This window comes from Neopelma chrysocephalum, unplaced genomic scaffold (genome assembly GCF_003984885.1).
Source record: "Neopelma chrysocephalum unplaced genomic scaffold, ASM398488v2 Primary Assembly neopelma1_86, whole genome shotgun sequence".
Lineage (NCBI taxonomy): Eukaryota > Metazoa > Chordata > Aves > Passeriformes > Pipridae > Neopelma > Neopelma chrysocephalum.
The window spans coordinates 3,594,567-3,735,387 of NW_020897748.1; the positions used below are offsets into that span (position 1 = coordinate 3,594,567).

General features: G+C 38.7%; 4 protein-coding genes and 1 long non-coding RNA gene across 26 annotated transcripts; 2 read left to right on the top strand and 3 right to left on the bottom strand.

The window, feature by feature from the left end:
• Positions 1-4,494: 4,494 nt before the first annotated feature.
• LOC113971878 lies at positions 4,495-8,725 on the bottom strand. Of its 3 annotated transcripts, none has more exons than XR_003535685.1 (4): positions 8,612-8,725; positions 7,598-7,688; positions 7,382-7,488; positions 4,495-4,770 (listed from the first exon to the last, which is right to left on the bottom strand). It is a non-coding gene; the product is annotated as an uncharacterized LOC113971878 (long non-coding RNA). The 3 variants fall into 3 exon arrangements; XR_003535686.1 differs by lacking the exon at positions 8,612-8,725 and adding an exon at positions 8,092-8,315; XR_003535684.1 differs by lacking the exon at positions 8,612-8,725 and having other exon boundaries at positions 7,598-8,313.
• RNF19A (ring finger protein 19A, RBR E3 ubiquitin protein ligase) lies at positions 8,603-64,542 on the top strand. 6 transcript variants are annotated; one of them, XM_027692316.1, is made up of 10 exons: positions 8,603-8,709; positions 42,665-43,415; positions 48,641-48,849; positions 50,786-50,930; positions 51,514-51,676; positions 56,057-56,171; positions 59,509-59,670; positions 60,194-60,407; positions 61,724-61,948; positions 62,322-64,542. In XM_027692316.1, the coding sequence occupies exons 2-10, from the start codon at positions 42,799-42,801 to the stop codon at positions 63,010-63,012; spliced, it is 2,541 nt and encodes an 846-aa protein (XP_027548117.1). In that variant the 5' UTR covers positions 8,603-8,709; positions 42,665-42,798; the 3' UTR covers positions 63,013-64,542. The 6 variants fall into 6 exon arrangements, with proteins under 6 accessions (XP_027548117.1, XP_027548122.1, XP_027548118.1 ...); XM_027692321.1 differs by having other exon boundaries at positions 61,805-61,948; XM_027692317.1 differs by lacking the exon at positions 8,603-8,709 and adding an exon at positions 9,305-9,509.
• Positions 64,543-68,153: 3,611 nt separating this feature from the next.
• On the bottom strand, positions 68,154-110,149 carry SPAG1 (sperm associated antigen 1). Of its 3 annotated transcripts, XM_027692315.1 has the most exons (20): positions 110,038-110,149; positions 108,524-108,665; positions 107,793-107,952; positions 107,304-107,429; positions 102,755-102,822; positions 100,576-100,694; positions 99,976-100,081; positions 98,466-98,596; positions 97,694-97,800; positions 95,144-95,306; positions 90,420-90,845; positions 89,945-90,044; positions 86,771-86,923; positions 83,397-83,572; positions 81,245-81,386; positions 80,166-80,292; positions 76,835-76,999; positions 74,541-74,918; positions 74,230-74,346; positions 68,154-68,171 (listed from the first exon to the last, which is right to left on the bottom strand). In XM_027692315.1, the coding sequence occupies exons 2-20, from the start codon at positions 108,661-108,663 to the stop codon at positions 68,169-68,171; spliced, it is 2,907 nt and encodes a 968-aa protein (XP_027548116.1). In that variant the 5' UTR covers positions 108,664-108,665; positions 110,038-110,149; the 3' UTR covers positions 68,154-68,168. The 3 variants fall into 3 exon arrangements, with proteins under 3 accessions (XP_027548116.1, XP_027548114.1, XP_027548115.1); XM_027692313.1 differs by lacking the exon at positions 68,154-68,171 and having other exon boundaries at positions 72,908-74,346; XM_027692314.1 differs by lacking the exons at positions 68,154-68,171; positions 110,038-110,149 and adding an exon at positions 109,848-109,970 and having other exon boundaries at positions 72,908-74,346.
• Positions 110,150-111,261: 1,112 nt separating this feature from the next.
• Positions 111,262-115,358, bottom strand: POLR2K (RNA polymerase II subunit K). Of its 3 annotated transcripts, none has more exons than XM_027692332.1 (4): positions 115,335-115,358; positions 112,957-113,020; positions 112,095-112,187; positions 111,262-111,673 (listed from the first exon to the last, which is right to left on the bottom strand). In XM_027692332.1, the coding sequence occupies exons 2-4, from the start codon at positions 113,015-113,017 to the stop codon at positions 111,651-111,653; spliced, it is 177 nt and encodes a 58-aa protein (XP_027548133.1). In that variant the 5' UTR covers positions 113,018-113,020; positions 115,335-115,358; the 3' UTR covers positions 111,262-111,650. The 3 variants fall into 3 exon arrangements, with proteins under 3 accessions (XP_027548133.1, XP_027548131.1, XP_027548132.1); XM_027692330.1 differs by lacking the exon at positions 115,335-115,358 and adding an exon at positions 115,006-115,127; XM_027692331.1 differs by lacking the exon at positions 115,335-115,358 and adding an exon at positions 115,021-115,123.
• Positions 115,359-118,366: 3,008 nt separating this feature from the next.
• On the top strand, positions 118,367-129,964 carry FBXO43 (F-box protein 43). Of its 11 annotated transcripts, XM_027692519.1 has the most exons (9): positions 118,762-119,036; positions 119,145-119,221; positions 119,314-119,361; positions 120,514-120,636; positions 121,241-121,350; positions 124,830-126,337; positions 127,230-127,332; positions 128,256-128,432; positions 128,524-129,964. In XM_027692519.1, exons 6-9 carry the CDS (start codon positions 124,878-124,880, stop codon positions 128,770-128,772), a joined length of 1,989 nt encoding a protein of 662 aa, XP_027548320.1. In that variant the 5' UTR covers positions 118,762-119,036; positions 119,145-119,221; positions 119,314-119,361; positions 120,514-120,636; positions 121,241-121,350; positions 124,830-124,877; the 3' UTR covers positions 128,773-129,964. The 11 variants fall into 11 exon arrangements, with proteins under 11 accessions (XP_027548328.1, XP_027548322.1, XP_027548320.1 ...); XM_027692527.1 differs by lacking the exons at positions 118,762-119,036; positions 120,514-120,636 and adding an exon at positions 118,367-118,533; XM_027692521.1 differs by lacking the exons at positions 118,762-119,036; positions 120,514-120,636 and adding an exon at positions 118,515-118,698.
• The last annotated feature ends 10,857 nt before the right edge of the window (positions 129,965-140,821 follow it).

Below are 140,821 nucleotides of genomic sequence, written 5' to 3' on the forward strand. Positions count from 1 at the left end.
AACAAAAAAAAATTAAACAAGTTTCAATGTCAAGTGTCAGTTCCAACCCTTTAGGGATACATGTGGTGCAGAAACACCTTCCATAAAGCAACGCATAGCACTGTAGTCTCCAGAGAGGACTCAATTCTGCCAGTCTTGTGATACAGTGCAATCTGCAGTGAGTGTAGGATTAGGAATGGTATTTGAGGGAGAAAATGATCTCCCAAAAGGCAGGTGAAACCCTAACCCTTCCTTCTAATCATCCAGACTTTGTGACTCATTACCCTTGGGGTGAGAGGAAATCTCTGTCCGTATATCTTGGACAGAATTGAGGGCAGGGGGTGGAGCAGGGGGCACAGTGAGTGAAGTCTTAGGTGTCATGTGTTTCGCTGATCTAATGCAAAAATAGAAAGGAATCAAGGGAAAGAAACCCTGTGAAGACAAGCCAAGGGAAAAGAAAAAAAAGAAGCAACACTAACACACACAGTATCTTCTGCAGAATTTGAGGCAGACACAGTCCTCAGAGAAGCCAAATCCTCTGATTCCTGACTTGATTACTTTGGTACAGTAGGTAAATTCTAGCATGGGAAAAAAAAAAGTAAAAGGCTAACTCAAAACACTTGGTTCTAGAAATTAACAACTCTGGCCTCAAACATATGTTAAATATATTTTAAATCAGTTCTGTTTTCTTCTTGAGAAGGACAGGCACAGTCAGCACACCACCCAAGAGCCGAAGCACTCCACTTGAAGCATGGCAAAGGTGAAGCTGGATGGAGGACCAGCTCCTGGGGGCCTTGTTGGATAGCAGGGAGAAGGAAACATGTTACAGCATTTTCCTCACTTTGCCATTAATGCAAATGCACATAAAGTCCCCTGTGTACCAACTGCTTAATATGTTCTCTAGTCCTATGTTTTTAAGCATAATAAAAAGACTGAACTGGACAAGACTCTGCAAGATGTGGTTCAGAGGAGCATCCCATAGATAATCCAGAAGGTTGTTGGCAATCCAGAGGGTTGGAAGGTGTCATGGATAAAGACCCATTGCCCATTCTCAACAATTAGCACAGAGCTGATCCTCTCCCAGTTACCATGGTGTGTAGCCAATCTGAGATATTCCCAGGAATGTTCTGCCAACTATGTAGTTAAACGGCTAACGGATATCAAAAACCCTAGACCTTACCAATAAACCCAGTGGATTCACTTCTTGCCTTTCATAGGTCCAGAACCCATCAGTTCTTTCACCAAGTAAAGGTGGCTGGTTCATCTCTGTGCAGACAGGAAATTGAGCTCTCAAAGGCTTCAAGAATATAGAGAGGAGCTGGAAAGTAAAGAGAAGTACTTCAGATTCCAAAACAAATATTAAAAGGTTGAAAAAGCTATTCAAAATGCCCCTTTACCCATGAAGCAAGTTGGTTTTCAAGCAAACTAAAAGAAGAGAGGACTCGCACAAAGCTCCTGTGGCCTTCTCACCCCTCATAAGCCCCCTAAGTGTGCAGGCTAACTGCTATGGAACCTAGAAGGAAGAAGTTCGTGGGAAGTTCTCCCTTCCTCTCTCTCCAGGCCTGAAGCTCACAGGGTCTGCCCTTGAAGTCTCAGCCCAAACACTTCATAGATAAGAGAATCATAGAATCATAGAATCATTTAGGTTGGAAAAGACCTCTAAGATCACTGAGTCCAGCTGTGAACCTAGAATTGCCAATTCCACCACTAAACCATGTTCCAGGATGGTGACTCCATCGCTTCCCTGGGAGACCTGTTTCACTGCTTCATTTGCCAGTTCAGTTCCCTTTCTTGTACATATAGGAGAAAAGATTCTCATCAGGGCTGGATCTGCATCTGATGAAAGTACCGCTGGAGACAGCCCTTTTGCCATTCCTCTGCTGTGATGTCCTTGAGGTCCTCATTGGCACATGGCTCCTGAAGATATCTGTATCCTCAGGGCCAGCACAGTAACCTTGTGTATGGATCCAGGGTCTTGCCTCAACCCCTTGCAGATTGCATTCTGGGAGCATTACTGGGAGCAGAATCGGGAGCCGTTCTCTGAAGCCAACTGCCCAAATATCTGCAAGAGGTATCAGGAACTAGGGGTAAGCCCTAGATAAAAGTGTATTTCTGTGAGCACCAGCTTAAACAGCACAATGAAGGAGCTTGGTAGACAGAAGCTAAACTCTGTCAAAGGTTTGGGGCAGTACCTCAATGGTCTTTATTGACAGTTCTTCTCTGTAGCCTGAGTGGTGGCTAGACTGAAAACCTTTGGCTGCTTCAGATGCTTCTCTTGCACTTGGAAGGGACGTTTGAGACCAGCAGTTATCTTCCAGTCACGTTGCATCATGGCCCATCTAGGCATGTCCTGATATGCTGCCTACTGAATGAATCAAAACTATTTAGAGCTCTCTGTCAAAGATTTAATTATATACCGTTCCTGGGTAAACTCATGGCACTGCAGTCACCACCCTTTCTGTGCCACAAAATGGGCTTGAAGTCTTGGGAAGTGTTTGAGAGATTATTGGAGTTGGGTGCTCCTGATCATGGAAATTGCTGTTACCAGCCCTTGGCAGTGGCTGCAGGATATTTTATTACAAGAGGGAATTGCCAGACAACCTGGCAGAGCTGTGTTTGCAGCTCCCCATGCAGACCAAGTGACTCTTCCCTACAAAGGGCCTGTTTACCCCAGTGAAGCCAGGAGGGTTGATGCACTTCTGGAAAGCTCTCCCTGCACAGAGGTTCTGTGTCCTATTGCTGCTTGCTGTTGGCTCCCACAGCCTTAGCCATTGCATCAGAAATCATGTGCCCTCTATGCAGGGGCTAAAGGCAACCACTCCTCCCCGACTCTGTCCTTTTCCACCTCCAATGTGACTGCACACAGCAATGCTCCTGCCAGAGCTCTGCTTCAGTGAGCTCCTCTTGAAGTTACCATGACAAAGCCACATGGAGTCTCTCCATAAGGATGTGAGATCCCTGCTCACGGCCCAGGACACCATTTCAAACGCCTGGAGCCATCAGCCCCTGCCCCAGTGATGGGTCCCACCGAGCCAGGCACACCTGTGGACTCATGTCCCAGCCTGGCCTCAGCCAGTCCCTAGGCAGGTACCTGATACCCAGGGCTGGGACTGTCCAGGGCTGGGGCTGTCCTGGTGTCCTCCAGCTGTCTGGCTTAGGGCAGGGTGATGGGGACAGGTCCTTGCAGCCAAGTCCTACCCTGCAGAGCCAGAGAGCAGGGAAGGGCAAATCTAAATGCTCTCTGGCTCTGCTGAAGATGGACTGTATATGCTGCTTGAGGAACCCTCTGAATGATTTGAGACCAACTTTAGAAAAAGTATAGGTCTTTCTGAAGCATAGTTATTTCCATCATGACTTTAATCTCTTCACATCTCCTCATCATGATGAAAAAGTTATTTAGAACACCCTCAAGCACTTTTACCTTTATGCAACATTTCCCCCTACCCCACTGTTCTCACACTTAAAATGAGCAAAAACATTCTTGCTCAAGCTTTCCAGAAACAATTTCACCTTTGGGCAGAGAATAAGCATATAACTTCTCAACCCAGAAAAACAGAAGTTTCAGACTGTTCTGACTAACAGAGGAGGAAAGTTCAGGGGACTAGAATGGAGACAGTGTTGTGCAACAGAAATTATAATCTGCTTCTTTTCACAGTATAACTCTTAGTTGATTTTCATTTATTTTTCTAACAAATTGAAGTTTCCCTAAGGATACTGACAGCGATAACCAACAGACTTTAAAAAAGTCAGGACACCTAATTTCAAGAAAATACACAGGTATCACTCCTGCATCCTGCAACTCCTCAACTCCAGAATGTAAATATTACATTTAGGAGTAGAGTTTCAGGCATTCAAGAAATGTTAAGCTAATATAGCAGTCTTTCTCAGACTTTTGGAGACTTATAAATTGAGTGACATCTGATATACGCTCAGGAGCAACATTTTTGGATTCAGGCACCCACATTTCTCAAACTATTTCTATTCTCTGTCATTGGGGCTGAAAATAACACTATTTAATTTATTTAAAATGGTTTTCTTTCATGTAGTAGGTATGTTCTGGGGACTGTAGTTCCATATATTGTAAATTTTCTATCTTTGCTTTTTCTTTATTGACTACTACAGAAACTGATTAGATCAGATGATGTAACTCAAAGATATCTGAGATGCTTGAAATGGCTATGGAAGCCTTCACCTTTAATGTTTTATGACATGCCAAAAAATTTGGAAAGTTTTCAGCTTGCACGTTGTTTACTGGTACCTTTCCACTTTGTAACTTGGATCAGTGAGACTGCATCTACATTAGATAGCTCTATTTGACACTAATCCATTATCCTAGCCTTGTCATCATGGTGCACCTGTATTATTTTTTTTTATCTACTGCACTCAACACAATTGATGGCAATCAGTGCATAGCAAATAATCTTTCACAACAGGTAAACAGAAACCTGACAGTATTCAACACTTATTCCTGTCCCATGCAATTTGTCTCTTAGCTATATTAATATATAATATTTATCAGCTATGTAGTGATATTTATTAGTATTGCCTATTTTTGTATGCCCAATCTAAAGAATGTTTTGCTATCAATGGGTATTGCAGATATTTTAATTCATTAAAGGCTTTTATCCTTTTTTCTTTAGTTGTAAGTCAGAATGCATCTCCATACTACATTTTCTCCAGCAGCAAAATTGATCTAGACAGTTCTCTTCCTTCCCTATGCAACTTTTTTCTGCTGCCACATCAATCTTCTGCTATGCTTTTTGTGCAAATGCAGCCATCTGTGGGGCAACACTGTAAGACAGATCACTAAAATCAGGGGTGCTAAAAATAAACTCTCCAGGAAAAAAATAAATCAGTGAGACAGCTGAGCTGGAAAATGTAGGAGAGTGGTGAATCCCCCAACAAAGAGTGTTCTTCAGAACAAGATGAAAGAAAGGTCAAGGACACAAATGTATGTGTCAAAAGGGGAAAGTTGGGGATAAGTTTTTCTCCTAAAAATGATGGCCTGGAGACCAGATGATGACAGAGGCTGCAGGAAATATAAAATTACCTATACAAAAATAAAGTTCGGATTTGTCAATTTTTGTTGAAGATGATGGTTGAATACTCAGATAAAGATTCCTAAGGAAGACTCAGATGTGGGATCAGAGACATGGAGACATTTACCCATCATATTTGATACTCTTCCACAGTAACTTCATACAAAAGACCACCAACACATTAAATTCTGGTCCAAGGCACTGGATTTTACAGTACCATATGAGATAGGAGTGTTTCATATGTAATAATAATAATGGCCAGTGTTCGCGAACGAAGATTTGGGGAAAGGTCTTTTACCTTCCCAGCCTGCGCAATGGATTTTTTAGGTGAGACACAGCCTGCGCTGAACTGAGCCCACCCTTTAATCCTAAGGTTCATCTGCCGGGGCCAAGCAAGCTTGGACAATGGCAGTGAGGTCCTCAGGACGTAGGTTTGTTTAGAGTGACCTTCTCATAGATGGATGGCCTCACAGGGCTAACGGGCTCCATCTGCCCGGGGGACCGAGGAATCGAACCCGGGTCGCAGCAGTGAGAGTCCTCCATGCTAACCACTAGGCCACCAGGGGTCCATTTGGAAGAAGTGAGCTTCTGCCAGATTCTGTCCCTGGGATGGGGCAACCCCGGATGCACGGACAGACTGGGAATGACATGCTGCATAGCAGTGCTGGAAAATGGCCTCTGGGGTCCTGGTGGATGGCCAGTTGGCCAAGAGTCAGTGGTGCCCTGGCAGGGGCTCACTGCTCGGTCACACAAGGGTTTTCAGACACACGAGTCCTTCCCTTGCACACACAAACAGACAGTTCATGGCAGCAGGGGCAGTATCTCCTGGGGCTTCTGCTGCCACACCCGGAGCCTGGATGCACCTCAACCCTGTGGGGTGTTATGTAATATCAGTGTTTCATATGTAAACATTAAAACTTCACTGAGGGCAGCAGTCCATACAAACATAGATTATGAGAAGGATACACAAAATTAAGATGAGGTTGTTCATGTGATATCCTTTCTCCATTCCTTACCACTGATAGAAAAAGCACTTTCCTTCCTCAGCCCTGTCTGCTCACCTCTCTTCATGCTGATATGATTTTTGCCCTTCCCCATTTGACAGCACGCTTATGTCTCCTCAGAACATACCAGACGCTTTGTTTGGAGGGCAGTATTTTTGTATTCTGATATAATACTTTGTACTTTTCTGCCAGCAGCTGAATTAAATACCCAGAAAGCTTAAATTCTAGATGTAGTCAGGACAGTATTTTGGAAAGACAGGCTTGTATGCTTTCTTGAATCTTGTATGCCTCACCAAAAGCAGTGTGCATGAGGTGCTTCCTCTGTTACAGAGTTTGAGCAGCCCCTACTTTTCCTTAATACCGCTTTGTCATTGTGTTCTACAACAAGAACCAAGCAAGCAAGCAAGCAAACAAACATATCTTCTCGACATACCAAAACAAACTACTGTGAGTTTTGGTGTACAGCTCGTGCTGAAAAGATTCTCTTTCCTCCCCATGCTTTCTGTATTTTCTTAATTGACTATTTTGAATACTTCTGATGAAAATCACCTACTTGGCTGCAGGCCCTCTGCTGCCAAGCTCTCAGGAGGGTGGCTGGCTGGAGGTTTGCTTTGTCCCCCATCAGCTTCAAGGAAAAACCATCTGACCACCACAGTGGCTGCTCAATCTCCCAGTGCAGAATTTTAAAACACCTGGGCTCCCGTTCCCTCCTGTTCTCCAGCATTAGCCAAGATATTTCAGAATATTTGTACCAATTTGCTAAATCCCTCTGGACATTTAGAAAGTAACACATTACTGCGTTGCTTTGCATTTCTTGTTGCTGGTTTCTGTTTTATTGGTAGCTGCACATCTGAGTTGGTAAATGGTTTGCTGTTCCTATTCCAGTAAAAATTTGCTCACTATCCTACTATGCTATTCTATATGCTAGTCTTTCTGTTCCTCTGTTTATTTCTTTCCTTCACGCACCTCGATTCTTCCCTTTCCTTTTTCTCCCTTAATTTTATGAACTAGTTCCCTTTCTCTGTATCAAATCCCATACATAACAAAGCAGCCAAGACTTCACCCTGCAAGTGGTTTATGTAATATATTTCTGTATATCTTACCCAGCTGAATACAATGGTACCATTTACATGCCTTAAGTGCCATGTATGTTTGATGTATCTGAATCTAAACAACTTACCTACCTGCTGGCTTCTACAAGCACAGAAGGAACTGGCATGGTTTGTATGCAACATGCCAAAATTCCAGTATAATCTCATTGTTGTTACCCTTATTTTCCACTTCCCCTCCCTGTTTGTTGTAATTGCCTATTCTGTCATTTCAGATTAAGTATCTCACCATGGAATGACTTGTATTTACTTTTAATTTGATGTACTGGAAGTAGTCCTATTGACTTAAATGGAACTATGCACATAAATAAAGGTAAGCGTACCTGCAAGCCTTTAACAAATGGTACATTGCAAATCCTGCAGGAAAAGCATGGTACATTTTATTCATTTTACTATCTTTGCACATGTTATATGCAGGTTGTGTGATTAATAACTTTTTTCCAGATTAAGTTTTCAGGTTTCATACCAGCTTAATGGAAGAACCACCAGTCATAAGCACAGTATTAACTCCAGTTCCAGAGAATTCCGAGATGACATGATATAGTGTGAATGATTAACTAGGAAAAAATAAACAAATTAAAAAAGACAGCACTCGACTTAAATCCAATGTAGTAGTAGTGTACGCAAATAATTCCTTAAACTAGTCAGAGGAGATTCGAAGTCGGGCCAAAACCGGAGGTCAGGGGCAGCGAGCAGGCTGTGGGAGAGAGCAGTAGCTACGATAGCGTTGCAGACAGAGGGAATCCCGGGGAAGACGGCGTGAAGGTCGGTAGTAAAAGGAGACGGAAAACCCGAACCCAAGGCAAGTGAGCCATAAAGCTCGGCCGGACGCAGCCCAGGGCAGACTGCAGCCACATGCAGGGCAGGGGCACGCAGGAAGGAAAAGCTTCTGGGCAAATTCTGAGGCGGGTTCTGTTTCAAATGGCAAGGTGGCGAAAAGAAGAAAGGTCTGCATCTTACAGCACGGAAACAAGGCTTTGCCTTCTTGGCGAGTTAATCAGCGCTCAGCGGCACAACTCTACTGAAACGCCCCGACAGTTCACTCCTCGCCTAGCGCTCTTCCATTCTCATGGGTGTGAAGCCCACGGAACTGTACACTGCAACATATACAACACTGCACTCCGTGCTGCTGCTGAAGCCGGCGGCACTGCAGCGTCCCCCGCCACCGCGGTAGGGCCACTGCACCCGCCACGCCGGCCCCGCGCACCGAGCCGGGCTCGGCACGGAGCGGGCAATGGGGAGGCGGCCCCGTCCCCACAGCGGGTCCACAGCGCTCCCTCCCGCCGGGGCCGCCCCGCCGGGGGCGGGCGAGGGGCGGCACCGCCGTGCGCGTTGAGCTCAGCGCGTCGCGGAAACCGACGGCCTGGGCACCGCCTCCCTCCACGGGCAGCCCCAGCCCCGGCCCCGGCCCCGGCCCCGGCCCTGGCCCCGCGCCGCCCCGCCCCGCCCCGGCGGCACCGCCCCCTCCGTTCTCACTCACACACTCTCAGATACAGGCACACACACACTGAGGCGTTTCTTGCGCGGCGCCGGGCTCGGGCGGGCGGAGCGGCGCCCCTTCCTCCCGTCGACTCGCAGGTACCGGGGGTGGGTGCACGGCGGGGCGGGCGGCGCCGAGGGGCCCAGCGGTGGCGGCGTCCCCCGGCTCGGGCCTCTGCCGGCGGCCGCCGCCCTGAGCGTGGCGGCGGGTGAGGGGTGGAGCGGAGGCTCCGAGCCGGAGCCGCCTCTGGGCGGGGGCCCGAGCCCGGGTGGGAGAGGGCCCGGGAGCCGCGGCCCGGGGGTGTCCCGGCGGCCAGGGGGAAGTCGGCGGCGTCCCCCGCTGGTCCGCACATTGCTGGAGGGTGAAGTCATCGTGCCCATTGTCTCCCCCCGGGCGGAGCGAGCGGCCCGCGGCGGAGGAGGGGGGCACAGCCGTCCCCGGGGCTGGGGGAGCCGCGGAGCCGCGGGTGGGTCCCGCTCGGCCCAGGCGGGCTGTGCGGCGAGGAGCTGTCGCCCGGGTGGGCCGCGGGGCCACTCGGCCGGCGCCGCGCTCCCGCCGCCCGGCAGCGGGCCGGGGCCCTGGGAACTCCGGCACTTGGACTTGCGGGGCACGAGGAGAGCTGGGTATGGCGAGAGCAGCGCGAGCGGCTCCCGCGCCTGCAACGCACCCCGGGGGCAGCGTTCGCACCCGCCCCCCAGAGAGTTCCTAGGTGACCTCTCCGGAGTCTGTTGCCCACCCCGGATCCGGAGGGTCTGAAGAGTGGAGGAGTTTGGAGTGGCCAGGGACAGTGCGTCTCGGCTGTGAAGTCGGTGGGGGACCACCAGTGGTGATAGCCAGCACCCTTGCCGAGTGTTTTCCTTGCACTGGTCCTTCTGGAAAGCTGGGAATTTTCCACCTGGTAGTGTGCTGTTCACAACACCTACTGCAGGCGCACCTTGGAAAGATAGGGAAGATTTGGTAGCAAGCGAAAAGCTAGCGTGCATATAAGTGAGCTGCATGTGAGTCCTTCCCTTCCTCCTCTTGCTCCAGCACTGTCTCTTGACAGAAAGAAATGGGGCTTTGCCAAAGGGGTGGTAGTGGAGTGGAGTTATGGGCATATGCCAAGGGGAGAGTAATAGAATGCTGTTATTGCTGAGCAGAGAAATCAAAATTTGAAGCCTTCACATCCTTGTGGTCGCTTATTGTATATGTGCCTGTGTTTCTCTGTTAGGAGCACAAGAAATCTTTTTTCTGTTAAAATACTGTAGTTTTATCATTTGGTGCTGATTAGTACTTTATCTCAATTGTCATGAAGAACAACATTTTTTTTAAAAAGCAGAGAGCCATTTGGGAAATGGCTCTTCCAGGGTTTAATTCTGTAGACAAAACAAATAATAAATTATTTTTTTTTAAATTATTTTTTTTCCTTCAGTGTTTGGGTTTTTTTATAATTAGGCTTTTTTGTCAGCCAAAGAACCATATTTCAGTATCTGATGAAGTGTTTTTTAATAAGTTAATCGGAAAAGAAAGTTTTCAGTTTAATATCCAGGGCAAACTGAAGTATAAATTCTGAATTGCCCAGCTAAGAGAATTCACTCGAGTGCTTAGAAATGACAGCTGTATAACATTACTTTGCAGTTTCCAAAATCTTACCATTATTTAACTGTAAACATTTAAATACTTAAAGCTTTCATAAAGCCGACGAAGCACTTTTTTATTTTTAATTGCATGTGAACTAGGCCTGTTTGGTCCAGAAAATGAAAGTTTCACTTTTGCATAATGACAATAATGCTAATCTTAAAAACGAGTTCAGTAAAAGGCTTACGTATGTGTAACTCTTCTGTGTGCATATTTCTTGAAGTATGCCAGAGTTTCAGCTGTATTTTATACAATTCAGCGTTTGTAAAATGCTGAATTCTGTTTGTTATGTTTGTTGTCAGCTATTATTGAGTTTGTGGACATCAGGTCATCATTTTTAAAGAAGGAGTTGAAATGTGTAAGTGTGGTTTTCTTCTCTCCACTTCCCCTTCAATCTGTCAGACAAATGACACATTCCTTATGCAGAGCAATCATCAGATTTTGATTAATTGTGCTAGTTGAGGCTCACGAGGAAAGAAGATGCTTGACAGATGTGTTTGTTTACCTTCGTAGCATGTGCAAATTCTGGTCTCTCCATTAGTAAATGAATCATTAAAACTCCCTTAGCTGTGGGATCCCCAGTTAGCATTAATATATGCATTAGGAAAAGTTGTTTTATGTGAATATTATCAAGCTGTGAAAGAACACAAGCTCTTGAATTCTTTTGGCTGTTGGGTAGAGTCTTTTGTGGTGGAAAATGTGTGTGCTTTTTCCCCCCCCATTCTTAATTAACAGCATTTATCGACTGTTCCCCATGAGAACAACTTCAGACTGAGTTTATTCAGGTTTTTTCCTGTTTGCTTGTGCCTCTTTGATCCTTTATTTAGTCTTACTAAAGTATTTCTTGCAAAGATCCAACACCCCCCCCCACCACCACCTTCCTTCCTTCCAGGGTGACAAAGTAGGATGCCCAAGTCTTCTCACAGGACTTCTGAATCCTAGTTTGGAAGTGCTAAGAAAGATCTTTGAACTCAACTATACTGTTCTGAACCACTGTTCTCTCATGGCCTTTGGCCAAGCTTCTAGTCTCTATTGCGGGGTCAGTTTACTCTGGCCCATGGTCAGACATCTACCTTAGCTTTGTGATTTGTTTTCTGAATTGTATGTAAACACCATGTACCGGCCTAGTAGAATAAATTTTAATACCTGACTAGAGCGAGTTGGTGGATATGTGTTTTAGGCTCTGCTCTGAGTGTGATTTCTGGTTTGTAGCTGAGTTGCAAATCAGTCTGATTCTTTCTTAGAGTCAGCAAAAGCTCTTTGGAGCATTAATAGAGGTATTAATTCTAGCACTGTTTTATCCATAAAGAAGTTGATTTCAGGTTTTTCTCTTGTGTTTATCTTAACTCTGTTTCCATTGTGCCTTCTGTGTTAACTCACGGAAGATGTGTAGTTGACTAAATCAGTGTACCTAACACCGCTTGAAAATACTGGAAGTGGTGTTGGATCTTATTGCTAAAAGCATGTGAATTGGATCTGAAAGTAGACTTCTACCAAGAAGGTAAAAAGTTACATCGAGTCTTAGAGAACTGATTGTTTTTATTAGTGTTGCAGTGCACAGCATTTTTTCCCTGTAGGAGAATATGGAAGAGGCCTTGTCAGTAAGTCTTAAAATGTTTGGGAGTTTTCTTAGTATTCCTATTTTTCCCAAGAGGAGACTTTTCTTTTTATTTTTGAGTCTCTGAGTGGAAGTTTTATCCCTGACTTAGTGTAATTTTAGTTCATTTCAAGTAGTTTGTCTTCTAAATTCTCAATGAAATAATCTCTAAGGAAAAACATATACCTTTTTGTGTTGTATATAGATTACATTTCAGATATTGTGTATTCTGCTTTAACTTAGAAATATAAGTCCAAATAAACCACTGTCAGTTTAAACTTAAGAGTCGAGTCTTCCCTCTTAATTATTCACTTGAAGGATTACTTCAGAAGATTCCTTCAGGCACTCTTTTAATTTATTTTATTTCTTAGTACTTTGTGATAATAAACAGATATTGCTCTTATTTATGGATTGACAGATTTCTTCCAAACTTCTATAAAGTAATGTTCACCTCATTATCGCAGATATTCTTGTAAGTTTATTTTTTAGTTGATGAAAAGAGACTTTGTGGAAGAACCTTTGCTCATTGTGAGTCATAAGGTGGCTTAGTCTTTTCTTTAGTGATCTTGGTTGTTTCATATACATTTCTGGCAATTATCAGACACTGCATAACTGTGTTTTATTTCGGTTTTGATTGCTGGTCTTTTTTTCTGGCATGGGTTGCTTGTTTTTTTAATTTTTTTTCTCTTAGTACAAGTACTGACTCAAGGATCCAAAACAAAGCAATGGGTATCTAAAAAGAACTATAGACATTGTGTGGTACTAGGATACTACAGGGCTCTACTAGAAGTTTTCTTCCTGTTGTAAGCATGTCTTATACCAGCTTTAGAACAGTCTTTGAGTTTTTCGAAGTAGAATTCTTAGAAGGAAGAAAACCCCATAGCTGAGTTGTGAGATGTCATTTGTGATACCATCCTTAGGTCTTGCGTCATCAAGGCAAGTGAGGAGGGCTTTGACTGTTCTCCTTTACCTTCATTGAAGTTGTAGCATACTCTTTAGAAGAATTAACCCTACCTTGGGATTTATTCATAGAATAAGAAAAAGTAGGTGTACTTTCATTTTAGGCTACTTTTTTGTAATGGAAAGATTACTGTAGACTTTTCCACTCTTAAACTGTGGGTTGAAGTCAGTCACCTGCTGGGCAACTGTCAGCATCCTGTTGGACAGGTAGTCAAGCACTGTAATTGCCATTTGCAAGATGAGAATAGCCATAGACTTTTTTTTTCCTGAAGGGTGAATTTCCAAAGGTTCATTTTGCATCTAGACTGATTGCACCAGACTGGAAAGCTGATATAAGAGTTGCTTTAATCTAAAGCAACTTAGCAAAATGACCTCATGAAACGAGCCTGAAGTTTCATATATACAGGTGTTTCCTCAGGCATTAAAACTTCCTCTCTTTAGAGTCCAGCATATCCCCTAATGATGTCTTCAGCAAGACATTTGAAGGGCATCTTGCAGAAATAAATGGTTGTACCAATTCAGTTTGGTATAGTCACTTGTTTTTGCTTCCTAAGTAGAGCACAATTCTGTTAATGCAAGTATCCTGTTATTGTTCAGCACAAACTGTTATTGTGGGACTATGTCAGTTCTGTTCTGCTTCCATTTATAGTTGAGGCAAATTACTGTTAAACAAACATTTTTCCATAGGTCCTTTAGCTGCTCCCATAAGGCAGATTAGAACTCTTACTCTAAATTGGAGCCCCTGGCTGTCCCCTTAAGTTGTTCCATTTAGTGAATGAAGAACTGCTTCAGCAAGAGGACTAACTCTGGGGAAATTGTGTGCAGTAAGAATCATCTTGCTTTGTTCTCATTGTGTTTCCCTCATGCTGCATATCCTTAATAAATAAAAATAACGCTTTTAAGTTTCTTGGTTAATGATCAGATTTTTCGCATAAAACCAAACTCTGTGAGCTACATCAAGTAATCAAGTTCTATTTTTACCCTAAAATGCTTAATCTGTCAGACAGTTCCAGCTGTACTCTTTAGTGCACTGTGTAAGACTTCTGGTGAGACAAATTTACCTCACACATGTTTTCAAGAAATGGTTTTTAGGGAGTGCAGAATGGTCTTGCACTTTGGGGGGTCTGCTGAACAGTGGAGGTTCAGGTGGGACTGAAGGTTTTAGTTAAGGCATGGGGCTTTCACAGGGCTGCCTGGCTAGTGTTTGGATATGATGGCATTGCAGCAGTAGTGATTCTGTGCCTTGTTTTTATTTTTAAGTATTTATATAAAATAGACTTCTTAACTGCTCTTAGACAAATAAGAGTCTTTCTTACGACCATAATGGTTGCATTCCAGAGGAAAAGACTATTGGTGTTGCCATGCCTAAATGCGTCATTCATCCATTTCCTTTGCTGAAAGTATGTGGTCTTCAGAACTTACTGTATATTTCTGTGAAACTGGACAAGGGGAGGGATGTTTTGGCAGATCTTCTGCAGTATTGTCATTCAGAACTCAATCTTGAGAAGAAACATCTATACTTTTTTTAGGAAATAAAGGGCTTTGTGTTCTGTTGAAAAGAGAGAGTTGATGAGTACTTTGCCTATTTATGACCTGAAAATTGGGGGCTATATGCCAAGCCCATGTTCAGTGTTGCAGCTCTTCCTTGTATCAAGATCTAATTGTACCTTGACAGTAAATGTTTAGTAAATATTAATTGAACACCTGTACAGAGACTGTATATACTAAGTGGAGATGCTGAGTTGCAACATACTGTTTGGCTTGGCTTCTTCATATCAAAATGCTTTATGTAGGGAGCTTCCAGGTGTCCCTCAGATATCTGATAGTGGAAGAACATTTGTATGGGAATAGAGACGGCAGTGAGACCATCCTATTGGCAAGATGAAGCCTGATAAGAAATATTTTCTTCTGGTCAGCCATTGGGAAGTATCTTACTCCAGGTCTGCCTTTCATGTTTCCATAATAAGCGGTCTAATATGTTGATCAATACAAAGAAATGTGGCTGTAAGGTGAAGTCTGTACAAGGTTGCTTTATTTTCAGAATGTCTACTGGAAAAATAACTTTAATCAAAGATTCTCCACTGTGTGTCCTGATGGAGGTGCTCTGATTTTGTGTTCTACTATTAAGTCAAATATAAACAGAATAAAGCCTTTAAAATTACTTCATTTCTTTCCTGGGTTGAAGACCTTGCCTCAGTTTATTGAGAAAAGCAATTACCTTTTCACTTCCATTTTTACCTGTGAAGCTGTATCTGATACTTACTTTTTGTTTGACTTTGCTTTTTCAGAAAAAGAAGCAAAGGTTTCCTTTATATGATACTGCTAAAAATACATTTTGGGAGACTAGGAGCCCTTTTACTCAGGGTCAAAGATGGAGGTATCAAACTTCTAGCTCCTTTTTAAGCAAAGGGATCTTTGTGCTTATAGCCTGTGAAGCCAGGCTGTTGGTATACTGAAGTTTAAGATTTTGCAGTCAGGATAACTTTTATCTGTGGGACAGCATATAGGAGAAACCTGCAAAATTACTGTGCTCATTACTTCTCTTAATTTCACACCACCATGGCTTTAAGCCATCTGCATTTGGATTGAGGTGTTTTTGTGTCTAATGACCAAAAGTATTTTCCTCCTTAAGTTCCCACATGGCTAGTTACTTTTTTTCCCCCTCCTTTCTTTCTTCCCCTTCATTTTCCGATTTGCTATTGCCTTTTTTTTTTCCATTTTATGTGACAGTATGCTTTGTTTGGACTTTGTCAGTGGTGGTTTTGCATAGCTGCAGAAAAGTAGACTTCATCTTCTGTGACCTGACACCAGGCAGAAATTCAGCCGGGGTAAGAATAGAAGAGAGCTCGTAAACTCAGCACAGGAGTTCTGAGTCTTTCCGTTATTAACAATTAAAGATGATTCCAAGATGAATTAGGTAATGGATTAACTAACTCATGAAAAGAGAACAAGGATATACAAAGAGAAAGATCCTGCTTTGCAGGAATTTAGTTTATTAGAATTACATGCTGCCTGCATGTCTGGGAAAGGAAGAACAAGCTTCCCTGCTTCCAGTGTTTAATTTAGTTAGTAGATAAGGTATATGATGTGCCAGATTAATTTAACAGCAAAAGATAAGTTTAGGCTTTGCAAGGAGGTGTTTTTTACTGGGGAATGGGTTAAGAAATAGAAGCATCCTGTTTAGTCCTGCCCAGCAGTGCTACAGCTTTTTCTCTAAAACAGTAAGCAGTGAAAACGGTTTCTTCCTACCTCCTACACCCTGTCCTAATCAACATAATATCGTGGCTGGATCTAGACCAAGAACTGTTGTTTGAGTAAAATATGAAGACAGTGACATGGTTTTGTTTTCATTGTTCCTTTTCTCTGTTTTGTTTCTGAGGTGTGAGGTACTGCTGTATTTTTTTTTTAGGGCTATAGAGTCATATCCTTTTTCTTATCTCAAAGGTCATGCAATATTACCTTTTTGTTTTAAGGGTAACAAATAATTTATAAGTCCCAGTTTCAACCTGAATTATTTCCCACAAGCTGTGGGGATCTTTGCACCTTGTGCCTTTTAAAGCCACTGTATAGAAAATTACATATGCACAATTAACGTAAAGCCACAGTATGCTGCATTTGTGGGATGGATTCCCTTAAACCATGTGTAAATTTGCTTTTGTTTATCTCTGGTGGTTAAAAGTAAAAATAATGAAGAATATTGATAATAAAGAATATTTCATATGGTTGATATTCCTCCTGAAATTGTGAAAATGCACCTCTAAGTATGCAGAAGAATAGTTTTACTGTGCTAAAAATCACTGAGTGAGAGAATAAATTAGAACTCCAAAAGGAAGGAGCTTCTAGTTGGCAGTACAGTGGACAGAAATGCAACACTTCATGGGAAGCCTTGGTAGATAGATGCTTTTATCTGTAAAAAAGCAGTGTAGGTAGTGAAACTCTCTATAAAATGTAGACCTTCTGAAGTTAGAAGTATTCACCATTAAAGTTCATCTCTCTGAAATATGTGCTTTGTACAGTGTTACCCACCTTCAGGTCCTAATCTGTAGTGACTTTGGAGTATTTGGTGATGAAGATAAAATCTTTTTTTGGTGATCTGATTTCCTTGAAATAAGGGAGTTTATTAGATTTATCTTCATTATCACATGAGTATCATGTCATCAAAATAGTGGACTGAGAATGGCTTTGAGTAAGTATTATCTAAGCCAATACCTACTTGCAGTAACTTTTAACTTGTCTAATGTGCATTCTGCAAAATAATGCATTTTGTAGGTGAAGAATGGCTTGGGTTTTTTGTAGTGTATAGAGTCAAGAAGTCTGTAAAGACAAGGAAGATAGCTTTAGGATGCTGGTAGTTTAACTGTGTTTCTCATAAACCACGATAATGAGTGCACTAGAAATACCAGAAATGGCAAGGTATGGCTTCTACAGCAATTAGTGACTTATTTGCCCTGGTTTTGTAATGTGAAGGATTGCACATGTAAATAAAGTGAAACTGATTCTGCCACTGCATGCAGATCATTGTCACTTTAAGGTTTCAGGTCAAATTCTCAAATGTTAAATGCCAGAATTAAGGTTGAAAGAAACAACTGTAGTTCGATTATCTTTCATGCCTGCCTTAGTTAAGTTACAGTTCTTCATTCTACAGTTGTGGTTTTTTGGTTTTTTCTTCCTCTGCAGAAGCATTCCTCAGAATACATTTGCCCTGTATACTGAGGAGTCCATCTGTGTTGGTCAGCAGTAAACCCATTCTCTAGGGCAGTTGTTTCCTCTGAGTAAGTTTAGAGATATAATGCACATAGAGCAAAAAACTGAAAAGATTTCACCTTGTCTGAAGGCGTCTGAATCCTGACTGTGTTTGAAGGGGGTTGGGATGTGTGTACAGGTATCTTTGAACATATAATTTGCTGTGTAAGATACACAAGAACTTAATTTCTTTTAGGCCATCTCAGATCAAGCACCTGAGGTTGGTAAATAAATTAATCCTTAATCACATGTTCTAATATTACATCTGTTAACAGGGATAATAACCATGCTACTTCAGTGGAATGAAGATGGTATTTGACTATTTCAGCATTATGATGTAAATTGGCCTCTACAATCGCCTATGAGGAAATCAATTTCTGCTTTCAATGAAGCATTATATGCAGTAATTTTATTTAGTTATTTATTTGATAGGGGGCACAATGAGTAAGAACAAACAAAATACTGAGTAGTGACCTGATAAGCGTGAACCAAGAAAAAGATTCTGTGGGGGTGAAAGTGATAAAAGCCATGCAGTGAAACTGTCATAATGTACTTCAGCAATCATTTCTAAACTTAACTTCATCAAGTAAACAGAATTATTTCTAATGGACTTTGTGTGCTGTTTCCTAGCTGTTAAAAATAATAATTACAATCATATCAGGAGGTTTGGAAGCTACTCACTGGGCAGACCACTGCTATTTGAGCTAGTAGTATCTAATAATACTCTGTCATACTTTATAGGGATCAACCCCAGATAGTATGATCCATGTGCTTATGTTGAGGGTTTTATGGATGTCTTTGGACTGTAGAGGATGAGCACTGGAGGAAGGTGTGCTTTGATAGTAAAGCATCTTGTGTGGGGTTTTTTAATTTGTCACTAGCAATGTAACTTTTACCTACTGCATAATTAACATTGTTTTATCCAAATTGTATTCATATTTAGTCACTTAAGATTTTTGTTAGGATGATAACTTAGCTGATTTAAAGTCATATCCTTTTCAATACCAAACCTGATATCTTTGTCTATCTTTCCTGTTATTTGGAAGTGCTTCCTCTCTCCGTTCCCAATTCAGCTACTCTTTGTAGGGTCTCCTTCTTGCCTTTGCCTTGTGTTTGTAAGCTCAATTACCTCTAGTGTTTGTAATCAGCCAGTCAGTTCTGTTTCACTGTTTTTCAAGATATACATCATCTCTCTTACTTGTGCTAGAGTTCACAGATTACTTCCTTGAACAACTGTTGTTTTCTTTACTCTACAATCCTCATTTTTTTTCTCATATTGTTCTTTTCAGCACTCTGTTGGAGTCACTGTTCACCCGTCCTATTCCGGTGCAGATGTAAGTTGCCTTTGTGGCAGACACCACTTTTGACTGTTGTCAGAAGTGCAGCAAGGTTTAGGTTGAAATCCAACCCCTTCCACGTTTGGTTTGAGTGTCTTCTACATTGCTGCCACTTAATTAGTGGCATGTTAGAAAGAATAAATCAGCTTCCTGGCTTTATTTTCTGGTACTTTGATCCAGCATATTGTTCACCTGGAAGTGAAAGGAACATTCTATTCAGTTCCAGGCTGGATCAAGTTTAGTAGAGATATTAGCAGATAAAACATATGCTCTTTGCTGAAGATTGTGTATATTTTCCCCCATTGCCTAAACTTGCAAGCATGGATATATTCCTATTGCTGAAAGGCTGATAAAATGTACATCCAAGATATAGAGGCCAGAATTCAAATTCCAGCTTCAAAGTATGCTAGTGCTAAACCTTTCCAGGGAAAATACTGCAAGTTTTGGATTTATTTTCTTTTCTAAGATAATTTTCTTCATTAGAGTATTGTTTTTTGAGCTGTGGGGTTGTTTTGTTTTGTTTTTTTTTTGTTACTGTCTTAAGTAGTTTGGTTGAAATAAGAGTTCTGAAAAAGATCTGAGTATATAACTTTCACACCAGATTGCTTGAGAAGATTCTAAGCAGCTTGGAAAATAGGATGTTATAGTGGGCAGTGTCAGGCAGTCATCATAATAAGGTTTTTAGCCTTTCTTTTAACAAGAAATTACTGTCTTTTGAAGTAAATTACTGGCTAAACAGTAAAAATTAGGTGAGTCATAGTGCATTTAAATTCTTATTACTTTATTTTCTGTTTTCAATAGCATGGTTATATTTTTCCAATTTGACTTAATCTGACTGTGTGCTTACATTCTCCTCCCCCATAACATCTGCTGTTTAACCATGAGATGCTATATCCATCCTTGCTTTAAGCCTGCTGCTGCCTTTTATGGGACTGGTGTACTCTTTTGTGTGCTGCTGGTATCTGGCTGGTAGAGTGAGTTCTGGTAAATGATTGCCTTTTGGGAGCGAGTCCCACAGAACAAGTAGCAAGCTACTTTGGAAGCTTGGCTGCTATCAGAAGGACACTGTTAATTTAGCAAATAGCCACAGTGGTTTAAAATGTTAAACCTGTTACCACCTCCTGTTTATTAATGTCCTCCTCTTGGAATTTACTAACCTACAGCCATCAATATAATGAAATGAATGTCACTGCTCCCATTCAAATCCAGAGATTTAGCTTAAACCTCTATTATAGGGAGTTTAAACTGAACACCTGACCCCACTCTAAAGAGTGAAAGGTGGTCCTGTTCTGAATTTCTGCTTCAGGATGGGTGAACCCTCATCAAGAGACAGGGGCAACTGCATGTAAAAATTTAACCCTTTGGAGCTAATTCAGTAGAGGCTTCATCTGTAGGACTCTAAGTAGTGAAGCTTCCTGAGCATAAAGTCTCTCTACACCAGAGCCTCTTGCTCTGGGCATTGAAAAGGCTGTATTCCCTTTAGTATTTAACATTTTAAAATGCATCCATATCTACCTACCTACATTGCTGTAAATCTCCCGTTTCTGTCCACATCAAGTTGCTTCGTGCATTGTTGGAGGAAATTATAGTAAAATATAAAAACCCTGCAAGCTGCCTAACTGCACATTGAGAAATGTATTTCAGCAGGAAGAAATACATTTACAAAATTATATTAAAGTTATATATAGCTTAATAAGTCCTAAACAACTCCAGATATTACTGTAACTTCGGTGATAACTGATTCTAAAGTAAGAAATATGTTGGAACGAAAACTGAGGGCACATTCAAAACAATCGATGTAGTATCTTAGGGAATTATGCAGTCTAGTTTATAAGGGGTTTTGTGTTGTTGATTTTTTTTTTATTTTTTTTTAACTGTCATGTCCATAAGTATTTTACCATATACTTCTCCTGATGTTGAGGATTTTCTTCCTATATTTACAAATTGAAGTGGCATTGGTGTTTTCCTGGCACTATGATCATTTAATTTTGTGCTTATGGCCATAGAGCAGTGCTTGCTAGTACTGTGAAATAATACCCCGTGGTTGCTTTCTTTTAGTAAAGTAGTAAGATAAATAAATATTAAAATATATGTTCTAGCGAGTAACGTAAGGAAGTGCTTGAAAGATCTCTGCTGACATAAAATTCCTTTTAAAGAAATTTAAATAGCTTTTCAATGAAATTATACACCTTCTTCCTCTAATGTATTTGTGTAACAGTTTTCTTTGGAACTGTAGGAGGAAATAAATGGTTTCAAATAACCAGTGAAGCTCCTGACTTCAAAGTACTTCCTTCAAAAGTGAAATGACTTAACTTTCTCAAATAAATAAAAAACAAACATGCCTTACCATCTTATAGTTTTTTATTCATGTGTGTTATCTGAAGGGATTTTCATCTTGGGTCTTTTATAGGGAAAGAATTATTATACACTTCAAGTTAGATTACATTAGGAGCAGGGTTTAGTAGTGGACTTGATAGGGTTAGGTTAAGAGTTGGACTCAGTGATTTTGAGAGTCTCTTCCAACATAATGTATTCTGTGAATTAGTGTTGGACAAGATTTACTGGATTTATTCTAATCTGTTGCATATCTTTCTTATGGTGGTGTAAAAAGAAAAGTTCTCCTTGGAATGAGCTCCCTGGTTGAGAAGAGGCAATACAAGTAATTTTTTTCTGTACTGATACTGCAGGGCAGTGTCTTTTCTTCTTCAACAACTCCTTACCTAGAGTATCTCAAAAGCAGACTAGATAGCATCTGTCTCATGCTCTGCTTAGCCAGGACATTACTTAAGGAATATAATTAAAATATAATAGTGTTTACTGGCAAAGTTTGCCCAATTAGGATGCCTGCAGATATTTAATCTTCAAATAAGCTGATATATGCACACAGATCAAATATGTGAAAGTGTTGGACACCCATTTGTTTTCATTGTTCTTACTATAACTACAGTATAACTTCAGTGCTTCTGAAATTCTGTCTTGTTTAGATGTCATTGGCAGTTCACTTCTTGTGCAAATCTGACCAGCAAGGACTACTTTCCCCCATTCCCTTAGGATGCCGAGTGTGTGTACTCTGGCTGTATCTGTAAGTGTATGTTTAGCATTTTCAAAAACTTGATGCTTTTTTTGTTTGCCTTGGTCTGTTACCAAAACTTTTTATTAAAGTGTGCTCCTTTAATATTATGCTCTGTAATACAGAGCACAGTATTATCCTTTCGGTAATCTCTTGGAGACAGAATAACTTCTAAGATTTCTACCAGTTCAGCTCTATTTCACAGCAGTTTTATGATAGCTTTAGAGAAACGTTTATCAAGTCCATGATTAGTGAAATATTTTATTCTTGTTGACAAGCCAGACCAGGTTTGAATTACATGTGAATACAATGACTATGTTTTATATACCTAATACTCTCCCCAGCTCAGTAATCAGTCTGACTTCCTCTTTTAATCAGGGCATGATATTAAATGTTTGCATCAAAATTTTTAGATTAGTGGGGGAAAAAATCCCTGTCACAGCTGGATAAGTCTGTACTTTCTTTCACTAGAATAACGTGACTTTAATTCTTTTTTTAAGGAAGCTTTTCTTCATGAGCTTGTTTATTTGTTAGAACAGGTTAGCATGCTTACACAGAAATCGAGTACATTGCTTTCCATCCTGTATTTGGTATCTTGGAAAGGATTTTTTTAGAAGAAAACATTTGTTAGAAAACTGAAATACTAATGTATTGTATGGCCGTAAAATTTTAACGTGAAGGTTATATATTTGGTTTAACAATCGTAACAACCTTGTTCCTCAGCAAAAATTGTATACTAATTCTCTTTTTAAGAGGCAGAACTTTGAGTTAGTGGGGCATCTGAGATCCAAAGCATCAGTTTAAAATTTTTTCTTCTTGCCAGTTTCCTTCTTGCTTGAAAACTACTCTGTAGCTAGTTAATATATTTCTGAGGCATTTAAAATAATGAGGAAAAATAAGATTTAGAGTAAAAATAATTCTTTTGAGTAATTTGGTTGCTATAACAATATTAGATATTTTTCTTCAATTAATTTGGTAAAAAGTGTGGGCTATTATAGATGTTATATGTAATTAGAGGGGAATATGAAATAGGAGGGAGTTATTTCACCCACGCTATACAGGAAAACAAAGGGAATTCACCTCTAAACCAAAGTGTGGTACCTGCTCAGGTGTCTAAGAAAGCTTAATTATATGCAGAGGATCGGAATGCTCCTGCTATATACCTTTTTTTGGTAGCTAATATAGCGATTGACAGGTTGTCAAATTTCCTTTCCACTTTTAAAATGAAACCAAACTGAATCCAAGTCCTTTCCCCAGCCCAGATTTGGAAAGGACAGAAATTACACATTGCTTTGGGGAAACACATTCGTTTCTGACCCCTGTGGGTGACTGGTGAAAACTCTGAAGCCTGGGATTAAATCACTGAAACAGATAGTAGTGTCAGCTGAAATACATTCAGCATGCTCAAAGGCAATTCTATCTCACATTTAATAATGCTTCATGAATGGGAACAAAAATATAGTCAGTTTTCCATAAAATTTATTATTAAGACAAAAACTGTAACTGCTCAGGATGCAGTTTGTTCGTCCCTCCCCCCCGCCCCAAATAGTTTTGATTATTAGGGGCAGAAATATTTTTGTGCAAAGTTGAAATTCAAGTGGTTAGTGCGGTATCTGGTCAGGGATATGCCTAGTTCTGTTGTTCTTCTGAATATGCAGTTAGGGAGCTGTCTTAAAAATGTCCTGTGTCATCCTGAGTCAAAATAATCTGGCTTTCGACTGCCATTTTAATTTTTTGTGGAAAGACATTCTTTTGAATAGTTAACATCTCTATTTTTTTTTACATGGTTGTTTTTCACTTCTCTTAAGTAACAGATGAAATAGTCCAGAAGAAATGGTACTCAAAGGTGATGGGATTTTGCACTTGCATGGGAAAGTAATTTCAGACTTGTTGTCATTGTATCTTATTTCTCAAAGTTCATTGAAGGAAGTCCTAGTGGAATGTAAATACACTATCAACAGTATCTGTAAAACAGAGGCCCAGAGTTGTTCGAAATAAAGTTTGTCATGCGGCAAAGCTGGAAAGAAGATGAAGGGATCACAGTGATTTGGCACTGATGCTTGTTTGGCAGCCCCCTGTCTTTCTTATCTTGGCTGGTGTTCCATCAGTCAGGGCACTTGTATACAGATAATGATGCATCAGACTGTGGAAGAGACCTGTGGTATGCCATAATTAAAAAAAAAACAACAAACAACTCTTCTGAACAATCCATAGTTACTCTACTATCTGGTAAAACTGATTTTTAGATCAATTTGTCTGTTGAATTCCTGTCACTTTAAAAAAAAATTAATCAAACCAAAAAATTTCATGGTGTTTCTTCTCAAGGTTTATTATTTCAGTCTGATTCATTTCCTGTTTTTCTGCTAATGCTCTGACAAAAGCAGAAACAAGTATCCTCCAACTGTTTGTGAATCTTGAAAATATATAATTTGCTGTATTACAGGTGGCTGTGTGTGGCTGTAAATGATGCAAAGATTTATACTGTACTTCCCTCTGTCAGTCTCTGGTCTTGTACTTGCTTCCCTGGCTAACACTGCTGCTCCAAGGCTTCACAGCTGTCTAGGTGGAAATTTATTTCACATATGAGAAAGATGAGGATAACTTAGAACTTCTGTCCTCATATGATAGCATGAGAACAAGAAGATATTCAGTTGGATTAGTAGCAAATTAAATACTGGTTTTTGAAGGAGTAATTTTTTCAGCTGTGTTTTATTAGGCTGTTGGGCTCATTACCATACACTTTCTTGGGTATTCACAGCATTGAGAGAGCAATTTGATATTTATATGGATGGCAATATAGAAAGTGCTAGAACATAACTGGCAGGGAGATAAATGTACTTTTTGAATTTGAAACCAGTCTGAAAGTTAAGAGTTCCTGTTTAAGGCTTTGGTCCAAGAGAAGATTTGTTTCACCAGTGATCTGCACCATGGAGTCTTACATGTGCTGGAGACAGTATCCTGAACTCATGAAGTTGAGTGCGACTGCTGTTGTGTTCCTGTGAACTTAGAGGCTAGTTGGGAATGTCAGTGACTTATTTAAATACCAGTGTGTGTTTTGACATGGTTACTGATATCCTGAAATGTATTAAAATTGTAACATTTTAATACATTCTTGTGAGATTTATGATACTTGAGTAAAATATAGATTGGCCTTTATATAGTATATATTAAAAGTCTATGGAAAGAAAACTTTTGCATCTTACACAAAAGCTACATCCCCTCCTTTTCAATCAAATGCCTGGAAAAAGACAAGCACTCCTAACAGGGTATTTTTTCCACGATGTTGTGTTTCATGCTGCAATTTGCAAATTTATGAATTAGGAGACAGTTGGAAGTTTGCAGCTTCTTCTACAAAACATAATCAAATGAAATAATTGCTTAAATAGCTTTTTTAGAACTGAATTTGGAATTACAATAGTATGTTATTTAAATCCTTTTCAAATTTATATTTCTGAATTAGTTTGAGTGATAATATAGCCGGTTTGGCCTGGTACATATTTATTTCCTGGTTAGGGAAGATTGCTTTACTTTGGAGAAGCAAATCAAGGCCTTCAAGCTTTTAAATTCATATTATGGTGAGCTTTCAGTCTAAAAGTGTCAACACTTTTCTGTTATAGTTTGCGAAGTCAGTACTAGAAATGTCACTGAGTTCTTTGGGATTGTTTTTGTCCTTTTTTTATCAAGTGTTTGTCTTTCCTTCTATATATGTGGTCCTTCAAGGATGAGAAAGGCCTGCTGCTTAATGGCATTAAATATCTCCAGGCTACCATTACAGACCATTTTGCTGAGCAAAGAAAAATGTCAGGGGTCTTTCTCCAATGGCATCAGTCATATGGAGGATATTATACTGTAAAATGAGAAGGGGATAAAAGGGAGAAATGTAGTCTTTTTGTACTGGTGTGGTCTACAATATTTGAGAGGGACTGTGGAGATACATATGAAGAAGGAAAAAACAGGCTTTATTTCTGCTCCAGGTGGTGGTGGTATTTATATATGTTTTTAAGGACAGCCATGGTGATGAGAGAGTGGACTGATGTACTACAAATATTAGAGTACAAGCAAATGAGTGCAAATTGTGAAGTTATTGTGGCTTAATGCTTTGCAACTCAGATGTAGAAGGCTATCCAGTCCTGCAATCCCAGGCTGGCTGTGAGGTAAGACACGTTCCCCGTGTCCATCATCAGCTGCTCTGTGCATTGTCTGTGTGAGAGTTTAGAAAGTCACATTATCTGTCTGCCTCAAACTTCTGTCTGTAAAATAAGGATGATGTGTCCTTTCTCTTCACGCTTTGTTTTTAGCATTTGTACTATGCATGGAAAGACACAGTTACAGATATGCAGTAAGTGTATTATATGGATGGGTGTGTATGGAAAGGGTCTCGATAGGTATTCATTTTGACTAGGGCTGCTATCATCAAGTACACATCAAAGAATTCCTCTTTTTAGGAGTGTATCAGGAGTTTCAAGTATTGTGTATAGTGTATACAACACTGGGAACTGACAGTATCCTATTTATGTAAGATTAATACTTCACATTATAAAACCAGGCATCCAGGTTTTTAGTTGTATTCCATTCAAAATGTAGTTGGTCTGGAACATATTTTGTGGTTCAACGTGGATATTCAGACAAACAAAAAACTTCCACCAGAAGTTGTTTCTGAGAACACAGAGGTTTCTTATTGTTTAAAAATATAGTCCCATGCAACTGCTCTGAGAAAGTTATAATGTCTGTGTTTTGGAGCAGAGGTGGTTGTCTTTTTATTTTATTCTATTTTGCTTTTATTTTCATAGAGAAGCCTTGCTCCATGTTCGTTCTATCCCTGTGAAAACTTGCGAGGAATGGTAAAGTTTTAGAAAATATTTTTGAGCATTTTCTTTAAAGAATGATTGCTGTTGCACTGAAATTCCTGAGCATTTCACAAACAGCCAGACTTTTTCAGCCATTGTAGCAATTGGTGAGATACTTAAATTTTGTCTCACAGCTGCCAGGCATCAAGTCAGTAATGAGAGACCCAAGTGAGAAAGGGGGAATGCTTCCTTCTGCTCTTGGTTCTTTGCCAGATTGAAAGGTTTGCAACTAAGTGGGAGCTGCCTACCTCCACTTCAGAGGAGGTATAGGAAAAGCTGGTGGATAGAGACAGCAGAGGAGGTAGAAGGAAAGAGGATAAGCAAGGAAGAGCAGGAAGAAAAGGTTGCATGCTGGGATGGAGGAACTGAGGGTGATGTAGGCTGAAATTACTGAAACAGCTGCATTTAAACTTTTTTAGACCAAATCTCCCTCCCTCTATATGACAGCTTTCCCCATTTCACATTATTGCTCTCAAACTCGAGAATCTGCAAAAGAAAATCATAGAAGGAAAGAAGAGACTTGTCACAGGTCCTTAACCCCTGCTAAGTATGAGCCAGCATCATTTATGTTCCTTCAATACAGTTTGTGATAGTTTTCTGTTAGTAGAATGATTTGAGGATGAGTGTTGAACAGTGGGATTGCAAATCAGAAAGGTCAGAAATAAGGACAAAAAGTGAATTCTCATTCATACCTTTGTTCATAATGTTGATCCTAAAAGAGATGAGTGTGAAAGAAAAATGAAGGAAAGAACAGCTAAAAGAACTTCAGAAGTAATTTGTGAATAACATTTCAGTTACAGCTTTTTTTTTAATGCAGTGTTGAGTAATTGTTTAGAGAATAGTGTAAACTCCCCTTACTGAAAACAGACAGTATACCAGAACTGTAAAAAAACAACCAAACAAAAAAAACCCAAACCAAAACAACTTTTTTCAAAATAAAATTTGTGTAATCTGCTGTTTTGAATCACAGACTTGAAACTTCTAAATAACTGTTAAATCATAACAGTTCTTATTTTCAGCAGTGTTAAAATTAACTGATTAAAATGTCTCACTTCTGGACTAGTAGAACTTTGTAATTTTATATGCCTTGTTTTTCAGGTAAAGTTGTTAAATTTCAAAATCACTGAAGAAGTTAATCCTACAATGGAAACAGATGTGCAGCTGACGTTTTTGTAGGGGACTTTCATTCCTCAATAACAGCAGTTGGGCTTGTTTTATTCTCTATTTTGGCACTGATACAGCATATGATTCATTTTTGTCTCGTGCTAGCTGTAGCAAGGAAACCACACACATACTGCAGTGTAACAAGGTTAGAGAAGTACGTTTCAGACTGAATATGAAACAATCATCAAGGATATTTATTCATTCTGTTGAAGTTTTGTCCTGCATTATAAAGCAGACTTAGAGAAAAAAATTAATCTCTTGCACTCTTTCACCCTTGCTGTAGGCAGGCCTATGCTGCCTGAAAAATGGAGCTGGTGATAACACTCCATTACTGAAATCCTAAGTACTTTTGGAGTTTGTTTACTCTGGCTGTTTCCTCCTCCCCACCCACCCTGAGAAAACATACTGCATTTTTTGAATTTGTTTCAATAGCCAGAGGAAAGGTCTGGGTTGAGAGTAGAGCTTTGGATTTATACCTGTGTAGTAATCCTTGCAGTTGAGGGGGAAGGAAGCTGTGATAGCTGAACTTTCCTAAGAGAGGTGGCATCATGTCCAGGTATTTTGTACTGATTCGGTCTTGCTGGGAGATAGCAAACACAAATACAGGTTTGTCCAGATCACAGTCCACTGAGCTGGAACAGGATCCCTTGGTAAACTACAGTTAACTGCTGGTAATGTTTGACAGTGTCACCAGGTTATCTAGAGACGGACATGGCCCTCTGGGAATATGAAACTTGAAGCTCTTTGGGTTCGGATTTTGTTCAAATGTGAACATCATCTCTGGCTGTCTGGCTTCTCTGTCAGATGCTCAGTTTTCTCCCCAGAGCTGATTTTTGTTGAAGAACAGACTCATGTCAGTGGCTGTAGAAGCTAAGTGTCATTATCCCTGAATGTTCAGTGCAGGTTTGTAAAATACAGGTTTTAAATCGGTTTCAGAACTGCTGTTCTCAGTGAGGGTTCTTCTGTTTCATGTGCCACTTGGTATATGTCAGGCAGAAATTCTGACAGAAGTAAGGAGCTTTTTATTGTAAATGTATGGGGTAGCTGAGAGTAAGGCATGAAGATTGCTTGCAAGGTCCTTGTTGCAGTAAGGTGGCTGTAAATGTCCTTTTGCTTACAGACTTGAGTGTGAGGATCTGTGACATGAGCCCTCACACTTGTGAATGTGCCTTCGTGTTTGTGTGGCTTGCTGAGAGTGAATGCTGCATTTCTAAGAAAAAATTCAGAATGTTATTGATGTTGTATTGGAGCAAAGATCACTGTAAAAAAAGAAAGAGTGAATAGGAGAGGCTTTTGAGTTATTTTTCAAGATCTTTTTAGTGTTATTGTTTCCCAGACAGTCAGTGTGAGGTATTCTGCCACCACTGCAGACATGGTGTCTGCAGGCAGTTTCAGCAATCCCTTAGTCTTAAGCGATCTGCAGAGTATACAGACTGTTAGCTTTGGCTCCAGTTTCTGCTTTTAGAATAATTCAGATGTTTCTGACTTGAGGAATCTGTTTTGGTTTTGAAGATGGAAAAGAAGACAGGTGCACTGCTGTCTGCCCTTACTCTGTGGGTCAAGTGGTGTGGCCCGAAGGGACAAGGTGTGCTGGCTGAGGGCTGCCCTCCTGCCAGGCCAGCCCGGAGGACACACACACAGCACCAGCTCGCTGGCTGCTGCTGAGCTGGTTGCTGCAGATGACCTTTTTGGATCTTCCTGCCACTGCTTTGTTCTCTTCCTGGCTCTGGTTGATAGAGAGAATTAACCTGAAGCCTGCAAAACGAGCCAGTCACATGGACAGACTGTGCCAGATACAGCTGTAATCCCGGGCTGAAAAATTGAATTTGTCCTCCCCCCCCCTCTTCCTGGCTCTTCTGCATTTGTTTTCCCATTCAAGAATGCAACCTCTGAGTTGCATAGCACAATGGAGACTTAATGTAACTACTTCTAAAGAGTCTGCTGGCAAGAAAACTCTGACGTCAGCAGAGTTGGGGTGAGGTTTTGCATTGCGCACATTCAGTCGCTCTGGTCTGGAATGATGGCATGCTGGAATGGAAGCAGAGTTTGGAGGGGGGGTGTCACTGTAAATTGTGCTTGTAGCCTGCTGCTCAGTGTTTATCTTTTGTGGGTAGAAAATGTACTTGATAAACTACGTATTGTCCCATTTGTTTATTACAGACGTTCAGATTATTCTGTAAGTATTTGTGCCTGACACGGCTGGCTTGCAGGATACTGCTTTTAGCTCTTTAAACTGTGATTACAGTAACAGTTCTTTGCTGGTGTTTCAAGTGAAGATGTTTTCCAGAGGCAAACTACATGTACTGGTCAAGGGCTTTTTTCCCAGTGTTAGCACTAGGTTTAGATAAGCAAAAAGAAAATAAATCAGTAATCATCTGCTGCAATTTGACATTCATAATGGTTAATTTGCAAGTAGAAAGCAAGCAACGACTTAAAGATGCTGTGTGAATTTATGATCCACCAAAGAAAGTGGTATTTTATTTTTAAGATGAACAGAGTTTTGACTTTTGTAATTGCCAATTAAACAAATATCTTTGACTGCAAAATAAATATGAAAGCCTATGTGTTATATTCAGTTTAAGATACTTGTTTCATCTAAGATTTATCTGGATGCAAACAGCTCAGGAGAGCTATATTTAAGGCCATCAGAGCAGAACTATGGGTGTTATTGTGGCAGGATTCAAAGTCAAGCTGTAGGATTGCAGCTGATTTTAAAAATAAACAAGAAGAGTTTGTAACGTTTACAAATTATTTACTCTGCTTTCTAAAGGAAAAAATCGTCCCGATGTTCAAGGACTGTATCTCAGGTTTAGGCTAATGAGTACTTATGGCTGGAGGCGGCATCTTCTGTACTAATTCAGTTTACCAAATGTGATGTGTCTGTGGTCTAGGGAGCTTTTAAATCTGACTTAAGGTGTTGGGGTTTTTTAAAGTTTTACTAAAAAGGGTATAGTTGAAAGCGTATTACCAGTGTTACTATTTAAAAACCGCAAAGTGTGGTTTTACCTCAGAACCTGAAATAATACAAGTTTGTTTGGCAACTATAATTAGAAAGTGTTTAGCTGTTCTAAATAATGGAGAAAATAAATGCAATAGCTTTTCTAGGAATTGCATTATGCTTGCTTCATATTTTCTCTTGTGCCTGTAATTGTTGGAAATAGATGATGTGTCATAGTCTGTCGCACAAAGGGGCCCAACTAATTATGTTTCCATAATTATGTAGATGATGCTTTGGAGGGAAAAAAAAGTAACATCCAACACACAAAGAATGTGTGAATTTGCATGTGTGAATGTGAAGGGGTGTGTGGAGGGGTAAAGGCTTTGCAATCCTTCCTCAAAAGCATGAGGGCACAGGAGTTGTATTTCAGAAATACTCACTCTGTTGTGAGGCCTGGCAGTGGAGATGTAACTTGCTAATTTGAAGGTAACGGAGTAAATAGAATAGTGCAGATACGTCTTGACATGTGCTCATTTGTCTCCAGTAAGCACTAAGAACTGCTGCAACATCCTCAACTGGCAGAGGAACATAATTGTAGGTCCCGTGCATTTTTTTCTGGCTTTGTATTCTGTTGATAAGCACAACATGGAACCTTTGAGTATTTAATTTTATTTTTTAAGGTTGAATGTGAAGCTTTCTGACAATCCAGAATGCTGCAGCACTGCCAGGGTCTCCTCAGCTCTGTGTGACCCAGCACATCTCCTGACACACAGGACTGTGAGGCCTCTGGCTAATGCCCAGTGGCTTGCAGGGGATTCCCAAACTCCCCTGTGTTGATTCATGCTTGAACGCCATTAATAAGACAATGAGGACTAAGTAAGTTTCACAAGAGTAAGTTTTTAAAGCCATGAGTTGGGTGGTTTTGTGCTGACTCTTCTAGCCATTTGGGGCAGCAGTTGTTTTGCGTAAAGAAACTCCGTTTACTCCTCAGTCTGTGTTGCTGTCAGTGAAAAATGTTTGGAAAAACTCTCATCAACCTGGCTTAATCCTGTTGTGTTGCTGACATAGCATATTTTTTGACATAATATGATGTTGTTGCAGGTGCAATAACTGTGCTGGCAGAATAACTCCTCCTGTTGGAATATATTCTATTTCCAGCATAGGTACAGCATCATATGTACTTTAAATGACAAGCATTCAGCTTTTTCTTCCTTTGTGCTTTTTAACTAGCATTTACACTAGTTACAATGCCAGTGGAATCTGCCTGTAAAGCCTGCTAGATCATTCCCCTTCTCTTGCCCTGGCTGTGCTGAATGGGCTCTATCTTTTCAACCTGGTCTTTTTAATTTATTTGTTTTCAGCAGAACTAGAAGAATCTTTTCCACTAATTCTTTCCTCCAAAGATACATCAGTAATGTATTCGTAAGCAAAGATCTGTGTGTTTGATGGCTAGTCAGGTTGTCTTTACCTTCCTTTTCTAATGTTCTCCTTTCATTCTACATTCGGTTCAGCTGTGAGATAAGTTTCATGATACTTTTACCATTTCGTGACGCCAGTGGATTTCTGGAGGCAGTGAGTTTCCTGTCTGGAAGCTGCAGGCAGTGTTCCTGGCAGGATGGAGTATTTTTGTTTCCCTGGCTAGACCTCTCTCTGTCTTAGTTTTTGTCTCTTTTTCTCTCAGTTGTTCTTTTTTTCTTTATTTTTTTTTAAATTTTTTATCTTGGTCTGTATATGAAATTGCATCAGTTCTTTTAGAACTATGATTACAAAAAACTGACTTGGTGATTTGAAATACATCCATGCAGAATTTTTCAGTTAACATACTGACAGAATAAATTAATAGGTCAAGCTGCAGTAGAATTGGGCATGTTTTACTAGACTTTGCACTAATCTCACTTCTTGAGTGAACAGGAGCGGTTAGTTAGACTGGTGCAATTAGTACCTGACCTCAGGGCAGTTTCAGAAGTTGTGGCAGCAGCCATAACAGAGTTCAGAAAACTCTGTGATAGTTTTTGACCATATCCTGGACTTGCTGCTGCTAGAATAGCATATGGATTATTCACTCAGTTGCCCATGCTTTTCTGAAAGTTTTTATATTGAATGATATTTACCAAAATTCTTAGGTTCTCTATAAAGAGACATGTCAAACGAGACCAGTGCAGGGCAGTTACTCAGTTCTCAGTGGCTGAGATACTGTCACTTTACGGTGACTTAGTGAGTCACTGTGAGTTGTCACAGTGGCTTTCAGAAACTGTGACCAAGTTCTTATCCTACCCTGTCCTATCCTATTAGTAAGGTCTAGTTAGTCTGATGAACTTAATCTTGCTGAAAGAATTCAAAACTCTTACTAACTTGGTCCCTTTTAGTTCCTTGAGTTGGTTTACTTGAAAAATTTTATCCAAAGTATATCTATATATATTTTTTTAATAAAATCGGTAAAATAGCACCAGGGAATTAAAAAAGGTAATTCATTAATAGCTTCCAGCCTTTCTTCATTTGAGGCAAAGCTATTTCAAGATCGGGGGGCCATTTGGTGTTTTTGAGTTGGGGGTGTTTTTATTTTTTATTTCTCTCTCTTCTGCCTCCAAAATTGAGGTTAGTTATGGTACAAAAAAAAAACAGAGCTGGAAGATGCTACCAGTCAGCTGGACAAAAATATCTTCCCTCAGCACAAGACAGAAACTTCTGGCTCTTGCTGAATTTAAAAATCATTAGGAGCCAGTAGCTGAGATCTGTTACCTCTTATATATCCCCCCAAGCTGCTGTCTCTCTGGTGTGCTGTTCAAATTCTGTGTGCTCTCTCTGGAACTCATGTTCATGGTTTCAGATCCCTTTACTACAGTATTTGTCTCTCCTTATATCTTGGTACACATTATTTGGTTTGTTTTTATAGTAGGGCAGTCATTTTTTGCTTGAAAACAAAAGCTTGTCAGAATTCAGTATGTAGCCATTACTGTTTTACCAGGCAAAATTACAGACCTGAAATTAAATCTCCTTATTCTGGAAATTTGTGAGTATTGGTTATTTTCATTTTGGAACAGTTTTCTGTAGGAATGATCTCAGCATTCAGGAGTGTTGCAATGTTTTCCATTTGCAGGATTGGTGACACTGCAGGAAAGAAAACTTTCTGTTGTTACTTCACTGGTGTGTATGTATGTCTGTACTCTGATTGTTTTGCAGTGTATGCTGTGGAATAAAAAGCAACTGCAGGAAATACCAAGCTATCATTCAGCAGTAGTTTTAAAGAGTAAAACCAAAAGTGGGCAATACTTGCTTTCAACTGACATAAATACAGAGCTAAGAATTTGAAAATTTGCTTTGGGATTATTTTACTACTGCCAGATAATATGGTTTGTTTCATGTATGCTTTTGTTAAGACTGGATCTCTTCATACTGTATATGCATTCTTAGAAGACAGAATTTAGAATCATGTTCCCTAGTTCTTTTATATTAACTGCTCTTACAGATAGTTAGGATTTTAAAAACAGAATTTACAGTATATTTTTACTTTAGTGATGGGATTTGTTTATGGGATGGGTTTATGGGATTTGTTTTGTCTCAAGCAGGTCAAACAGTCATTTGCCAATATTTTGAATGGTTTGTTAATATAGGCCAATTTTCTTTTCAGATGATGGTCAGTAAGAGTGTTTAGTTTAAGTGAAAATATCAATACAGTTCCATTAAAACTTTTTTGTTGCATAGGCAGCTTGTACAGTCTTTAAATCCCTTAGTGTTGCTTGCACTCTTCAGACCACTAGCTAGTCAGATATTTTAGAATATTACTGCAGTGTGTATATACATATATATAAAAATAAATCTCTCCACAATATTCAGAAGTGAAAATATGTGCCCATCATTGCACAAAGAGAATACATTCCCATCACTTATGCAAGAAAAAAAATGGTGCTAAGTGCAAGGATTTTAATGATTAAAGGATTAAAATAGTTAAAAATTTTGGTGATTTTTTTTTTGTTCCCTTTCCTCCCCCCCCACTGTTTCCAAGACTTTGATTTCTGTTGGCAGAGTTTGGTGTACATTTGCTTACAGAATGCACCGCAGTACATAGGAGAGGCTTTTGACACACAAGCAAGTGCATGGTTGAACTAAGACTGCTCTGCGGGGTTAGATAAGGGAAAATTCATCCAGTTACTCTTATTTGCAACAGGCGCAGGCCTGCAGATCCACAAATAGAAAACATCTCTCCACTGAGTTCTTAGCTCTGGTCAACCATTGCACACAATGTACCCAGATTTAATGCTGCTGGTTTGGAAAATTAATGTTTTTAGAATTTAAGGAATTCTTGCCCATTTGCCACCAGACAGAGGGAAAGCACTTTGAGTGCGCTTTCTTCTTTACAAGCGTTTTATCTGCAAGAGGACCAGTTTCGCTGGACTTGCCAATCAGTTGTTCAGAGACTTTCAGAATGAGCTGAGCAGCTTGCAGGACTTCCTTTCTTAATAGCAGCTGTCATGGACACATGATACAGGATGTATTGCTCATAAATTTCTAGGGAAGAAGCATAACTTTTTTTTTTTTAATAAGCTGTTGAAGATTTTTCTCACTGTCAGGATTGGTTTGTCATGTGCTACATACCATTCTGAATTTTAAAATAGAACATTGTATATCAGTTAACTTTTGGCAATTCTGCAGTGTGTATTCTGCAGGCTTCTCTGTATTTTAAATACTGTCAATCTTTTGATTTTTATGCCCGGTCAGTCTGACTCTCGGGCTTTGAGCTCAAGCGGGTTCATAGTCTGTCTATTTGCTTCATTGTTTTACAAACAATATTGCTTTGTTCTGCAAGTGAAAATAGAATTTCCAGATAATTGACACAGGACTTTAAGGAAAAATAAAGTGCAGTCAGAATAAACTGAGACATGGTAACAGTGCAGTAAACTAGAAACTAGACTTTTAAGAACTATTTCTGTCTCACAAGTGCTTTTCTCTCAATTCTTGTGTGATAATATCTGTGAATATCAGAGATGCTTAACATGGAATCATAGAATAGTCAGGATTGGAAGGAATGATAAAGATGATCTCATTCCAACTCCTCTGCCATGGGCAGGAACAACCTTCCATTAGATGAGGTTGCTCAGGGCCCCATCCAGTATGGCCTGGAACACTTCAGGGATGAGGCATCCACAACTTCTCTGCCAGTGTCTCACTGCCCTTTGAGTAAAGAATTTCTTCCTGACATCAAATCTAAATCTCTCCGTAAGGAGTCAGGAGAGGCTAATTATTAGAAGACTCCCTAAATTAAACTGACTGCCTTGTAGAAACTTCCATATGTTAAAACAAGTCCTTTTGCTCCTGGAAGATCCCTTCTTTCTCCCTTAGCAGTGGTCTAGTGTCCTACATGTGCCAAGCTGGCCTGTCCCATAGGGTTTAACTTCCTTTCATTTTAGGGATAAGGACCCTACTCAATTCTGCTTGTCAGTTCTGTGCTCACATGGGCATGTCCCAGATCTTGTCAACACCATCAGCTCACTGATCCCACTGTGAGCTCCGATGTCAAATGAGTGAGTGAATGCTTGGTACGATGCTTGCAGGGAACTCTGCTCCCAGGCTTTTGAATTTAGATAAGTTAAAAAAGTGACATTTCACCGGAGCTGTTCTTCTGTTGTTTAAAGATGATATGTGAAGTTTGGCAGATTTCTAAAGGTTTTGAAAAATTTGTCTTGGATTAGTTGTGGATTTGGGAATCCTGTTTTTGAAATAAGGGCCTCTGTGCAAGCTATCAACGGTCCATTGTAAGCGTAAAGAAATAAGTTGTAATTAACTAAATGATCAAGTAATTTTCACTCTGGATTTACTACTAGTAGAAGCAAGTCTAACTTTTGTAATGAGTGGTCTTCACGCTTTAAGAGAAGCATTCACGTCCATGGCTTTTGAAACAAAGCAGGATAGAAAGTAAAAGATACTTTCCTGCAAAAGTGTCTGAAGGGTAAAAATCAATTTCATAAAATGTGAACTACCATACTGGTGCCCTTTTTTCAAAAGAGAAAAGTCATAATGAAGTAATATTTGCATGAGTATATTTTTAAGGTAGTTTTACACGGTTCAGTTTAAGTGAATTATTTAAAGACACTTTGGCTTCACATTTTTGCATCCTGTCATACTATAACAGATCAGTGTAAATGTTTGACAAGTATCTGTTGGTCTGAGTTTGAGTTAAAAGCTTGAGAAATCTTCTGGTACGAATGTTTTAACTTTCTTTTGTAGGATTAACTTTTCAGTTTAATCCAAATAGTATCAACTTTTTCTTTCACCTTTTATTAGAAACCGAAGATAGAGGACATCAAAAACCCTGCACAAACTAAAGTATCTTTACAGTCTTTGAAACATTACATGGAAAACATAACTATTCTTGATTTTAGTTTTTGAAGGGAAGTATATTGAAGGAGTCATAAATGCATTCTGATAATTGTTGCAATTAAGCATTTCACCTGCACAATACACATTCCTCTAACACAATATGCTGCATTATGTTACCCATAAAGGATTTTATTTTTCAACTTAATGCATATAAAGGTTCTGCCAGAACCTTTGTTGTTTCAACAGAATTTCCATTTGTTTACTTCCAAGTTGCAAGGTGTTGATTCTGCTTGTACTAAATCATCTGTGATTAAACCACGTAACAGTGCTAGCATGTTCTGACACCAGGCGCATTGGTGTGAATATGGTGCGGTGTTTTTAATGGGACATAGTGTTGCAGAAGCACATAGATGTCAAAATTGTTGAACTTTTCAGTTTGTTCTTCTCTCTGTTTTAACTCAGCAATGCTAGATGTGTAATTGAATCTGAGACACGTGTAAAGTGAAAATCCTTAGGCAAAAGTGTTTGGATTTTTTTCCCCCAATTTTAAAAAAACTGCTGCGGAATGAATTGACATTTAAAGAATGGCCATTGAAATGAGATTCTTAATTGCTTTGTTTCAAAATCCTGTGCATTGGTATTTCATTTAGTAGCTTAAACTTCTGCATATTTTATTCCACTGTGTTTACAGTTCTTAGATCATGGTTTAAATGAAAAGGAAAAGTTGGATTTGATGCCTCTGTTAGATGCTTAGAGGTACCTCTATGTTAAGAACATCATAGCTTAGAAATTTTGTGTGACTGACAGGAGATGCTTATTGGAAGGAGGAGGCAGAAATATATTTCAGATCTGTGATTTTCTGGTGTATGAAAATCAAGCTCCGGAGGATTTTTTGTTACAGCTCTCTTTAAGGTGGATCAGTGCATCTCAGAAGGCAGCTACAGAGTATAGATGCTGGGAATTACAGATGTCAGAGAGGAAGCTGTCAGTAGTCAGTTTTAATCAAGAAATAACTTTCACTATGCTAACAGAGTCAGTGCTTGGTTAAATCACTGGAGGAGTAAATGCCTAAGATAAAGAGGGTTTGCTTGGAACAGGGGAAGTCTAAATTTGCTGTTTAAGCACCAATTACAAGGGAATATTTAAGGGTTTTAGTGAGGATGTAACTACATCGATGCTTATTGTGGGTTTTCTCCTTTTCTACATAAATGTTTAAGCCTGCCTTCGTTTTGCAAACGTGTATGAAGCTGTTTGTCCTGATGGGTGACTGCCTGATTTGTTGCTCCTGTACACCAGGTTGAATGTGTAATGGAGGAGCAGGCAGGCAGCATGTTGAGCTTGTGCCTCTCATGTGTTTATAGGACAGTTCTGAGCATGACAGGGTTAGTCTGCCCCAGCAGGCTTACAGAAATAGGGCTTTGCTGCTCCTTTCTTGCAAAATAGCAGAGTTATCCTCAGCTGCCCTTAGGGCATTTCCAAAATGTTTCGAAATTGGTAAGAGACAAGCGAAGATTGTGCCATGGGAGAACTGTACTAGAAGATACTCTTCACCCCAGTCATAACTGAGTTGAAAACTTCTCCCTTTGCGAAATTATTCTGATTTCCTTTCCCTCCCTCACTATATATATGGTCAGCAATAACATTTACTTAAAGGAACATGGTCGAAAAGAATTACAGAAGGAAATTAACTGGTTGTTCATTAGATTTCCCCAGCAAACAGCTTAGGCAGGATTGCAGAAGAAACAGATAGCAGTTAAGTACTGAGCTTTACATGAATTGCAACTGTAAATGTCATTTGTGCTTTTGGAAATCTTCAAATGACAAGGTGTGTTTGTGCTGTGGCAACTGGTGTTTTGTGGTAGTCTGTGGCACGAGCAGAATGTGAAGCACGGCTGGAATTTGGATTTGTGGTAGAGCTTCGGGCATGGCGGGAAGCCAGAAGCATGGTTTCTCTGTAGTCAGTAAGTGCTTTTGAGGAAATGTTGAGAACAGTGGTGAACTTAAATTTTTAGGATTTACGCTCTGTGGTTTTTCTGTCCCTTTGCTGTTGCCCATATTAATTTCTTCTGTGTGTTGACAGAATTTATCCTGGTCAGTGAGAGTAGTGCAAAACTTGCAGTTTTGCCTGAAATTTTGCCTGAAAATCAGATTGTTTGTTACTACCATAACTTGTGTGTCTTTGGCTCATTTCAAGTAGTTGGATTTCAGAGCTTCATTTTGTACACAGTGTATCTACTTCATGTGGACTCATTGTTACTGGAATAATACGGGCATTGTGTTCTCTGGCTGTACAGAATCAAATATTTCTTTTCCTTCTTTTTGTCAGCAAAAACATGCAGATGCTGTGTTGGGTTGGGCAACATGAGAACTGGCCGGTGCTCCAGATTGCGCTAGTAAAGCTTTTATGATTTTGTACAACTCTGATCATTATTAGCATTGTAACATTTGTCTTCGTTTTTTCCTGTAATAAATCATCTGCTGAATCTTTTCACTTCAGCAGAGTCATCTTTGAACGTCACTAAAATGTCAATCCAGAATTACTATATAAGGAAAAGCATGGCTTTTAAAACTAGCTTTCTGCATTTAAATCTAGAGACCATAATTGATGATGGTCTGAAATAACTGGCAGCTTTTCCATTCAAAGATCCCCTCAAAGGTTTAACTATTTTCCTTAGAAGAGCAATCTTCTGTTTCTGAGAGACTGCTTATCAGATCCCCTTGCTCAAAGAACTATAGGACATACTGGTCTCTTTCTTTACAGCATGGGAGAATCTTTGTTTATTTAAAAAAAAAAAAAAGTACAACCAGTTCTTCACCAGAGCTGCTATTTCTTGATTTTGTACATCTGTTAGAACTGGCAAAAATGCTGTAATACACATTCTTTCCTCTCCAGAGAAAGGGAGGAGGGGATGGCTTGTAGTCATAGACTTGGCTATGTTACTGTGTTTACTTCCTACTTCTTTCTATTTTACTTTTTTCTTAAAAAAACAACAAAAAAAACTTCTTGCCTGAAATGAGTGCTTTGATTGCTGTTCATTTCATTCATGGACTCTCCTGGTTTAGGGAGGATGGCACTTTCCACTGACCTGGTAGTATCTGTGTGAACATACCAATGTTACAATTATGCTTTTAAGCATTTATAAGCTTTTATAATCCAATTATAATAATGCTTTTAAGGTTATCCTTACACTTCTAAAAATATAAACTTAATTCATTGTCAGCCATGGGCTGTATCTATAGCATATTTCAGACACCGTTTCCCAATTGCATGTATCTGTGATACAACATCATGCCAAGATGCTGGAGAGAAGGATATCTCCTTCTGTAATCATTGTGGAGCAGGCTTTTCCAGTTTCTTTCTTTTTCTTTTTTTTCTTTTTTTTTTTTTTTTTTTTTTTTTACATAAAGGAATGTTTTAGTTCATGTAATGAGAAACAGCGGCTGTAAAATTATTAAATTTGTTTTGGGAACAGAAGCAGGTAAAGCATCCAAGATTCCTTTTGGCTAGATTTTTAGTATAAAAATGTTCCCTTAGGAGGGAAGGAAGAGTATGTTATGTTCTTGAAATATGCTTTATTTTCGACCTTGGGAGTAAACTAAGATTATTTTTTTTAATATGTTCAGTGGTAAGATTTTCCTTTATTTAAAAAAAAAGAAGGAAAAAAAGCAGTAATAATTCAGCATTTGAAAAATAGAATATAGTGGGCTTTTTTTCTTTCCAAAAACTCAAGGGCCTCAAGACCTCATTTTATCAAAACCAGGAGGTGTGTGGGGGGGTTTGGTGGTTTTTTTTTTTTATGGTGAATGTTTTTGGTTTTTTTCCTCTTTTTTAACTTTCACACTTGAAGCAGACAGTATTCTTGTGGGGTGCTACTATACTAGGTGGTAGTATAAACTGAGTAGTGTTGTCTTGGCTACCTGCTCGGACATACTCAACACCTTGCTGTGGTGGTCTGAAGAGGGTCGAGCAATGGGTTTGAGCAATGGGTTTGCTACACACATTGCTCTGGTGGGATGGACAGGCCGTGAGCTATTTCTGTGTTTCCTCTTTGGAGAGGGATTCCTGTTTCCGCTGCTGAAAACATCATCCTCTGAAACTTCCTAGTCTTGAACCAGGCAGCTCAGTGATCCCTCCCGGAGACACACACACAGCATACAGTTGTTTTTGTGCCGGTCTCTCACTGGTGTGCAGACTGCCTGGCTTTGGTAAATAGAGACATTCATCTCTACATTCCTCTACTTCTACCTTTGGACTTATTTTCCATATCTGGTTTCTGATTTTATCCTTTGATAAAGTCATAGAAACCCAGTGCATGCCTTTCTGGGAGTTAAGTTGAGAAACTCTGAGGAAAGAAATGGTGCGAGCAATAGTTGGACTCGAGTCTGCAGCACTGGTGTCACGTAAGAAATGCCTTCTCATTTTTCTGTTGCAGAAGCAATACACCGAGAGTTAGAAAAATTCATTTTGTACAATCAAGCTTCCAAGAAGTGGGAATGTTTGCATGTTTGGGGAGAAGTTAATGGGTTTGGTTGGAGGTGATTTGCCACTTCTTGTAGCAGTCTCCTCTGTCAGAGGAAAATAGGAAAACACCTTTCTTTTTCTATTCTCTTGGAGCCAGTGAGTTAAGCAGCAGGGAACAGAAGGAAATCCTTGCTGTCATCTTGTACATAGGCAATAATTGAAGCTTGATATGTGATGGGAGTCTGGTTTTGGGACCTTTTTTTTTTTTTTAACAAAAACCAATCTGATAAAAGATTCAGATGTTGTCGCCTTAACTGTACTCTTTGCTTGATTATGTAGAAGTTGAAAGGCAAGGCAATGTTGGCTGTCACTCACTCTGCAGCTCTGCTCACTGAAATATTCACATGCCTTCTGTTATAAATATGCATATTTCTTTGAGAACCCTTAGATTTTGAGAATATCTTGAGTTGTTTAGCTACAGTGATTTAATTTCTGCTGTCACTCTAAGTGGATTCAAAACATACACAAAAATCTTTCTTTTAATTAACTATACTGGATTCTTAGTTGACCTTATCACATGTGTGGAAAATGTAGGGTAGAGAAAACAGAAAGGTTTCCAATGCTGAAACCTGTTACTAAGCTTTCTAGAGGAACTTGTACATTTATTTTGTTGTCGCCTTGGGTTTTGGTAATTTCTACACATGCACACACATACTCCCTATTTTTGTCCCCCCTTAAGAGAGTAGGGGAGTGAAGATGCTGTTCTCGGCACTGATTAAGTGTAACAAAGATAGTCCTTGACCACAGGGAAATGTCAGGCTTGTTAGGATAAGAAGGATGTGAAAGATAGAAAAGGCTGACAGAAAGAGGTATTGGATCAGATGGTAAGAGAAGATGGTAGTAATAGGAATAACATGTCATTAGAGAGCTGTAACCTTTCAGAACCAAAGGTGATGGTTGTGATTCTAATTTTCGCTTTTTTTCTTCTTTCCTCCTTATATAGGAAATTCCTCTAAAGAATTTGCTGGAAGCAGATACATGTGAATTTTCTACATGAAGGCTCTCAAACTGGATTACATAATAATATGCCTGTATCCTCTGACTCTGTTTGATCCTTAAAAATGATTAGGATTGTGTATGAAATTTAACTCTTTTCTGATGAGTGGCCTAGACATGAGTTTACATCAGCAAATGGGCTCTGATCGGGACCTCCAGTCTTCTGCTTCCTCTGTGAGCTTGCCATCAGTTAAAAAGGCACCAAAGAAAAGAAGAATTTCATTGGGCTCACTTTTTCGGAGAAAAAAAGACACGAAACGCAAGTCTAGGGATTTAAATGGAGGTGTTGATGGAATTGCAAGTATCGAAAGTATTCATTCAGAAATGTGTACAGACAAGAACTCTGTTTTTTCCACATGTACCTCTTCTGATAATGGAACAACCTCTAGCAGCAAACCAAGTGGAGACTTCATGGAATGCCCCTTGTGCCTTTTGCGGCACTCCAAGGACAGGTTCCCGGAGATAATGACTTGTCACCATAGATCTTGTGTGGATTGCTTGCGTCAGTATCTCCGGATAGAAATCTCTGAGAGCAGAGTTAATATTAGCTGTCCAGAATGCTCAGAACGATTTAATCCTCATGATATCCGTTTGATATTAAATGATGACATCTTGATGGAAAAATATGAAGAGTTTATGCTGAGGCGGTGGCTGGTTGCGGATCCTGACTGTAGGTGGTGCCCAGCTCCAGACTGTGGGTATGTATGTTTCCCATATCTGCGAAAAAGTGACAGCCTAAATATGTCATTTTCATAGCGTTATGCTTTTGAAAAGTTACTTACTTTACTTTAGCATATTGTTTTGTGTTTTACAAGTAGGTATCAGGCAGAATTCTCTCTAAAAAAAAATTAAAATACAAGAAATCAAAATAAATGAAAATCCAAGCCACAACCCACCTTCCAAAATAAAACCCTTTCTCAAGTAGGTTTTTCTTATTTTCTGCACCAAGGGAATTTCAGCAGTGTCAAGAAACTTTTATTGCTAAATGGTTGCCATGTATCTACGTCAGGCAAAAAAAAAAAAAAGTGTTGCACTGTCAAGGCAGTGGTGGAAAGCTGAAACTAAAGAGAATTGAAGATTTTGTGACTGCTTTTAACTTAGTTTATTTGTTAAAGCACAGTGTGTGTTTTGGCTTTTTAACTGTGAAACATGATTTAAGCTTTTCTTTGAATTAAAAGGCCTCTCCTGCTAGAGATATCTTCCATCTTGAAGTGCTGTTGAGACAGCACTTGTTGCCTGTCAGCAGGATTCTGATGTAAGATAATCAGCTTGTTCCTGCTTATTATCTGAGGAACGTAATGTTTTAACATTGCTTTAGTGCTTAAACAGTTCTGAAACCATGCTGAATTCTGACATGAGTAGGCTGAATACTACTGAGCAGCTCATCACGCTTTTCTGCTGCTGGTGTCTCATAATGCCATTCTTCAGCAAGCTGCTTTTTTAGAGACTGTTTGCATTATCATACTGCTTAAAGGTTATAGCCATGACTGCAATCTGGATGTGCAGTACTCAATACTCAGAGGATGACACCTGTGTTTCAAAGCCTCACAGGTGAGCAATAAGTAGAATGAGGAAATGGACAAATCTTGGAAGAGAAGAAGCAGAATAGGACTGACTGTTAGGTAGATTAAATATTCCAATATTAATATTCAGGTGCCTAATGTTTAGGACTTATTTCAAGTACAGTTTTGCTTTCATACTTTAGATGAAACAGAATTTTTGAGTCAAAAGCAGGGACTGGAAAGGTCATAGTTTCGTATCTGATCCAAAGTGGATGGCATTGCTCAGGTATAGTTTAAGGAGAGAAGGAAAAAAAATGTGAGCAATGTACAGCTTGCTCTTAATATTTAGACACTGCAAAAGAAAACTACTAGAATGTGTTATATGATAGGCAGAAGTATGCTTTGCTCGAGTTTCCCTAAGTTTTTGAGTTCTAGATAAGTCGTTGTTACTTGAGGTAAGGGGAAGTATTTAAAAACTTTTAAACCATTTTCTATTAAACCGTGTTTCATGGTTCAGATACTTTCTTAGTACTTAATTAAGTAGACTAAGGCAGGTTTGTTGAATGGAGACTTTTCACTTGGCCTGTTTTTTGTGCTTCAATTTTCTTATCTGTTTTTAGAAAAAACTTTTAAGTATCTTTCAATGGTCAGAAACGGTGATAATTGCTATGGGTAACACCATTACAAAAATAAAAAGTGGGTTTTCAGAGTGCAGTTAAAGTTCCATGCAATTGTGTGAGACCACAGCAATGTATTAGTGTACAGCAAATATTTAAATCATTGCTCCAGAACTGCCTGCTGTATGCTCCTTACTCTGGGAGTGGAATCCTGTGCAAAACACAGTATGTTGCCAGCCAGATAAACTCTACCAATGTCTATGTGTAAAGGGAACAAACTAGTACTGTACAGGCAACCTTATGTTGTACTTTTGCTAACATGACTTTTCATGACAGACTTCAAGTGGTACGGAAATGCTTCACAGTGATAAATGAGTTCTGCTTTTAATGCACAGATAGTACCTCCTCACTGAGTTCTTATTACTAGTTTAAAATGGGATGAAGTTGGTTATGGGGGTACTTCTCAGGAGGATCATTGTTTATGGTTGTCATCCTAAAGGAACAGGAGCTCATGCAGTCATGTTTTTTCTTTTTCCCATCCTTCTGCTTGTTTTGAAACGTTTAGAACTCTCAGATATGTTGGGCAGCAGGGGTTGAACATTCAGCATAAATTAATCTAAGAAGTTTTTGGGGAAAAAAAGTATACTGGTTGAGCGAAAGAAAGACCACCGATAATGCCTTCAGCAAGAGTAATACCTGCTTATGAATCCTACAGTTATGGTTTTAAATTTGGCCTCCTGGCAGCCACCATAGCACTGTGTGGCAAGTAAGTGTGTGCCTAGCTGGGAGAAAGTACACACAGGGAGGTGGGAAGGAGGAGTGGGAGTGGTATAGAAAGTAGTAACATGGATTTAATGTTGTGGTGGAGCATAGAAGGAGGATGGAGGAAGGAACAGTTTTTGAAATGTACTGGCAGAATGCATTAGAGTTGTGATGGTAGCTAACGTGATTTTAGCATGGATCAAATATTTCATGAGGGAGCTAGATAGAATGCATTTACTAAATTTGCAATTCATTCCAAAGTAGAAGAGGTGCAGTAACTTCAGAGGGTAGCATTATTTCCTGGAATTGACTTTAAGATTAGAAATAAGTAGTGTAATAAATCGGAAACTGGTGTTAAGTGGAGCATTTTGGTAGGAAAAATTTACTGCACAAATAGGTAAAAAATGGATGGTGCACAACAATGCTTCAGCTCTTCCCAGCATTGATAAAACATCCCATGTAATATTGTTTCAGGGTTTGGGCATCACGAGAGGACAAAAATTCAGACCAGATACAGAACAAATAATATAAAAACTTTGATCCCAGAGAGAAAATAAACAAGAGGAAGAGGGGAGCTAGACCAGACTGTTATAATGTTGGGTTTTTTACATCATGGACCCCTGTGCTCTCAGGAAAAAAACAATGAATGAAACTTTTTCAACTGTCTTTCACTCTGTTTGGGGTAAAAAACAAATCATAGACATTGCAAAATTTGAACCAAAAAGATCTCAAAACAAAGTTAACTGCAGTATTAAGTGTATTCCTATTAATTCTGTCCCTGTGGAGAACTTATCTTCCCAACAAGAGAACTGTGCATTAGTTTGGAGGAGAACCTTTGTTGCAGTAGTTATACCCTGGATGAGTTGTCTGGGAACTGTGATGTCTCTGGGACTACACCATTCCAATGCCAGAATGGTTCATCCCACTGGCACCACAGACTTTCTGACCCTGGGCTATTTCATCCTCAGCTTTTGTTGTGAGCTCAAGTGCATCCTGATCGTTGTTGTTACCTGAAACACTGTGAAAGTCTGGACTGGCTGTAACCTACCTGCAGGGGCTTGATAAGGGACACTGTCACATAGGTGATCCTTCTCTGGGGAAGGAGCACAGATAAGGAAACTGCCTGAACTGTTTCCCAGACTAATTTTTTTATATTCTGTTTTTTGTATCAGTTTTCCAGTGTCATTTTAACAAGCCTTATTGAATTAGTATTGCAAATGTGTTCTGTCTTCTGTTTGAATTATTTAATGGTTTTGCTCTGTGATTGTGTTGCTCGCATTATTAGAAGAGAGCAGCAGTTCTTAGCTTTTCTAATCTTTATCAAGCAAAAAGCAATCAGGCAAAAGGGTACAAATTCTTCGTCCCTCTTCTTAATATGCAGCCTTTCTTCAACTAATTTTTCTTTGCCTCTGGTTTTTGTTTTACAGGTTATTACTTTGAATTTGGTTGGTTTACCCTTCTCTCAGCCTAACAAGAACTTCTGGCTTTTACATCTCCTGTAAAATGAATGCAAAATGTTGAAATTAAACTTGGAGTCTTGTACAGTTTGAACGGAGATTTTGCTCTGGTCTAAAAAGTTACTTTCCAAAGGTGTGCCAATACATCACTCCCAAATGGGGAGTGCATTCAGGGATGTGCCCATGCTTAATTAGCAATAGGAAGGAGGCAGGATATAAATTACACTTACAGATTACAGGGTTTTTTGATATAATGTTAGCAAGCCTTGAATGTATCCCTGTATATGTTGAAGCATTTGGATCAGAATCTCTCTGTGTACATGCAGAGCAATTATGTCTTCAGTTTGCAGACAGTGGGAAAAATTGAGCTGATTAACTTGGCAGCAATATAGAAGAGTCTAGCAATTATCAAAATTTCTACTTGGAAAGTAAGAAATATTTGAAAACAGACAAGCATGTATCTCACTTGTAACTTCATCATCTGTAAGTGAAAGGTTGAAAGCTCCTATTTTTTTGCAGAACTTCTTGGGAGGAACCTCAAACATGCTGGTTTAAAACAATAATGAAAGGGATAAGATTTACATTAATGTTACAGAGCTTCAGAACTAGCTACTCTAAAATAAAAATATCTAAATTTTCAAATAGGCATGTGAGTGGGAATAATTTTTCAAGTATCATTACTGATAAAGAATATTTTGAATTTATGCAACTGCTGTAAAATGGACAAGGGCAAAAGTAAACAATTTAGTCTTTTAAAATAAAAACAGAAGTTTAACTCCTGCAGCATTTATAAATCTTTTGAAGTCTATTCTGGGGTGCTGTTCAGGTTAATAAAGCTATGCATCTGTTTTCATACCAGTGGACTTAGCTTTCCTTAAAATATATACTACTAATGCATAAAATAATTGAAAAAAATTGCAATGGGTAGGAATGAAGACACGTGTATATATGTTTGTATGTACTGTTTATATGAACGATAATACATATTGTGTTTTTGTCATTTGAACTTTGAAATGCAGATCTGATGAAGAAATTAATTTGTTGCTACAACACTCATTGTGTAGAATTGTTCATGTAGTGCCTGATTATGAAGTAGTGTAACACAGTTTTGTAACTCTCAACATTTTTGGAGCTTTTTGCTCTGTAATATTATCAGAGTAAAGGTTGCAATGAAGCACTGAACTCTTACCAATTTTTGCATTTACTGTTTGAAATGTATTTTTAAAAACGCATTTTTGGAGGTTTATTGTCCTGCTCTTCTAATCTGTGGTTTCTTTGTGATTGTAAACCTTACAGTATTGCATTCAACCTTAAATACAGTATATTTCAGTACTGCGTGGAGTTAAGGTGAATGAGTGTTGCAGTGATTATAGTATTTCTGTTCAATTTTAATCTAATGCAATGACAATAGAATTGTGAAAAGAGATGATAAGGAACCCGTGCTGGCCCACCTAATGTCAACTCCTGATGTCCAGTGCCTTTGTACCTGCTTCAGCTGCTCTGACAGCTGTCTCATCAGCTTTGGTCTATAGTTAGAACTGGTTTTATTAACAAAATTCTCTTTTGCCCCTCTTGATTGTTCAAGATATGCTGTGATCGCTTTTGGATGTGCCAGCTGTCCCAAGCTTACGTGTGGACGAGAAGGCTGTGGAACTGAGTTTTGCTACCACTGTAAGCAAATTTGGCATCCCAACCAGACCTGCGATGCTGCTCGCCAGGAGAGAGCTCAGAGTCTGCGCCTGAGAACAATTCGTTCTTCATCTATTAGTTACAGCCAGGAATCTGGAGCAGCAGGTATTTATGATTAGGGTACTGTGTCTGCAAAACATCTCTTTTGTACATTATAAGGAAAGAATGGAATAATGGCCTGGTAGATACTAGATGCTTTGTCTTTCAGAAACATAAAATAACAATTCTAAATTTGAAATAAAATTTTAGATGTTATAATTTTAAGTCCTCTGTGACCAGAACATCTGAGTTCAGTCTTAGAAGCTTGTCATAATTTTAAATTCTTACTTTGTAATTAAAAAATGTGAAATCAAATTAACTTGCTGCAAGACACCCCACATGTTTAGCATGTTGACTTTTTTAGTTGTATCACTTACACACTGGGTACACTTGTTTTCTCCACTGTAGGTGAAGCTTCCAGGGCTGCTAATAATAAAAGCTATTAAAAATAAAACTCAAATCCACTGATTTTTCTGCTTTCAAAATAGACTATTATTCTGATGCCAACTCTGATGTTTGACATCTTTGTTAGTACTAACTTCTGGTTTTCTAGGATATGCTCATCTGTCTTGTCTACCAGAAAGCAAACAATTCCAGCTCTTAAAGCTGAGCTTGTTTGTAATTCCCCAAAAAAGAGGATAAACTGTTGAGTGTAGTATTTTGCACATCAAAAGTCCAAGTTGCTGTTAATAAGAACTGACTCTGAATTACACCAAACTCTGATTTAATTGGCAGCTTTTGTGTCTGCCTGAACAAACAAGGTAGATATTTGGATAAAGAGTCTCTTTTGCGCCTTGCAGTTAGAGCTGTTGTTCTCCAATCCAACCCTAAACATTTGTTTGTGCTGGCTTATTTGAACAAGGCATCCCATCTTGCCTTAAAAATTGGCATCTTGCTCTAGTTTGCAAACAAATTTTAAAATAAACTAAATAAATTAGCAGAGCAGCTCCTTTCCTTCCCCTTTCAATCCCTCCCAGCCTGAATAGCGGTAGATCTGCCATTCCTGTGCTGAAGAACTTGCTCGGTTTAGTTACTGACCTGTAGGTTGTGCATCTGTTCCCATGTGGGAATAGCTAGTGCGTCCTTTCAGCTGCTCACTGTCCTTGTGCGCTGGAGTTGGTAGAGCTGCTTTTTTCTGCTGGTTCTGCACCTTTTTGGGAATTCTTTGTCAAGTATAAGCTCTCCTTTCCCTTTGTCCTACCTAGTAGCACAGAGGCAGTAAACTTGGAGTTCTGCTCTAGGAGCTGCAAGGTATTTCAGCTGCTCTGAATAAACAGCTTGTCCCAAAGGGCAGATGCTAACCAGTAATGTAAAGGAGTGAAGATCACAACTGTGGTGTGTCAGTATACAAGTATTTCACTGTTGCTCAATGACTCCATGTTTGTCAGAGCTAGTCACTGAACCTCATTTTTCCATGTTTGACTTGGGAATGGGAAGAGCCTCCAGAGTTTTCTTCTTGCTACACTGTGTTTTTCTAGGGAGTAAGTACATATAAAGTAGGGCTGTGAAAAGGACTCAAGAGGAGGTTGGTGATACCAAAGAAGTATATTGAATGTGAATGGGGAGATGGATTTAAGATAAGTTAACAGTGTGGAGACTGAATATTCAAGTATAAGATTCATAACAGCATGAAATGTAAAAGAAGATTATATTTAGAGACCGTATTATCAGTCCTGTGTTAACATACATATTTAATGTCTGAGTCTAATATATATTTCATTAAGCTTAGTAAATGCTTGAACAGAGAGTATGCATTAACTATTCAGTTACTTGAATGTTGTCTAATACATCATGTTTTCATTAGTTTTACTCAGTCCAAGGTTTGCAAAAACTAATAGATATCGAGTAATTGACAAATCAAGATTTGGAAAGCAACCTTACAGAAAGCTTCTTCAGTTTTTCAGATAATGGTTCAGTTGGTTTTCCCAAATGTATGTCTGTATTTTGATTAAATCTGCCTGTCTAAAGAACTGATATGATCTTAATATTCATTTTTAAACAGCTGATGACATAAAGCCATGCCCACGCTGTGCTGCTTATATAATAAAAATGAATGATGGAAGCTGCAATCATATGACTTGTGCTGTCTGTGGCTGTGAATTCTGTTGGCTATGTATGAAAGAGATCTCAGATTTACATTATTTAAGGTACATTTAAGAAAAAAAATCTATGCGGTTGGTAATGTGTTTTCTAAACTACATAGCAGTAGATTCCCGAGTGGTATAAGTCTGGGTTTATTCTTCTCGGAGTAGAGAATCACAGTTGAAGTACCCATATCAGAGGATTAAGTTAGATTTCAATAAATGTATTTAAATTAGTGCTTTGTTATTTTTCATTTTAAAATATTTTCTAAGTTTTATGGATGCAACGACTTCTTAGTACAAATGAAGTGTTTTAGATGAACACACCCACTGTTTTTGCTGATGTCAATACTGATACTTAATTCTGTCTTCATAGTAAGCATTACAAAAACTCTTGATTGTATAAGTTACCTTTGAACCACAGATTGGTGTGTAGTAACATGCAATATGCTTCTCTTCACATTGAAAAATATGCTGTCAAGGCAAAAAAAAAATCTGAAGAATTTATAACTGATGATTTGATATCTGTACTATCTGTAACTTTAACCTAAGGACAGTAATTTTATAACTAAGGTAATGTTTGTAACTGTTCAGTATTGTGTAGCTATATTTATTTACAATTTCTTTACAGTTTTCTTCTTTCTATTAGTCCATCAGGTTGCACATTTTGGGGGAAGAAACCATGGAGCCGTAAGAAGAAAATACTGTGGCAGCTAGGGACACTTGTTGGAGCTCCTGTAGGAATTGCCTTAATAGCTGGCATTGCTATTCCTGCTATGATTATTGGAATTCCTGTGTATGTGGGACGTAAGGTAAAACATGCTACAACTCCTTCAGGGTTTATCTTCTGCATTGTTTGACTTGGGTAATACTATGTTCAAGATATTTGTGTCAATTGTACAGGAAGGAAAAGCAGTGTTTTTAAAAATCTAGTTTCTCTTAAAACAAGCAGAGCAGAACACTGAACAATTTCCAGTTTCTGTGTCTTGCTATCAAAGTTGCTGCATGCTTTTTCAAAGTTGCTCTGGTTTTGATCTCTGGTTTCCCTAGCGTCCCTTAGAATTAAATAATATTTAGAGGACAAGGAAGGCAAAAAGAAAATCCTTCTTATTTTTCTTAAAAGCAGATAGTTACCAGAATTTATAGTTAAGGTAGTTTAGGTTTGTGCATGCACATATTTAAGCATTTGTACTCAGCAGCTTATTAATTGCCTTGGGCCAGTCCACCATGTGGAATAGTCTTCAGGGCTAGACAAGAATATGTCTTCATTATACTGATTATGGGAATCAGCTAGAAATGATCATGTTATTCAGAAGTCAGTTGATAGATTTCCTCTTAAAAATATAATAGCTTTTACTGTTAAGTAAATAACAAACTCCTGTAAGTAACTCAGGATAAAGTAGTAAGTTATCCAGATCTTTTGAAAATGGGCTTTTTGAAATGATGGCTTGGAAGATGTGTTTTTCTGCTTTTATCAGCATGGATTTTCACAGTGACTGGCAAGACTCATGATTCTGCATTTATTGGGGCGGAAAGGCTGCTAGACAAAAGGTTTAGGGATGCAGCTTTTTCACTGTATTTTTCATCTTTTTATTTCAAGTAAGTACTCCTATCTTCTGCCACAGTTGTCTTTTGACCCTTTCATTGTGTTATGGCCTAGTCCCATAGAGTCATTGGAACCTTGTAGGTGAGAAGAGGAAGAAGGCAGCAGTTACCTGTTCCAAATTACTTTTGCTTGATGAGCTTTTCTCATTAGATTTTGGGATAGATCCCTATTGCTGAGCACCTTTCATGTAGTAATGGTAAAGTCTCAGAGCATTAGTCTGTGAGGGCAGCCTCATGAGAATTTCTGTTGTACCTCACCGCTTAATGAGGGTCATTTTTCCATGACCCCTGTCACATGTTCACATTTTTCTTCAAAACGGCTGATGATGGAGATCCCACAGTCCCTCCAAGCTTAATTTTCTTAGTAAAATTTATTTTGCCTTTTTAACATTAGTGTAGGAAGAGAATTTACATTATATTCTTACTGCCCTATCTTCAGCTGATGTAAAAAATCCTTTTGCTTTGCAATATGCCATTACATATTTAATGATGTTATAAGTCCACTTTCATTTCTCTCTCTGAACAAACCTAGCACTTCCAGTTTTTCTTGACAAACTGTCAAGAAAACACACTGGTTTAAGTATCTGATTCTCCGCTTCTGTATTTCCTTGTAGTTGTACAACCCACCTTTGCTTTTGTCTAGTTGGAATACAGCAGTGAAGACGAAGCATTACTATGGAGTTAAATGAAAGGGTGATCCTGTGACATGAACTAATGATTATCTCTTTTTCAACAACATGCTATTTTCATTTTGTGTACTGTAAAACACATGCCCTTTCCCACCATACTGCTAATTTAGGCAACTGACCTCTTCCTAAAGGTAGTCTTGAATTCATTACCATTCGGCTGCATCTTAGTAATTTCAGGCCATTTTTTCAACTTCTCAGGACTGGCATGAATTCATGGCATTCTTGCAACCTTGCCAGATTGTATTGGCCTGAATTTCAACACACACACATTCTTCTCCTTCCATCTTATAGGTTAATGAAAATGTGCAATACTCTTGGATCCAGGGCATATCTCTTGGAAAAAGTATGGAGTTAGGAATTTCAATTTGTGTAGTAAAAGAACCTAATGACTATTCACATGTTTTCTGTAGTTTCACATGAAGCTTATACTAGCTATCTCTTGTCCGTTTTTTCAGTCTGGACTATTATAACCTGGTTGAGTGTCATACAAGAATGTAAGAATTTCGTTAGTCAGTGCATGACATCTGTTTCTCCCCATCGTCAAGGCCAAGTTGCCTTGTCACAGAAGAAAATTATTCTACTTGAAAAAAATCAGTGCAACCTCTTTATTTTCTGTCTTTGTTTTGACGTCTACGAGTTCCCAGCTTTCAGAAAATGAAAGTTCAGTTCACTGGTCTTTAATTCCTCAGCTTCTTGTTTTACACCTTTTTGAGATTACCATTGCCATTTAACTTTTTCCAGTTTTCCTAGAATTTTTTTTTCAGACATCCTCTACGAATAATAGTTTTCAAAAATTACTATTAGTGACACTGAAATTGGGCCTGTTGAGATATTTTTCAGATCAGCTCATGTAAGTGTGCTCTAACCTGCTGCATTTGTACAGATCTTACTTCTTTGTCACCAGTCATCTGGCTTACAATTGATCTTCAGTGACAACTGAAGGGAAAAAAAAAAATAGGAACATGTCTCCAGTTTCATCTGCTGGCTGTCTTTCCTTTTTGTTAAACAGCAAATTGATCCAATTCAGTCTTCCTCTTACTAGCACTGTACTTGTAGAATAATTTCTTCTTGACTTTGGTGTCCCTTGCTTTTTGTCTTCTCTATTTTAACCTTTCTGATTTTGGCCTGACACCTTCGTGTGGTTCCTTTATACCCATTCATAGTAATCTGACCCACTTTCTGTTTTCTTAATGCTGCTGCTGCTTTAGTAAAGGAAGCTTCATTGTTCTTTTACAACACTGTCTGTCTGCTTCATTGGAAGAATTTGTGCTTGTGCTTTGATAGAGTTACCTTCAGGAAGTGCTAGTGCTCCATTATTATACATATAAGTCTTGTAACCTAGCAGTTTTCTGTGTTTATTGAAATCTCTCTTCTGGTCTAGTATTTTTACTTGGTTTCTCTTTATTATTTACTCAATATTCAGAAGATTATTATTTCATAGTAATTTCTACCAGTGTAACCTTCTGTCTTGATGTTTTCAATCAGTTTCTTCTCTGTAACCTCTTCCTTCCATTCCTTTATGTTGGTTTTTGTAATTTTATGTTTAAGGAATCCAGTAGCCTTTAAGGATATCTCTGTTTGTTTTATGTATACCTTCTGTTTTGGGAGTTAAAATTGTCTATAACAGTAAAATTCAGCACCTGAGATGATCCTGGCAATTGCTCAGAGCCCTGTGAAACTTGATTTTCCTGGGTTTGTAATTCTTACACACTCATGCTGTGAGAGAATGTTTATGTTCAGTTTTTCCATTTTAATCCACAGACATGTTCCATATTCAAGTGCTCCCTCGCTCTGTGTTTCTCTCTCTGTATCATATACCTCGGAGCAAGTAAATGTGTTCTCTTTGCACGAAGCACACTGCCTTCTCTGCCCTTCCTGGTCTGTCTTGCCTGAACAAATACTTTGTTTATTCCAAAGAAAACTACCCTACCAAATCTCTAATTGAGATTATATTTTAGAAAACACAACATTCAGTAATATGGTAATTTAGAAAGTACAACATCCAGCTCATTTTTTGTCGTTATCTTCTCGGTACTGCCTTTTGTGTTCTTCCTTGGATGGAGTGAGGATTAGCTTAGTCTTATGACAGCCATTAAGATCTTACTAGTGTTGTTCCTTTGTAATTATATCTTAACTGAGAACTACAACAAATAAAGTCCATATCCCTGCGAGACCATATTCCCAGAGAGAGTAAATGAAATGCACAAAAAGTGGGAAATCTCTGCGAAACAGTGATCTTTGAAGGCCTTTCAGGTTCATGTGGGATTTGTGGCAGATAAGTTTGAGGCAGTCACATTTCAGAGTTATTGCAGACTTGAACCGTCAGTAAGAGGTTTGGTTTGCAGATTCCTCAGTAAACAGTAGCACAGCTAAGGCTCAGGTTTGCAAAAACATTTCCTGTCTCAACAGCTGGAGCAACGGAGTTCTTGCTCTCCCCTCCTTCCATGTTATGTTTGGTGAAGGCTGTCTCGTGATGCTGTTATGTCAACCTGTTTCCATAGATCTAGTAGTCTGTGAAAGTTTCACTCTTGTTCAGGGGAAAATGACTGGGAATAAGAAGTGTCAGTTTGATCAGATGTGTCAATTTGTTTATCCTTAAAGTTTGTCTGCTTTTCCCAGCCATGTAAGCTGGAGTAATGATTGAACAAACAAAGCTGTTCAATGATTTAGCTCTTCAAACTTGAGGCTGAAAGTAAATGCTTAGTTCCTGGATGGGAGGACTTCTAAGTAGTTGCCTAAAATTAAGATATGTATAAATTTTATTTTCTTTGAGATGAGAAATCATGACATAGAATGTGATCTCTCTAGAAGAGTACAAATTCCAAATGATGTCAATTCTTCCATTCTTGCAGCAATGTATCATAATACTCTAAAAACCCTTTCTTTTCTCCTTCCAAGATTCACAATCGATACGAAGGCAAAGACATCTCAAAGCACAAGCGAAACTTGGCTATAGCAGGTGGTGTAACCTTATCTGTAATTGTGTCTCCAGTTGTAGCTGCAGTAACTGTAGGTAAGCAAATACTACTATTTTATGTCTCGGTAGCACCTTGCAAAAAGAAGTACTCATGAATAACACAGCTGAGATAAGCGCTGTAGTTTCCTTTTATAGGTGAAGGAACTGAGACAAGGAGGTTATATATTAGGTTATATATTTATTGGAGCAGAATGAAGAATACAGTACTTGATTTTAATGCAGTATTTCCTGAAGAATTAAAAGTAATTTTTGTCTTGCAAATTGAAGTTTCCACATTGTCGTGAGCAGAAAAGATCTATGGCAGATTTTGGAACATTTAGGTTGTCCCCCCAAGTTCCTTAAAATGATCATCTCACTCCATGAGGATCAGCACGGCCAAGTCAGATATGGCAATGCACTTTCTGAGCCCTTTCTAATAACAAATGGTGTGAAACAAGGGTATGTTCTTGCACCGACCCTATTCACAGTCTTTTTCAGCATGATGCTCCAAAGGGCCACTGCAGACCTCGATGATCAGGACGGTATCTACATTCGATACCATACTGACGGAAGCCTATTCAACGTAAGGCGACTGAAGGCCCACACTAAGACCTTAAACCATCTTGTCCGGGAGCTGCTCTATGCTGATGATGCCGCCCTTGTTGCCCACACAGAAGCAGCTCTGCAGTGTTTGACATCCTGCTTTGCAGACACTGCTGAGCTCTTTGGGCTGGAAGTCAGTTTAAAGAAGACTGAAGTTCTCTATCAACCCGCACCTCAGGAAGTCTTCCATCATCCCCATATCACCATTGGCAAATCAGAACTCAAATCAGTCCAGCAGTTTAATTACCTAGGTAGTCTCATCTCCTCAGACGGTAAGATTGACGGGGAGATAGACAACAGGTTAGCAAAGGCATATAGTGCTTTTGGAAAACTCCATAAAAGAGTATGGCGTAATAAACACTTGAAGAAAAGTGCCAAGATCAGTGTTTACAGAGCCATAGTGCTGTCTACTCTCTTATATGGTTCCGAATCATGGGTCATCTACCGCCACCACCTGCATCTCCTAGAACGCTTCCATCAATGCTGTCTCCGTACAATCCTAAACATCCACTGGTCAGATTATGTGACTAGTACATCTGTTCTAGAACAAGCAGCAGTCACAAGTATTCTCAGCCATGTTGCTGAGAACACAGCTGCGTTGGGCAGGGCATGTCTCAAGGATGAAGGACGACCGCCTCCCTAAGATCCTGCTTTATGGTGAACTTGCCACCGGCTGCCGCAAGAGAGGAGCCCCAAGGAAAAGATACAAGGACTCCCTGAAACAGCATCTCAGCCTCCACCATATTGATCATCATAACTGGTCTACTCTGGCCTCCAATCGGGAGGTCTGGAGACACACCATCTATAACGCTGCTGTTTCCTTTGAGAACGCACACAGGATCACTCTTGAGGAGAAAAGATAATGCAGAAACAATCGAGCCTTGCGGAATATACAACCTAAGGAGTCTTTCTGCTGTGCCTTTTGCAATTGGATATGTCTATCTCATATTGGCCTCATTAGCCACCAGCGTGCTTGTAACAAATGTGGATAGAGCCTTCCTAAATCTTCGTTTGCGAAGCCTGTCCATGATGATTTAAAGGTTTTTTAAATGACCAAGAAAAAACTGTTTCCACAGAGTCTGTTTGTATTTTAGAAACTTAGTATCAAACTTTTCTCAATGCAGAATAACAATGCAGTGTCTCTTACACTTAACATTACAGTAGTTGAAAAATTTTTTGTTTTGCTCTGGGAGTCAGTTTGAATTGTTATTACATTCTTTCTCATGGCGATTGTTGAGGATAGCATTTGAGGAAAATCTGGCTGCACCTTACAAAATACTTCTCACCTTCTCAAATAATTTCAAGATCACCGTAAACCCAGATTTTTTTTGAAGGAGTGGACTTGCCAGACATTGCCTTGCTTCTCCTCTGTTGCAGCACAGGCATCTTCACAGTTGCACAGTAAAAGCTGGTGTCGATTAACTGATTCATACTAAGATGCACCACTTACTTTTAAGCTGGATCAGTCCCCTGAACATATGGTTGTGTCTGCAGTGTTCCCCCTCGTGCCAGAAGCAATGCTCAGAAAGAAATGAATAACCTCAGGAAGGCAGGGCCGCTTTTAGCAAGTGATGGTTCAAACTGGCCCCAAAGCCATGGCTTTAAACAGCTTGTTATCAATGCTGGACCACTGTGCAAATGCAGATATGCTAGTCATAAAACTGGCTTTCGTGTCAGTCTGCATTGTTCTTCTGTAGCTGTGGTATCAGATCCCTGCTAAACAGGTAGTGGGGCACAAAGTCTGATAGTTGCATTTATAGGTCTGCTTTACCTCATTCTTTCAAGCTGTTTCTTATTTCTGAACAGAGATAAATGTGGCTTTTCAGGCAAAGCAGTTGGGGGTTTTTTGTAGAGTTTTGCTCTTGCCCCATTGCTATTAACACATGGCCTCCGGTCTCAGGGCATTGTATGGCTTCCAAAATAATGAACATAAGAATATGGATTTTCTCCTGGAATAATGAGAAATTTCTAGTGAAGGAGACTTCCTGTAATTGGAACCTTTATTTTAGATTAGACTGAGGAACCTTTCTATTGCGTGTGCTTCTGTCCATTTTCAGAATGTGCCAGCTTGCCATTTTTCAGTCTGCTGGTTTTGTATTTTCCATGTACTTCCATCAGCAAAGCCATAGAATGATTTAATTCATATGCTAAAGGAGTAACTTCCACAGTCCACTAGAAGCAGCGGAATGGGAGTGTGTGTATCTATGTGCGCTTTAGCCCACAGTTCCTTTCACTGGTGTCCTTTTACTCCTGCCACCCTGCTCCACAGAATTGTTTACTTTTAAGAAAACCTTATATTGAAATATTCCAGAATAATAATAATGCTAAGTCCTAATAAATTGATAGCAAAGCCCTGTCCGCGTTCATTGGATGCAAAATGAGCCTCTTATTAAATTAGTAGAGGTACTAACATTTTTAGTTGAATAACGTTTGAAATAGAGCTCTGCTATTTTTCCTCTCAGGTGAAACATTATTACAGTCCCCAGTGGAGCTTTTATGAACCTTTAAAATACTTTAATTTTGTTTGTAAAAGATGGTATAGACATACTGGAAGTGTTAATTCATCAATCATTAAGCTTCCTTTCCTATCAGTGCTGACAGGATGTTCTGCCTGCTGAAAGTACTTTCCTGTCAATTTCTCCTTAGTGATTTACCAATATTTCTTAATTTTACTTCCTCCTGACCTCTTTCAAGTGTGAAATATTAAGTAATCATAGAGAATGAAATTGCCTTTATGAAAGGCTCTAAACTATAAGCCACATTTAATGAAAGACTGTACTTTCCTCTGTAGGTATTGGTGTTCCTATTATGCTGGCTTATGTGTACGGAGTTGTTCCAATTTCCCTCTGCCGAAGTGGAGGCTGTGGTGTGTCAGCTGGCAATGGAAAAGGTGTCAGAATAGAATTTGATGATGAAAATGATATAAATGTTGGTGGAACAAATGCAGCTGTAGGTAAGGAAATTCAGTGTTCCGTTTTCTGTAAATATGGGGTTTGTGACTTGTATTTGCTGCCTTAGATACTAGAGTAGTTATTTGCAGTTGGGGCTGCTTCTGCTCGTTGCTGAAAAGAGCACTTCTCAGGTCATGGTAGTGTCTCTCTGTCATATTGGGCTAGGCTGTAATACAAGCATTAAAGCTTTTCTTGCCCATTTTAATCAAAGCCAGACTCAAGTCTTTTCCGTATGTAAAAGTTTTAAGATAGCATTAATGTTGCTCTTTCAGAATTCTGTTGGTATTTTAAGCATGTGATGTCAGGCATAACCATTATAGCACCTCCAAGAAAGGTGTCTCTTTTAATTATTTGTGGTTGTTTGTGGGGTTTGGTTTTTTTTTCCTCCAAAGTTCTCTTTTTTTGACAGTATGTTTTACAAATCCTTCTCCTCAGCACAATTTCAGGAACAGTTTCCATGGTCACATTCTAGAAACAACTAAATGCTACTTCCATAACTGATGAGCCGTCTTTGTTTCTGTCTAGATACCACTTCCGTGGCAGAGGCACGACACAACCCCAGCATAGGAGAAGGAAGTGTTGGAGGACTGACTGGCAGCCTAAGTGCAAGTGGGAGCCACATGGATAGGATTGGAGCCATCCGAGACAACCTCAGCGAAACCGCGAGTACCATGGCCCTGGCTGGGGCCAGCATCACAGGGAGCCTCTCGGGGAGCGCAATGGTTAACTGCTTTAACAGGTGAGACATGACCTTTTTACACTGTCCTGCTCTACATGGAGGCAGAGGAAGTGGTATTGCTGGGTTTTCTGATTTTTATTTTTTGAAATTGGTTCCTATTAAAAGGAACTGTCTCTGGGAGGTAAACAGTTCATCCCTGACAGACTTACTTGATTTTTCAAGAGATCCTGCCTGACCACAATCCTCAAAGAAAAGCTTGAATTTTGTTCAGGGTGAGTGAGGCCTGAGATCTTGTTTCCTGCTTCCCAGGAGAGCTGCCTCTACCCAGGAGTCAGAGGGAGGCACCTCATGTCTTATGCAGTTGTGTTCTCTGGTGCATCTTGCCCCAAAGTCAGAACTATTGACTTGTTCAGTAGTCTACAAGTACCAAGCCCTGTTCTGTTGCCTTCAGAAAACCTGGATGGAGTGTGGATTCCAAATGGACTTCAGGCGGGAGGGGAGGCAGCTGAGTATGTGGCCTTGCCCAGGTGGCAGCTTCTTGTCACTCAGTGCTCAATACCTCCTGTCAATTTGGACCTTTCGGCTTGTTGGCTCTTTTGCTCCTTGAAGAGAAAGGGAGTGCCTAGAAAGGATTGTTAATGTTCAGGGTTCAGGCTGGAATTTGCTCCTCAAATGAGGTGCCAACACTGCTCATTTTGAGTAATTTGGCAGTCCAGTCTATATAGAATAAAGAGTGAAGAATAGTATCAAGAGTTCCCCTATGCTGGAGCACTTGTTTCAAGCTGTGACTGCTGAGTGAGGTATACATACCCTCCTCTTTAAAGAGATGGAGTGGAAAACAAAAAAACCCACTTCTGTTTCACTGTTAGAACATAGATAAACAAGACATTTGGAAAAAAGGTTGTAATCTGCTTTCTGGCTTATCTGCTCAGCCCCATTTAAGATTGCTGAGGTTTCTATTATTCCTATTGCAGTTGATAACAATACAAAAAAAGCAGAGTACAGAACACAGTTCTCTGCATGTTATTTGATTAGTAAAGAAACATGGGAACTATCATGTTGTGAACTTATGTACCCTTCTGATTGGTTTTTCCATTTTTGAAGTATAGTGCACTATCTGCAAAAGAAATATAGCTAAACCTGGAAGTTGTCCATGTAAATCTCAGGAGGGAAAGAATCCAGAACCTTTGAATAAAATATAACATTTTGCTTTGTTGGGAAATAAATCTGGTTTTGTTTGTTTGTTTTTTAATCAAAAAAATAGTCATTTTTGACAGTGGGAAGAGAGAACCTGTTTCATAGGGTAGATATGTACATCTGTACTGAAGTAACTCATGAACTTTACTTATTACTGACTTATTATTTACTTATTTCAGTCTGCAAGATGACGCTAGTTTTCAACTACTGTGCTTTAACTGTTGTGGCAGTATATGCAACTCTCTCTCTTTCTCTCAAAGACTGGAAGTACAAGCAGATGTGCAGAAAGAACGATACAGTTTGAGTGGAGAATCTGGCACAGTTAGCTTGGGAACAGTTAGTGACAATGCCAGTACCAAAGCAATGGCAGGATCCATTCTGAACTCCTACATCCCTTTGGACAGGTAAGAGAGACGTGGTGAAAACAGAATATTAATAAGCCTTGCTTATTAAAGGATAGTCTAAGCATGCCTCAGCTGTTCTACTTCAGTGATTATACTTCGAAACCGTAAATTTTGTTACAAGTAGAATTTGTGAGTGCTTACATTTTGTGAAGGTTATTTCCGAAGAGGAGCACCATCACTGTAGCTCTATTAAGTGTTTGGTCTTTCAGACTTAGTATTTTCCTTTGGGCTATTTATTTGGTTAAACATTTCTCTAAAACAAGATACATCTCTCTCACTTTTGCTGTGTATGTTGAAAAGCTTCAGGAGTTTGGTTTGCCATGTTAGCTGGCTTAGATGACCACTTACACTCGTGGATTCTTTCTTGTTCTAGGGAGGGCAACAGCCTGGAAGTGCAGGTGGATATCGAGTCCAAGCCAGCCAAGTTCCGACACCACAGCGGGAGCAGCAGCGTGGAGGACGGGAGCGCTGCCGGGCGCGGCACCGCCGGCTGCTCCTCCGCCGGCCCGCAGGAGGGCAAGTCCGGCGCCGCCAAGTGGTCCAAGGACAACACGGCGGGGAAAAAGTGCAAAGGTAAACTGAGAAAGAAGAGCAGCATGAAGATTAATGAGACAAGAGAGGACATGGATGCTCAGCTGTTGGAACAGCAAAGCACAAACTCCAGTGAATTTGACTCTCCCTCTCTCAGTGATAGTATTCCATCTGTAGCAGATTCGCACTCCAGTCATTTCTCTGAGTTTAGTTGCTCAGATATGGAAAGTATGAAAACTTCCTGTAGCCATGGTTCCAGCGACTATCATACTCGCTTTACCACAGTCAGTGTTCTCCCTGAGGTGGAAAACGATCGCTTGGAAAACTCTCCACAGCCAAGTGGAATCCCTGTGCCTGTTCCAACAGCACCAAGCACTGATGTTCCACAGCTGAGTTACATTGCTGAGGAAAGCATTAATAATGGATCTTCGACAGATGTAGATTTAGGTGTTGGTGAAGCACTGAAAGAAACAAACAACAATCATTCACAACATGCTGTGGAATTAAGCACTGCTATTCAGACTGAAATTTAAGTCTGTAAGTGCTGCAAAAATCTTTGCCACTAGAGAACCCTGTCTGAAAGCTGATTGAATTACAAGCGGCTTCCGTAAGTTTCAGGTGACCAGCAGAAGCAAGGTTTTGATACAACTGCATTTTCTATATACTTGTCTGATAAGGCAAAATACTTCATATGGATCTTCAACCTGTGTGAAGAGGCGTGCAGGCTTTAACCAAGTGCATTACAGCAGTACAAATACGTCCATGTTTTGTATTTTTGCCACAACTTTGCTTGAAAGTATATACTTGGTGTATTTAGAGAAAAAATGGTAAATTCTTAATATGTTAAATGCTGAAATGAATAATATGTCCTGCACTGTTCACTTGGAAAATATGGGGTTTCGGTAAAATGGTGTTAGCTGAGCATTAGTGACTTAAAACCACTCTTGTGTGAACTCTTAAATTTAAGGGAAGTAGAAGACCTGCAAAGACCTCTACAAACATACTTCAATAGTGAATATTTGGAATGATAATTTCGTTTCATAACTGGACACACCATATTTAGAGTGCATGTAGAATGAACTGCATATCTGCAGATGGATGTAGCCTGTGTCAGAAGTGTTTGTATGTGTGTACACTTTGAGCAGGGTTTTGGCATTTTACATAATTTCAAAACAAAAAAAATTGGTACTTCATATATATGGTGGAATGGAGACGTTACCTGGGAAGATCAGTGGGGTTACCTATTCATTCATGCAGCCAATCATGCGGCAGGTAAGGCTACTATATAGTGTATAAAAACTGTAAAATAACAATCGAGTGATTTATAAACACTGTAGAAAAGCAGATGCAGTCACCTTTCATTAGGGGGAAAATCGGTGCCCCATCAATTCTTGGTGCCTTTGGAAAAGACTGGGTTTGAAGTGCCTGGTCGTTTGAGGATTTTACTGTAATGTTTTCCAGAATGTCCTCTTTGGCCACCTTGGATCACAAAAGAAAATTCTAGTGAATAAAACGACTGTGGTAGATATAATAGAGTTATTGGCCTACCAAAGACTCACTCAGGCTTTAGTGGACTTGACATCTCTTTGCAAGACATGCCTGTCTTCAGTCCCAGAATCTAAGTGCAGTGCAATGACTGCCCAAGTGCAAAGATGGGTTCCAAATATGCTGGCTTTTTTTTTCTTTCGCATATGAAAGATATACAGCTGAACACAAGCTGAAGTTGGCCAAAGCGCCTGTACTGTTAACATTTTTTTGCTAAGTAATTCACTAAAACGGAAAAAACGATTGTGAATCTCATAATGGTTAACAATGTTCTGTCTTGTGTTTCATGTATTGCCATTATGGTGCTACTGGAAGTTTGGTTGGATAAAAAAGAAAATGCCATGAGCTGCAGTCCTCTTCCATGACTTATCCTCACCAGTTTCAGTAATAGGCTTATAACACTAGTGCCAGTTATGTTATTTGGTAATGCTTGTTACAGTATTTGTATATTTGCAATTCAGTTTTGCTCAATAATATGCGTGTAAACTGCATATCTGAAATAAATGTCTAAATACTGACTTCTAGTGGTCTGTCATTTAGTGTGCTGATCAGCCTTATGAAAATGTGTATGTTCCCAGCAGGAGCTTTTCTTCCTGCAAGTTGCTGACTGCTCTCATCTCTTCTTGCCTTTAAACATTTTTATTTTATTAGGTGTGCTTTGAAAGTTGAGTGCTCTGATACTTGGAAATGTAAGATCTAAAGTCAGTTGCATTTTGTACAAGACTTCAACCTCATTGCTCTTCTCTAAGATGAAAAGAAATCTGATCTGCCTCTGGCAGGCAGGACAGTAAATGGTTTTCTGAGAGGGATGCGGCTCTGGCATGAGCATATTACTCTTCAAACAAAACTGCATCATCTTGGCACAAGTCAGATCAGATTGCTGAGCTAAACTCAAACTCCTTCTCCGTCTGAAGTGATGCTCTTTCAGTTCACATGACCTGCACAGAGTTCATTCTGAAACACCACAGATTGGCCAGAGTTTCTGGGTAACAGCTGGTGGGTTTTGCTTGGCTGAACTGCCTGTTCATTGCATTCATTTTCTCACCTGCACTTACTTGGGAAGTAAGAAACTAAAACTGATGGGGTTGCATTACACAGCTGGATCTGCCTCATCCCAAACCCATATGTAAGCTGTACTTCCATCAGAGTGAATAACAAGAGAGTAACTCTTATGCTGGGTCAACTCTGAAGCTACAATTAGAGCATTATTTATACCATTTCCAGTGGCAGGTGCTCAAAGAGAGAATAACAAATAGGGTAAGTGAAACCACATACTCTAGAAAGTGTAGCAGGGCATTCAGGCAATTTTTGCCCTGTCATCAGGCACTCTGAACTGGAAATAACCACAGATCTTGTATTTTGTAGGGGGTTGGTGTTAGCAGTTCCTTTTTGTCCTTTGTTCCTGGTTGATATTTTTTTCCCCCAGTATGAACACTTAGAAATGCAATTAATGAGAAGTAGATGTATTGAATTAAGATCAGCATTAACTGAACAAAGTCCTTGCTGTTGATCATCTGATGCCAGTTGGTGAATTCTGATGTAATTTTTCAGGCCTATATAGACATTTCTCTGTTACAGTCATGAACTGAGGCATTAATTGGTTCTTTATGCAGAGTCTGGAGAGTGGAACAGCAGTGACTCAGTGAGCCAGTCATGCTTCTGTCACTGCACGTGCAGACTTTCACCTTGGAGGTGAATGTCCTTCAAGGCCTCCTGTTTTTAACCTCTGAGGAAGTGAAGTTTTGTGCAATCTCATAAGGCACTTCCATTAGTTTTCTGAAGCCAGATGTTATTTGCTCTGTGCAATAGGGCAGAGGGTGAACCTCCCCTCTGGTTTTTGCTTTCAGTTCAGTTTTGAGTCTGATGTCTTGTGCAGCAGCAATAAAGTTATTGCTGATGTCTCAAGCTTTGAAAATGTGTGATTTGGCTTTATCCAGTACACCTATGAAATGGCTGACACATCAATATGCAGCAGTGCAACCCAGTGCTGACAGCAGGGAATTGGGAGGCGGAAGACCCATTTCAGTGAGTTTAAACCTAACTTTTAATTTCTTATGTCAGTTTTGCTGTGCAGGAAATTGGAAATATAGTTTATTCTTGTAAGTAAACTTTATCAATAGGTTAGCGTTACTTTCAGTCACTGAAATAATCTGACAGCTTTACATTCCTCATTAAGAGAGAACATGTAAGTTTACTTTTGGATAAGTTTTTAGCAGAAAGCTGTTCGCTGATTCATTGTGTGACTTTTTATTCAGAGGTAATATTTCATGTGTAAGGCAGTCTAAACAGCAATAATTAAAGCACCAATAAATTTAATGCACTGAATTTTATCTTGAGTCTATAAAAAAGTAAAAGACAGAACCCTTCTATTAATAGAGTAATGCAGGAGATGCTTCTCTTATTTATAGAGCAACCAGTGTAAGAATTAAAAAGGGACCTTTTTTCTTTCATTGAAATAAACCACAGGAAAGATCAAGTTTACATCTGATTTCCCAACAGAGGGGTTCTTTTTCAGAATTTTTTTTCATGGTTCCTGGCCAATTTGACTAATTCATGTCAGATTGTGGATCTTGAGGAAATTTATTTTAATGTCTGCTATATCTGAGAATATTTGAGATAGTTAAAATTTTAGATAGATAAAAGCCATCATAAAAGCTTGTGATGTTTGCATATGCTTTTTTGGTAGTAAAGCATCTGGACTTGTTTATTCTTCCTTTCATTTAATAAATTTCACAAACTTGAATGTATGAGCTGATTACTTTTTACTGATATGTAAACATTTTTTACTGACTTACATCTCTTCAAATCATTCAAATTGATTTTTAAATAGTTGCCTACTTAATAATGCCACCACTCTTATGGGTAATAATGCTTAATAAGGATAATCAAGTAGAAGGTTGAAAAATACTAGAGTTAGTGAACTTAAAAAACATTAATATTCCATCCAATTCAGGTGAAATTGAGGCAATCTTGAGCAGAAACTTTGGAAATAACACTGAGATTTATTTGGAATGCCTTTATGAAATTAAAAAGGTCTGAAGAGCACTGTTACCACCTTGACTGCTGCTCCTGCCAGCCTCAAAGGTGACAGCCACCTGGTCTTCTCAGATTTAATAATCTGGTGGTGCTGTGGGAGCAAAACGTTCTCTCTGTAAGTGGCAAAGAACCCGAGGTCACATCTTGGTGAGAAACACGATCCCTGAGTGGTGACGATGTCTTTGTTACCCTCAGTCTCACAGGGTAGGAGAAACAGAGAAAGGTGGCCATGGGGTACCTGGTAACCAAGAAACTTGTCTGGGAGGCATAGGGGGAGTTTGATACACAAACCACTGAACTTCTGTGCCAAACAGGACCCCAGGTCTTGGAAGATGGCTCTGAAGCTTGTTATCCTTTAGTCTCGATTTATGGTTTGTTGCTGTTCATATGATTATATATTAAGGATATATGACATGAACTGAGGGTATAGACTGTGGACAGGTGAACGTGATGTTAAATGAAGAGCTCCCAGATTTTCCCCAGGAAGGGGCATAGTCTTGTACCGTCCTGCTTGCCTGTGTGAAGGCTGCCTGTGCTACCAAAATTGTTTGGCTTCCTCAACGCCACGATGGGTTGCCATCTTCCCTTCTTTAGTTCCGCAAAACAGTGGCTGTGCAATACTTTCCCTAGAGAGGAGGAGAAGAGGCCATTCTTGTAGGTCTAGTTTATTACCAGCATCATAGACACAGTGTAGTGTAACTTGTGGGCAGTCTCTTGGCCTCCAAAGAGGAGATTTTGGCAAGTATCTACCAGGTCATGCATAAGGCTTTGCAATATCTTTATAAGGAGATATAAAGTTTTCATGTAGGTTTTGAATGCTGCTGAAAGAAACTTGAGAAGGTGGAATAGTATCTGTGAGGGCATGAAACGATCTTGTGAAGATGTGGTTGGAAAAGGTGCTGACAAGTCCTGGCCAGACACATTGATTCCTTTTTCACTTGAGCTGGAATTCAGTGCACAGCAGCATTTCCTTGGGCTGTGCTGCTTTTTATAAAGGGTTTTTTGGTAGAGGAACTGGATTGTGTGGTGCATTCTGTTGCTGTGAAGGAACACCTTGGGCTGTGCTGAAAGAGCTGCTTGGAGTAGCTGCCTCTAGATCTCCTCCTTGTCACTGTCAGACAAATTCAAAGTTATTGCAAAAATAGAGTAGCATAGCAGTCTGTCTCATATACTTAATTAGATTGAAACGGGTATTTTAAAGTGCTGTTGAGAACTAGGGGCAGCAAGAGTTGTCTCTGAGGTTGTTCAAAATCTTAGAGTCAAGACCCAACTCAGCTGTCAGGGTTCACTCACTGTGAAAAAAAAAAAAAAAGTGTTTTTTTCTGAGGAGACAGATTTTATGTTTATATTATTTATATACATATATAAATTATATTTCTCTGTCCTTTATTATTTGTTTCTTTGTAAAAAGATTGCAACAGCTTTTCAGAAGGAGTTTAGGATTTTGTGATAGCTTCTCTGGCCTTGGTGGGAGGCTGCTGCCCAGAGGCCTTGGAGTGCAGCCACAAGCACAGGGACAGATGCTTGATCGTGACCGTGCCCAGCTGTGCTCCCTCCTCGGATGTCTGTGCTGCTCCCTACCCTCTGTCTCCAAGGCTGCAGGCCTTGCCTGCTGTGGGCCCCTCTATGCTAAATCTGACTTGTTAATTCCCTTCATGTCACTTTCTAATCCTGAAGTTTGGTTTCTTGTCCTCCTGGGTGATAGAGGCCCTGCTGCTGCTGAAGGTCGCTGTGGACAGGGATGTGCTGTGGGTCTCGGCTCTGCACCATCCCCATCATGGCAATCCCCACCTGGAGCAGGGAAATGCAGTGTTCAAGGCAAGCAAAGGCTCTGCGCTGGGGTTGCCACGTGACCTTGTTCAGCTTCACCTCTGCAGAAAGAACCTGAGGTTCCCCCCGGCTCTCATGGAGCACGGAAAGCTGCAAGTGTAGAGTGGCCACCCAGGGCTGAGCTGTGCTGGCCCAGCACTGGGCAGGGCTGGGCACTGCCTCGGTATGGGGACAAGCGCAGGGCTGGCACTGCAGCAGCACGTGGGAAGCCCAAAGGGAGTGGGACGGTACCACTGTGCAAATCTGTCCTGCTGCTCCTTAGCTGTGTCCTGCACAGCAGTGTCCAAGAGTGAGTGGACCAAGTGACACCCGCAAACAGACCTGTGTGCAAAGCTCCTGCCGTAGCATTCCTGGCCCTGTCTCCAGCTCCAGGCTGTTCGTTTTAACATGCGCTCCGTGGGACAGGTGAAGGAGGTAAAGTGCCTGCAAGCACAGCTGGGTAAGAGCATCCCCTTGCCGGCCTCTGGGATGATGCCTAAAACGTGATCAAACTGCTCATCATTCCTTTGAAATGTTTTGGCCTTGGATCAGGCAGCAGAGGGAACAGGTATCCATCTGGCAGAAAATCCAGGCTCCTCGCAACAGCTGGAAGCTCAACAACAAACATGAGCCTGCTGTTGCACCTCATTCATGTGCCAGGCCAGGTAACTGAGTATCGTTGGCATGTGACAACCTTGGCACCTGTCTGCACATCAGGTACCCGCAGGAAGCGTTTTGGTGGGCAAAGCTGACATAACACAGATGTGCACAAGGTCCTGGTGAGCCGGCTTGACAAAAGGACTATTATTACTTACCATCTCCACAGTAAGGACATTAAAATTCAAAATGGCCTAAATTTGAGCTGTTATGTTTAGGCACCAGACCAGTGCTGATGGCATTTAGGGTGCTTGAGCTGCCCTTTCCTTGCTGGCTGCCTGCTCAAGACATTTCTGAGCACCCCGTTCTGTGTGATGGGCACTTCATCCCCTTATAATCCCTCTCGCTTACAAGCAATCCACTCTCATGTTGCTGAATTTATTTACAAGGGTGGCATTTAGCAAGCACCAACTGAGAAATGGCACGGGGCTGCAAGGAAGTGGCACTGACACTGGTGCCCTGCACTGCCACAGCTGGAGGCTGTGCAATACTGACGTGTTACATTGCAGTGGGGAGGTCCCAGGCAGGGATAGGTATCCATGAGCAGGTGGGTCACTAGTTAGCTCAGCTGTACAGGGCATGTGCTCTGTGTGTGTGGCCGATCAGCTTATTGCCATGCTGGGGATCACACTTCACTTGCCTGTCCCTGTCACCTGCATAACCAGTGGTCTCCTCCTGGTTTTGTATGGCTGTTGGGTGTGGTTGGTTTGTTGTTTGTTTTCACAAAGGTGGATGTTAATGCTGAGGGGGTAAGTGACAAGCTTGAGAACGTAAGACTGTGCTACGATTTGGGTCTCCCTGCCACGAAGCCAGGTCAACTATTTGATGTTCTCTTGCTCTCTTCTAAAGAGAAAAGGGTTTAATCTTTAAAGAATGTAAAAAACCAATACCAGTAAAACAGGGTGGGTTTTTTTCCCTTTTTTCCACTCTATTGTTTCTGGGCCCTGTGTTCACATCAATGTCCCACTCCGTGCCATGGTGAGCAGGGAACTCTTTTGGTCAGCAGCTGCTCATCCCCAATTCCACACCTGGGAAGCTGCTGCCACCTCTGTGCAGAGGCCACTCCGTGTCACCTGGCCAAGGACATTGTCTTTGACAGGTGACTCTGCATCTGCTGTTCAGCTGCAACTACTTGGGGCTGCAGAGATTTCTCCCTCTGGCTCTGAGGCTGTTCCCCAGACTAAGGCAAGAGGGACATAAGGCAGCCCTTACCTGCCAAACAAGTGGTTTTAGGAAATCCACACCTAAAGATATTCCCTTCTGCACCCCATGCCCACAAAATTACTTTCAGTGATCTAATGCTGCCCCACAGAAAGGGCAGGTTTTGAAGCCTGGAGGCCTTGGCTTGAGCTGTTCAGGTCAAATCAGCAGTACAGTCCCTAACATGTTTTATTCTATTTTTTTCTAAGTTCTGTGTTTTTAAAAGTTGTTCTGCCTGTCCCTCAGGCCCTCCTAAATGCTGTCTGAAAATGCAGTCAATCTCAATGAAATCTGAATGAGGACCATCACCAAAATTACTGCAGTCACTGCAAATCCACTGGTGGCCTTACAGATGAACAGGTCATGTCAAACTTCTTTCATTTTTATTGTTCAGCTTCATGGACTGTTTTTCTTACCTTTGAGAGTTGCCTTTTTTTTTTTAAGAAATATATATCTGACTATTCGACTTCATTTTTCAGCCATTACAACATTCAGGGGTTCAGTTTCTTCTTTGTTCCCTTGTACTTCAACATATAATTCTTTAACTTTGGAAGCTGAGGCCAAAAGTTCCTAGTTGAGACAGGTATGAGGGAACAATAGACAGAAGAGACTAGCAGATAATGCAGCTTGACCTGATGTTTAAAGAAGAGATGTAGTAAAGGATTAGTGCCTGAAACTCCAGGGGTCTGCTATCCACAGTGCAGGGTGTTCATGATTCCTGCATCGATTAGTGCCCAATGGCTTCTGCCTCAGCAATTCAGTGGGGAGTGAGGCACCCAACAAGGAGCTGGAGGACATTGGGACATCTCCCAGAGCGGGGCTGATGCCAAGGATCTGCTGAGATCGCAAGCTCAGCCTGGCAGCAGTTTCAGGAATGCAAGTCATCAAGGAAGTGTCTTCCCCTTTTGGGATCGCGGACTGGAATGATTTAAATAAACTTTAAAAAGCAGCTCCTGGTATGGGACCAGGGCTGGGAACATACTGAAAGTACTGAGACCAGTGTCAAGCCAGACTAGAGGGGCTACTTACCAAACAGCATTGGGGGTAGTTTGGGGGGTTGTCTATATAACTCAACAAGCCAAACCTTCTGGTCTGCCTTAACCTGACAAGATCAGACACACAGAAAGGGGAAACCCGTTTATTGCCGGGTATTTCCTCAGGGTTCAGTATAAACTTTCCAGCAAATCGTGCCCTCCTATGAGTCTGTTGAAGACAGTCTCTGTTGAGACATCCTCGGGATCAGCTCTTTGCTTCAGAAGATGGGTGACTGCACAGCCAAGCCCTGATTTGTCAAATCAGGGGGTGTTTGTTATTTAATCTGGTGCTGACTACACCTGACACAGGAGGGTACAGAGCTCTGCCTGCAGCTGGTGACAGCTCCCTGCCACCAGCTGGGTAATGGGTTCACTTGCAATCATTGCTGCAGCTCTCAGTTTAGAACTTCTTAGCAAGGGGTAGTTTGAGGTTCTTAATCTGCGATCTCAGTCATTTTTACCTCAAACTGAATTCACTCTGTTTCAGCTGACACTCAAGGTGAAAGGTATTAAAAGAAAAGGTATCTTTCTGGACTACTGGACTGCTTTTCTGTGGACAACTTTTAGGTTTCTAGTTTAATCACTAGGGATTGATTAAAACTGTCCTAAAATTAACTATGATCCTGTATGCCTGTCTGTGAACACCTATTTGTCTCTTTCTTCAGAGACAAATGATTTGTCAAGAACCTTCCATTTCAAAATCTCTTTTTAAGCCATTATCTCTTAAATAATGTCAGGTTGTCTCCTAAATTTACTAAATTATATTATGATTTGCTGCTGCAGACATTCTTATTTTTGTCCTCAGTGTCAAAAAACCCTTTACAAATGAGATACCTTCTGAGAAACAGCTGTGACTGCTGAAGTTTGTCTCTAAGGAGCATTTAGTACTTGGGGGGGTTGGATGGCACAGAGAAAGACTTGACTTCATTGAGAGCTTCTGACATTGGGCTCTTACTCAGCTACAGTTACCAAGCAATTAAGACTATTTTAAAACTACACACCTAATGTTTATGCTCTCTTTTCTGAACTACAGTTGGACGCATACAATGAATCTTCTCTGAACATACTAAACTATAGTGGAACAAAACTGAAAGATTGAAATCAGTAACACTGAAATGTGTGAATGTGAACACTTTGACACCAGGACTGAAGAATGAAACTGGCACATTGTTGCTTAACTAGATAAGATGATTTGTCTTGACTACAAAAATCATAAAAAGAGGACATTTAAAATCAAAAACCATTGGTTGTTCTGATGGTGCTTCAGAAACTAAAAGCTTTGTTCTTGGCACTCCAAGACAAAACTCATAATCCGCTTCAAAATTGTAAGCCTAAAGAGTATTGAACCAGAAAAGAGAATCGATAATTGTCCTTTTCAAGAAGAGAACTTTATCAATATACACCTGAGGAAAAATTTCATTAGAACAACATTCTTAATGGTATTTCTGCAGTTCTTGTGAGTCTGATATACATTTATAACACACGTTATTTATAACACAAAGAAGGCATCGGGTATTTGAAAAATTTAAAAGCTTCATTTTTGAAGCATTGTCAGAATCAAATATAAAACATAAGTACTGCCTGAAATAAAAAAAAAATCATACTGATCCACAAAATTATTTTACTTTTAGTAAACAGAAACAGCTGATGTTTTAAGTAATCCAGAGATTACTTAAACAAAACTCAGAGATAAATATTTCTATTGTGAAGTGCAGCCACTTTTTCTTCTGTTTACTGCTGTCACTGCAAAAAAAAAAAGCCAGGCAAACCAGCAGTCCTTCAGCACACACAGGAAAAAAAAAGTAATTCTCCGTGCACTAAAAATTATTCACTTGTTAGAACATACCCAATGTTTAACAATTTTGTTTCAAAGAGTTCCACGACAAGCTAATTCATTCACCTTTGCTACTAAGTTGTATTGTGCCAAAATATTTAAATCTGTTTTGTATAGACCAGGGATAGTGAAGAAACAGATGGCCTGTAGTAGTTTATCTGAGAAGTGTTAATACTTTTTGTAAACTTATTTTAGCAAAACTACTGCTAAGTGACCCATTTATCTTGAAGACACTTTATCTCAAGAACTTAGAACTCACCAAATGATATAACAAGTGATGACTAAAAGTATATGTATCTATTGCACCATCAAGATATTTCACATTATATATATATAATGTAAAACATATTTTTCTATATATAATTAATACAGTCTAAATAAAATCAGTATGCCAAATAAAATGAACTCTGTTACTGAACACAGGCATGCATTAGGTTCTAGAGATGTATACAACTACAAGAAAAAAAGAGCAGCAAGTTTTAAATGTGCATATGCTGTCAAAACAAAATAAAATTTCAGCAGTCCAGGTAAAGACCCACTTGAACTCATTGAAGTCTGCAGATCATAGATCCATCTTTTACACATGAACTATCCACATGCAGACAATAAACTTTAACTTCTTAAAGTTCATAAACCTTTTTAAGGCTCTCAAGATCTTCCAATGAGTACTGATCACTCTGGTTTTCTGAAAGTAAATCAAACAGTTGCTGCACTTCTTCTTTTTCATTTTTGCTAAGGAGGGCCAACACCACCTGAAGAAAAAAAAAACCCACAACAATTATTTTATAATTGTTTTTTATATTTTGTAATTATAAATAGCAGAGGATGACTGAAAATCATAGTATCTGACAGAGATACAAAACCAGTGTATAATTTCCTTTTAAGCTATGAAAATTTCCTTTAAGTTTCTGTGCAATTTAAGTACACATTCAATCTAGGTTCTCACCTTAAATCTTTCTGCTTTGCTCAAGTAGAAAAGGTGCTGATATACAAGGCCAGGATCTTTTCCAGCTACATAATGTTCCAATGACTGGATAAACATCAGAAGGATTTCTCCTTCAAGTTTGTTACTCAGCAGCACTGGCAATTTTTTCGGATCAGTAATTGTTAAAAGATCTGCACAAGCAGCTTTATCCTTATTGGCATTCACTGCATTTATAATCTGACCAAAGTCATAGGCATTAGATGGTTCACAAATGCGCAGTTTCTCAGAGGACTTCAGTGGCACATTCTTTTGAACTGCTTCTTTGGAAGTAACGTGATCAGTCACAACATCATCTGATGTAGCAAACTGTCTCTCTTCCTGTTCATCTTGTCCAGTCACCTTCACAAAGAAAATAGCAACAAATCATTTTAATGTGGACATATAGATAACCTGAATCTTCATGAGCAGCATATATCCATCACATCACTAGGTTAAAGCTGGCATTCTACTCTTCATAAAAGAAAGGCACCTTTGTTCTTCTGTGTCCTATTGACCCCCAGAACAGCACCTCTCTAATTCATCTTTAAAGTTTCAGAGTCAAAAGTGTGTGTTTTACACTTCTTTTCACCACTTGCCACTCCACTGCAGAAGGATGCCTGAAGACCATAAGGAGAAAGCTAAGGAGGAACATATACATATATTAAATGTGGAGAGAGTCAAGGCACCAGACACCCATGTTTCTCTGCTGTGCCTCCTGGACAGTATAGGTACATGGCAGCTCTATCAGGTTGCTGTTTGAAGTCTCACTGTGGAAGGAGAAAGCTCAGCATGGTTAACTGCCTGAATATCCACTTCACTTCTGAAATTGCAGCCTATATCAAGTTTCATAAATCAGCTGCTAGAATATTAACTGTGGGTTCAACTACATTTGCTAAAATCTATTTCAAGCCATCAAGAGTTGTGCAATTAGTAAAACTTCACTAAAATTCATTGAACAGGGTCTCTCAAAGGATGCCAAGTATTTTGAGAAGTCTGAAGATACTGTATTGTGTAGTACAGGGGTTTAGTCATTTTTTGAAAATACTGCATTGGACTTATAGACATTTTCTTCTATTTTTCAACAATCCTTAGAATAAAGGAAGAAATCCTGACTGTCTTTTATATAATTATAGCTTGATTTAAATGGCATAATGATGATAGATCAATTTTCCAATTTTCCTTACTTTTCTCTGCAGTCTCTTTTCATGGAACTACTGTGTACCACAGCAGGTCAGACAGCGTAGGCTCTCTATGGAGGAGCTGTAATTATGACAGCAAACATAAATGCTTCCTGCCCCACCCCTGGAAAAATTACCAGTGCCAATAATGTAGTCGGCTGGTTCTTTGAGCAATGCGGTCACTTACCAAACCTCCTCTAAACACTTTCCAGGTCCCTTTGTTTGTCACAACTCAGAGCTTAACTAACACTATACCCAGATTATGCCAATTATATAAAATTCCATGAACTCGTGACAATGTGAAGCATTTCAAGAAAACAAGTTTTTTCTGTATAAATAACTGCATTTCCATTATACCACTATTCTGAAATTACATTATAAAATTACACTATCACTGTACAGACTGGTCACTATATATTTTAACTATACATTTTTAAATGAAAGGGGGGGAAATAAATTCTTAAAGGACCAGCAAAGCTACAGTCCAAAAACATCAGATGACTGAGAAAATCCTTTCATCAGCTAATTATACCCAGAACTGCGCAAGGCTGACATTTTGATCCTCTACATAACATTACATCATGTGTTTCTTTGATAAGATCCTACAGATGTTTTACTCTTGCTCTTCAAGGTAAGATTTCATTTTTCAGACCCATAACTGTAGGACCAGCACAGGAGCAGCTAGCACGCTTATAGACCATGGACCTTGGCCAGCACAGCCCCAGAGGCTGCCTGAGGAGCACAGACTTTACAAGCAAAACTGCTACGTGACAGCTGCATTCTGTAAAACACTTACTTCAGTCCATGCAGTTTTTGTTTACAAGGAGCATATCCTCAAGTTTAGTGCCATCTAAAAGGACTTCTTCCATTTTTCCATATACTTCAGAGCAGTCCAAGCTTTATTATAGAATGTAATCAACACTGAAAACATCATATGTAAACGTCCTCCAAGATGACCTCAAAATAACACAAAAAATACAACCTCGTCCCCCCAAAAAATCTAGAGCTAGGATGGGCAAAACAAAAGTTTTAATATTATCTCTTTGAATGTGTGGCTTCTGTACTGTTTGTTTTTAAAAAATGAACAGCTGTTCTTACCTCTTGTATGGTTACTTTCTTCCTTTGCTTTTGTGGACTGCCAGCTCCAGCACTGCTGTCAAGGTGAAGCAGTTGGGTTACCTCCTCTAGTTCCTTTTGTGCTTCAAGAACATTTGGATCTATTAGAAGTACCTTGTTGAAATCATCAACACTGGCTTGATAATTCTGTAAGTAGAAGGGAAAATCATCACTAGAAAAATAAGTTTGAACTACCATACTGTCCTTTACAAATAAGAAAAGTAAAAATCCTAGGATCTGGACAGAAAGTAGACGAAAAAAAATTAACTACAGACAGTGTAATTTCACTAGAGGGGAAAAAAGGAAACTGAGTTTGAGTTAATATTTTGTGACTAAATACTCCCAATTAAATATGTAATATGAAATAATTTATTTTCAGAAATATATTCCCTGTATCAAAGAACAAATTATTGAAGACTGCTGCTTTTAAGCATAATTGCTTACACTATAACACTGCTTCAAGACTAATGTGAGTACAGCAAGTTTGCATACTTGCTTTGCCAATAAAAGAGCATTAAATTGAGCTTTGATTAAAAATATACCTAATCTTCCTGGGCTTCAATCCAATAGACCATCTCTTACAGTGAAATTTTTGGTAGTATTTGAAAAGATTGGGGATTATATTTTGAACTCTGGGATAAACAGGATTAGGACAAACACAGTGACAGAGTGGCAGTAGGACACAGTTCCTCAATAATCAGTCTTGTAATTTGTTCAATGCTTTTATTTCAAATTTTTACATCAGAAATTACTATTTTCTTAGACTAAATTTTCTGGAGAGACAAAGTTAATAGCATCAATTCTGAAGAAGACTGGAATATCACAGAAAAATATCAAGACACCTCAAGGGCTGGAGTATCAACAATATAGATGAAATGTAGCAGTAAACAGTAAAAGACCATGCAGACAGTAAAAGACCAACATAATTTCTTGTGTGAGGGACCTAGTATTTTTTTTGTTCCCAAATAGTATCATAATGTTACTGTTAAGTCATTTGTATTGTCATGGAAAAAAATCCTCATGTACCAGCTGAGGTATTTCCTTGCATCTCAAGTGTAAGAAAAGCACTCCTGTACCAGTCACTCTCATTCCTTTGCACACAGAGTGTTTTGTTCAATACCGCTGACCAGTATTCAAGGTGCAGAGATGCTGCACTAAGCCTGCAGGTGAACTGAAGCCTCTTAGATTGTGAAGGAAGAGTGAGAACGAGGATTACGCAGCCTTAGCAAATGAATGCAGAAAGGGGCAGGTCACAGATCAGAAATCCGCTACTAATTAAGCTAAACCATCTGAATTACAGATGCAAAGATTCACACCTACAGAGAAATGAAAACAGTAACAAGGGTCAGCGAACACCCAACCCTCCTGGATTTAAAACTGCAGCCTCCCAGACTCCTCAGCAAAAATCATACAAGATGGCAGTACCCAGGCTGGACTATACCTGTAGGAGATGTCATCTGGAGTCCTGTGTCCTATGTCACAGGCCTAATTCATCACACAAGCATGATACTTTCCTGATCTTCCCTTAATTACATCTTGGTAAATCTATTAAAACACCCCTGAATTTACTACATTAAATTCCACTGCAGCTTTTGTGGTTAAATATCTGGATATTTATATACAAATAACACTTCCCAGCTTAGTTAGGTCTTTGCCAAACTACATGCTTTTAGCTCTTAAAATTCTTCATTAGAGAGTCATTTGTCAACTTCATATCACTTCTGTTGCTTCCTCTTGTTTTACACATCACTCACATCCCTGGAATTAGCAATAACGAAGCATTTAATCCAACCACAACAAAACATTTTGGGAGTCCCCAGCTCGGACTGTTCTGAAGGAATCCATGAACACTGTGTTTCAGGTTGTCTTCAATAATACAAAAAAAATATTTTTTTCTAGAATATTCAAAAAAGCAGAAGTTATTTCTCCAATTCTTGACATTCTTCACAAGTGTGTAATTCCTTTTTTGTGGACTAGTAGAATCACTACATACTTGTATTTATACTGATTTTTACCAAGTTCAACAACAAAGTTAGAGGTGATTAATACCAGGTAGCTTGGCACAGTTACAGAAAAAATATTACACAAAATTAAGGCTTTTCACCTTTTTTGAAAATTAATCAAACTTTCAAAATTTCATTGCTACTGTAATGGAGGACAAAAGATCCCCTGGTTCCTATGACTTGCATTTGGAATGACAACATGGGATGGGAATAGGCTGGTGCCAAGCACAAACAGGTTGTCCTCAGGTGATTTGAAAGCTGAGAGACAATAGGGTAATTCTTTGTTAAGGCATCAAACATAACAGAGGTCTGAGGTAACTCCGTTCATTTGAAAGACAATGAAATCTGGCAGAACTCCAGTAACAAAGAGCAACATGGAAGCACTTAAGATGCTTGTTTAAGGACACTTGTAACATTTAATACAAAGTAGATGACAAGAACTGCCATCGAGAGCCAACAGAAGTGAGAAGCTGATAATTCAATACCAGGTAAGAGCTGACAAGCAAAGTAAGGATTGCTGTGAAAGAATTATGAAGTGTAGGGGATAATTTAACATCACCAAAGAAGGGGAACCAACAGAGGGATGGACAAAAGGAGCAGTGTAGTTCAAGTGATAGAACATAAGGGCTGCAGTCACATTTAGGATGGATATGAGCAATCTAAGTCTGCATTTATGATGCTCAGGTAAAAGCATACTCTAAGAATTCTATGTTAAGATAAGCACTGTACAGACATCTACATCACTGTGCAGATGGAAAGGAAAAGGCTGAATACCAACACTTCCACAAAGTACATTACTGACAAAGGTTCATAATGTCTTTGGGGAAAGAAGAGAGAGAAAACAAAGATAATTAAAACCCTGGTTTAATATGACAGGCACTTAAACATGAACAGATGCCCAAAGACAGCCTGAGATTTTAGTTTGGACAGATAAAGACAGACTTGGAAAGAATCCATTTGTCATCAGCAAAGTTATAGTAAACACCTTGACAGGAAGAAACGACTGGGATACTCAGGATATTAGGATATTAGAAGAGATTTGAAACTTGTTTAAACAATCTCCAGTCAAATCTCATTATTCCAATATTCTTGTGTTTTCTCAAATCATTACAGGTCAACATGCAGGTTTTTATGTTGAAAAAATATTTATATAATGTTTTATCTATGTATAGCGCTCTACAAAGTAATAGATCATCACACTGTGTACTTTGTTTGCTTTCACCCATCGACTGCAACTACCTCATTGCCTTTGAAGAGGATAAGCAAGTTTAGAGGTGCTTAAGGATACCTGCCATGTTCTTTTTCCTCACCTGTAATCCTTTGTACGCTAGTGCTCTTCTATAAAAAGCTTTAATATTAGAATCTTCTATCTGAAGAACATGATCACAATCCTGCTTAGCCTCTTCATATTTATACAGTTTCAAGTAACAGAGAGCTCTAACACAGAAAAACAGAATACACTGCAATATAAGTAAATTCTACAGTGTTGTAGTGCTAACAGTATCTGACTCGTAAATGTTAATTACAATACTTCACACAATTCAGTCTCAATGTGGTATTTTTTTAAAGTACATCAAAATCATTAAGTATTAAGAACATCACTGGATGGATTTAGAGAGGGCAATTCCTGCAATAAAAGCCAAAATTCAAGTATGACTAATGCTCCAAGTTAGGCAGATATGCAAGTATTTTAAAAGCAGAGGCTATGTTAGGACAATATGACAGTACAGAGGTTAATGTAAAATGATAAATAAAATATAATAAATAATAATAAAATGATAGTATAGTGGTAATATGGATTATTTTACAGCCATTCTGGGTAAAAAAGTGCTCTAGACTAAATAAACAATATTGCTTTCTGCACCTAATTATTACTTGGAAGTCTCCTATTCAACTACTGATCTAATCAAATCCTTCTTAGTTTGTGAAAGCTGATAAGATTACAGCATAAAGAATTATACTACAGAATTAGGTCAACCCTTAAAATAATGCTGATGTATGACTGTGTTCCTACTTTTATTTTCTCAGAATGTACATTTTCTCTGAATTATTACTCTTCATATTTGAGGTACTACTATTGCATGTTAAGTTTTTAATTCAAATCATGCCAGTATTCTCAAAAAATGCTGCACTATGCTATGTTAATTGTAACTTTTACTATTGCTTACTCTATTTAGATAAAAGATTTTAAGATATATATCACTGACATTAATAGTTGCTCCCCTTGGAAAATAATGTGGTTTAACAAAAAATCAGCTTTGTTATTAGAAATACTTATCAAGTGGGGAAAAAAATTCCTTTTTCACAACAGTTACTGACGGGATGTAAAATCTCTATTTGCAGTGAGAAAATATATCCCACAAAGCAGAGTTAGATTTTGGATTTTTACCTGTTAGTGTAGACCGTACATTCCTCAGCATTTAACTTCATGCATTCACTGTATTTATTTATGGCTTCGTCATATTCCCCCATTTTTACAAAATCATTCCCTTCATTTTTCAATCTCTTGAACTTCTCCATAGCTTCCTCACCTACATCACAAAGGGATCACAGTGTTACATAAGAAGGTCAGTTCATCAAGGGTAGCTGAATAATCTGTGCAGACTAAGAATAAAAGCCTGGCAACTGGAGTGTCATTATCAGTCTGCACATTGCCATTTCTGTCCCCTATCTCCCCGCTGCTCTAAAAAAGGGATAAACTACCATATCTACATTTGGCTCAACACATACTTCTCCCCATGCACCAGGGTGAAAATAATGGGAATGCAACAGACAGCTCTAAGCTTTCACCTCCTTCTAGAGGGTAGAAAGGGCCTACCTATCTCCACTGAGATGTTAGTTTTACTTACAATGGTGGAGATTTAATCATCAGTATTAAAGGCCTTCTAGATCTCTACCGTTATACCAAGGGGGCCATAATTTGATCTGATATTCCTCCTGCAAGTAACTATCACAATTACTATGCTGATAATGACAAACAAATCATCACATTAGTCGGAGTTAGGAATATCTCAGTTACATTGTGTTAATACAATTTATAAAAGATGCTTTGAGGAACTTGGAAACACTTAACTACACTATTTTTTTATCAATACTGTGTTATACCATAATTGCCTTTCATTCTTAACTCCACATCATTTGTTTCATATGCTTTTGGGTTACACTGCAATTTTTAGCTGTGTTTGCGGTGAAAAACAGATCCTGACTGTGTTTCGTGTCTCTGCTGTAAGCAAACAGTAAGTACCAACACAGCTCTAAGTAAATTATAATCTACTTTTTGCACCTTGCTAAAGAGTATAAGCACCTTGCCAAGCTTCAGGTATTCAACACTGTATATAACCTGTCAATTTTAACCAATAATTAAACTCAGTGAGTTCTTTTATAAAAACATGGCAGTCTCCTGTGCCAGAAAACTTGAACTCGGCAAAAAATTAGGAAACTACATGAAACACACAACTAAATTATAACTCAAGTTGCACAACACACAAAACAAGACACAACTGTCGCAAAAAAGCGTCAGCCAACAGTAAGGTTTAACTGCTGACTGAACATTGTTGCTGGCAGGCTTTCAGCACCAGCTACCACTGTCAGGTCTCACATGCAGCAGAGTCCTGAGAAGGCAACAAGAACCTTAGAGTCAGCCGTCCTTCAGTGAAGAAAAGAGTTACACAGCCTTCATTTAACATTTCTAAAATCAAAGCCTAACCAAAGCCTGCTCTATTTGAAACAGATTGAGACAAGCACTTAGAGGACATTCAGTATTGCAACAATGCATTATGGACAGATAACCCCATCACTGTTACACATTTGGCCAATAGCCCAGTTATGCACCGCAGCCACTTCTGTGTTCATCAAGGGGAGAGTAGCTTCAGCACTACTTTTGTTTATATTGAAATAAACTCAAAGGGGAACCAATTAATACTTGAGTAAAAATATCATAGAGTTAAGGCCTTTGCAAAAAGAATGTTTAATGTCAATCAAATATGAACCAGAAATGTTACTTCATCTGATTTAGTGAAGAAGAAAAATGGAAACTGCAATGAAGAGAAAAAAAAATCAGGAAGGAAGTTAGTTTCCTAGAGTTTAGCACTCAGTGATTATGTATAGACAAGTGCAGAACTGACATATTTGAAAGATGACTCCTAAATGTCTTCTGTCAAAGTTGGATGTTTGTTTGGGTGGTGTTTTTTGGGGAGAAAACTGTTTTATAACTATACTATGATGTCAGACATATAACTATACCTGATGTTCATTATATGAGTCAATATACTGCCGATGAGTATTTCTGCTGATTTTATATAATTTCAGAAATTACATGCTGCAAACTACATCATTTGGTTTAAAAAAATCATCATACCTGTGCTCCATAAAGCACATTAAACTCAGTCATGTAAATGACAGTCATCTACTTTGGCTTTTCACAAAGGTCTCTGAAAAGTATTTTCTAAAGCAGTTTCTTTGACATTACTAAAACATATTCCATCTTTCAATTAAAATTATTTTCTTCTTTTTGTATATGTATTTGCATTAGTTATACATACAATTTATTTCCAGTTGTTCTTCTCTGTTGATGTCTATAGTACTTCCTGGCTTATTCTCTGAAGTGGAGTTTCCTCCATCCCACCTGTGTAGCTGAGCAGCAACTGGAACAACGGGAATTGGTGGCAGTTTCTCCCTCCAACTGGGACCATCCTGATCTAATAAAGTCTTCGTTATTCTGAAAGAGAACAGCCCCACCAACATGACTTTTCATATATTTAACTCACACTTCAATAACTAACACCCTAATTAAATAATGCAATGTTCTAATTCTTCAAAAAACAACTGAACAACTATTCTTCAGACTAATTTTAAAAAATATTTCCACAGTTGTCAATGGTATTGAAGTCATTTAAGGTTTAGACTTTTTCCACTTTTTAGAGTATTTATGCTGGCATTTAGAAGACAAGACCTGTTAATGTTTAAGCCAATGACTGATTCTGCAACTAAGCTCTAAATGCTTCCTACCACATCCAGTAAAGAAATATGAAAAAAATGGATGTATTTATTTTGTTTATTCTTCTCAGGTGTTCATAGGTGTTATTTATAACAAATGTAGATTACAATATCCTCAGACAAAGTGTCGTACCTAACTTTGCAAATGTCAAATGAAACAATAATTGTCTAAATAACCAATGCAGGTCACAACGTAGCCTGCATTAAGTGGTGTTTTAGAGCTTTATAGTCAGAATTTCATTAATCAATCACTCCTTATCCCCATTTAAAAACATTTTCATTGTATATAAAAACTGTTCAGTCTTTCTTAAACCAATGCATATATATAGGTCAACTACTTCAGACCATGAGAGGCTCAATCCAAATTCCATTCAAGTGGGAGTTTCCCACTGCCGTGCTACATTTCAAAGACCAAAGTTAACACAGTAAGTGAAGCCACATGAGACTTCATGGTTCCATTAGAAATTTTGTAATTTTTTTTCAAAAAAAAAAACGAACAAATTTAATCAATTATGAGAATAATAGTGAGATAAACATCATCTCATCTCAACATAAGCTTGTCAAGTTCAACTGGTCATAAGTCTAATACACACTTTAACAGAGGAAAATTCTGAATTGAGTAGCAAAGCAAGTCACATTGATACTATAGCAAAGAAACCTAAAATTTTTTATATAAGGTGCATTTCCATCTAACACAGGTGTAAAAAACATACTACCTGAATACAGCTATCTCGTGCGATTTCCTCACTAATATTAAAGAAGTTGAGACAACTGGAATGAAACTTTCATTTAGTAAGAGGAATTGCATGAATATATTCCTACATGTTAGAGCTTCCGTATTTCTAACTGTGAAAAGCAAATAATAAAATACTCACTCAAGAGGAAATTAAAATACATAAAGTAGGAAATCCGTTGATGTTCACAAAGCTAGGAAAATGCCACTAATTAAAAGCATGTTTGAAATGCAATTTCCAGTTACTTGTCACACACCATTAAAAGAAACAGTCCTTCCAATTTATCTAAAAAGTCACATCAGAAACCAATAAAAGACACAATTCAACATCATCTAAAAAACAAGATAAGCAAATAACTGTTTATACTTGTTCGTACTTACACTCAAATTATTTCCTTTTAATTGCAAAATGATCAGGTAAAGGCTTGATACTAAAAGTCTACATGTTTTTTACGTGAGTATTAAAGATATGCATTTGATTCTAAGGTTTTTTGAAAGTCTGCTTAGATATGTAACCACAGAGAGACAAGACTTAACATGGTTTAACAAACCCACCCTCAGACACAAGTAGGATGATGAGTTTTTTCTATCAGCTTCCTACAGCATCACCATCCAACTTCCCAGAGGAACTTAAAATCAAAGAAATCCTCCAATATAAGCAGGTTGTTAAGACCTGATATTCTTAATATTAAAAAAAAAAAAATTAAATTACATTTTGGTGTTGCCCCTTTAAGTTAAAAGGCAGCACAGTAACTGTAATGTTTTATTAAAATTCGTTTTTAGAAAGGCCTCTTACTTCAGAAATTAAAATGAATACTTTGGTAAACAGTTTCAGTTGAATTCATAAATGATGGAATATTAAAGAAAAATTATAGTAAAAGTTCAATTATGCAGGAGGTCTATGGTTTAGAAACTAACAATTTGCAAGCAAAAATGAATTACCAGCAGAAGAGAAGAAGGAAGAAGCAGCTGAAATAAGGTGATGGGTTGCCAGGGAGGAAAGAGTAATGAGCAGTGAAGCTAAAAACATAAGGAAGGCCTAGAGAGGAGAAAAGGAAGAGTGTTAAGGGGAAAAAGGGAGATAAGCTTATTAGTAAGCAAGTTACAAGTCAAGGAGAAATATTAAAAGAATATCTGCAGACAAAAAAAGCCAACAAGATTTTTAAGAAGTGTAATAATCACATAAATACCAGGAAAAGCAATTATCTCACCAATCCAAGTGCTCTATTATCACCATAGATACAGGAGATTAGTTACTATTCCTTGTGTTATCAAAAACAGTAACTGTAAGAACAGATGATATCTGTCATGATCTTCTCTGGCCAAATAAGCAGAATTTAAAGAAAGGTATTATGGACTTTTTAATGAAGTAATAGTGCAAGTGTTCATGGCCTTGCCTTAAATAGAAAAAAAAAAAGGTACTAGATTTCATTGTTAAAAGTCACATGCTTGTGTGTTCCTGCTCAATGATTAATGGCTGTTCTGCTTTCACATATACTTTTTTTTTTCTCCATTAAAAGAAAAAAGGAAAGAAAAGGGAATGGAAAAATCCTATAATTCATACACTTATGTACTTACTCTATGTTAATAAGAACACAATTACAATAGTGTGCATACTCTGATTTTATATATTAAAATATAATTATACAAATTCAAACCTCTCTTGGCAGCAAGAATTAATGCTGGAAGATTAATACTTAAGCCAAAGATAATATTCAATTATGTTTTTTACACCTCTTTATAGCCAACCACGGTATCAAGCTAATTCAGAGTTTTCACAACTGCAGAATACTGAATGATTCATGCTTAACATAAATCTTCAACTGCCACAGAAAGATTGTTAATATGAAAAGTAAACAGAAATGTCAGAGAAAAAGTATGGACCTTAGAGTATTATTTTATAGGGTACAAAATACAAGTTAGGAAAGACAACAAGTGGAAGCACTAGTTAAAAAAACCCCCAACTTTAAAATATTACATTTTTAAAAAACAGAAAGTTACCTACTGCTGGCAGAGGAAAACTGTGAAATTATGGGAAAACAACCAAATGAAACAGCCAGTCCTCTAATATACTAATTGTGATGACAACTATGAGGGATACAGAACAGAGGGAGCATGTAAAACAAACAAATTTAAAGTCTACTTTTCTATTTTAACTCATATCAGAAAATTTGTAAGTGGAGTTACCTATTAGCACTATCATTTGCTGCTTGGATGCTGCTGTCTATTTGTAGGACTGTTTTATAATCAATGTATGCCTGTCGATACCGCTCCATTGACTCATTTGCCATTGCTCGTCGTAGAAGAGGCTTAAGGGAAAATGGCTGAAGCTCCAGAGCTCTGGAGAAAACAACAGAAAAATGCAGGATTAAAACAGAGTAACTGAAATAATAATAATAAAAATATTTTATAATATACGCAACTATACATAACTTTGTGATTTTAGATGGGCTTTCCAGTAACATAACTAAGGAAAATGGGACTAAGTGGTTCACCCTAAATTCATGAATACCCTAAATTACACGCAGTTTTGAAATGGTTAGTGCTTTTACTACAGTTTACTCTACTCTATCTGGAAAACTGCATTTATCACCGAGATATGATTAATGTAATGGCAGTTATTTAAGTGAAAAAACTATTTTCTTAAGACATGCCTAGACCTATGAGGGTTACAAGTATATGGTGCTTTCACTTATGTAACTTTCAATTCTTCTTCCTTACAGGAAAGTATGCACATAAAAAATACAGTCAGTAAGACAGGAATGTACACCTGTCTTTCTCTGGCTTTTGGGTTTTTGCCTGTCTTGTGTCTGTTTACTCTTCTGATTGTCTGCCTGGTGAACACAGAGTTCAACACTGTGCCATCAGAAGTCCTCCCAAACACCATGTGCTTTTCCAGCAACATGATGAAGCAGTCCACAAAGGCTTTATTTCTTAAAGACTACTTTTTTTTCAATCAATGATTCTTGCTTAAGAGAAAGAAGGATCGGCTTTGAAATACTGCAATTAAGATGAGTCTAGACAATTAGATTTCATAGAGTCATAAAGTAATTCAGGCTGAGATGTCCCTGGTTCAACCCAGGTATGGTCAACTCCCAACATCAGACAAGGTTGCTCAGGGCTTGACTCCTTGAAAACGTTCAAGGGAACCTCTGCACAACCTCTCTGGGCAATCTGTTGCAATGCCCCACACTGTTTATGGGGAGGTTTCTCCTAATACACAGTCCCAAACCTTGTGTGGTTCTATTTTTGTCTGTTGCCTCTTGTCCTCCCACACCACTGACAGAAAGAGCCAGGATCCACCTGTGGATAATCTCCTCATAGGTACTGGTAGGCTGCTCCTAGAACCCCTGGAAGCCATTCTCCTCTAAGCTGAACAAATCCAGCTCCCTCAGCCTCTCCTCTTAAGGGAATACTCGAGAGTCCACAACCTGCTCTGTGACACTTCACTGAACTCATTCCAGGTGATCACTGTCTTTCTTGTACTGAGGAAGCTGAAAACCAGAAGTTATCATAGTGTTGTCTAACAAGTCCTGACTACGAGGGGATAATCACCTCTCTCAATCCACTGGCTGTGCTCCTGTTTATAAGCGCAAGGAGGCTGCTGGCCTTCTCTCCTGTAAATTGGCTTTGCATCATTACTCCTTCTAAAGCTAGAGAAACTATGATCTCTAGAAAAAACATTTTGAATTTCACATAAATAGTTCAAATGTTCATTTCTTTTATGCTGCTACAACTGCGCACAACATCACAGCCTCTACAAAACGTCTGCAAAAATGTTTGAAATTCTGTAACTCAGAAGAATATTAACACAATTTCAAGTTTCTAACCTCAAGAATGAAGGAAAAAACAACCATAAATAAATTCAGTAGAAGACAACACTGCTTGAAGAATAGTGGGAATGGAAAACTACATATTCAGGGTAGAGTGCAAAGATGATACAGCCAGGGACCAAAACACACAATAGTACTGAAGAAATTTACATCGGTACATTGGAGCCTTCTTTCACTCTTTGCAACAAGAATCAAAGGCACACCAAACCACAGTCTTGAGACAAGAGATCCAACACAGGGGTTTTTATACAATTCTAAGCCCCAAATAGCTAAAACTCAATAAAAGATAAATTTTAAATACTTATTTTCATATCACAAGTGTCAGCACTACAGAATTTTTTACTTTGAAATCAAGTAACCTATTTGTAGATCTTTCTTTATGTTGTGTTGCCTAGGGAAGATTTGTTTGACATTGTCTAATTTACACGTTTGTAGTTTTGCATTCCTGCTTCCCAGTCTCTAAATTATTTCTACCACTAAGCATCATGGGTACTTGTATATTCAGAAAATAAGCACGACAGTAAGGACACTATCATTAAGTAGTATGAAAATAAGCTCCCAGTTGGTAAGAATACAAAACCCAAAACCATTTCAGCTGAAGTCTTACACACATCAAACATCCTGGACAGAAAAATGTGATGGTTCTCAACTTATTGACCAGCTGACCATAGTCCTGCATGTTTTAACAAAATACTGCTAACAAGTCTTTTTTTCAGAAAACTTTTTTGTCAGGTAGAATATATACAGTAAGTTAAATATTTTGTTACTACAAAGGTACATGCTTATTTTATTTCTAGTTTTGGAAGCTTTTAGCAGCTGAGTTGTGCTGTACAAAAACTCAACTGATTAATTAATATGATTTCTAATTGCTTTAGGATACTTTTTTGCACCTTAAGCCTCAGCATTACTAACTCAATCTATGAAAATATTTAAAAAATATATATCAGAAATACAGTAATAATTTAGTGGAAGGCAATGTCTGGAAGTTATTGAAGGTGTCTGATCTTTTCTAACTCTTGTATCCTTAAGAGCCAGAATAAGCAGAAAGGACTTCAGCTCAATTCCTGAACAGCTGTAATTACTGTTTATAACTATGCAAAGTATATATTAAAAAACCCCAAATCAAAACAACAAACCAAACACAGAGGACACACACATATATACCATACACATGCTTGAAAGCAATTTCCAACTCTGTGATAAGCATCTGGCTTAACAAAGCTTTTACGTATAAGTTATTGCAGAACACCATTGTAAACCTGCTTTTACATTAAAAATTTTAATCCTGCTACGCATCTCTATGTACATAAGAAGCTTAAGAACTGCCCTTACACAGCAAGACAGTAAGTTAAAAGTTGCTCCTTCCCTAGGTTCCATGTGACTGTTTACATAACTGACAAAGATATCTGTCATTTAGACAGGGAATCAGACCTTATTGATATTTTTCTGAGTCAAACTGCAATAGTAATATATCAGTTAAATGTTTAATCATCAGGAATGTTGCTCTACATGGGAGGTTTCAATTTACCTGTTACAATCCTGAATGCAGTCACTGCAGTTCCCTTCTTTGAGGTAACATGCTGCTCTGTTTGAGTACAAGATACTTAAATCATCTGGACTTCGTTCTCCTAAAAGAAGTTACAATTAAAATCAAAGACCATTACTAAAATGACACTCAAGAATTAAAGACTTGCCTGCTCCAAGTTGCACTGCAGTGATGCAGTTTGCTGACACTGCAAAGCTGTAAGGAGCTTTTCTTTATCATGTCACCTAGAACACGTAATTATTCAAACATAAATAAATGCCAAAAGCTCTGTCTCAAGGAAATTAAAACATTACTTTTATTCCTATATTTTCTGTCACACGAATTGCTGTCTACTGAAATGAGAACTTACTGCACAGTAACTCCTGCCAAAAATCAGCAACAGACTAATTTAGTTCATCGGTAGTTCCTTTAAATCATCTAAACAGTCCTGGATTTAAGTATAAGATATTACACTCACCTAGACCAATGACATATTCAATTGCTTCCGAGTATTTGAGCACAGCTTCTCCAAACTGTCCACTCTTAAATAACTCGTTTCCTTCACTTTTTAGTTTTGCTGCAAGAGGGGGAAGTGAAGTAGAACTGGCACCACCAGCCCACTGAGACCCTGCGGTATACCATCTGGAGCTCCCAGATTCAGAGCTTTCACTCTTCTGATCGCTGTGTAAATAGCCATTAACTTCACCTTCATGGTCTGACAAATGCTTTCCTGGTTTCTTCTCTGATGTGTCTTTTTTTAATCCGCTCTCAGTGGGCTCCTTCTGCTTCTGCTTCTCTCTGTCCTCCGCCTTACCGCCGCCTCCTTTACTACGGAACTTTCTGTGCGCGTTGCCCATCGCGGGCTCTCCGGCCGCTGCCTCCGCTGCCACTGGCACACCGGTTCCTGCAAGGAAGTTAATGAGCTGGGCTGGAGCTTGCATCATCGGAACGAACTATCGTCCTGCCAACAAGGGGGGGGGGGGGGGGGGGGGGGGGGGGGGGGGGGCAGACGCGGGGGGGCGAGGGGGGGGGGGGGGGGGGGGGGGGGGGGGGGGGCCTGCCAAAGGACAGGGGGCCAAATCCTGCAGGTATCCTAATGCTACCAAGATTTATCTGCTTCAGAAAACACTTCCAAGGACACAGGAAAATTCCTACTTACAAGTAATTCACAATTGTTATTGAGAAGGTGTTACTATGAAATGTCATTTCTCCTTGCTGGGCACATGGGAACCCCTATCCTGTAGTGTTAGAATGGTAGAGTTCACCTTGAAATTAACTCTTTACATACTGGCTATTACAACACGGATACTTTGATTTTCCATGACCAAATCAAAATGCTTGCATGCTAAAATTAGATCACACAGCCAACAAACCAGTAACGTTGTACACTTCAAAACTCTCCACAAATACAACACACAAGAGGGGAGATAAAAGCTTCTAAATCCTTCTTATGGAGTTTTCATTTAAACATCATGTCAAAATCCCTCATACGTACTTCTGATCATTCAACTTGCACTATTATTTATTACCAATTTAATTAGGAAAAATTATAGAACAAGGGTATCAGATAATAACATCTCCATTTTCCTTACTCACCTGAATCCCTACCAGATTATTGTCGCAGCATTCAAGTAGAGATTTCTGCAGAGTGCCTGAGTCTTGATATTAGTACTCACAGAAAGGCAACTCCGTGTTGTGGTACTATTAAGATGCTGGGGTTTCACCTTCCCTTAACTTGAAATGTTTATCTATCCAACAGAAGTTTTTCATGCCTTCATATATTGGAGTGATACTTCCAGTTGACTCAAACAAAACATCTGAAGTTGACTTAACATGGATGATTTTCAGGTCGTTACAAACGAATTTATATTTTTAATGAGCAAAATGTTACTGAAATCAAACTGAACAGGATGGGAAAGCATAAAAATTTTAAAAACAATAAATTCTCTAGTGTCTAACAGAAAAAAGCTTCAACTGCCCCTTCCCTAGCTGTGGTGTCTGTTTTGAAATACCATGTGGGTACAATAATATGATAAATCTACCCACACAGACATTTTTAAAAAACTTAATTATTTATACATACATTCAACAAAACATAAAACAAATGTCACAGACAAACAGGTAATAGGACAAGTTTTTAGAAAACACAGTGAAACACTCTCGAAAAGCATCCCAACTGCTAGAGACAAAGAAAAACCAAGGGAGGCAGATAAAATGTGATGTGAATGTCATTAATGTGACCATCACTTCCTGAATAGAGAAGAAAATTTCCTGAAGATGAAGTGCACAGAACCAGTCCTGAATTAAACTGGAAACATAGCATTTGGAGTGCCCTGGAAAATAGGAATACTCACAGTTACCTTGCTTAGTTGGTAGGTAATACTAATGCCTAAATATTTCTGGACTTAGTAAACAACATGCACAAAACTGTACAGATATATTTCTCAAATATAGTTCTCACTGTCTTTCAGTTTCAGTTTTTATAACATAAACAAAGTTCTTGTATTGGTCTCTGCAAAGAAATGTATTCGTGAAAGCAGTATTCTGGGCTAAAAAAAAAATCAGCACTTATGAACTTCTCTTAAATAAATAAAAAAATCTAGATGCATTATAAATTCCAATGAAAATTTAAGAAAGGTATTGAGAAGTATGGGCAGAATTTTGACCAGAATGACAACAAATAAAATCTAGAAAGAATTTTAATTTATGTTACTACTACAGTAAGAAACTTAAAATGGAAAGACCATCATAAACCTAAAAAAAAAAAAACCCTACTGAATATTCCAAAAGGAATATTTGCAGTTTGGGGTTTCTTTAATGGATGCCATTGTCTTTCATTTAAAATTAATTTCCAGCTACACAGTATTTATCCTCCAGAAGCATGGTACAAGAATAACAGTGGCAGAATGAAAAACAATGTATCTAAGTTCAGTTCACAGTGAATTCACCTATTATGAAGCTCGTAAACATTTTCAACTCTTTCATCCACTCTGGACTACCTACATATGAAGGCAACTGGAATGTTCCAAATCTCTACAGATGAACTTCTAAAATTTTAAAATATTTTTTCTTCATTTGCCACACACTGTCAGCAAGTATCTCTTTTGTATTATGTGTTCTTCGTTTAGATTATTGAGATTGTACCTGGATTTTTCTGAACCAGAAAATAAAACAAACTTCTCAAATAACTCTGATCTCTGTTTATAAAAATGAAAAATGACTGACACTGTAATTGAGGGGTTTTCTTAACTTCAGGATATGCATTGCAAATGCAATGTTAGAGTGCATTTTCAATATTGTTTGTTTTAACGTGTACAAAATTTTCATATTGCAAGCTTGCAATAGAGCCTAAAAGCAAGAGGCTGGGCCCCACTGTGTTACACACTGTACAAATGAATTATAAATAAGGGTTCCTTCTTCAGAGAGATTACAATTCAAAAAAAACCCCAAAGCAACAATACTAAATGAACAAACACACTGGAAAGAGGATCATGGAATACAGAATAATTATTGCATCAGATAACAAGGTGGCCAAATGTCTTCATACAAGACCTCATCAACAAGCCTTCTAGCCATAAGAAGAACAGAGTAGAAGGAATTACTCAAGATTACAATGGCAAAGAAACTTCTATGACAGTAACATTCTAGTCACACAGACTAATACAAATCAGGAGTTGTATAGGTGAGAATTCATATTTGGCATAAAGGCCAGGAGATTAAGGATACAGAGCAGTCAGTATGCATTAACCAACATTATAGGTTGGTTAATCTCAATTACCTCAGAGCCTCAGTGGTAGAGAAGAGCAGAAAGCAATACTAGGAATGCCAAAAATACTACAGCAAGCACAACTGATAGTTAATTGTCTCCTATCAAACATACTTTGCTTCTCAACAAATCAAAAACTTCAAAATGGAAATCGAAGACCTTACTCACTGTAAGGCCATGAAACAGAAACACAGTAGCTCTTCAGGGCTAAAGAAAACGAAAAATATTTTGATTTTTTCCCGCAATCTCTAAACTGTAAGCTTAGTAAGAATGCATTAGGCTTACCAACTAGAATGTGAAATAAATGTGATTACATGACAGGACTACATGGACTACTGGACTGCCAGTGACTGCGTGACCAGATGTATAGAGAAGACATACAAGATGTTTAGTCTACCTACTGCTGTTAGGTTCACAGAACATTTTTATTCGTTAACTGAACTAAATTCATATTTGTTTCCAGTTGCACAAGAAAACACGGAGTAATCTATGACGATGCTTGCCACTTAAATCTCAAAAACAGTGAAGAATTTCACATGAACACATATGCCACTGACGTCAGTTGACAATCCTCCCTATGCTTAAAAGCCTAACCTTTCATCAACAGAATGGGAGTCTTCCTATGGAGCTAGAAGGCACATAGTCATCTGAATGTTCCCAATAGAAAGCAAGCCCAAATTAACTGATATTTAAGGCTAGGGACATGATCCATCCTTTCTTCCAGGGTTATATCTGAGGATACTTAGTGGACACCAACTGATTTTGAAAAATGTATTTTCCTTAAACTTGTTTGCAAATAATGCGTCATTATATCACATATGTACAGTCTAATATTCATGATTAAGCTGGAAAACCCACAGACCGATTTAATTTCAAGACCAAGAACTATGTAGGCACATAAAACATAGAAGTCACTGCCATCACGTCTCATTACCCTTTCATTAAAAACCAAAAAAAGATTGATAGTTTTCAAAACAAACAACAACAAAAGTTACAGACCACTTGATCATTTTTACATCGTTTGATCCAATCAAGGGAAGAAAAATGCAGAACCAAAATATGACATGGGAACGCAGGAGAGCTGTGTGAGAGAAGGATCAAAGAAACACAAAATATTCTTTAACACCAAAAAATATTTGTTACTGGGTCCACATCAAAGGACAGGTATAAAATTACACAGGGTACAGAGAACTAGGTGATTTATAGCAACATGTTCCCTCTGTCTCTGTTATATCCATTACAGAAAGAATTCCAAAGATGTGTAATAAAACTGGATTCTAGATTCACAATTGGATCTACTTTACGTTGTGAGTGTAATTCTAGTCTTCAAACAGGAAAAATTCTTTGAAAGCAGATATGGATGAATAAACACTGCAACGTCAAAGGCAACATTTTTTCCTCAGGTTAAAATAAAATAGGAAATGACATGACATTACTTTTATCTCTGCCACTTCTTTCACATTCTTCTGTATTTTCTCCTCTTTCTTCATCACATTCTGAATCCTCTATCTCTTGAATAAGTATTCGTTTTCCTTTGCCTTGAATCTCAGATACAGACTTTAAACCTTTCAGTTTCTCTTCAATCTCCAGCAGATTTTTCTAGAACAGAGAAAAAAAACCAGGAATAGCAGAAGCCTTTTTTATTTTGTATATAAATTATTATTTATATACAGCAAATACGTTCTATTAAATAATGCACATGAGATCCTGAAGAACTATCAAGATTTACCAATATAAAAAGATAGTAAATAAATGTGAATTTCCCAAGAGTTGGTATCAAAAGCAAGATTAACACTCAATTTCTGTCTCTCTCAGAAGATATCACAGAAATAAATAAGCATTTTTCTTGAATTAACTGCTTAAGCAAAAAAAAAGTTGAAAGAAAAAAAGATTTACTATTCTGATATCGGGCATGATCTACTAAGAAGACACATGTAGAAAACAGGCTCTCTAAAAAATCTCCAAAATAGCCTAAAGTCAAAATCAAAATTTATGCTATGGTGATGTCTGATGTCTGATGGGGGAATGTAACTGATAAAATTAGAACCAAGAGACAACCATGTCTTAATAGTGTAGCAGAAGGTCACTGTTGAATAATGAAAGGGTTTGCTCTTCTTGTAAGAGCTACAATTAGATGATCAAACAGCTTCTCATTCCATAACATTTTTTATTACTCAAAAAATCCCAATTTTAACTGCACTTAGAATCATAGAATCGTCAAGGTTGGAAGAGACCTTTAAGATCATAAAGTCCAACCATCAACCTGCACTGTCACTGTAACCCTTGAACTCCTAAACCACTTTACACTTTCAGAGCAGAGTAAGATACACCCAACATTATGCACTATTCTGAATCTAATTCAATGCTGTGCAAGGAAGTGCCATCTCAGTACTCCCTGTCTCAAGACAAAAATAAGAACAGCATGAAGCAAAGATTCACATGGACAAAGTACCTTGAGGAAATTCAGTTACTGACAACCAATTTACTTTTCTGTTAGGGATTCTGGACATAAACATACACTCTGTATATGTTTCATACACTCATATTTAGCTCAAGAGGGTTTTGAGGATCCTCCAAGCAAAGAGCAACTTGAAAAAAATGCCCTGCTAAGCACTTGTCATTTCTAGATGTGCCAGCCAAGGCATAATAGCTGAGATAAGGACAAAGTACAGACATCTGCTCTGAGCTACAAAAGCATTGCTCAGCAAAGGAACTAATGCACTCAGATCTCTGGAAGAGTGTACTCAAAATCAGTATTTATGTCTGGTATTGAAAGAAGTCTCAGCACAGCCTGTTTGATACAACTTTTCACAAAGAGTGTTGTGGAGTTTTTCATCACAGACTCACGAGCTACTTAGTGATTCACTCCTGTAAACAGAAAAAAAAACCCCAAATCTCTTTTAGAAACTCAAATCTCAAGACAGATGTAATTCCTTGGTTAATGTGAAACTCAGGAACTATTCTGGAGAGGAATTTATCTCCAAGAACACCTTAGAAGGCATGAATGCTGTGTGTGAATTTGACACAACAGACTTGTACCTCTCTCACTGGTTCAAGCAATAGCAGTCATCAAATAACTCCATGGAAAGAAGCAGCAATCAGCAGCTGCTGGCAGCTTACACTATGCCACCAACAAGAACTGGACAGAATTCAGGTGATGAGACAATTCAACAGCATTCAGAAGTCATAAGCAAAAAAAGTGGGGGGAATCAGTATGATGGAGTCATAAATAACAGAAAAAGAGCAGTTAACTATCAAAACTGCCCAGTACTGAAGATGGTCAGGACATGTAGAGTCCCAGTGCAAGGACTGTGTTCTAACCCACAAAACACCCCCAAGATACCAAAACACCCCCAGGATACCCAAATCAATCCTCTCCTAAACAGCTGAAGTAATAGCGCAAGGACCACATCCTGACCTTGATTTTCAAAGAAAGTATCTGGCTTTCTTAGATCCAAAATTAGCTATGAAGGGTCCAGATTTATCAGAAGGTATCAAAGGTATTCTAGCCTGGAGGTGAGAGATGAGGATCATGCTGAAGCGAGGACAGAACCCAGGTCCTCTCCTTTTGTGTTGACTTTACCACTACAACAATAAAAGCTTGGCATCTCTGTTGAATTTTCTTTTGATTATGTGTCAAATTTAAATGCACCTATCCCAATGGATCTTTTTCAGAGAAATTTCCAAATAATTTTTATCAGCTAGGACACTAATACTGAAAGCATATTCAACAGCAAATTTTTAGGCACCTAAATTATCTAAATCAATAGAGAAGATTTTTTTCTGACAATTAAGTTGTGAACAGAAGATCCGACCACAAGTACCTAATGTCCACCACCCGTGGTCTTGGGAAACTGATCAATGGCACAGCAGATTGAGCGGGTCCTGAAAACTCATATTCAAATGAAAGAACATAAACTGTACTCACTTTATGCTACAATTCCAAACAATGTCTTTCTAGCCATATTCAACTCACTGATCTCTACCTTAGCTATAGGGTTTTCTGGTTCAACACCCAATACTTTATTCAGATCCTCTATGGCTGTTTGATAATTCTGCAGCTGACTGTGTACAGTAGCATGGCGCAGCAGAGCTACAAAGGAACAAAGTGTATTAGTTATGTATTTAAAGCATAAAGTGGCTAAAAGTACACTATTTTTTCTAGACATATTAAGTGTCTATATGTTTTTTTAAATTTCGCATTTACTTCATAATGACTCTATATTCGTAATAACTGTTCTCTTGATAATTTTTAATAATGCAATTTCACATGACATCTTTTCAGACAGCAATTATGAATTCTGAAGCATCTTTTCATATTATTAAATTTTTTTCCCTACACCCATGCAAATACAGTTAGCTACATTCAAGTCCTTGCCCTCACAAAGGATTAAATCAGCAACTTTCATTGTTTTCATGTAGCTTTCAAGTTAATTAATATTTCAGTGTGGGCATTATGGAAGTATTACGCTGTACGAATACAAGAGGGCTTACAGTCATTATATAACAAACAAGAGTTAACACCATGCCACCATATAAGAATACTCATTACAGATCAACAGGATGAACTGCATAAAACATCCCTAACTCCCCAAAAAACTGTTGAAATTACTTTTAGGAGCTACACTGTTTCCTTAATTATACTTGGACCTAATCTAAAGCTCAGTTAAGTCAACTAACAACATGAATGGGTATATACCATCTTATTTGCCAGAGAAAAAATAGTACATAGAAGGGCAACTTTATGTTCTACTTTACCTTTTACGTTGCCAGGTTCCATATCTAGTACCTTCTCACAATCCTCCAAAGCACTGTCCCAGTCCTGAAGTTTGATTTCTGCTTGAGCTTTGTTGTTATATGCAGCTGCAGTCGGTATTACTGATATACTCCTAAAAAAAGGGAATACTAACCATGGTGGGCTGATAATTTGAAAACCTGAAGGTAGAAACTCTTCACTACTAAAAGCTGAAAACAGTATTATAACAATATTAATACTGATATTCTAACCACAGCAGTGGTTAGAAACTCCCTCCTGTGAGACCAGAGGCAACCATCCACCACCTAGTTTACTGTCTTCAGAGGCCTATTGCTTGCCAGGGCTTAGACCTGAGATGTTGCACAGAAGATGCTATGGTTCATCTGTCACTTAAATTACTCCCTCTTCCTGCCATCATGTAGGCTCCAAAAAACCTGTCAAATGAAACCTTTGAGAGTGCCAAGAGTAACCACAGAGCTCTGCAGGTTATGGTGAAGAGCTTGGGGGGTGAGGGGCACCAATGGGCTTCTCCTTGATCTTGCTTGTAAAGGGGGAAGACTCCGGCAGCACTGGGTGCTAAGATGCACATGACAAAGGAGTGCATGAGAATGTTTGCCAACACCCTTGCTAACCCAGCAAGGACAACCCTAAACTGAGTTCACTGGGAAGAGTGGGCAATAGCAAAGTGGTGGGGGCACAGCACACTGGCATATTCACACTTTCCTTATTAAAAAAGCATGACTGAGGACGGACAAGATCAAGTGTTTGTACACAAATGCACAATGCATAGGGAACATGGGGAACAAAAAAAAGAATAAAAAAATAAAAGGCCTGTCTCAGTGGGATAAGAGAGATGGTGGGATAAGCTGTGCACTCAATTCCATTCACCTTGGACTTTTCTGTTTTTGAAACAAATACAAGAGGTCCTGTAGCAACAACCTCTACTTACATAAATAAAGCCAAAGTCTGAATGTAGTCCACTGAGCACTAAATAAGACGAGCACTTTTTAAAGGTCTTATTTTTATTAATCTTGTGTTCACACACTTTTTTTTCTGGACTGTTACTAATTACAGTGTTATGATTAAGCTGCAAACAATGATTTTTTTAATCTCCTAAGAATAGATTATAGAAGCAATTGCACTTATTCACACTTGAGACAATCCTACCAATGAGACAATCCTACAAAAACACTTAATTACAATTAATTTAGTTTCTGAACACGCTGCTTATCCTTTTGTTTTTGTAAACATGCCCTTGAATCTCAACTGTTTGAAAAATCTGAAGAAGTCTGTGACACCTGTACACTGCATTTCATCACTAGCTACGTCTCTTCCTGATAAACAAAAATTAGTATCAGTATGGAACAGTGCTTTAAGTATTTTTCTGTCAAATCTTTTTTGCCCTTTTGAAAATAAGCTAATTGTCATTGGTTACTTCAATTACATTGCTCTAAACATAATATTCACAAGTAACAGTCATTAAAATATAAGAACACAAGAGTATTTACTCACCGAGTGTAATATGTCACTGCTTCCATATAATCGCCAATGGCAAAGGCTTCATTGCCCTTTTCTTTTTCACGAATAGCAACAAAGATTTTCTCTCTCTTTGTCATTCCTAGCAAAAAATATTTCCACATAACAACAACTAATAACTTGTGCAGATGTAATCAAAACACCGTCAGCTAAAATACTTTGAATGTCATAATCTCCATATTGTTTTTAAAAAGCATGTGGTTTACTAAAAGACAAATTTGTATTTTATTTTTTGTAGTAAAACCTAAATTCTTCTGATAGGCATACAATTCAGAGTGCTAGCTGAAAGCGGTTGGCTAACCTCTACCATTCATTTATAATACCAGATGTATGCTTTTCTTCTTTACCCAGAGCTCTCAACCTAAACACAATATAAACAATCTAAATGATTATTAACATCAAGACTAGAATTTTTTTGAATATGCCTTCAAGCTCAGTTGATGACCTAACACCTTCCAGCATATCTAGAGGCCGAAAAATAAAGACACGAACTATATGATATACCTCTTCAACTTGTATTCACACTCTACAACACATTATTACAATTAAAGACAAATTATGTTTCTAAGACATTACCAGTTGTGTCTATTGTATTTTTGATAATAGGCAGACTTGGCCTATTGAAGAATCTTGATTTTGAGTTACTTTCTTCACAGCTTTCATCAATTTTAGAACATTCCTTTTCCACATCGAACCTTAAATTAACAAAAATGACAAATTCAATAATGCTGCATAGCAAGACTCCTTGACTAACAGAAAGTCATACTATATTTCCATTATAAACCAAAAGAAAAGGAATAAAGTGTTCAATTATGTGTGACTAGTTAGGAAAAAGATGTTTAGTCTTAACTCCCTCCCTTGTGGTGTACTTTCTGTGCTTCTCCTGTTTATACATTACCACCTCTCTTCCTCCTCAGAAAAATCTCTGCCTCACCTCCTCACTATCTCCCCAAAAAAGATAACATTTAAGAATTAGTATCATCAGGCTCAATCACAGTCCCATCAAACATCTCTATTAACCTTTGCCAAAATACCTAAGAAACAGCTTCAAAGCAATTAATACAGTAAACCTGAGAGAAATTTCAAAATAGTCTCAGACACTTCCAAAGCTACTCAGAAGCAGCTTTTAAAAACAGTGTTTAGGAATTTATATAAAGAAATATTGCTGCCATAGTCCTATAAAACAAATATGGTAATAACCAATTCCTACACTAACTAGAAACACTATGCTTGATGTTTTTTTGTGTAGGGCTTAATGAAAAATAGCATTTTCTTTCCACAGTGATCTTGACAATACAAATAATTTCTATCTGAAATAGAGATACCATTTTGAAAATTTATCCAAATCAAAATCTTTTCAGGTAGGGCTAACTGTACTCCAGTTTGAATCTGATCTTTTGCTAGCTTACTTTTACCTTTTTATTATAAATTAACCACATTTCAAGTGTTTTTAAAATAAGAAGTTAAACATTTTGTTCAGAAATTGCCTCAAGAACTACTTGAAAGTTTTGAAATTATCCACAAAATGTTTTGAAAACATGATATGCTTCAAATTGGAAAATTTCTTTCAAACAAATTCTGTTTCAGTATACTCATAATCCAAAATAAATACATTATAGGGGAAAATTCACAAACTGTAGTATTATCAGCATGCTAAAGCACTTAAAGATTGCATATATAAAACTGCAAACAAAATCCACAGATGATTACTTTGGAAATTTGGATTACAGTGGAAAGAGGGATGAAAGAATAAATTGTTGCAGAAGTTATTCTGATAACCTATTTTCTTTGTCCACATTTTAGCAGGAAGGTCCCAGTACACACATGAAAATAACTGATATGCACAACTGTTTGTAAGAACATCTTACGCAGAACAGGGTTTTTGTAGGCATTTTGGGGTAGAGTTTCATTACCCAACTCTCCCGATATCTAGATTTAGCTCCCCATCTACAGCACTGGAAACTTGTGCCTCCTCACTCTGATTCTACAGCATCATATTCCAGATTTCAGGAACTTGAGAAATGCTTCTACCATGCAAAACAGAGAATTATGTGCTTTCCCCCCTCTGTGTTCAACAATTTAGCTATCAATCTGTCACATAACTTGGGATGGTAATATGCCATCATTATATGATGCAAAGAGTGTCTTTATACCAGGGCTCCATCCACTCTCAAAACAGCTACTGTCTAAATCTCTATTATGTGTAATTGCATCTGAGTAAACTGATGCACCTGCCTGAAGCTCATTCTTTGAGGTCAGTAGGGTTCAGTGCAGGAGTAAGTATTCATCAGTTTTGTTTTTAATTCAGAATTGTGGCTTTAGGTATAGAGAAGATCAAATTAATAAGCCCATATAAAATAACCCTAGAATTGCTTTCAAAAAACTCAGTAATTAAGTTAATTGCAATTCCTTGCTTTTATGTACCTCTATAGATTCATATCTTTGATGCTGAACAGAAAAATTAAATCTGAAAAGAGAAAAAAAAATCAGTCTTTATTTTTCTCATGACTTGCTGTACTTCACACAGCTGGTCCAAAAGTATAAACTAACTTGTTCTCAGGTGTTAGCAACACAAAGCATCATTTGTGTTTTAAATGAATATTTATTAAGAAAAAATGAAGTTTCATAGAAGTGTTACAGTTCCCTGAAGTGCTGACCTTAATACTATGTTTCTGGAAAATACAGCCACCCTGTTCCCTAATTAAACAAATAAATAAGCTTTACTAAAAACTTAAATATAAAGGATTTAACATACTTTTCCCATTCACTGTAATCCCGTGGAATGTTTTTCTTGTTTCTTTGTTTGTTTTGCAGTGTTTTGTTCTGAAAGAGAACCAAATAGCCAGTAAGATAATTTTTTCCAGTAGAAATTGCAGAGCCTTTTTGTTTTAGTTTTGTTTCTGCAACACATTCTGAGTTACTAGCGCTATTTGTGACTTAGCATAATCTTGAAAATGTAATTTGTGTTGCTTTAAAGAAAATCTTCATGCATTTCACATATCATTGTAATCTGAGGAGCTCTTCAGTCTCACACTTTCTCTCCATTGCCCTGTTACATGTCACAGAGGCACTGAATAAAACTTTCAGAGACTGCTCTTTCCTAATTAGTATCTTGTGATGCCACCTTCCCAACCATCTTTTCAACACAGCAAGGGAGAATTCAGTTTTGGGAAAACCCAGCCTTGTGATCAGGTGTTTCACAGGAAGATTGAATCAGTAACTTAGTTTGAGGCATGCCTTTTCCAGGAGAATGCAATGCATGGATTTTGATAGTCCCTGGAACCCTCACAAACAAACTTACACATTACTGACTCCAAAATAGTGTCTGGACTTCTTTTGACTATTTATCACACCACTAAAGCTAATTCCTAAGATGATTTACATTCATTCTAGCTTTTAGACAAGCTCCATCACTGGGGTTTGGCTTACCTAATATTTATCTTTAGGATCTTCCTGCAGCAATCAGTCCCAATAACAGATTTGACTGACTTGTATTGCAATCCATCTCCTACACTAATGGAACCTATTTCCATAACTGTCACCTTTGGCATTGATTCTACTTCTCTCATGAGACTTTATTTCTGATATGTCCCTCCCTGCTTGTTGACTTCAAAATACTTAACAGCAAGGTGTGGTTCCCAACAGGTATTTCAAAGTGGAACAGCCAGTTCAAAATACTCCCATCTACTCTGTCCTGGCCATATACCTTATGATCCATAATTCAGTAAGTTAGACCACTGTAATTCTTTGTAGGGTTGCAGATTTACAATTTTCTGGATTCAAACAAACAATAGAGATCACAGTACAATCCCCAAATATCTGTACCAGTTCAACTGGTGCAAAGAAACAAGCAGCAGCTTCTTAAACTTGCTTTACCAATGGTGATGCTGTAACAAGGACATACTTCTGTAGTTGCTTGTAAACAACTCAATTTACATCATGCAAATGTGACCCTTCCTGTAAACACTTCTGACTATCTATAATGTTAGGTTACACAAACTTTTATAGTGTATAACTTCAGAATTACTCTTAATGTTCTGTCTTTCAAGAAGCTTGACAAAATGACAAATACCTTTAGTGATCAGAGCATGTCTGGAGGAGGGAACTCCTAAATATGCCTTCCTGAAACATGAGTTATCATTATATATGCATCCTGGTGTATATTACAAATGTACCAATTTAATAAATACCAAATCTTTTTTTTCAAACCAGAAGTCATTAATTTAAATGAGCACAAAAATGCTGAAACTGTCAGAAGAAAATGCATAAGGTACTTACAGTAATGCAACTTCAACTTAGGGAAAGAACTACAGCATGTACTTTTAAGGAATAAGGCAAAAGTATTGACTCAAAAATTCACAATTTTAAAAATTGTAGGCTTCATATTCTTGAGACAATTGTTATCAAGTTGTGGTTCCAGCAGAGTCAGGAATTTCTCCATCAGTAATATTTCAGAGCATCTCATCCAATGAAAAATATATGTTTGCATGCTGTGGGACTAAAAAAAAGTAAAAATCTTTGTGCTTGTCGTTTTTCGTGCCAGAACTCACAACGCATGGATCTCACAGGTTCTGAAGCCCATAGGACATTTTCAATGGGCCAAAGAGCAACACAGAGACTGGCTGTTCAGGTGACACAGAATTTGTCCTTGGATCTCCTGTGGGCCCTGCATGCTGGCCTAAGACACTGCTATAATGTGTCAGCCAACAAGTATTCTTTTTTAGTTCAGAATATCCAAAATAACATGAGGGCTATATAGATCCTATCACAGTGAATTTTTATAACGTAGACCTTGGAATGCATGTTGCATGCCCTGGACAGTAGCATGAGGAGGTATCTGAGGACAGAAATCTTTCTGGAATAGTATTAGGAAACCACATTTGGCAAAAGAACCTATGCTGAAAACCCTATTTGAACATGAATATCTTTAAACCCATGCTTTAGTTCTCTCCTGAAGAAGTAAGGCAGTGTGACAGAAAAACAGGGATGTAAGACAGAAACTTCCACATTGTGTTAAAGAGGAAAATATTGCATAAACTTAATTCTTTTTCTATTCATTTTTGGAAAATCTTGCCCATGACTTCACACCAATAAAAAGAAAACACCATATAGAATTATAAGCTATCAGCAGTGAACTGAAACTCTACCTACATTTTGTATCAGCAAGAAAATCTGTTTATAGATAAAACAAGATGCTTCCATTTATAAAACTGGTATCTATTGGTGCAATCCAGTGTTTTAGGGTCAATAAGGATTTCCAAAATTGGCTTAATTGAAGATGCTGAACTTCTTATGCATTGGATCAGAGGAATAGTCTCCAGTCAAGCGATAACATAAAATCACAGAAAGATTTGTGCATTTCTTTCTAGCAGAGAGGAGAAATTTATCATGCCAACCTTAAACTTGATACCACTTAAAAAATTATATGATGCCCATCTGAAAATTAATTAGTCCTGACTGATTAGCAAAACATGTTTAAAAATTGTAAGATTACACATAGCTTTATCAAAGAGAAAGAAAAGAAAAAAAAGCCGATTATGTACATTCAAATTTTTTTGAGATTTCATATTACAAATATAAATTTAGTGTATGCTATACAAACAGTTTCTTTTTATTCAGTATTGATCTAGTAGTGATGTAACTGTACTGCTGCATAAAAAGACTGAATTCTAAAACTTAGTTTCAGGCCTCCCTTCTCTCTTCCAGGACAGGTTACAGTTACTTCAGAGGCCATTTGCTTGGACAAAAGGAATGGAAATCACATGCCACAGATAAAGTGTAAGGCTATATCTAGGTTTCCTGAGTAATACTGCTAACACCTAAACCTTGTATGGAGAACAAAAGGTGAAGAACAAAAGAACAAAGCTTGACCTGAAGACTGTTGCATGGTTTACAGTAGGAGAAAAAATGTGAATAAATATTTTTATCTTTGAAAGGAGAACACATCCTCTTTAGTAAAACCGTGTATCCTAGATTTCAAGACACTCTCCATTATTTTATGCTTACATTCTAATCTGGATTCACTGAGTTCACATGGTATTTTATTTACCATTTTCTGTTGAAACAAGCACTCATACAGGACATGAATCAACAGTAAAGCTACAGTGGCACTCTCCATCTCAGCATAATGGGATAGTCAAGAGGAACATATATTGCAAAATGTGAAAGAATACAGATTAATGACATAAAAAACCACAAAACAAACAAAACAAAAGCATGCTTTAGTCTCAATACTAAGATTGCCTTGCTATCCCAAATGTCTTGGTCCAATGTCTAAGTACTAGCTGACAACAAGAAGTAGTTTCTGACAACATAGGAACAAAAATCAGGCATTTACTAATACATAATTATTAAAAAAAAAACCAACACCAAAACAATTAATAAGAAATATCACATGACCTGTAAGGATCCTTCCATAACGTTTCTGACTCCCAAACATCCGAAAAGAACAATACTTCAAGGAATTTGTTATAGCAGTGTCCCAGAATTTCAAAGAAAATTTTGAGAATCAGACTGAAGTGATCTATGAAAACACCTGACAATTCAGAAAAATCCCATCCTATATCTATTTATCTGCCAATCCCTCCAGTAGCACTACATTTAGTATTAGCAAGAAAAGCCAGTCACAGACAAAACTGATTTTAGGCAGATAAATAAACTGAAAAAAAAAATAAGGAAACTAATACCTAGGAAAAATGTAAGTATTTGTTCTTAATTCTGAAGATTTGTTAAGTGTGCTTAATTGCTAAATTAGGAAGTATGCTATATGACTGCAGTGGGAATGGCAACTCAAGGTAAAAAAAAAAAGGGCAATCAAAGGCAGCACAACCCAATACAGAAGTGGCTATAGAATGAAACAATTGGTGCAGAAGATCTAACATCCTCACTTTATGTGTTTCAGGGTATTTATTTTGGACTAGCTCCTGTCTGGCCCCATGGAACAAAAGCATACTGGCAGCTGGAGAAAATCTCCTGGCATAATTTCATCCAAAAAGGAACTTGATTCATATGCTTAAAAACCATTTTGAAACATGAATCAAAGATCATAAAAGGGTGTTTAAGGAGATCTGCTCCAGCAGTGAATTCCTGATCGGAATTAAAACATTATTACAAGACACAAGCTAGTACAAAGAAAGCACTTTTGTTTAAGCGTTGGTCTCTCACAAGGGAGCCTAAAGGTTTTTATTTCCTGGTTAACAAAATAAATCTAGTAAGAAAGGCTCAATGATTGGAAGTTTGTACATATAAAATTTCCCAATTTTAGAAAAACATATAATTAACACACATTAGAAAACTGGAGATACCTGATTAGCAGGAAGACAGCTGCTGGAACAACGAATGGGAGGCAAGTTATCTTGATTTTCATTTGGTGTGTCTGTTCTCAGGAACTGTGATTTCTTATCATCTTCATTCATTTCTGTCAGCCAGCTCTGAAAATAAATAAATAATATATCTGTACCTTAAGGTAGTAGAGAAGATATACTTTACAGTCTACAGTCACCCTAACAACTATACTTACAAAACATTGCTATTAACAGGGAAAAGCAATTAAGGAAAAAAGCAATATTTTTTTTTAAATACAAAGTAACCTACCAAAAAAATATCTGTAGAGTTAAAATAGGCACTAAAGGTTCAGTGACATTAACTCAAGAAAACAATTAAAAAACCACAACATAATCCTTTGATCATTTCCTCATTTAATCAAATAATTACATTCTATTTACGCACAAGAAGAGGAAGATTGATACATCAGAGTGACAATATTATGGACCATTATAAATTAGATACTGTACCATCAGCTCATCATTAATTGTTTCCCACTCCTCAGCTGTGAAATCAGAAGGTGTGGCTGCAGGTTTATCTGTTCTCAGAGCTCTGCTCTTTGGATCTAAACGCTCAATACGCTTTTCACAAGCCTCCGTAAGTTCAGGGTAACATCCCTCTTCACCAGACCTTTCAAATGCAAAGATATAAAAGTTAACAAAAAAGAACTAAACTGCACTGTGTCCTCCATATTTCCCTCCATCTGTAGTCACTACAGTGACTGTAGAGGACTATTTCCCTGTTACAACTCAATTTTACTGTCATCTAATAACATTTTCATCAGAAAATTCCAGTCAACCCTCAACCATTTTCCAATGTCCATACATATACAGTTCAAATTATCATCACAGTGCTCATAAAAAAAATTTTGTGTCATTTTCAGCAAAAGTTAAACAGGTGTGGCATCTGAAATTACCAGAGTCAGGCAAGATGGATCATAATAGAACCAAAATACAGCAGCAGCATTTTGAGAAAAAACTGACATTCAGTTACTCAAACTTTTTCAATGGTTAAATCAGGACATGGATTTCTAGTGCTATCATTGGGACACTTTTAACATGATTACTATAACTTTGTATTTTAATTTTTAAATTAGAAAGTCACAAAAAGGTTCAGGCAAATAAGAGTATTTAGGTAAGGGTTCCCTCAAATTTTACAGAACAGGAATATAATTATTATGAAGATAAGAAAATATGTTTACCTTAATACTCTGAGAATTTTTTCCAGGTGCTTAACATCTGTGCATTTTTCAATGAATTTGTAGTCCAGATGACTAATAGGTATTTGATATGTTTTAGTGGTTCCTTGGTCCAGCAAAAATGGTACTGACTCATCACCCATAACTAAATATTAAAAGGAAAAAATTTAGTGATCCTGTAGGCACTTAGTTACATTTTGAAGCAATGCCAATTTAAGGAATAAACCTGCTCATACTCCACTCTCTTATGCAAGTAGATCTACTGCCACAAAAGAAAAAAATTCAGATTTGAAGACCTGATCATACGAGCTGTCCTTGACAGAGTTCACTGACAGAAGTATGGTTGCGTATGACAGATGCTTTGTATGAAGAGTATATGTAACTCTACTGCTTCTGCAAAGCAGAACAATTCAGAAAGACTGCTTAAAGAAAAATTGCCAATATTTGCCTACCACGTTCTCAATTTTTCTTTAAATACAATATAATATTAGCTATTTAAGCAAGTATGATAAGCATGAAGGATAAGATGGTGCAGGACACTGCTTTTTTCAGAGGGAAGACGATAACCAACAGTATCTAAAGAAATAATAACCTTTGCCTTCTCTGTAGCAAAAATAAATCCAATTTTCTTTGCTTACTAACTGCATTTTCTGGGCCTCTGATTATATTACAGTAGTAATATAAGCCTTTTCCAGTAAGTAGGTAACTGATGAAGTGAGGGGTTCAAATGGGACACTTCTGTCTCCCCGTTCCTTTGATTGGTTCATCTGCATCTTTTTCTGTTTTGATCCCAAGCTCTATGGAGCTGAAATTCTTCACTCTTTCCCCATTTATATAGTGCATAAAGTGATAAGTTATTTTTAACAAGTACAATAAGGGCAGCTAGCTAATGTGTGATAACAACTATGTGCAAATATAAACCCAGTTAAAATAACTGCGTTCTAATATCTAGCATAACTACATCTATTAATTTATAGTTGCACAAAAAATGTTTACAATACAGTATCACTTAAATAATAACTAGTCGTAATTAGGTGACCATAATAGAGATTCTGCCCCAAGACTTAACAGTTTCAGTACTGAAAAAGGAACAACATGCATGGAAAGCCGTACGAATGCAGTAAATAATTACGCAGGAGTAAAAAGCTCATCACGAATCAGCGTTTTCTCCCGTTTCAACATTCCCATGGAGGCGAGGGAGCTGACCAGGGCACGGCGCTGACACGGACACCGCGGCTGCTCGGGTGCACGGCACAACCACAGCCCGGTGCGCCCCCCTCCAACGCACCTTCCACACATCCCCCTTCCCCCAGAGTCAGGAATTTACTTTGGGAGCGGCACCCACCGCCGGGGCCCGGGCAGCGCCGCCAGCCCGAGCTTAGCAACTGCTGCTATGTACAACATGGCGGCGCGGACACGGCGCTGTCCTCCCCAGGGACACCCCGGCGAGGCTCCCACAGAGCCCCGCCGAACTCCAGCGGCGACATCGGCGTCACCTGCCCGACTCCAGCACCCACCTGCCCGGTGCCGCGCTGCCTCCGGGACACGGGCGCTGCCCGTTTCTCGCCTCAGCCGGGGCCGCCCGACCCTCGCTCCCCGCCGCGCAGGCGCGGCTGCGGTCAGGGCTGAGGGGAACAGCGGCGCCGCCCGCCCCCACCTGCTCCGGGGGGCCAGAAATACAACACCTGGGCGTGAAGGTTTAATAAACGTCACTCTCCTGTTTCCAGTGTAGTATTTTTACTCAGGTAGTCCCCTTCCAATGCCGGCGCCCCCCCGTGCCCATACCAGTGCTGCCCGTCAGCCCTGCAGTTCCCGGTGCTGCTCCCTACAGCAGGTCCCCGATGGCAGAGGATGCTCTTCTCCACGTCTGGCAGAAAGAAGTACCCACTGTGCCCGCAGTACGGCCAAACCCGCGCCTGAATCCTGCCAAACCTTCGACAGCGCTGCTCCTGCCCTCTCCTCCTCACCTTTCTGAGCAGCCATAGCAGTAGTGACCCTTCTGTCTGTTATGCAGGCATAAGATGCACACTATGCGGGCCAGGCTGGTGTAGCAAAAAGGTTATCATTTATACCCGAATGTATCTGGTTTCCCAGAAAAACCTAGTCTTAACAGCAAAGATCAGATACCTAAGAAAATCTTAACCAAACAGTTCCAAAACATCATCTCTGACTGCTTTTCTTTATCCCCTATAATAAGCCACTGCAGCTCATTTATGAGCCAGTACAGTGATGCACACCTTAACAAAGATACCTTATTACAGTCATGAGTTAAACACAGTATCTCAACATAACAGCATCATTAGCACCATCCAAATTGAGAACAAGCACACACAGTTCAGCAGTATTTTGTAGCAGAATTTAGTACTATTACATAACACACCTTCCAAACAGCCAGATGCAAAACGTTTCAGCTTCTCAAAACAAAATCACCACTTTGATCCCTCTTTTACAGACCCCCGAGAAGTCATATGAAAAGCAAAACAAGATGCTATTTTAGTTTTGGGATGCTACCTAATTTATCTTTGTAAGACATTTTTTTTCCTTGAGTACAAGTCAAACAGCACTTTCATAATTTCTGTTTCCACATTGTTTCTTAATGTTTACCTTGCCTCCCTCTCCCTCTTCTTTCCCAAGAGATGATTTTTTTGACACTTCCACACAAGACATCCATACTTTTAACACATCCACAACTGGGTGCTCTCAAGTCCCTTGAGATTTTCTCAAGAAATCCAGATCTGTACTTCAGACCTAGCCTTGTGTAGCCCTCTATTTATTTTCAGTGGAATTTATTCAAACCACAGTTATTTTATGCAATTCACAGAAGTCCAAAGAACATTTAACAAAGTTAAAATGCAAGTAAAGTTTAGATGACAGTAATGAAAACACAGTTAAGTCAAAAAGAATACAAAATGACCGAACTTAAAAAATACTGCATACTCTGACAATTTAAACAACAGCTTTAGAAATCTATTGCTGGAAGATGGTATAGACAAAATTTAGTATTACAGTAAACTTTAATAATCTCTTAAAAGACAAATAAGAGTGTGCATTTGTACACAAATAGTTTTACAGAGAAAAGTTATCAGAAAGATTAAACTGCATCATGAAGTCACTGTATCTTCAGCAGATATCATCGGGCATCAAAAACCACCACTGGAATAGCTCAGTTAAAGACAAAAAAAGTGTCGTGGTTGAAAAAAAAAGATGGGGAGGGGAACAAAAGAGAGAGACTGCCTAAATCTAAGGTCACAACTAACTACATAAAAATACTCCAAAAGCTATCTTTAATAAAAGGCTGAATAATATCAACAATTCACAGTACATCACCCAGCAGACTATCATAACTTACTATATTTGCATAGAAAATGGAAAAAAAGAGAAAGTGCCAGGAAAGAAAGGAAGGTGCCAAATCACTCTGCAGAGATTGCCCCATAGTAGTTTGCTCTCCTGCATTGATTTTTTGCCTTGAAGGATTGTTACATAATTACTCAAACCTTCCTTTCTGTTTCCCTTACATACCTTATCTCCACCCACAGCTTCCCAAATGCTTTCAAGTGCACTTGTAAAAGGATACGTCTTTTTGTCCTTTTCTTGTACATTATTCTGTAGCCACATTCTCTGCATCTGATAGGATCTCTTGCCTTTATTTCATTTTCTGTATGACATTCTAATGTTATAGAGAAAGACAAAGACAGTGGGTAAACAAAACCAGCATTGTTAATGCACAGATAACTTTCAAAAGTCAAAATAATCAATTTCTGTTTGTGGCAAACATACTAATTGTAATGAATCTGTATCAAAAGCTAAATGACACCAAGACACTGAGAAAAATAGAAAAAGCAAGTTTAACTTATATTAAGGTCAAAGAGAATCTTGCTAAAAATGACCAAAATATTACTGCACAGAACACATTCCACTCTTGATACTAGACTGCCTACTAACAAAAATTTTAGCTCAGCCCTCCAAAAGCCCACAGTTTATTTTCTTAAAAGACAAAATATTTCAGAGATTCCTGAAGTGCTGACTCAAAATCACCAATTTGTAAGTTGTTGACTTACCTATCGGTAAGAGAGAATTTGACTACTGTATTTCAGTAAAAGCTGAGTGCCCATATAGCATTTTCAGTAAAAGACTGAGATGCACTGAATGGAAGGTCCACTATTTGCACCACAAGCGGACACTTAGAGAAAGTATACTCTGGAAATGGAGGAGCTCCACACAGCTACACAAGATCTAAGGAAATTACTTCCACATCCATATCCATGTGGTAACCCATACATGTTACTATCAACGTGTAAAACTTTAAAGATCATCGGGATGCACACTGCAATTATTTGCATTCATGTACTCTTCACTATAATGGCTTCATTATTAAAACACTAAATCTCCAGTAACATGTAATAAAAAAAAGAAAATCACTAAAGTCTTTTCTTTACCTCCACAAATGTAAATCATTGGCTGCTGCTTTGGAGGCTGAACATCCTTCTGTGAATCCATGTTCTAAACAAAAAACACACAACATGCCCATCAGTTTGGGTTTTGGTGTTTGGGGTTTTTTTTCCCCAAGACATACACAATCATTTCAATATCTCAATTTAAAGCTAACAGAAAATGAAAACTCTTCCTTAAAAGTAAATACAAACAAATATAGTTTGTATTTGATACAGAGGACATGGGATAATTCAGGTTGAAATAGACTTCAGAAAGTCATCTAGTTCAATTTCTCAAAAGCAAAGTAACATCAGGTTTCTCAGAGCTTTACCAATCTGCTATAGAAAACCCCCAAGGACAGAGACAGCACAATTTTCTATTAAGCAGGATTTTAAACACTAACACTCGGCAAATAGTATTTTCTTTCCTTCCTCCTGCCAATGTAAAGAATTTCCTTGCAGGAAACATAAAATTCAATAATTTCTTACACATCACTCATGTAACAATGGTGCCATCAGAAACAAGATAAGCCTTATTATCTTTTCTTCCCCTCTGACACACTAGCTAACCTAATCTACCTTTTCACTGATCTAAGGTATTAGAAATCCTGGGAACAGACTGTGGGTAGAAGGATAATAGGAAGAGAAGAAATTCCACCCTTCAAATCCTAATATAGATGTGTATGATTACCAAATCAAGAGTAATAACTCAGTGCTATTCTTCAATCACTTCTTAATGCCCTGTAATGGTTTTGATTTTTCAGACTTATTTGGAGACAAGTATTCCTTCACAGCATCAGACTAAATAGTTACTTATACTCCACAAACATTCTACCAAGCTTTAAGTAATCCTATCCTAACATGTAAATGTGCTTGAAACCATGAATTTTAAGGGAGTTACTCTACCACCAGAGATATAGTAAACACTTTTTTCCCCCACCCAATCTAAGTCTAGACCAGAACATTAATATTTCCTTGTAATTTTTTTGAGGCTGCCATTTTCTGTACTGCTGTTCTGTCTGACACAGAAGGCAAGAACTCCTAACCTTTATCCTAGTGAATAACATTCTTGAAGCTTCCTTATGAGAATGGCTCTTGGATGGTTTTGTTTAATATTACTGCAAGGATTATTAACCTGATCTTCACAGTTTTTTTCAGTATAAATTCAAGTGGGAAAATTATGGCATTGAAAACAGAAGGATAAGCTTGACAGTTCCTTCTTTTATAGTCTGATCAGCACTTTACAGACCACCTTGTTAAAATTCCCACTGTGTCACTCCATTTAAGAGAACTGGAAAGAATTCATTATACTCTACAGCTTTCAAGTATGCTATACCATAATCATAGTGGCACCTTAATCCACATGTGTTACAGTCTTTTTGAGTCAGTACATTCTAGTAAGATATAAACAGTCACCCATTAGCACTAGGAAACAGCAGCTCTTCTAAAACACAGAGCTGAACTAAGATCACAGTTGTAGCTAAATAACTTGAGTTCGTGCTGCTCGTGCAGCAAAATAACACCGCTGATAAGGTCAGCAGTGACCCACAGTTGTGTGTCTTGCAGAGAGGTGGCCTGGTTTAGCTGTCCTTCACGTACCCTGCAACCCTAAATGCCACCGGGCATAGCAATGCACCGACACACACTGGGAAACACACTGGAACTCCTCAGAGAGACAAGGGATCGTCCACGTGCTGAGAGCACCACACAGAATCATGGCAAGGGGAAGGCTGGAAGGGACTGCTCCAACCTCCCTGCTCAAGAGCGGTCGTCCTAGAGCACGTGACACAGGATTGCATCCAGATGGTCCTTGAATATCTCCAGCGAGGGAAACTCTACAACCTCTCTGGGCAACCTGTTCCAGTGCATGGTCCCTCGCACAGTAGAGTTCTTCCTCATATTCAGGTGGAACTCTCTGTGCATCAGTTTTCGCCCGTTGCCTCTCGTCCTAGTGGTTGGCACCACCAAGAGGATCCCGGCTTCATTTTCTTGCCACCCCTCTTTAGGTATGGATACACATTAATGAGGTCCTCTCTCAGTGCGTCTTTTACGCATCCGTAAGAGGCCAACCCGCTCCTTCCCGTCCCGCAGAGCCGACGAAGAAGGACGGACAGCCCTTCTCATAACCCACTGGGCAGCCTACCCTCCGGCCCAGGCTCTCCATCCCGCCACAATTCCGCCTCGCGACCTCCCGCACCGCCCCCCCCCCACCCCCCCCGGGCCTCGTACGAAGGACCGAAGCCCACGAGGCTGGGCCTGGCCTATCCCTACCCGCCACGGCCCCGCCACCACCGCCCAGCAGCGCAGGGACCACCGGTCGGACGGGAGGAGCCCGAGCCCGGGAGGAGACGCGACCCCTCTCACTCGCCCCCTCGCTCGCTCACCGCCGGCCTCGCCGCTGCCCGGCGCACGCTGATGACGCGCCGGCGGAGGCGGGCCCCGCGTCGCCCAGCACCAGCTCCGGCACCTCCCTGCGGAACAGTTAATTAGCCTGGGAAAGTAATAAATGTTCAGCTATCGGTGTTAACCAGCTGAGGGGAGGGAGGCGGCAGAAAATATTTGGTAGCAATTTTTAAGACACAAGCTTTCATATCAATAGCAGCGTCAGTTTCCCATGAAGAAAGCAGGCAGCTGCGTGGTTGGGCAAAATCAGCCCCAAGGTACTCGGTGCTTTTATTTTTTTATTTGGCTGTACCCGACCTACTCGGAACACAGAATACCCTGTGCCAGATCTGGTCATATGGCTGCGGGGTTTTAAACCGCCGAGGTGTTTCACCTCGAGGACCGGTCTGTTTTCAGAAGTGTTTTCCTTAAGATTCGTGGGTGAAACCTGCATCTTGATATTTTGATGCTGTGGTCGGTATCACATGTACCCACATGAAGCCAAACTTACCTACTCCAAGCATATATGCTACGTATTTTCAGCGTAAGGTCGTATTACGAAACAAGTTCCGATGTAGGTGATTCCCGATGTACTGAACTGAAATGGTGCAGACAAGGTTTGAAACGACACCAGTTGCTCTCTGTCATTGATCCCACTTCGCTAGCGGTAGGAAATTTGAATCTTCGATTGGCATTTTGAAGAATTATGTATCTTTGCTTTTTTCACGGAAAAAAATGTTAAACGAATACTGTGTTTTGTGAATATGCCAATTTAAATTACTTCATGGTTAAAAAGATTCTGCACTTTAAGGAAAGGTCTTCCTGTTTCTGAATACTGAATACTATTTTTTTTCCTCAGCACCCAAATGCTGAGGTTTTAACAGTCGTCATTACTTGGTGTTCTCCTAGCAGCAAATCACCTTCATACATGACCTATATCTTATCTAAAATAAACTTGAGGAATAATAAATAGTTGTGTTTTTCCTAATTTTGTGTTTAAGGTAAACGTAATGAAGACACAGTAATGACTTTAGACTTGCTTCTTCATACTGCTTTGTACGAATAAAGCTAAACAGAACTTTTAGGGTGCCAGAATAAAGCACATGCAAGAAAAACAGTGTGTGAAAGGCAGAGCTGTCCATCTGGATTCTGACTTCCTGCGTCCTCTCCTCCGCCAGGGACCTGTGGGTGTGGGTGGGTACCAAAGGTTGAAGCAGAGGAGAAAAAAAAGCCTGAGCCCTAACTTTCCTGGTAAACGCACGCTAAGTAATTATCATCTCCTAAAAAAGCAAAGAAAAAACAATTGGTATTATTTCTCTAGGCTCATTTATATTTTGAAAATGCGTTTGTCAAACCGATAATTTTAAAAGGACTTAGTAAAAATACCACCATGAAAAATTCAGTTAATCCTGTGAAAATAATGTCGCCAATATTAAGAAAGTGGTCATGTAATCGCTCGATTATTTGCATCCTTCAGCTGTTTTCTTGGAAAAATAGAATGTTTAACCAGATGTTAAAGCTTCGGTTACTTCAGCCGTTTCCAACAAAACCCTCCCCCTTCGAGCGGAGCGCTTTAACAGCAAAGCCCTATTCCCTCGGGCTGATAAACTCTAGCCCTAAAGATGCCTCTTGGATTTAGAGTAGCTGAAAGTGTTGCGACTATGTGGGAGACCTCCACTGTCCCGTAAAGCTCTTGGGGAATTGGCATGAAAGCTAGAGGAAAGGCTTGTGGGGCGAGGTGGGGCGGTACAAGGGGTACAGGTACTTTTGAGATGGGAAGAAAATGCAGGCGTAGCCGAGTGCAGCGCGAGTGTTGCAGAATATCTTACTTCGTTTTGCTTGTTTAGAAGTAATGTTCTGAGGTTTTGATTGTTTGTAGTTTTTTGTTTGTTTATTTGGTTTGTTTGGGTTTTTTTTTGGTGGGGAGAGGGGTGTTGTTTACTTGGGGTTTGTTGTTGTTTGTTTGTTTGCTTGGGGGGGCTTCTGTGATGCTTTTTTTGTTAAATCGCGCTTTTCTGGTGTGACGCTTGTGTGTATTGAATCAAATGCCGCAATTACAACTTGTTACGTTTCTTGAATATTTTTGATCCAACTCGCATAAGTGAGTTGAGGCTTCAGTGAATGAAGACGCAGCTTTCAGTTCTTGTGTCCCACCAGCAAGCCGCAAATTTGACTCAGAAGATAGTTTATTTTATAAATAAATACAAGTATTTGAAAAACAATTTTATCCAGTTCCTGTGAAATAGATGATACTACAGAAATCACTTTAAAAAAAGTTTTATTACATTCCTGGAAGTTTCTAATGTTTTCTCCTTTTAAAAAAGGAAGGGGGAGATACCCCAAGAGCCTTTCTCTTTTTAGCCACAACTGTTACTTTGTCGTCACATAAACCGATATTCTTTACATAAAAATGACGGTTTTCGCCGGCTCTGGATCGGGAACTTTTGAACCCATGTTTACTCGAGCCCTTCTCAGGCTGTCTTATATCGCCGTCCGGAGGCTGCGAGAGGCTGGAGGAGCGGATTTGCCAAAAGGGAATGTCGCGAATTTGCCCGATCTCATCTACAGGGATTACGTGACTTAATTTCGGCGTTTCTTTTGAAAGCCTCGAGTTTGCACTTCTTTAAACGTAGGTCTCTCGTTCGGGTCTTACATTCCCCATCCCGCCAGTGTGAAGCCGGCAGGTAGGTGAGCCTGCGTAGCTCCACGTTATCTTTACCGAGCCCAGGAAAAATAGACATCCACGTGTTCGTGGGTTTGGTGGGTTTGTGTTTGTTTAGTATGTTGGGGAGTGGGAGGGTTAGTGTACAGAAAAACTAAACCCACAGCAAAACCCAGGCGCCGTCACGGGGCATCTCCCACCCGACTGCTTTGAAGGCGATGCACTTGACAAATAATGCTCAATGATTGTTTCGGTCCTGGACCGTCGGGCACGAACGTACTAATTAACTGGAATTAATCAGCACCCTTACAACTCAAGCTTAAAGGCTGTGGTGCAGATAAAGGTCATTATCTGTGAAAGCCACTGCCCGGCCGCGATTCACCCGCGTCCCTGAGCCGCCCCTCAGCGCTGGCGCCCCCTCCTCGCAGGGAGCGGAGCGGGGGCGGGAAACGCTCCTCCTGAGGGGGGAAACGCCGGCCTCCTGAGGAGAAGCAGGGCAGGGGTAGGAGCGACCCAGGGGCGCTTTAACAGTGGGCTCGGTGCGGCGGGGCCCGTGGGACAGAAGTATAAAGCGTGAGGAGCGGGGGGGGGCCCGCTGGGTACCGTCTCTCGTCCCGGAGGAGCGGGCGGGGCTGTCCCGTTCTCCTCAGGCTCCCGCCCTGCCCCGGGCCCGCAGCACGGAGGGGGCGGGGAGGCAGCGGTTGGTGAGGGCGGGTAGTTCAAACCCGAGCGAGGGAAAGCGGCGGTGGCCGCACGCGAGGGGCCGGTGTGGGTGGGGAGAGGCGAAGCGGCTCCTCGCCAGGGGCAACGGGCCCAGGGTCGGGCGGCGAGAGCTGCTAGGGCGGCACCGGCCCCGCTCCTCCAGCCCGCCCTCAGCCCCGCTCGGGGGGCCCCGCTGCCGCCTCAGCCGCACCCCGTGGAAGGGCGGCCTCCAGGCTCTGCTCCTGTGCCCAGCGATTTCCCAGATGAGGGGGTGAAGCGGTTGCTTTGCTCGTGTCCGGCATCCCAGGTGGATGAGAGACCCTCGGGTGCTGGTTCCTGGGTAATTAGGCATTGCACACATACATAGATGGAGTGAAAACTGTGCCTCAGCTGGGTAATGTTTGTCTTACACCTCTCTCTTTTCTCTTCACATCCTTTCTTACTTCAGGTTATCAGTAGGGGCAAGCAATACTTCTAATACAGCACATTTACTGTGGAAGATCTCGAGTTGCTTCACAAATTAGGGTAAGTGGCCCACATAATTTGGATAGGACTTGACTATGTCGTCTTCTGTATTAATATCTTCTAAGGTATCAATGCCTTCTCTGTTGTCTCAGGGAGGTCAAGAGCAGAGTCTTCAGATAGTCAATTTTACTGCAGATATGGTATGTTTAAATAACAGAGAAAATATTCTTGTATGACCAGAATGTTGTCTTAATCTGTTTTGTTAGCAATAGTGAACAGTGATAAACAAAGTCAGAAACCATCTTGTTCAAGGTATAATTGTTCAGTGTGTGTTACTGGGGAGTGTAAATTAGTATCATGAGCATCTTAGAACTTATGTCTAAGAGGCACTGTTTACATTGCCTTCTAGTTACCAACATTTTTACCTCTTTGGGGTGCTTTGTAAGACTAACCTTGTTAAAAATGATTCTTTGTCTAAGTATGTGAATACTGTCCTTCAGCAGTGCATTTAGTTTGGGTCAGCTTAGTTTATTTTGTCCCATAAACTTCCAGAAATTTTGCAGTTGTTTTGTAGATCGATTTGAGAACTACAAAATTAATAATAGATATGGGAAATGCACAGAGCACTTGCACTTAGCAGATATGGATTTTGTTACTTGCTCTGTAACTGACTTGTTGTGCAACCAGCCTTTTCTTCCCTGCACATCTGTTTATGGTGTCTAAGACAAGGTTAACCATATTTTCAGGAACTACTTCAAGATTCCCAAACGAAAAGGGCTTGATGTTATGTATCAAATCTAGTAGACAAAACTTTTCTCTCAATAGAAAAGAATTGCTTATAGAAGTCAGTCGAGTTATAAGAAGTTTTATTAGGCATCTCTTATGAATATAAATATTATCTTCTATTGTTATGAGAGCTGTTTGGCACCTCTGAAAGGCTTCCCATTTTGTACTGTATTTGTAAAATGCGATCTTGTGTTAAATTAAATCTTAATTTGTACAAGTAATACATTTTGGAAAAATAAAATAATGCATATACTAGCTTGAGCTGTATACTGGGATTTACAGTAAATCATAGAATGATTCAGGTTGGAAGGGATGTTAGATCACCTAGCTCCAAACCCCTTCCATGGGCAGGGACACCTTCCACTAGATCAGGTTGCTCAGAGCCCCATCCAGGCTGGCCTTGAATGCTGCCAGGGATGGAGCATCCACAATTTCTCTGGGCAACCTGTGCCAGTGTCCCATTGCCCTCATAAGAAGAATTTCTTCCTAACATCTAACCTAAACCTGCCTTCTTTCAGTTTAAAGCCATTAACCCTTGTCTTATCACTAAATGCCCTTCTAAAAAGTCCCCCTCCAGCTTTCTTGCAGGCCCCCATTAGGTACTGGAAGGCCACAACAAGGTTTCCCTGGAGCCTTCACTTCTCTGGGCTGAACAACCCCAACACTCTCAGCCAGTTTTCACAGCAAAGGTACTCCATCCCTCTGATCATTTTCACGTCCTACTCCAGATTCGCTCCAACATGTCCATGTCCTCCATATTTTGGGGGCCCTATGGCTGAACACAGTACTCCAGGTGGGGTCTCACAAGAGCAGAAGGTAAAGAAGTAAAATGAAGTATAAAATAATATGAATGAATGAACAAGTATAGAATGAAGTGTAGAAAAGAGGGGAAATGAAGCAGTTTGCTGGGCATTGTTCATTTGGTGTCTGTACTGAAGCGACAATTTTATTTATATTATCCTATAATATTTTGTAATGTCGATAAAATCAATTCAATGAGCTCACAGGCTCCCCCTGCCGGACGTTGCACTATGCACAGCACATTTTTGGCTTTTGCTTGAGTTAACAGCATTCCTTTAACTCCACTATTTTGATCTCCCTTACAACTGCAAAAACCTTGTTTTGCTGTGATTTTTATGCTACTTGAAACACAAGTTTGATTAAATTATTTTATACTGTAATATTTTAATTTTTTTCTACTCTCAGTTGTTCAGAGTTATTAGATAATTTCTCCCATAGAATGCCTCAAAATGAAGCTGCAAGCATGAGTTTTTCCTCTTGTTGTTTCTTCAGCCTGCTGCCTGAAAATTAATTTTCTAAGTCTGGAAGCCTGTGGACTTTTGTTAGATGTGTGATTAGTTTGACTGTGACTGTGTTTAAGGAAAATATTAATATTTTTAAAGGTAAGTGTGGGTATGTAATTTTGTATTATTTATTTGGGTTTGATATGGGATTTTTTTAGGGGGGATGTCTTTTTCCAGTGTTGAGATTTTGAACAGCTGTCTTTAAGTAGCATTCAATTTTAAACCTCTGTCCATCAACATTTTCGGAAGGAATATCTACTGGCAACATTTGCTAACTAACTGCAGTTCACAAAATTCAGCATAAAAATGAAGCCTCTATTCTTTTTGTAAACTACACAAAGACAACAGCGTATTGTTACAGCAGGTTTCTTACAGGTCTTCCTCCTCTTACAAAAGGAAGAGCTGTGTTGGTGTGGTCCTTTGCTCATAGCATAACTAATTCACTGAAATGCAGCAGTGCAGTACCCAGGGACTTCATACCTTTAAAAATACAGGAAAAAGTTATTTTCTAGTTCATGACACAGCATTTTCAGCCTATTGCCTAAAATCATAGAATCATGGAATGGGTAAGTGAAAGATGGAGAGCATCTAGTCCAACCTCCCTGGTCAAGCAGGGGCCCCAGAGCACACTACTCAGAACTGTGTCCAGGCAGCTTTCGAATCTCTCCAGCGAAGGAGAGTCCACAACCTCTCTAGGCAACCTGTTCCAGTGCTCTGTCATCCTCACAGTAAAGAAGCTTTTCCTCGCATTCATGTGGGACTTCCTGTGTTCCAGTTCCTGCTCGTGGCCTCTTAGAATCGTAGAATCAACTGGGTTGGAGAAGACCTCAGAGATCATCAAGTCCAACCCTTGATCCAACACCGCTGTAGTTACTAGACCATGGCACTAAGTGCCACATCCAGTCTCATCTTAAAAAACCTCCAGGGACGGTGAATCGACCACCTCCCTGGGCAGCCCATTCCAATGTCTGATTACTCTCTCTGCAAAAAATTTCTTCCCAATATCCAACCTAAACTTCCCCTGGCAGAGCTTAAGATCGTGCCCTCTTGTCCTACTGCTAGTTGCCTGGGAGAAGAGACCTGTTGCTTGGCACCACTGGGAAGAGCCTGGCTCCATCCTCCTGACACTCTCCCTGCAGATACTTACTGACATTGATAAGGTCCCCTCTCAGTCTTCCCTTCTCCAGGCCCAACAGGCCCAGCTCCCTCATCCTTTCCTCATAACTGAGGTCCTTCAGTTCTCTCATCATGTCCATAGTGCTCCTCTGGACTCTCTCCAGTATTTCCTTGTCTTTCTTGAACTGGAAAGTTCAGAACTGGCCACAGCACTCCAGGTGAGGCCTTGCCAAGGCTGATTAGAGGGACAGGATCACCTCCTTTGACATGCTGGCAATGCTCTTCCTAATGCACCCCAGGATATCCTTGGCTGCCTTGGCCACAAGGACACTGTGCTGGCTCATGGACAGCTTGTTGCCCACCGGGACCCCCAGGTCCTTCTCCGCAGAGCTGCTTTCCAGCAGATCAACCCAACCTGTACTGCTGAAGGGGGTTATTCCTCCCCAGGTGCAGGACCCTGCACTTGCCTTTGCTGAACTTCAGAAGGATCTTCTGTGCCCATCTCTCCAACCTGTTGAGATCCCTCTGAAGGGCTGCACAGCCCTCTGGGGTGTCAGCCACTCCTCCCAGCTTTGTGTTGCCAGCAGACTTGCTGAGGAGGCATCTACCCTTCACCCAAGTCATTGATGAATAAGTTGAACAATACTGGGTCCGGTATCGACCCTTGGGGGGACATCACCAGTGACAAGTCTACTAAAACATTGGGAAGTGATGTAGATGAAATACTAGACGCAGTTTAGAGTTGGTCCTGCCATGGCAGTTATCCCTAATTCATGTAAGCACTAGCTTAAAGCTATGTCCGTGTTTCCTGTTTGTGCTATCATTTATTTCACAGAGTCAAACAGAGAATGAGGAAAAAAACACTGATGAAAACAAATGTGAAAATAGGGTACTTGTAGAGGTAAATGAGGGAAGGAAAGGAAGGAGGCCAGACTTCAGACCTTGTTGTTGTCTTGAAATTATTTTCACGTACCCGTCTTTCCTGGAAGAATTTTTCTCAGTTATGTTGGTCTAGGTTTTTGTTTGTTTGTTTTAAACCTGTTTGTTTTCATACTGATATTAGCAAGATTGTGTAGGTCTTTATGCTAAGGTGTTACTGTCTGCTGTTTAACATCTTGTTCCTTTTGAACTTCTATATATTGCTGTCTCCTTACAGTAGAAAACAAAACAAAGCATTTTCTATATGGCAATGGTCTAAAATGCCTTCAGCATGGGTATAAAATGCTAATGGTTCAAGGTCATCAAAGAGTAGTCCCCCCCTCACCTGTCTCATGCAGTCTGAGTTCCCACTGCTTGTATTTGGTGGCTTAGGGCTTAACTAAGTCAGGACTGTTGGGATAATAGCAATGTCTTAGTATTTGGTGTTTAAGCCACATTTAAAGATTCCTATTTTTGTCTGTTTTGAAAGTACACTTGCTATTTCCAGGCTTTACGTTTCAAAATATCAGTTCTGGAGATCAGTAACACACCCCAGTGAAAGGCGCTGATTCCAACTCTGAGAATCTTGGAGTGTTGAGGTGAATTACTTTGGTGTCCATGAGAACAGCCCTCCTTCTGCCATTACTCTTAACATCTGTTATACAATTGTCGTGTCTTGTGCGCAGAAAGAAATGACCCAATGCCACTGTGGTCATGGTGGAGAAACTGCCACCTATGAATTGCAAAAAATAAGCCTATTTCCATGCATCTTTTCCATGGCTGATGGGTTCATCAGCCACTTCTAACTTTTCTAAGAAAATATATAGTAGCTCTTAAATGATCTGTACCTGGTGAATGTGTGAACGGTCAGTCCATTAGTTTGTTTAAAGTGTTAAGCTTCAGAACATTGTTTACCCACAGAGCTGAACAAAAGCAGAGACCTTCTTTACAAAATAACATTTAAATGCTGAGGAAGACAAAAATGCACTTTTCACTTTGAAATTTATTCCCTCCAGGGACTGCAGGGATCTGAATAATAGGGAGACTTGTAGACTTGTGACTTCATAATTAATCTTCTTATTTTACTTAAGGAGAAAATGCTTTTTGTCTAAACTCACCTATCACCAGAGCTTCTGCTCATTCTTGAGGACTGGACTGTTAATGTTGGATGAACCAATAACCCCATGCTAATAAAAATCTTGGCCCTATTGGAATGCTAGAGGTTTTTGTTGCCAATTTCAGCACTAATGAGCCTCTAGTTGTTGTGTTGCTTATTTGAAGTGTTTTTCCACGGATGAGGACTGGCACATCAATTAGCTAACTGGATATAAGTTTGAATTTGCCTGATGATATACTTATGCATTTTAATCACTCATTCTAACCACCTACTTGATAGTAATTTATATTTGTGTACATTTATAAGCAGTTTCTCCTAAGACTAATGAAAATACTTTTGTCATGACTACTGCTATCTTGATAGACTTACACAGGGCTTTCTCATGAATCTGAGGGTGTTTTGGTGACTACTTTATCGTTTGTTTCAGGAACAACGCTGGTATCTTCTTTTACAAAGCCAAAGTGTCAAGCAGAAGATGTCAGACAGTCATTCAATGAAGTTCAATATTCTTAAAAGAAATAGATTAACATCTCTCAGCAGCAATTTTAAATACTCAAATTTTAAAGACATGTGTTGCACTTCAGCATTTCTGGACAGCAGATACAATGAGTCAGTAAAAGATCTTGATGCAGAACATGAAGAAGCACGAAGTGTAACAAGGCTACAAGGGCATTCTGAGCACATTCATCCAAATGCCTTCATTCCCATGTCATCATCTATCGAAAAAGAACTGAATTCTATCTCAATATCAGAAGAAAGAGAAGCAAATGGAAGTGCAGATGTTTTTGAAAGTCCTAAATCAAGTAGAAAAAGCTCTTCGCTACGCAGGAGACTGCTTTTACCCAAGACTGTCGAAGCTGGCACAACTATAGAAAGCTGTGAAAGGCAAGCTAGTTCTTCAGGAAGCATCAGGAAAAAAAAATTCTTTTGTGTTTTGAACTCTGAAGAAAAACTTCCAAAAACTTCTGGAGATTCTTCAAAAGATAAAAGTTACAAAACTCTGACAACTAGCACTTCAAAACCTGAGGGCTCTAATCCTCATTTTCCAAAACGGAGAATTTCCTTTTCACAGCAAAGGACTTCTACAGTAGATGAGTCCCAGTGCAAAGACCCCTTATTGCTAGAATCGGAAAGTTTATCTCCAATTCAGTGTAAGGATGTAATTGTTAGTAACGCTAATGAATTCAATGGAAGTGTTCTTATGAGAGTTGGTGACGGGGTGCTTAAGACTCTTACTTACAATGAGGCCAATGAGGGTAAATTCCTAACTTCTATCAACAGTCCTGTAGAGAACTTGAATTTCGGACTATGTGATATAAACTCCCCCCCTGTTAAGGTGGTAAATTACGCAGATCTTTCAACACCTGAGGATAGTGGATATAATTCACTTCCTTTGGACAAATCAGGAGACTCATTGTCTGATCATGAGGGATCTTTCCAAGAGCTCTTCCAAAAGCACAGAGAAGATTCCAAAATTCTAGATAATAAAAGAAAGACAAGAAAACTTGAACGAGTTAGAAGGTTATCCACTCTTCAGGAACAGGGTTCACAGTCAGAGACAGAAGATAATCATGGCAGTTCTACTTCAATGCATATATTAACAGAAGAAAGAAATTTTGTCAGGGAAGATCATGAATTAGTTCTAAAAGAACAACCTAATGGAGACCTGGTTGTAAGTCATGGAGATCTCTCAAGAACTCCAGCTCTGAAAATAGTTCATGAAATTTGCTTGCAAAGACAAAGATCGGACCAAAAGCAAATATCAGAGAATATTGATGGAACAGAAATATTTGCATTAGATCATGTTCTTCCTGGACTTATTGGCAAGAAAATGGGCCTTGAAAAATTAGATATTTTAACAGAATTAAAAGACAGAAATTTAAAACATGTTCTTGCTATAGTTTTAGATGCTTTGACAGTGGAAAGTCTATGCAGGTAAGTACTACGGCTTCACATCCACCCACCCCCCCCCACACACAAAGGCAAAAATATGCACTCCTGCAAACAAATTAGAATAACTTCTAGAATACCAGGTGTTGTCAATATAATTCATTTGGTTTTGAGGAAATAAAAATTTTTGTCACCATTGATCAAGTAGGTCTTTCTGTGTAGTTCTAAAAGTATGTAGGGGAATTAAAAAAGCAAAACAAACATGAAAATTAATAAACTTAAAACTAAATCATAGTACTTGTAAACTTTGAAATATATTAAAAGTTCCTTTAAGCCTAGAAAGTAATTTATTCTCATTACAAGTTCCCCAATAGTGCATAGTACTCAAAACATGTTTTCTATATTTTTTCTTGTGCATTTTAATTCCTTAGTTATTTTCAAGCACAAAAATGCCCAAAGAATTTTGATCCATGAGAAATCTTCTAGATTAATTTATAATCAATAGAAATTGTCACATTTCAAAGAAATCAAGAGCGTCACATGTTAGTTACAAAGGGAATGGGTGAATAGGTGGAAGTGTAAGGCCATGAATCTTTTCAGAACATTTAACACAAAAACGTGACTTTAGAAACAATCTTGGTAAGTGTCTTGTTAAGTGGAGAGAAGAAACTGATTTAATTTTCTAAGTCAAAGCTATGCTCTGTTATTTATATTGCAATCGTTCTTTAGACTCTTCTGTTATTCTATAGAATGGTGCATGACAATATGAGATCTGTGTCTCAAAACAATATCATGAACTAGTATATTGCAGTAGTCTGTAAAATTACCAAAGTATATGAAACTGCAAAGATATTTACCAGGTAGTCTTACTATCATGACTTCTGAACTACTTGGAAAAATGTGAAAGTGAATAATTTTTTTCATCAATTTGTTCCAGTATTTGGAAAGTAAGCAAAAACTGGCGTGAAATTGTTGTACAAGATAAAAGGGCAGATAAGAGGAGAAAGTTGTATATAAAACAGCAGAAAGAAGCAGCTGAGGTAAGGTGGTTCTCAAAAGTGATATTTTTTTTTTCAAGCATGAAAGAAGACAGGTCAAAGGAAAGAGGAAACATCTTGTAAAGTTACAGAAAGGGAGCTGATAGAGATAATTCCAACATGAGTATGTGAAGGATTCTAACAGGAGAATGTAATGGCTCTTACTGCTTTTCAGCTGTTTGCAGTTTGAGTACTAGTCTTTCAACAATGTAAGACTATTTCTTTCCCCCTCCAGCCCTTTCTTGAGAATCCTGTGACTGATTTTGGCTTTGTATTTTTAAACCCTGTTCATACCATTGTTCCATGCTGTTCCTTATTTTGCATTTCACTCTAGTCTGCAGTGCTGTAAGACCCACTCTAGAATACTTCCTGATTATTTTCAGGACTGCTTGTGGCTAAGCATCACAGTGTATTTGTGAACATCAGAAGGACATATAGAAGTTCAAGGGGTATCTAGAAGAGTAAGCATACTAATTGCAGTATATTTTTTTCAGATCCCCCACATGATACACTCACACTTCAGTGGAACCTTGCTTTAAATGTGACAAAAGCTGTGTTTGCTATTTCCTTACTTGATATTGAGATGTGGTCCTAATTCAGAAACATGAGGACCAGTAAAGTGTGCTATTGAGATGTGGTCCTAATTCAGAAACATGAGGACCAGTAAAGTGTGCTAAAAGACAGTTGGCTTTTTACCCTGCTTGTGGGACTGTTTTTAATGATTCCTGTCTCTTTATCCCTTACTAAATATAAACATTTAATGGGAAATATTTGCACTATACATAGTTTCTGTTTCTAATGTGTTGTTGCAGAGGGGAAAAAAACCCAAACAAGCGAAATCCAGCTGAAAATCCCAAATGAAATAAAACCCTAATTTTCTTCGTTTTTTCTTTTTTTTCCTTTTCTTTATAATTATAAACTAACAGGAATATTTATTGAAAGCTGAAGATGCTGCCACAAGACTTAATATTCTCAATAGATCTGCTCTAAGGCCTGTTCAAGCTCAAGCCAGAACTCCTGTACTACAAACACCACCTTCATACACTGAAATTACACCCAGTAACACTAGTTACTCAGCTAGTAGACAGGAAGAATACCTGAAAGTAGGTATCTAAGAAATGCTTCACTTTTAGTTTTTAGGAAGTTTTCATTTACAAGAACTAAGTAGCTCTTTTCTTCCTCCTCTTGCTACAGGTTGCTAAAACTCTGTTCACTGACGAAGCTCTAAAACCCTGTCCAAGATGTCAATATCCTGCTAAATATCAACTGGTCAAGAATTGGGGATTATGTAGCAGAGAGGCATGTGCATTCGAGTTCTGTATTTTATGTCTGCATGCATTCCATGGCTCAAAAGAATGTAACAGTTTATCTGCAAAACGGAAGAACAAAAAAGATGCTCCTCCAGGAAGTGCCCAAAGCAAAAGAAATTTAAAAAGACTGTAAATTTGTAAGGCATACAACTCCTTACATTTGATTCCTCTTCCCTTTCTCATAAATTCCTAATCTTGTTCCTCTACATATATTTCATTTCTTTATATTTCATATAAAAATATGCATTTTGAAAGTGTTATTCAATTTGTTCTTACTGATTTACCAAGACAACTTCTCATGTATATATCTTAATCAATATAGTATATTTTTGTTTTTAAAAAAATGAGCTTTTAAAAATATTTTGTCTTTTACTTGTTGTGTAGTAGCTAGGCACTTACTAACATCTTAATTTTTAAATAAAATATCTTACATGTAGTCTGTATTATTTAGCTTACAACACCTCTTAGATGTTTAAAAACGTGATTCTTGTCTTAAAGACAAATTAAAGAAAATTATTTCTAAAAAATTCTTTGCTATTGGATTTATTTATTCATTCACTTTAAATTACATTAACTGTTTTAAAAATGTCTCAAAGTGGGGCACTATGTACATTTGCAAAAAATACTTCTATTTGTGTAAATAGTGATAACTCAAAGCCCATATTAGTTGTCTGAATTTTTTTATCAGAAAAATTAATTTGTTGTTCTCTTAGCCTCTGTAATGCAAGTCAATAGAATAGTAATTTCTAAACCAAATGGATGCTGTGTGAATATTCTGTTTTACTGCTTTTTACAAAGTTTTTATCTCAAAAAATTCAGGTGATACAGTATATATTCATGTACCTAAAAATACTGTTGTGAACTTACCTTTATACTTAATCTGACTTTACTTCAGCTCCCAGACACTAGGTCATCTTTATACTTCTGCTTGAGTTAAGGGATTATCTACAGCTAGAAATTATTCTTTATCTGTAGATTTAATTAGGGGAATTCACTGATTTTGCTCTTGAACTAAATATGCTGATCCTTTACAAAAAAAATAACTCAATCTGCCTCTCGGACCTCAAATAATTTTTATGTGTGTGCTTGTTTTGCTTTTAAACCTCCTAGCAATTATAAAGAGCTTGAAATACAGGTGACAGAAATGGACACAGTACTTCTTCTATGAAGATATAATATTAATTTACCTCTACAATTGATATTGTCCTACTTGTCCTTTCAAAGAGTTCATTTGCCAGAAGCATCTTGCAGAATGCTTGTAGTCAGCTGGTGTTTATTCCCTACTCTCTCTCTGATGCTGTCCTTTGTGCCTTATTTGTGAAGTTATTTTACTGTGTGTATTCTTAGGTAGGCTGTAACACTGAGCTATTTAAAAAGCAGTGAATAAAATGCTATAGAATTTTTAGTACTGACTCTATTTAACTGAACATGGTATCATGAAAGAAGGGATCAACCCAATATATCTGCCAGAAAATCATGTTTATTGCATGAATACAAGTATCAGCACTTTAATTCCATACTTATTTGTATTTGCTGAGTCTTTGCCTCATTCTTGTCTCAGGTTACACTGGTAGGACTTGGACTTGAAAACTGTTCTCTCTCTTCTGAGGGAACAATTGAGATGAAGGATTTGGGGGCAAGCTAGAGAATAGAGGTATGTGTATACAGTTTTGGTTTAGGAAGAATGACATTCATTACAGAGGAGGAGATTGCAGTAGGAAAATGGCTAAATGACTTGATTAAATATTTTCACTTCTCTAATTGTTTAGAACTTTGTGTTCAAGGTCTACTTAAAAGTTTTAATAAAGTTCAAAGAACCATTGGATTTGTTCCTTTATTCTTAGGTATAAAGTAAGGAACGATACATTTTTAGAAATGTTTAATAGTTTCTATTAAAGGTTAAGCTGACATGATGAACAGCTTTCTAGGCAGGAAGTTACATTACACAAGAATTTGAATATATATAGTTTATAATAACCTAATTTAGATTAGTTGTCTTTCCTGTTGTTGAACTACCAAATAAAGTAGGGTACGTTAGTAACTGCAATGCAGAATAAGTACTGCATGTCATAACATTTCAGACTGCTATTGCCATCACTGGATTTAAACTCTGCTAAATACCAATACATATCTAAAATGTCTCAAAACAAAAAAAAAAAAGCTTTAAATGCATTCTTGAAATTGATGGGAGACTTATGGCAGGCAGTGAGAGGATTTAGCTTGCCTTCTGATGTGGAATATTGCAGTGCAGTCTAGAAATGCATGAGGCGCAATAGTTCCGAAAGTATTACTAAAATAGGTGCATCTTTGGATGGAAAAGCCATATAGGAGCTCAATTCTCAGTTTAAGAATAAATTTTTTAAGTATCCTTTCCATTTGAGAAAATCTGGTAAGAGTTGTGTAACCTTTTCTGTAGAGTTTGCTTTTGCTAAAATCTGAATAATTTAGGGAGAATGGAGTAGTAAACTGGTTTTCTTATAGGCATTCTTTGTCTTTTGAAGGTAGTCTCTTTGATGTTAACAGTGTCTGTTCAACAAGAAGTAGCTTAAAAAGAAAAAAATACTTGAATCCTATTTCACAGTTTTAAACATTTGTATCCACTTTCAACATATTTGAAAGTTGTTTTTTTTTTCTTCTAAACCTGTCTCACAAAAATGTCTTCTTGAATCACGTCTCTTGTTCAGTTCAGTCTTATCACGAATGTGCTCTGGTGTTCAGGTGAAACGTGTTCTCTGCTGTCATCCACTGCTACGCCAGAGGTGGGGGGAAGTGAGAAAGCCAGACTTCTCATCTCTGGGTAATGGTCCTCTCTGACAGTGATTTTCAAAGATTTCTTTTTTAAAAAATTAGCTTTATGCCTTGGCACAAGGGAGAAACAAAACAGTGATATAATCAATGTGTGGGTAAAGAACAACATAACTATACCATATAATGTGTTCTATTAGATATCTAAAAGCCTCTAATAGTTAGAGTGAAAGGAATCAAAATTATTTCATTATATGATTGCATTATGACAGAAATTAAGTATTTGGGGTAGAGGAGTGGAAGTAACTTTTTTTGAAATGTTAGAATATTTTTTTCTCTATCCTGTATCCCTCAATTAGTCTCCATCAGATACCATAAAGCTATAGGAGTCTGAATGTGAATGAAACAACAAAAAAGAACATAAGGTCTTACTTTATAAAAAAACCACTCAACACAAAACCAAACAACCTACTCCCCCTCACAAACTCCAACCCCCAGACCCCAAAATAAACCCTCCCCTTCAACAAAGCCAAAAAAAAAAGGCAAACAGAAAAGAGCTTGTGAGTGTCAGAGAGTCTAGGGATTCATGCCCAGCATCTTTCTTTTTCTACTGGGCTGAATTATTTCTTGGAGACCTGAGGTCAAGTGCTATCACAGAGAAGAAGGATGCAAAAGTGGTCTTCGAGTAGAAATTGCAATGGTCAAGTGTTTTCTAAAATATCCAGCCCATGGTTATTCTCCAGCTCAAAAATTGTTCTTGCAATTGACAACAGATTGTTGGAAAAGGAGTGAATTTTCTTTCATTTTGGAATATGAGAATAATGTTCAAGATACTATTTGGACTGCTGAAAACCTTATTTTTGCAATACTTGCCTTCAAGGCAGACATGACCTATACTGGGAGAAGTGATATTGCCTGCAATTGCCCAGGGAATGAATTTAGTTTTCTGAAGATGATGGTTTCAACCAGACCTGTGGATTTAAATTCTAAAATAGAATTATTAGAAGTAACCTTTGCTGCTGACAGAGGTTGCTGCTAGAATTGTACTTCATAAATCTTTTTTTTTTTTGGAGCAGCAACCATAAACTTCAAGTGGTTTGTGAGAAGGAAATTGAGGTTACTCAAGACTCTGATCATTCTTTCCTTGGTGACAAGTATCAAAGAGCTTAGGCAAAAAATTGTTATAAATCTTTTTAATTGTTTATAGTCTAGAGAATGTTAGTATGTTTTATCATTAACTAGCTAAAAAATTTTGTTAATTAAATTAAGGATCTCATCAACATACAACAGATTACTTCCCTATTCCATATATTGGTTATTCTTTGGAACATCTTTGGCAATTTGGCCATGTTGGTTAATTTTAATACAAAAAGTAATTTCTTTTCTTTCTGTTCTCATAGGCACATGAAGAAATACAGCAGTGTCAGATTAGAATGGGACTCCTGGAGTCTTGTGCCAACCTCTTATGTCAACTCATTAAGTTCTATCTTAAAACTAGATAGAATACTGTCCAATGACCATGTCGGTGACCTATTCCAGATTGGTCTACTAGTCACTTAACCTGTTGCCTTTTTTTTAGCACTACTATTAAAATAGCTCTTCTGTACATCTGATCCTCCCCTTAGACTTTTTGTTCCTCCCAGTGTTATGATTATGTTATTTCACCAACAAAAACCTCAGAATTTAGTCTCATCTCTTAAGACAATCCAACAACAGATGTTGTGTCAAACAACTCCTCACTGTTTCCACTGGAATTTATTCTTTGAATCAATGCAACAACTATTCCAAGTAAAACCTTCTCAAGACCTTGAATAACATTGAGGCTTTCTTTTCTCTACAAGAAAATACTTTGACCAATGTATTTCTCTTTTATGTCTTCTGCACAATCACAGTTTAATCACTAGGTGTAATAGTCCCACTTTCTTTTCACAAATTTTGAAAAGATCCCATTTTTTCCATATATTTCTACTGAACCTTAAGTGTGTGTGCTGGTTTAAAAGTTAACCAGCAAGGCAAAATGAACTCAATTCAAAAGAGAGATTTATAAGTCAGAATAACAATTTATTAAAATAATGCAATAAGTACAATTATACAGACAGACAATTGGTTTTAATCCACAAAACCCAAATGTACAAACCCAGCACCCTGGGGTATGAACAAAAGTGGTGTACCTTGGCCCACCCCCCGAGTCCAAAGCAAAGGGAGAGGGAATAAACCTGCTGGTGGGAGAGCTGCTGCAGTCTGGTCAGAAGTGGTGATTGCAGTCCAGTCGAGGGTGGTGGTCTCAGCCTGGTTGGGAGCAGCGGTGGTCTGCTGTCTTCCTCTGGGTCCCACGAGAGAGAGAGCCCCAAGGCTCTGAAACTCCCAGTTATATACTCTCCAGTTCAGGCGGGAGTGCTCAGTCCCTCCCTCAGAGTAGGGAATTCCATAAAAGGGCATGTGGATGCTCAGTCCCTCTTATCAGAGCGGGGAATTCCATATAAGGATATCAGAGCGGGGAATTCCATAAAAGGGTACAGGAACATCTTCCCACCTTGCAGGCCTCTACTGACAGCAGTTTTTGGGAAATGGCATGGAGGCTATAGAATACACAGTTTTGGGTTACACCCATCCAGGGATGAATTGGTCCCAGCCGTTCTAACCAGGACAGCGTGTAACCTCATACTTTGTACTGCTAAGCTTCAGGTTTTTTTCTTTCTCTGCTTCAGTCTTGTGATGATTTAGTATTTAATGTGATATTATATTTTTACAGGTGCAAATTTTTTGTCTGTACTGAATCTTACACAATTTTTTGATGCAAAACATCTAGCAGATTCTGTTATCACTTGTCGGATGCCCCAACAGAATCTGATTGCTTCATGGGAATGACATGTTTATTTTTAGTTAAACAAAAACAAAGCTTTCTTTCACTTTCTGAGCTCTGATTAGTTGAAATTCTCACTACAAAAAGAATTAACACATTTATTTTCCTCTATGACAAGCTTCTGTACAGTGTTAGAACCTACCCAAACTTGTCAGAAACCTAAATGCTGCTAAGACCGTACTGAGCTGGGTGCTAATGGATGAGTAATAACGAAACTAACTTTCAGCTGAAAATATGGATGGCATGGAATTTTTAATGAACTTATAAACACTGTTGAACACTGTAAGTTTCATATAAAATTAGATTTCTGACTTGGAGACCGGAGTTTAAATATTAAAAGCCCCTCTAATTTTTCCCCTCTGTGCTTTAACATTCATTCTGAAAGCAGTTCTGCAAGGGTTATTGTCTTGTTTCTTAATTCTGTAGGCACCTTTAATCTCTGGCAAAGAGATGTGGAAATTGTGCATGTATTTCAATTGCTGCTTTTCACTCTGGAATCATAGTGAAAAACCTATTTCCATAAACTATTTAAATTTAGACATTGTGCCATGACTAGAACCAGCTGAAATGGTAGAACTTTTGGGAAAAGAGGGACATCTAGTTGGCAAGCAGTAGTTCCCTAGACAAGCATAGTAATGCTTACTAGAAGTTATCATTGGGAGCTGAAAGGTTATTGCTGAATTACTCAGTTATGCAGTGGTCTTCCACTTTAGCAAAAATGTTAATTATCATTCTAAAGTGCTGCTGTTGCCCAAATGGAGGACTTCTATCTCATGTTCACTGAGCAGATATTAGAATTCCTAAAGTACTGAACTGGGTGTAAGACATTATTTAGGGCCTAAAGAACACATCTCCTGGAAGTCTTTTGTTCTACCAGGACTCAGTGGCTCAGTACCCAGCCTATATGTAGACCACTGGGATACAAAATGAAGTTTTCCTCTAGTATGAATCCATCACATTTTCCTGGTGCACATTTTGATAGATTAGATGCTACAAAAACTTTGGCAACAGCAACTTCTTTGGCTTTTAAACATGAGTTTTGTTTGTGTTGAGAACATTCTCCCCTCTTTGGAAAAGATTTGTCCAAAAGCAGCAATCCCATGAAATACTGCAATTTCAGGTTTAATTTTCCTTTATCGTTTTCCTGTTATGTATTCTGTTGTGGTGTACCAAAACTATCACTTGGATGCAATTACCCTTCAGCCGTCCTGTTGGAAGTGTTTTTGTCAAGAAAATGTTTGAGACTCTGTATTCAAATATGCGTAATAAGAGGGAGTATGATGGATCCCGTTTTGTGCTCCAAATGGAAATGCTCACTGGTACACTGTTAAATTCCTGTTCTGGACTTTTTCCTTGGTTTAAATAATTGTCATAAAGTAATCCAGGGGGAATAGCATACAACATAGAATGGATAATAATAAAACAAACTAATTCCTGAAATGCTTTGCTCAATCAACTTACTTAAATGTGAAACTATATTAAGGGTTGAACTGTTTTCTCACTGAAAATAGTCCTTGATTTCAAATGCTGTTGATAAAATATTTTCATCACAAGGGGGCACCAAAGATTTTTCTTACAGAACAGAACTTTAGTTGTTTTTCTTCTTGCTTTAACCCTTGCACACTAACTCCACGTTACAAATGCAAAATGTTTTGAGTGGCTTAAAGCAACAGTGGCCATAATTCCTGCCCCTAGGAGCTGCATACCAAAATCTACGAGAGGAGTGGTATCCTGGGAAGTAATTCGGATGGTATTACTTCTCCAGGGCCTCCTTTACAAGGTGAAGCTGTGCTGGGCGCATAGCCAGGTCCTACAGCAACCAGGCAAAATCATAGAATCACAGATTGGCCTAAACAGTGCCTCCGGGCTCAGTTCCTCTCTCACCCATGGACTTGGATTATCCAGCAGCCTCCACGCCAGTCTGGGGTTGGCTACAAAACACAACTTTCCCATGAAAGTGTTGCAGTTAAATGTTTGAGAATTGATAGTTTCAGGGCTGCACACTCTGGACTTTATTCCCTAAGTATGGAAAATATATTTGATAATAAAATCCAATATGGTTTTATGAAGTATGAATAGTGTACAAGTGCCTCCTCTATCATGATTTAGAAATGATCACAGGAAAAATATTGCATGCATTCTATTCATAGTTACTTGATGTTCTGAAGGCTTTAGTGAACAAGAAAGGGAAAACGTTAACTTTCTAACACTTTTTAAAAATTGGGAAGAGACTATTTATTCCCATATAACATATTTTAAACAATGTCAGAATGGCAGTGGTTTTGTTTGTTTGGGTTTTTTTATTTTTAGTCTGTTAAATGAAGACGGGGTGAGAATTTGGTAACTTAATGTGTTCTTTATTCTTCATTTGGAAGCTGATGAACATGAAATATTTTTCTTTTTTTCTTCTGTTTTTTTCCCCACTGGATCAGTCCCCCAACCTGCTTCATTATAGAACTCCAGAGCAGCCACAGCAGTATAACACAAAAAGGTGGTAACTGGTGGTCAGTAGGATGTTTTGTCACAAACAGCAATGTTGCTATCCCCAGGGTTGATGCATCAGTAATATCTTATATGGATAACTCAGTTGGGGAATCCTGGATTTGGGGACTGTTGTTGACACCTACCTGATAGCAAGACTGGGAAGACATGCATGCATTTAGTGTTTCTTATTGGGTATATGACACCTACTGCCAGGAGATGATTAGAGTTTGACACTATTGGCATATGTGATTCCTATCTGCTGAAGCTTCTTCATATGCCTCTTGCATTGGACCTTTAGTGGACTGAATCACCTGCTAAGCCAAGATCAAGAAACTCACCTGACTTAAACCAAGCTGCAAGTAACCCCATAAAAATAAATTGTCAGAAATTTACTTGCCCAACTAAAAGTAAGAAGTGGTGGTAAACTTGAAAAGCTTAAATTAGCGCAGCCAAAGTGTATTACAAACTGTGACTCTAGTTTATCTACATGAAAAATAGATAATAGACAATAACAATTCAAACTTTTGTACACAGTGCAAAAATTTTTGATACATCCCCTGACAGTGAAATCTCTGTGAGAAATAACTGTCACAGTTTCTTCTGATCTGCATCTTATGTTTCAGCGGAAAGATATGCTACATCAACTCTAGTAGGGCTGCTAGCAAAAAACTCTCTCTGCCTTGATGTAAACTTATGCACTATGCCAATGTTTTTATCTTGTATGTGGTTTGATAGCTGTGGTTCTAGTAGTTCTTTCCTAATTTTCATATTGTCTTTGCAGACTCACTTTAATACCTTATTTCTAATAATTATTTCTAAATAATTTATTTATTTCTATTGTTATTTCTAATAACTATTTCATATTCTTACTGAATAGTTTTTTCACTAAGTCTTAATGCTCCTTTCCAAAAACAGAAGAGGCAGTGTGATATTCTCCTAAAGTTCTAGGAGTTATGCCTTAAGACACTAATACAAATTTATGAAGGAATCAAATGTCTGCAGCTATGAAGTAGGCAGCTGGCAAGTAGGAGGTAGTAAGAGTACAAGTGTGTATCACAAACTGCTACATGGTCCTTCCAAATTTCGGTTCACTTTCCAGGTATGGCTCTGTATTCCCTTTATGTTAAAAAAGCCTCCTAACTTAAGACCAAGACCCATGTTAGGCAAATGGAAATCAAACCTTACTTAAAGCCTTTAAATTTGATACAACACCTCTACATTGTCCTGATAATATAAAATTGTTATAGGAATCCTTGGGCCATTGGTGGCGTGGAAAAGTCAAAAAGTATTCTCCAGTAACTATCCAAATAAAGACTTTTGTAGAGGTCAAGCTCTTTGGACTTCCCTCTGAAACTCTCCGCCAGTAGTAAAAGGTTTCTAATGTTGATAGCCCAAAGACGCCACATTTCTTCCTTTACCATTTCTGGAATCATAAAATTCTCTAAGTTGGAAAAGATCTCTAAGATTATCCATTCCAACCCTTAACCTGGCACTGCAAATTCCACCATTAAACCGTGTCCCTAAGTGTCACATCTACGCATCCCTTAAATACCTTCAGGGGTAGTGACTCAACTACTTCCTTGTGTAGCCTGTTCCAGTGCTTGACATCCTTTTGTGAACATTTTTTCCTAATGTCCAATCTAGACCTCCTCTGGCACAACTTGATGCCATTTCCTTTTGTCTATTGCCTGCTACCTGGGAGAACAGCCCCACCCTTACCTTGCTACAACCTCCTTTCAGGTAGTTGTAGAGAGTGAGCATCCTCTTCTCCAGGCTAAACACCCTCAGCTCCCTCAGCCACTTCTCATCAAACTTGTGCTCCAGACCATTCATCAGCTCTGTTAGTCTTCTCTGGACTCGCTCCAGCACCTCAATGTCTTTCCTGTAGAGAAGGGTCCAGAACTGGACACAGGACTCAAGGTACAGCCTCGCCAGTGCTGAGTACAGGGGGACAACCACTGCCCTGATCCTGCTGGCCACATTATTTTTGACACAGGCTGGGATGCCATTGGCCCATCCTATTTTATTTTTAAACACTTTTTTCTCTTCACCTAGGCTGTCTTTGGGAAGGGTTTTTTTTCTCCTTTTAGAATTCTTTTGACTGCTTGTATATAATAATTTCCTCTGGTGTTTGCAGTAACTTTTTCTGACAGCCACAGTATTGCACTAAACTGTGCCAGTAGACTAGAACTATCAGATTCAACACAGGCTGTACCATCACAAGAGGCAGCCTCTGGTATTTTGTCAACAGAATAATTTAAGGCATTTCAGGTCCAGCTATATGACAATCAATTTGTACTTCCCTCTCAATGTCTGACTCCCATTTTTGCACTTCTGCAGTCAATATTTAAATAGGTTTCCTAGCACCTGTTTTCAGTTTATGAGATCGTTGCTTTCAAATGCAAAGCTAAAATCTATGTGGTGATCATCCAAAAAAAGAAACAGTAGTTACATTTAACTAAAGTTGGATTTCTGTAAAGATATTTAGGTATTAAAGATATCACATGAAGAAATGCCCACTTATGTTTGAGATTGGGCTCTTCTATTGAAAATCAATAGCTGTCTGAGAATCTCTCCAGAGGTGTATCTGTATTTTTGTTAGTAGTATTTGCTTCCTTTTGAATTAGTAATTAATTATGAGAAAGTTCATTATTTCATTGTGACCACTGCTGGGAATCAGACACTGTTTCACACCTAAAAACACAAGTGTGCATTTGGATTTAATAAAGCAATTCATTTTATGTCTTATCTTTATTTGCACAAGTCCCAAGGAGACTTGCTCACCCAGCAAGCTGGCATAGCTTATACGTGTGGTTCTTGGAGTGCAAAAAGTTGTCTCAGCAGTTTTGATCTGTTTTGCCTGGGTGATATTTTGAAACACTCTCCCTGATAAATGGCCGAAAGTATGAATTTCAGAAAATTACAGAGGAAATGACAGATTAAAATCTTGACTGAAAGTTCACCTCTCCAAATGGCTCTTCAGTAATGAGCAGGGGAGGAAGATGCCAGCAGGTATGAAGTGGACCAATTTATGTTTTCCTTTCACTTGTCTTCCTGTGCAGATCTCTTCCTGTGCAGGCCGCCTTCTAGATTACCATTTTCTAAAAAAAATCTAACAATTTAAAACATATTTTACTATTTTTCCTTTCTTTGTCTAGTATTTTACTGGTATTATCTTTTTTAGAGCTTATTCTCCTTCCTACCTAACCATTCATTTTTTTCTACAAGATCAGATGTGTTTTGGGATAGATCATGGCTTTGACTATATTTATGAAACATTCTGTGGGCCTGCAGTTCTGCTAAGATAAATAATAACAAAAATTAAAAGAAGAGCATGGAAAGAGAAAAATGTGGAAAATGAGGAAAATGAGCTTAATCTTTATATCTCAGCCTCTCCAGCTGGTGAACTTTCAACTGGCAATATAAAATCAGGACTGAAATGCATATACACAAAGTATTTGACCTAAGTGTGTGTTGTTACGCAAGATTATGGGAAAGTGATGACGACTGCTGACAGCTTCTCCATGAGAGAGTACAGTGTGTATTTCCTGATGAGCTTAATCCAAAATGCCATCTTTGAAGCACATGACAAAAAGCACAAAGACCTAAGAGTTTTATATTGAAATATATTAGATGACAGAAGGAGAGAAAAAGGACAATTTTATTTTATTTTATTTTATTTTTTAATTGAATCCTTTCCAGACTTCAATTGTTCTAAGCTGACTTGTAGCTTCCACTTCTAATTAAAAAAAAAAGCATATTCAGTCATGTTTCCATTGTTTTTTCTTCAAAAAATACAAGCAACTAGGGAAGTTTAGGAGAAAGTTATACACCAAAGGCTATGTTTATGCCTACATCAGAAAGAAAAAGGGCCTGGGGAAAATGAGTGAAATCAACACTAATCTAAACTTAAAATCATATTAAGTAGTTTAGTTATGAGATAATCCAGCCAGATGATACAATGGAGTACAATTCTTCTACCTTTTGCAAAGGTTTAACTTTACCTTTCATGGGCTACCTTGCAAAGCATATTTCTCTTACATATACATTAAGTATACCTATTTGAAATATTTCATAGTGACAATAGAAC

Excerpts from the sequence above, each read along its gene's own strand:
- RNF19A (XM_027692316.1), top strand. The coding sequence starts at position 42,799 with ATGAAATTTAACTCTTTTCTGATGAGTGGCCTAGACATGAGTTTACAT. Across the intron at positions 43,416-48,640 it reads TGCCCAGCTCCAGACTGTGG|ATATGCTGTGATCGCTTTTG; the intron begins GTATGTATGTTT and ends TGATTGTTCAAG. Across the intron at positions 60,408-61,723 it reads ATGGTTAACTGCTTTAACAG|TCTGCAAGATGACGCTAGTT; the intron begins GTGAGACATGAC and ends TACTTATTTCAG.
- SPAG1 (XM_027692313.1), bottom strand. The coding sequence starts at position 108,663 with ATGGGTGATGAGTCAGTACCATTTTTGCTGGACCAAGGAACCACTAAA. Across the intron at positions 95,307-97,693 it reads CAGAAAACCCTATAGCTAAG|AAAAATCTGCTGGAGATTGA; the intron begins GTAGAGATCAGT and ends TCTCTGTTCTAG. Across the intron at positions 86,924-89,944 it reads TGCATTCAGGATTGTAACAG|AGCTCTGGAGCTTCAGCCAT; the intron begins GTAAATTGAAAC and ends TGTTTTCTCCAG.
- POLR2K (XM_027692330.1), bottom strand. The coding sequence starts at position 115,074 with ATGAGAAGGGCTGTCCGTCCTTCTTCGTCGGCTCTGCGGGACGGGAAG. Across the intron at positions 113,021-115,005 it reads AGCGGGTTGGCCTCTTACGG|AACATGGATTCACAGAAGGA; the intron begins ATGCGTAAAAGA and ends TTTTTTGTTTAG. Across the intron at positions 112,188-112,956 it reads AATGATTTACATTTGTGGAG|AATGTCATACAGAAAATGAA; the intron begins GTAAAGAAAAGA and ends CTATAACATTAG.
- FBXO43 (XM_027692527.1), top strand. The coding sequence starts at position 124,878 with ATGTCAGACAGTCATTCAATGAAGTTCAATATTCTTAAAAGAAATAGA. Across the intron at positions 126,338-127,229 it reads ACAGTGGAAAGTCTATGCAG|TATTTGGAAAGTAAGCAAAA; the intron begins GTAAGTACTACG and ends AATTTGTTCCAG. Across the intron at positions 128,433-128,523 it reads GACAGGAAGAATACCTGAAA|GTTGCTAAAACTCTGTTCAC; the intron begins GTAGGTATCTAA and ends CTCTTGCTACAG.